The 120,007-nt window shown below is 34.5% G+C and overlaps 3 protein-coding genes across 4 annotated transcripts; 2 read left to right on the top strand and 1 right to left on the bottom strand.

Annotated features, from left to right (window-relative positions):
- Positions 1-9,798: 9,798 nt before the first annotated feature.
- Positions 9,799-94,554, bottom strand: LOC105219499 (uncharacterized). 2 transcript variants are annotated; one of them, XM_054231513.1, is made up of 7 exons: positions 93,959-94,552; positions 31,223-31,420; positions 30,392-30,512; positions 28,948-29,095; positions 23,316-23,830; positions 22,767-23,081; positions 9,799-13,747 (listed from the first exon to the last, which is right to left on the bottom strand). In XM_054231513.1, the coding sequence occupies exons 1-7, from the start codon at positions 94,168-94,170 to the stop codon at positions 12,623-12,625; spliced, it is 2,634 nt and encodes an 877-aa protein (XP_054087488.1). In that variant the 5' UTR covers positions 94,171-94,552; the 3' UTR covers positions 9,799-12,622. The 2 variants fall into 2 exon arrangements, with proteins under 2 accessions (XP_054087488.1, XP_054087489.1); XM_054231514.1 differs by lacking the exon at positions 31,223-31,420 and having other exon boundaries at positions 93,959-94,554.
- LOC128922069 (serine protease Hayan-like) lies at positions 33,891-37,607 on the top strand. The gene is made up of 11 exons (XM_054231515.1): positions 33,891-33,951; positions 35,447-35,638; positions 35,707-35,739; positions 35,843-35,887; positions 35,982-36,026; positions 36,115-36,147; positions 36,224-36,289; positions 36,653-36,693; positions 36,799-36,998; positions 37,056-37,197; positions 37,259-37,607. Exons 2-11 carry the CDS (start codon positions 35,469-35,471, stop codon positions 37,540-37,542), a joined length of 1,059 nt encoding a protein of 352 aa, XP_054087490.1. The 5' UTR covers positions 33,891-33,951; positions 35,447-35,468; the 3' UTR covers positions 37,543-37,607.
- Positions 94,555-111,464: 16,910 nt separating the features above from the next.
- LOC128921947 (jerky protein homolog-like) lies at positions 111,465-112,577 on the top strand. Its single transcript, XM_054231010.1, has 2 exons — positions 111,465-111,609; positions 111,799-112,577. Exons 1-2 carry the CDS (start codon positions 111,465-111,467, stop codon positions 112,575-112,577), a joined length of 924 nt encoding a protein of 307 aa, XP_054086985.1.
- The last annotated feature ends 7,430 nt before the right edge of the window (positions 112,578-120,007 follow it).

The raw sequence follows: 120,007 nt of genomic DNA, 5'->3' as shown, positions 1-120,007 counted from the left end.
GCGTTTTAGTAGTGAAAACTAACCTAAAAAACTGAAATCAAAGCGTATAAGATATGGCGAGCGTGCGAAATCGGTTATACATACATACATTAAGTGTTGAATAAGAGGCATATGCAGCTAGGAATGACGTTGTAGTGTCTACATAGTAGTTGTAGTTTTTAATTGCAAAGAAAACTCTAAAAAATGAGATAATACAAACTATTTATATATATATATAATTATATAGAAATACATATATGCCTAACGATGGAAACTATATATGCATACATATGTATAAAGTAATATATAGATATATAACGATTTCAAGCATACAAGTTACTAATACACACCACTTGCATACATACATACATACATGCATATAAAAAAAGCAGTTGTCGAAAAGGAATGAAATAATAATTATCATGCATATTTATTAAAAATACAAAAAATAAAAAACATAATACATGAAATGACAAAAGAAAATAAATTTGTTACCAGCGCTGAGTCTGTTGTTGTTTATTAAAACTTGAATACACAAATAAATTAATAAAAAGAGAAATAAGAAAAATCAAAGGCTAATTATTTATTTATAATTTATTATAATAAACCAAAACAATTGTATGTACTGTGTGTGTGTTTATTCAAAGTAAATTACAAAAAAAAAAAAATTTAAAAACTTCAACAAATTTCTACTTTGAATAAATAAGCAGTTTTCGCAGCGAAAAGCAAAATTTAAATAAAATAATAAATAAAATAAAAAAAAAAACAAATGAAATTCTTTCACAAATACAACTACAAACATATACTATGCACATGTCCAGCAGTGTAAAGGCATAACAAACGAAATAAATATATTTATGCAAAAAACAAAAAGTATGCAAAGCAATAATTTAAGCCTACTAAAACAACAGCAAGTAACTTGGAAAAATATACCTACGAACAATTTTCATATTAAATGTTTATTGTTTAACAAAATTATGAAATAAACTCTGCAACATCACACACAACTTGTTGATTTTGTACTATTTTCAGTTTTTCAGCTGTTAATTAAAAATTAGTTTTTAACTTCATTTACTTTTTTTGCTGTGCTTTTTGCTACTTTTTGCAGTGCACATACATTTTAAAATTGTTTTAAATAAAAAATGTTGGCTTTTAAGTAATTGAATTAATAATACTTTATTTTATTTTAAAAATATTGCAGTGGAAACTCGATAAAGTTTAATAAATACATATAATAATAAATTAATTTCACATTTATTTTATTTATATTTTTTATATTTCCTAATTTATATAATATATATAAAACAATGGCTTTTTTGAGAACTTTGTAAATTTTCATGGATTTCGAAACTTTGCGGAAATTATAAACTAATCATTGATTTCGCAGCGAATTCGATACGATAAAGATTTTCGATCGAAAATTTTCATGCTATCATTGAATCCGTCGATAAACTGCACAAAGTGAAAACGTAAAACTATTTTATCGACCTTAATAAACAAATACGATAAGCTCTTTGAGAAAATGATTGCGATAATTCTACTGGGCAACTTTATATTAACGTTCTTAAACACCTCAAATTCATTTTTGTTAGTCTTTTTTTGTCATAAATACATATTTCAAACATAATTTAGTCCGTCATTAGTAATTGTTTATATAAAAACTTACAAATAGTTCATTTATTTTGAATTGCCGCAACTCACTCACTCACTCGCCAATGGATAGATTTCGAAGAAAATTTTCGATTTTGCTGATTTAATTATTACGAAATTAGCGACATCTATTAGCCGCGGAATGTATTTTATCAAGTCGGTAAGTGAGTTCACTTTGATATCAAATTTTATTTTCGATATTTCATGGATTTCAAGGTGAAATTTTTCGAACCATTTTTCGATCGAAATGGATTGAAACATTAGACCCATCATATGTAAAATAATTATATTTATTTGTAATTTTGTCAATTTCGCATACATTTAATTCAAACCTAAATGTTTGTATGTTTTATTTCATTTAAATAAATTTTTTATTTTAATATCTAATTTTAAATGGTTAAATTTTTAATTAAGATTTCTGTTATTAATTAACCTAACTTTTATATATTTTTTATTTTTATACTATTTATAAATTTCAATTCTTTATTATTTTTTATTTATTTAAATTCTTTATTTATATATTTTTTATTTTAAAATTGTCTTTATTATTTTATTTTAATTTTTCTAAATTATTTAAATTAATAATTATATTTGTTATTTTGAATATTTCATTGGTATTATTTTTATATTTTTGATAGTGAAATTAAGTTTGTTTTTTAATATTATTAATTATTTGCTTATTTTATTTAAATATTAAAAAACAAAATATGTATATATAATTTTAAAACTTTAAATATTTTATATCTAGTTTATGAGTTTGTTGAAATATTTTTATGTTTAATTTTTAATTTAAATTATTTAATTGTTTTTAAATTAATTTTTCACCTTAATTTTTTTCATTTTTATTTTATGAGCTTCGTCAATATTTTTTTTAAATCTCTTTTGTTTTTGTTATTTTTTTTAACAAAAATTATATTCAAATATTATGAAAATTTTATTTAAGAAACTGTTATATTTAAAATTTTGTTTTTAATTTTTTATTTATATAATTTATTAATTTTTTAATATATTTTAAATATGTTTCTAAAAGTTTTTTTTTTATTTTTAAAATTTTAATTTTTTTTTAATTTTTATATGTGAAATGAATATCACAATAATTTCATTGCTTTAGCTTTGTGGTTATATTATTTTAAAAAAATATTCATTATTTAGTTTTATTTATTTAAATTTTTTTTATATATTTTTTTAAATGTTACTAAGTTTTTTAATAATTAAATTCTTATTTATTTTATAAATTTCTTTATATTTATATCATTATGATATATTATTTTTTTCATTATATTTCATTTTATTTAATAAAGATAAATTATTTCGATGATTTTTGTAAATACATATCTAATTATTAAAATATCGAGTTTCGCTTGCGTTTAATAAAATTTAAAAATGTTTGTTTATGTAATAAGTTGAATTTCTTCACTTCAGACCACAGCAAAAATCAACTGGGACATCTACTTCCCCATAGAAACAACAAGAAAGAAAATTGGTTATAAAAATAAATATGAAAACGATTCTCGATTTGTTATTTAAAATTATTATATAAGCCTTTATTGAACAATCAGCTGAGTATTTCAAATATAACTTATAAAATATTTTTTTCGTTTGTGTTTTTATTTATTTTCCATGTGTTTTATATAATTGCATATTTTATTTACTTTTTTAATATTTTTCATGTCTTACTCTCGTAGTGAACTTTTGCGATATATGATTGTCTATATACATTTTCGATTAATAATTGAGCCTATTCCTTCATTGCATACAATTTCTGAAGAATTTGAGCCACAGCTGTATTTCAAAACAAATCTAAGCGTTCTAATGTTCTTAATTACGAACAACAGTCTAATAACCTTTTCACACAGAAGTTAATTGATCAATTGAACGTCTCGATTAAAGCGCTGAGTTAGTTCGATTTACTATACAAACTAAAAATTTCATTTTTCTACATTAATTTTTGATCGAATTTTAATCGTGTTGAAAATGCATTGCAACTCTACGACAAAGAAGATATTTTTAATTACATATACATATGTACTTTCTTTGTCTGCGAGTTGTTGTTCTCGGTAAACGACGGTAGATGTTGCTGCTGGAAATAAATACTAAAATAGCAATCAACTGATGAAACTCTGATGAAGACGCGTTATCGATTAACAACATCAATGATATATTTATATTACAAGGTTAGTTCATGGTGTGGCATACAAAAATCGACATTGTTCGGGATTAGAATTAGGCCTTAGTAATAATCTCGGTTAATTTAATAAGTATTTTGTAGAGATGATAACTCGTACTCGACTTTCATTCGAACAGAAATATTAATAATTATTAATGAGTTGGAGAGAGTAATATCTCCATGGTATGGTACTTAGAGAGTTCCCCGTGTGTGAGACTATCGGGAGGACTTTGTTAGTGTTTTCAACTACAATGTAATGTTGGGCATACTACGCTAAAGGGAAGAGAGTGTTTGATAGAGAGAGAGATAGGGAGAAACACATACAGAAAGCGAGTAATATTTAGAGAACCCGCTTCACGAGCTTTACCCTCTATTTGTTTTGGACAGAGGTGGAAATTGTGCTATTGGAAGGCTTAAATTTCCATGTGGCTTATCTCAAAGTGTTCCGTATAACTCAAAAACAGTTAATTTTATTATTTGTTTATTTTACTTTTTCATTGTAAGATATGTAACTCTTGAAACACTGCAACGAAGCTTGAACAATTTTTTTTGTTCTCAAATTTATTTAAATTAAATTATTGTTTTTAACGCTCTACCTATAAATTCGGTGAAATCCGTAATTTGTCTTACAATATTACTTAGACATAAACCTCGATGTAAAATTAAAAAAAAAAATGAATTACCAATGATTACTTAAAACACCAATTTTGCATGATTAATTATAAATTAAAAGACAAATATTATAAAATTAGTATTTTTCATAAAATATAATAAAATAAAAAAATATAGTGCGTGTGAACTCAGTGTAATGAAATACTAGATACATGTAGTATAATTGAATCTTAAAAATATATGAAAATATATATATATTATGCACTTGAAAAGGTTAAGTAGTTAAAAAAATGACTAAAAATACTTAAAATTAACACTGAAATTATTCCAAAGAATTTCTTTTCGATTGTAGTGCCTTTTTTGTCCACTTAACTAACCTTAAAGATTAAATCACTTGTTATGTATACCTGTTTAGTATATCGTAAGCATATATAATTAGTTTTACTTTTAGTTGAAAACTAAAATAAAGTTTGAATGACAAAAAATGCGTTAAACTTAAAAATATGTAATGTTTCAATTAAAAATGTATATATGTGACCTGGTCTACGGAAAGGGGGCTTAGGTGTCAAAAAATCAATTTTCACTTTTTAGTTGATTCGGATGGAATATGAGATGCTTTTACACGTGATAGAATCCAAAAAAAACTAGTTTTCGCACGTTAGCTCCCTTTTCGAAGACCAGGTCACATATACTTATATTGACAAGATAATAATAATAAAATATTCTGAAATCATTAAATATAATAAATATAATAAATATAAATTGAAAAAAATAATAACATTATTTAATAATTTTCATAAAATATTTTACAAAATAAAAATCAGAAAAAAAATAAAATAATTAAAAAAAATTTAAATTTTGAATTATGATTTAATTCATTAGTAATTTTTTTAAATTACAATTGTGTATTATGACTTTTAAATAATTTATATTATATTTTCCAAATTTAAATTTTTTAATTAAAAAAATTTTAAAATTTTCTTTATTTCTTTATTGTATTTTATTACTTTTCTATTTATAAAAGTCAGAAAAATATTTCTCTTATCAAATTTTATTGTAGCTTTGAATTTACGACAATTAAAAAAACAATATTTAACTAATTTCTGTTGTTTCTGATTTTCTATTAAATTATATATTTTTTAACTAAAATAATAAAATATGAAGAAATATTAAACCTAAAAATAAAAAATAATTTATTATAAGGCAAATAAAATTGTTTGTAACCATTTTTTTAACAAAACCCTAGAACTCCCTATTTGGAGTTCTTTTCATATTTTTTTTATTAACAAGTATGTTTTTTTCTTTCTTAGACTAAAAAAATTATTATTATTATTTTTTTTTTAATTTGAATTTTTATATTATTATTCAGTAATTTTATAATATTATTCAGTAAATTGATTTTTATTATTAAAAGAAAAAATTCTATATTATTTTAATACAAAAATTCTGTAATTTTTTTGTACTATATATTTCAATCTTAATTACAGAGTTTTTTTAATTTTAATTTTCTACAAAAAAATATTTAAAATTTTAATTTTTCAAAAAATATTTTAAATTTTCATTTTTCAAAAAAATTGAAATTTAAATTTTTTATATGTTTAAATAATCTATTTGTTTTTTTTTTATATAATTGAAACAAATTCCGATAATAGTTAATTATTTTGTATTATCCTTTTATATGTTAATTTTATAAATATCTTATTATTTCAATAATAATAATAGGATAGAATAAAATTACAAACAGCAACGATGATAATTTATTATATTACAAATAACAATAATATCATTAGTTAAATTTTTATTTAATAATAAAATAAAATAATTAATAATTAAAAAAAAAAACAAAATAATAGTGAACAATTTTTTTCGAAAAAATCTTAATGGCGGCATACACACATATATAAATAGCAAAAAGTAATTATAAATATTTTAAAAATATTTGATAATAAAAATTGAAAAGTGTATTTACGGTTTTGAGTAACAAAAATATATATTTTTTTGTGAAAACAGCAATTGTAGGAAAATTAAGTTTTTGTTAATAAATCCTAAAGAATGCGATTAAAGCAACGATACCTACAGCAAGCAAAAAAATTAAAAAATATTTCCAAAAATAATAATTTACAATTTAATTTTTTCATAAAAATTTTTTATTTTTGAAATATTTTATATTTAAAAGTAAATAAATAATTTAAAACTCACATGAAACAAACTATCATTCCAAACTAAAACGAAAACAACAAATTGTTAATACATACATAATAAATGAATATGAGCGTACATATTGAAATATAAAATTTTAAATTTAAGAAAAGATCATGTTAAGCAACAACAAAAAAATACTACAATAAAGTATAACAAAACATTATAAAATGCGATAAAATCACAGAAAAATCGAAAAAACATATTTATGAAAGAAAACAGAAAACAGTACATATTTACAAATAGTAATTATAAATTATCTATGAATGAATAATAAAAGAATTATAACAATTAAATTTCAATCAAAATACTATAATAATGCTAAACTGTTTTAATTTTGCAAAACTATGGTAACTCTGTGTATGAGTTTTTGGATGTATTGGTGGTTTTAAAGCCAGTAGCTGATCGATGCACATCTTTTTTGAACATTTTTCCCAACATGAAATTGTAGTTAATGCAGTGTTTCAAAGACCCTCTCGAGAGATAAAGCTTATAAAAAAATTGTCTTTAGGTGGCTCGTCTATTGGGAAGTACTATGATAGAGCTCGTTTCGGTTAAGCGACCATGTAATTGAAGTGAATGATAAGTTGCAGAGATCCGGTCTAGAGAATAAACTTGTAAATTTTATTATTTTAGGTTAGTCAACTACTGGGAAGTACTATGATAGAATTAGTTTCGGTTAGACGACTATATGCCATTTATGTTAGCATTTAGATTTGCGAGATCGAAATCCATTTTGCGAAAGTTTAGGTTAAATTAGATATTTTGTAATCAATTTATATATGTATAAATTCTCTATTAGTATCCTACCAGAAAAGCGAACTTAAGGGGTTATATACAGTTAGAATTTTCAAAAAATCGATTTTTTTTATTTCATTTTCTTAATTTACATATATTTAACCCTGGAAAGTCATGCCTCGTCGTTTCGACGACGCGAGTGTTTATTTTGTACAAAAGCCGAATGAATTAGGGCTGTGAAAATTTTATTCATTTAATAAAAGATTTAAAAAAAACTGTTTGATATTGTTTTATTTAGAAGATATATAAACCAGGTAATGTGAATATATTGATTTTAGTAGGTTTTGATAGGTAGGATAATATATTAAGGACTTTGAGTAATGCCGTCGTCGAATCGACGATGACCTCTACTTTTTAAAAATAACGATGACCTTCCAGGGTTAAGAATACACACAGAAAATTTCATATCGTTCCGGTGAATATTTTCAAAGTTACAAGCGAATTTGAAAAGGCGTTTCAGAGTGCTTGGAAGTACAAGATCCGAGCGTCAGCGCCTTTTTCTCAAAATGGTGTTTTCAAAGTCGGTGACCAACATTACTCGAAAACGGCTAGACCGATTAGTCTCAAATTTTAACACGACCTTCTTAAATATATTTTTTAGTAATTAATCCAAGATTTTTTCTCTCCGATAAATATTTTTTTTTTATAAACAATTTGAGGCCGAAATTTCGGTGAAGAATCGATTTTTTTTTTTTGAGAAACCGCCATTTTGTCAAAAAATTTTATTTTGCTTATTCCTTCGATTAATCACTAGATTTAACATCATTTTAACGAAATCTGTTTGGTTTTTTAATTTCATATGATCCAGTTCCGAGATATAAGGGTCACCGCAAAACGTCTTTTTTGAGAGGAGCTCCTGGAGATCAGCTGTAGCTCTTTTTCAAATAAATATTTTTACTAAAACTAAGTCTTAAAATACAGTTAAAAGGCACACATATTAATGTGTATAAATTTATGGATCAATAAATTAAAAAGTTTTCTCAGAAAAAATTCTGGAAAATTCACTTTTTTTCGGCCGTCTAACTGTATATAACCCCTTAATCGAGTAATTTTTTGTGATTCAGAAATATTCTCCAATTAAGAATGTGGTCATTATTTAGTGTTAGTACTACAATAATAGAGACGTAGCGAAGCTTAATTGGCCTGATACTCACTTAAAAAGATACCGGTTTAATATAAAAAGAAAAACAAATATACAAGAGATCTAAACTTTGAAAATTTCAGAGAAGACACTTTAAGGGGGGGGTATGGGATAAAATTTTTTAAAAAATCATTTTTTTTTTATTTGTTAAATCGAATGTACAACTATTGAAGAATGTTGTCTCAAAATTTCAGCTCATTCGGAGAACGATGGAAATCACCACCGGCCCAAGTGCTCACGAATATGTGAAATGATTTGACGAATCCCAAAACTTTGAACGCATTTTTCTCGAAACGCCTTTTCTGAAGTCGGTGTCCACGATAACTCAAAAAGTTATGCACCGATCGTATTGAAATTTTTCACGCTTGTGCAACATAGAATTGACTCCCAGCCAACGGTCCCATTTTATTTATTTTTTGCTTCTATTCGATTTTACAGCCACAAAATGGCGCATTTTTAGGGCTAAAAACGTACCTTTTACCTTCACCGACCGTTGAAAAAATGACAAAAAAAAAATTTCCTTTAAAAGGGCACCGTTGGCTGGGAGATATACTTCTAAAGAACTAATTTTTTTTATCCCATGTGTTTCAGATGATTCTACGATCTTATATCCGGGACTCCGCAATGTGCGGAATTCCGTTGAGTGCCTACTTCAAGTGGCTGCAACTTCGTTGATTTTCGACATTTTGTAAAACTGATTTTTTGTGAAACATATTTGAAATGTCACTGAATAATATGATAATAAAACTATTCAAAAATATTCAGTAGTTTTCTCAAAAAAAAAAATCTTCAAAAACGCTTTTTTTTGGCCCGTTATCCCCCTTAAAGAAAGTAAAGCTTTGTTTAAATGATTCTAGAGGCAAGAGTGAGTTAATAATTGAATTATGGCTGAAGTGCAGAATATGCACCAGTTAAACTGTTATGGGCTTGTAATACTCTATAACAAGGATAAAGCTTTAAAGCACTGGTGCAAATAAGCTTGCAGTCTTACTACAATTCATGAGTGAATTTTTTTGATTTAACAAATGTATATTAGTTCTAAACCATTTGTATTTAGTGAAAGTTCAGAATTTTTTAAGTACAGTCAAAGCACAAAAAGCTTTCTATAGAGCTTTATACTGTTATTTTATGCACATATATGTACTAGTTAAAATATGTGTTGCTTTCTAATAGTTTCAGTTCAAATGCTTTACAGCTTATATGTAAGCTCTGTAGCCTATACTTTAAGCTCTTTGAAACTTTAACTTTTTTTGTAGAATTATATGTAGCGAAGCACATTGGCAACATTGTTTACTCATATATGCTCTCACCAGCTCTTTAAGGTAATCTTTGAGCGCTTTTGTGTTAACTAAGCTTTTGCTGCCATTTAAGTGACGAGCTTTTAAATTTATTACAATGCTATTTTTAGCATATCTAATTGCATGCAGTGCAGAAATTAGTTTTCATTGTCCACTATAGTATTGCATGCGCTTTTATGTACATACCGTTAGAGAATTAAACAATTTGTGTGCTTTTATTATTATTTATTATTTTATTTCACAAACTTTTGCTGTTTCATTTTTTAATAGTTACTATATGTCCAACATAATGCTCACATCAAGCTATAATTTACAGGAATTTCCCTTACAATTAACACATTTTCCATTTATCAGTTAACTCAAGTTACCAGTTACAATACATTTTCAAACACCAATTAATAATTGTCCAAAAGCTTTAACCCTTGGAATTGTTGAATGTCTCTTTTTTCTTTAATAAGTGCATAAGTACCTTTGGTAATGCTGGCAGCAGCATATTGCATCTGAATTATCTACCGCCTAAAGGTATGCTACCTACAAATTCGTGTCGTAATGCATATTATTCGTAGCATACTTTTTGGCTTACACAATTTGTACGCAATTTTAAGTAAATATGTAAGTTTGTGCCACACATTTTTTTGTTTTATTTAGGTTATTTGTTAGTTCATTTCTTCCGCATGAATCTTTCCACAATTATTTTGACTATATTTTTAGATTTACGCATACATAATAACTATGCCTACAACAATGTCAGCAGAAGTCCAGCTTCTTGTAGTTAACAGTTATATAATCTATTTATTAATTTTCGAAGCCTCCATTTATTTAGTAAGATTTGTAGTATACATTTAGGCGCACATTGAATTTAACACATATACACTTAGCCATTAATTAATATTAATTATTCATCATTTATTTAATTTTTTTGCAATTTCATGTTTTGTTCTTTATTTCATTAAGTGTGCAATATATTTTTGGTTTAAATATAATAAATTCAGGAATTTTGTTGCTCTAAAAACCTGTTATCAATTTACTAATTTTAGCAAGAACTGTATAGAATTCTCAATAGATTATGTATGAAAACCCACAAAAGTATTCTTAATGCGGTTAGAGCGTGCGGCAAACCTTTATTCTCTAGATAATCAGTATTTTTTCAACTATAGCTGTGCTATTCTACATAAAGAGTGTCGATCTATATACATAGTTCACAGATCCAGATGGGGAGCAAGGTTTCTCAATCTAACTACTTAATGAACCTATTTAATGCTTCAGTGCCAATGTCATTAGATCATAAGCTCTATATTTATAGATTTAGCAAAATTTCCAATAAGAAACCATACCGCTAGAATACCTTGAGATTTCTGGTGTTCATAATACATAACCATTCTATAGTATTAAACGATATGTATCTATGCTTTTTAGGCAAGTGTAACACTGAAACCTTATTTTATAATAGTATCTACAACTGGTTTATTCTTTATTAGCATTTATGCTATATGTGGGTGCAGTTGCTCATAATTTTTTTTAGTTATTCATAATTTGACTTAAAGTTTGGGACCACTGCTTGGGAAAAGTGTTTTTCCAATTTTTTTTTTACGATACTTTTGCTGATTACATTTTACGTTCTATACTTCCTGTGTAGAACATGTAGTGTAGCTATTACAAATATAAGATAGTTTTCAAACTATCTTGTAAAATCATATTCTAGTTCTTAAATTCTTGCTATGAACTTTACAAAGTTGTCAGTTCTTCCAACTCGTTTTGACTTATTTTATTTTAATCTACATACTTAATACTATATAATCTTCATTTTAATTTTACATTTAAAAACCTCTTCCCAATTTTGTAGGTGCCTCTATTTAAGCTTAGTTCATATAAATGTGAGACACATTTACCTGAATGTTTATCTAAGCTTACCTTTCGAAGTTAAATATGTCCTGTTTGTAGCGGTGAAACATGTTTCAACTCCTGTGAAACTACATTGGACCACTTTGAAATGGAAGCTTTCTATTTCCGGTACATGTATATGCTCGACTTAAATATTCACTGTTTTCAGCGAAGAATTATATCTGTGAAACCGCATTAACGCATTTTTACACGGTCGTTTCAGACTAATTATAGCAATCATTTAAAGAACAAATGTCTGTTGGTTATATCCTTTTCTAAGTGATATAAGGGAAGATTTTCAATATCTGTTCAAATAGTGTTTCTTTTATACCCTATTAAAATCACTACCTCCTGTATTCACCTCCATAAAAAGCACAAATTGTATATACGAGAATATATTCGAATACTTATACCTTGTAATGATATCTGCAGTAGTTATTTCCAGAACGTGTCTTCCAAATATCTTTAAGGAACTTCATGTTTACTTCTTTTTGATTTTGTTACCCGGAACTAGTTTCACGAGATCTCATAACAGATATCTGTTTTTCTTACGCTTGCGCTGAACATATTTTATGTTCTGCAAAGACTTTAGTTTTACTCTATACTTAATTTCATACTTTATATATAATTCTTAGAACACTGAGTTTTCAAAGTTTCTCATTTTATCTTACAGTAATGGTTCCATATCTATATTTTACATATAGTTAGAGATCATTCCTATCCAAAAAACATGTAACTTCTAGTGGCTCACTTTTTACTTTATACGTTTTTCTTCTACTGAAACCAATACTATGTTCCTTCTTCTAAAGAAATACATCCCCTCGCTTTCTATTTCAAAGTGAGACTATTTCATTTTGTGTGTCGTTTCTTATGAAACATACCGCGCAGAAACGAGAATCACACATGGGAGGGATGAGGGTGATGCTCAACGACATTAGGCGTCTCCTCCACCGCGCTCAAGTTTGGGTCCACTTTTTCGTCTTCCACAGCGACAGCTACATCATCATTTGTTGGTGCATCTTGTGGCTTTATACCAGCCTCTGGATCCTCAGACTTCACATTTTCCTTCACTTCTTTGTCTGTCTCCTCTTCCTGACATTTGACCGCTTCTTTTTCAGTGCTCTCCGCTACATGTGAGTGTATTTGCACAATGTGCACTTGCTCCAGCTCCTCACCTTCATTTGGTAAACTTTCCTCGGTGCTAAGCGTGACTTTTCGCGCTGCCGCCTCTGCTTGCTCTTCGATTTCCTCATCCAAATCTTTAGCTAAAGTTTCGCTGCGCACCAGCTTACGCTTTGCACTGCCAGTTGGTGCAGTAGTGGGTATGGCTGTCTCCGGTATCGGCAGGCGTATCTCATCGTCCACCGATTCGATGCGATCGAGGTGCTGTGGATGCGGACGCCCATTTCCATCTTTGCGTGGTGTAGTTCCTGTTATGCCGGACGCCGAAGTGGTAGCGGCGCCTTTTGTTTTATTGCCATTACGTTTGCCAGCCGGCACATCATCTAAAGCCAGCCGTTCCACCTTGTGCTCCACTTTTGGTTCTTCGACATGCACTAACACGAAGGGTAGCTTCAGTGACAGTTCACCACCCATGCCACTCAAAGTTAACTTAACCTTCACATAGTAGGACACATAAATGGCGAAGACGTTGCGGTCGTCGCCCACTATGCCCGATACACCGTGTCCATGATAACCGCTTGGTTGTGGTATGCCCACAGCAGGGCTGGGGCAGGGATTCATTGCCTGTCCAGGTGCTAGTATAAGATTTGGTGAGCGTATCGCTGAGGCAGCTATAACGCCAGTGATCTCTTCGGGCTCGGTACTGCGTTGTAAAGTATCTTCGAGCGCAATCCAGTTCTTAGTTTGACCGCGCTGTGGCTTGAGTATGATTGTAGTGTTCAATGTGCTACCGGGCGATACTGTGCGATCTACGGGTGAGCTAGTGTCCGAGTCGGCGACGATATTTTTGAATTTACCATTGTTGAACATGCAGACGTCGACGTGTTGAATGGCGCACACCTGGAAATAGAAGAGATTAGAGATTAAATGTCTTTTAAGCCAATATTTTCGCAATATTTGCTTAGGAAAAGCTATGACCTCGAAGCTTTTTGCGATTATGCGTATATTTTTTGTGAAATGCTGAGCACATAGTGGAGTGAAGCGCAATTAAAAAAAAAATGAAGTAAATTATATGCCATTTTTAACACTAAATCTTAATCTTTGAATATAGGTATTATCTATCGATGAAATTCAATGTGTTTCACTTTACATTACATATGTGCTCAGCCTTAGTCTACATATGTGTGTATTGCATCTAAGTCGAAAGTGTAAGTCGAAGGAAAGGTTGTTGACATTTTCATCGCCGTTTGAATTTTCTCCACAGGGAGTAGACGGAGAACTATACTTATCAATGTTTTTATTTATTGCTTTCGCCGTGTTGTTACATTTATTAGTTATTAGTTACACGTTTTCACTTTCTAAATTGCTTTTATGCCCTTGTCAACTCATACATAGCTTATGAGTAAAAGCATAAAAAATATAAAAATAAAAATAGGAAAATAACAATAAAATATGGCAACGATATTGATTTGATTTGTGTTTCGACTTGATTGCCACATGCAGGCTGTGCTAGTGTTGTACAGCAAAAACATATCGAATTTTACTCAGGAGTGTTCGGCAATCAAAAAATTTGAATGTTTTATATATAAACATTTATTTATAAACGTATGAATTCGTAGAACATAGAGTATGATAGTAGGTGATACCTCATATTCTAAGTATATCAGTAAACTGCAGCTTTTAGCTTACATTACGAGCTTTTATGGTACCTTAGAGTACCTGGTGCTCGATATACTCGTAAGCCTATTTCTTTTAAAGTTTTTACCGGATATCATTTTAGCTTTCACAACAAACTTTTGAGTTTTGAGCTTGAGGAGCGAGTGGATGTGATACTTTACCAATCTATTAGAATGCGCAAACTAAACCATTCTTAACTTAGACTTATAGTTATCACTAGACGTCACTTTGGTTACACTACAAAACTTTGAAGCTTTAAGCTCGAAACAAAATACCACACTATACTCAGAGCGCTATCTGTTTTAAAAAATCTTGTTAGTAGCTTTATAAATGTTCAAAATCTTTAAGCGAAATGCAAAAGATTTCCAGTCTAAAGAGATGTTGTCCACTCAGAGATAAGCTTAGATATTTCTTTTACCTGAACGTGATCGACACGGAGTGGCTACATTAACAGAAAAAGCTTTAATCTTAATGTAAAAGCTTTCTAAATCCAAAAGCTGTTATTTTTACAGAGAAATTAGAAATACGAAATTAGACAACATTTTTATAAGCTGGTTTCAATAAACTCAGCCGACCTAGCGAGGTCTGATAAAACATGAAAACCGAGGACGCTCCGCAATGAGCTTTAAAACCACGCTAGACATATCTTCTTCTTCTTCTTGACTGGCGTAGACACTGCTTACGCGGTTATAGCCGAGTCCAAAACAGCGCGCCACGTATCCCTCCTTCTGGCAGTTTGGCGCCAATTGGTTATACCAAGCGAAGCCAGGTCCCTCTCCGCCTGGTCCCTCTCCGATTGGTCCTTCCATCGGAGTGGAAGTCTCCCTCTTCCTCGGCTTCCACCAGCGGCTACTGCATCGAATACTTTCAGAGCTGGAGCACTTTCATCCATTCGAACAACATGACCTAGCCAGCGTAGCCGCTGTTTTTTTATTCGCTGGACTATGTCTATGTCGTCGAATAACACATACAGCTCATCGTTCCATCGTTTGCGGTATTCGCCGTTGCCAATGTTTAAGGGACCATAAATCTTCCGCAAAACCTTTCTCTGGAAAACACCTAGTGCCGTCTCATCGGATGTTGACATCGTCCACGCTTCTGCACCGTAAAGTAGGACGGGAATGATGAGAGACTTGTAGAGTTTGGTTTTTGTTCGTCGAGAGAGGACTTTACTTTTCAATTGCCTACTTAGTCCATAGTAGCACCTGTTGGCAAGAGTGATTCTGCGTTGGATTTCCAGGCTGACATTGTTATTGCTGTTAATGCTGGTTCCCAGGTAGACGAAATTATCTACAACTTCAAAGTTATGACTATCAACAGTGAGGTGGGAGCCAAGACGCGAATGCGCTGACTGTTTGTTTGATGACAGGAGATATTTCGTCTTGTCCTCGTTCACCACCAGACCTAACGGCGCGGGTGTTGTTTCCAATGATATCGATATCATCGGCGTACGCCAGTAGCTGTACACTCTTGTAGAAGATTGTACCTTCTCTATTTAGCTCTGCAGCTCTTATTATTTTCTCCAGCATCAGGTTAAAGAAATCGCACGAGAGTGAGTCACCTTGTCTGAAACCTCGTCTGGTATCGAACGGCTCGGAGAGGTCCTTCCCGATCCTGACGGAGCTTTTGGTGTTGCTCAACGTCAGCTTACACAGCCGTATTAGTTTTGCGGGGATACCAAATTCAGACATCGCCGCATAAAGGCAGCTCCTTTTCGTGCTGTCGCAAGCAGCTTTAAAGTCGACAAAGAGATGGTGTGTGTCGATCCTATTTTCACGGGTCTTCTCCAAAATTTGGCGCATGGTGAATATCTGGTCTGTTGTTGATTTTCCAGGTCTAAAGCCACACTGATAAGGTCCAATCAGTTTGTTGACGGTGGGCTTTAGTCTTTCACACAATACGCTCGACAGAACCTCATACGCGATGTTGAGGAGGCTTATCCCCCGGTAATTGGCGCAAAATGTGGGGTCTCCCTTTTTGTGTATTGGGTAGAGTACACTGAGATTCCAATCGTCAGGCTTGCTTTCTTCCGACCATATTCTGCAAAGAAGCTGATGCATGCACCTTATCAGCTCTTCGCCGCCGTATTTGAATAGCTCGGCCGGTAATCCATCGGCCCCCGCTGCTTTGTTGTTCTTCAAGCGGGTAATTGCTATTCGAATTTCTTCACGGTCCGGCAATGGAACATCTGCTCCATCGTCGTCGATTGGGGAATCGGGCTTGCCATCTCCTGGTGTTGTACTTTCACTGGCATTCAGCAGGCTGGAGAAGTGTTCTCTCCACAAACTCAGTATACTCTGGTCATCAATAACTAGATCACCTCTGGGGGTCCTACAGGAGTGTGCTCCGGTCTTGAAACCTTCAGTTAGTCGCCGGATCTTTTCGTAAAATTTTCGAGCATTACCCCTGTCGACCAGCTTGTCAAGCTCTTCATTCTCACGCATTTCGGCCTCTTTCTTAGTCGGTAGACATATACATACTATATATGTTATAATTTAGCACTCGAGTTGCGAGTTAAGACGAGCGTGTGTTAAAGAGAGGAAGTGAGATTTCAGCAACAAAAATACAGTGAAAGCGCAATATAAGTGAGTGAGTAAGTGCACTAGTGTGAGTGCGACATAAAAATTGTAATAAAAACATTCGCATTGTAGTGCTAAGTTAAAACTTGCAGTCAAAATTGTATCTCTCTTTCCTTAGCGCAGTTGGTAATTTTAATAAATGTCTAGATTTTTAATAGCGACGATGGTGATAGTAAAACTTTTAGCAGCTATAATATAGTAAACATGATAAGACAATTTATAAATATCAAAAATTACCTATGAATCTGCCGACAATGCAAATTTTCATTAATTCTTAATTAGAATCCAAAAAGCATTTTTGACATGTGTTATTTCAACCTTTTATTAATGTTGTACCAGAGTCAAGGGTTAATTTCTGTATTATGATCTGTATCGCTTTTCGTAAAAAAAATACGATTTTCTATGAAAATAGTTCGAATGGATGGAGAAATAAACTCAGAAATCATTCTGAAGAATCATGAAATTAAAAAAAAATTGCTTAACACATAAAAATGTGCACATATCATCGATCAATACCATAAAGAATTTTAAATATATACCCTAGAATTCACTTTTTGATTCTTTTCCCACAGCATTTACGAGCACTTCACCTGTCTTCAGCAACAATTACAACAAAAATAGCCAGCACCACAATGTCAACTACAACAATTGACTGTCACAATCGTATAACATCTCAAGTTTTACGCACCATTAAATTTTACTGAAGTCACACTGTCACAGCGAGTGCTCTGCTGCGAGTGTGTCATGCCAGCTGTGGCGTATACGTAACATTTGTTCAATACAAGCAAATCGATGTGGAATGGTGGAAAGTAGCGTGACACCTTCGAGAGAATACGTGATTGTGTGTGAGTGTGTATGTGTTTGTGATGTTTTAAGCACCCACACATGCATATACATTCATATGTGGGTTAAATGAATTGAAATTAAAGTCATATAAATTAAATGTAGCCAAGTAACAATAAAAGTGTGAGAAAACTTGCAATTTCGTAAGGTCTGTCGGTTGCCTCTGTCGTACGTAAGTAAATTGTTATAGCTTTTAATCAAGAAAAGTGGTAAACCTTAATAAAGATAAATCAAATGAAATTGATAAGTGTTCGGGAAATTAAAGCATTTCATTCATGCTTACGCTCTTTTTCTTCCAAGAAGGAGTTGTATATGAAGGTGAGTGCAGTAAAGTTAACCTTTATTTAAGAGAACTTAAGTAATAAAGCAGATTGTAGTGAATATACAATCTTAATGAACTAGTCCAAATACGTGCCATGTTAATTAAATACAGCGGTAAAATACTAAACGAGAACTCAACTTCAGTAAAATTTTTGATTAGTTTGAGTTGAGAGTGAATTTATGCTATTATTATGCTCTCGCAACAAAAATTGCTAAGATAGTATTATAGTTTTGTTCACATAACGGTTGTTTGTAAGTCATAAAACTAGAGATAAAGATACTTAAATATAGGGTAGATATTAGGCTGTTCTTACTTTGTATGGGAAAATTATTTAATTCGAAATTTTTGTCGCGAAAGCTGAAAATAGTTGAGACTTGATAAGAAAATGAATCTACGAAAATTTCACGCTTCTCGGACCACGCCTTATAGTACCGATAGAAAATTGTATTATTAATTGCACGTCACTCATACCCCAATGGTACATTCGCTGAATTATGTATGATACATTACAAAAAATTATTTACATTTCACAAATTATTATTTTTCATTGCTTCATTCGAGTTTATTTCGTCTCTTACTATATCAAATTATCAATGCATTGAATTAAGAAAACATTTTTTTTGTTAAAATCAATTTCCAAAAACTATATTTCTCAATTCATAACAACTTACCGCTTCGTCTAGAGGCCTTTTGCTAACACTTACGTTATTGTTTTGGTATTGTTTTTGAACAGTGAACAGTGAAAAAGAAAAAGCTTTTGTTAAAAATTTGGACAATTTATTTGATGTTGCGCACGCAACGGACATGTTATGAAACTTGTAAAGGTTGAAGAAGATAGGCTTTTCCTTCTCGGACAAAGACAGCAGGGTCGTGTTGGTTACCTTGGATCAGTCGATTTTAATTTATGTCAAGCAGAGGAAAAAAGGCAAAAAAGAAGGCATGATGAAGAAGAACGTCGGGAGCGAAATATTGCTGAACAAAAAATTCAACCGGGAGAAATATTATTTAGCAGTATTTCTGATGATTCAAACGAAGTGGATAGTGATCAAGCCGAAGCTATACCGTCACTGAAGAAATCGAGAGTAGTCAAGAGAGGCCAAAAACATTTTATAACGGCAAAATTAGTTTCTGTCCTAGATCGTTGCCAAGTAAGTGTACGGAATGCAGTTTAAATATTATAAGCGGCTGCAGAAGCTCTTGGGCACAATGTTGACGACTTGGTTATAACTCAAACGTCAATTTATCATCAAAGAAAACACCTGCGCTCTGTGCAAGCTGAGCTGATTAAAGAGAAGTTTAAATCATCACTTCCGCCATTCCTTGTTGTGCATTGGGATGGTAAGATGCTGTCATCATTAAGTAAGTACAAATTTGATTTTATTTACAAAGATTAGAGGCAGGTATCTAAAAATATATAATATAATCAAGATGTCCATGATAAGAGTGCTGAGCGGTTGCCAATAGTTGTTTCAGGAATGGACCATGACCAACTTCTTGCCGTTTCAAAACTGCCAAATTCAACGGGCAAAGAACAAGCAATAGCAGTATATAATGCGTTGGAGGAGTGGAATGTATCGGAGAAAGTGCAGGCATTATGCTGTGACACTACAGCTTCAAACACTGGCCGATTGAGTGGTGCCTGTGTGCTCTTAGACCAAATGCTTGATAGAGAGCTGCTTTATCTCCCTTGTCGACACCATATATTTGAGATAGTACTGAGAGGAGTGTTTGAAGCTAAACTTCCACACTTCACATCAAGCCCAATATTCCATTATTTAAAGAATTTAAGAAATCTTGGTCAAAGTTTGACAGAGAAAAATATCAAAGTGGTATGGAGGATGAACATTGCCGTGAAAACATTAACGATGTAAGCGATGACATTGCAGATTTTGCTGCACAACAATTAAAAAAAAGTCTAGTTAGAGAAGACTATCGAGAGCTTTTAGAATTGACATCAATCTTCTTGGATATAAAAAGCGATACACGAATCCGACTTCGTCCTCCAGGAGCAATGCATCAAGCCAGATGGATGTCACGCGCTATTTACTGTTTAAAAATATTCCTGTTCCGAGCTCAGCTGCAGGAAGAACAAAAAGCAGCACTAGCTGATGTCTGCATTTTCATAGTGCGATTTTATATTAGGATTTGGTTCAAATGCTCCGACGCTACTGCTGCTCCCGTTGACGATTTAAATATAATAAAAAGTTTAAAATATTATGAAAGCATTGATTTTACAACCAGCGATGCTGCACTGCGAAAATTGTCTAACCATTTATGGTATTTGACAGAGGAAGCAGCCGCTTTAGCCTTTTTTGATGACAGACTATCAGTAGAGACAAAAGTCAAAATGGTCAGTGCTCTTAAAAAACCCGGCAGATGAGATGGATGCAAAAAACTTATTATAAGTTTTAAAGACATGGGACAATTGTTAGGTATAATATGAGAATAATACTCTTAAATTTTTATTTTATTCTTAAATTATTGTCTTACAGACGAGACCATGGAGCATTTCATATCTTCCAACAGTCTCAAATTGTTTTCAAGGCTCCAGAAACATGGCAGACGAAGGCTTCATATATGGATGGAAAAATAATAATAAACTCTAAAAGTAGTTAACGACACTGCAGAAAGAGCCGTAAAACTAATGTAAGATTACCATGGATTGCTAACCAAAAATGAAAGTGATTGGGGTTATATTTTGCAATGCATTCAAGAACATAGGAAAATGTATCCGAATTATTCAAAACAAACTTTTAAAAGTTGTAAATAATTATAATTTTGTGTATTGTATCATACATAATTCAGCGAATGTACCTTTGGGGTATGAGTGACGTGCAATTAACAATACAATTTTCTATCGGCACTATAAGGCGTGGTCCGAGAGGCCTGAAATTTTCGTAGATTCATTTTCTTATCAAGTCTCAACTATTTTCAGCTTTCGTGATAAAAATTTCGAATAAAAATTTTTAACGAACAGGCTAGTAGATATATATCAAAATGAACAAGATGACGAGACGAGTTGAAATCCGGATATCTGTCTGTCCGTCTGTTGGATAACTTGACGAAACTTGGAATCTTACATATATTCCTTGGCACCCTGAGGAAGTTGGTAGTTGGCCCACAAATGGCGAAAACCGAAAACCTATAAAGTGTCATAACTAAGCCATAATTAAAGTTATAAAGGTAAAATTTAGCACAATGGATCGCACTAAGAAGGGGCATATCTGGATGTAAATTGTTTGGAAAAGTGGGCGTGTCCAAGCCCCCAAATAAGATTTTTGTGGTTATCTCGCAAACCAATAGAGCTATATAAACCAAACTTTCTGCAGTCTTCTCCTTTACGTACCCAATATATATACACCATACAAATTGATATAATTGGATAACTACGCCCACCTCCCATATAGAGGTTAGGTTGAAAATTACTAAAAGTGGGTTAACTCACTAACGAAAAACGTCAGAAACACTATATTTTAGAGGAAAAATGTCAGAAGAGCGCTGTACTCAAATCTAGAAAAATAGAAAATGGACGTGGCGTCGCTTACTTATGGGTCACAAACCATATCTCAGAAACTACTTGACCGATTTCAATGAAATTTAGTACGTAATACTTTCTTGATACACAGATAGAAAGAAGAAGAGAAAATGTGCGAAATAGGTTCACAACCACTACTACTTTCCTATAGTTCAATTTTTAATTCGATCTGATTATTTCACTTTATAATGTATACATAAGGGACCAATGAAAATAGCGAAATAAAACTTTACACAAATACTGTATATCATCTGTGGCTTCACTTGTGAAAAAATTGTCGAAATCGAACTATGACTTTTCAAGGCCCCGGATATCGAGTACGAAGAACTCAGTGCCTAAGTGTAATTTTTCTCGAAATCTCGGCAAATCTCTCAGATATATTAATGTAATTCAGGGGGAATATTTTTCTTCTAATAGTGTGTCTGTGTACCAAAAATTATTAAAATCGAATCTGAGATATCTTAGCAAAATTAAGTGAGCGTATAGTCTTGGATATAGTGTACCTTGGTGGTGGAAATGAGTGTAATCGGTTTAGAAATTACCTCAGCCCTAATATATGTACAATATATGATGATTTTCGTTATTTTAGTGGACTTTATGCCGAATATATGGGTCAAAATAAGAAAAAATCATCACTGAAGCAATAAGTTTGCATCAAAAACCAGCCTGAAAACCTAAACAGATAACTAAAAATATTGATTTGACTACTTTTACTAAATTTAACTAGTTAGAAAGTGGTGTAAAGCTAGTTGCACTAATACAAGTGCGATTGCACTTAATGCATCAAAAGAGTTGTCATAAAGCCAAAAACCAGATACAAATCTTGAATTATTAAAAAAGCCGCACAAACTATTGGTATATGTGCGCCGACTAAAGCTTCAGGTACTGCCGATTTGACGACAAAAATTGGCTGAAAATTTCCATTCAAATTCATAACACATTGCAATTAGCTTTAGTACTTACCCGCACTTTGCGCACCGTCTTGCGGCTGTCATTCTTGATGTTCACCGTCACGCAGACATCCTCGCCGTGCGTATACCAGGCCTTATCAAGGCTCGCCCGCAAGCCGACTCGTCCGTCCTGCAAGAGGAATGGCTTGTCCACCGCACCCTGTGGTCCACCGCCGCTGCCGCTGAGCGCACACGCTGCATTACCGCCAATTACACCGCCGACCATACAACCGCCGCCGCCTCCACCAGGCGAGGCATTGTGTGGTGCGCCACTAATGCCGCCAACGCCGACAGCGCCAATGCCGCCGGCAATAGCAGTGCAGTCGTACTGTGAGTGATTGTTGTCGGATGGATTTGTGAGATTTCATTTTATTATTTTGTTTTTGCAGCCATGAAGTGTTGTGGCGGAAGAAAAAGGAAAATCGATTAGTTGCTAAGTATAAGTATGCCTCTCTGGTTGTTTATCTGTTTATTAGCTCTCATTTTTCAACTAGTATATTCTCTATTCTGTTAGTTTAATTTTGTGATATTAGTTTACTGTTATTTTTAGATAACTACTCACCTCCTGAAACGATTTACTATAATTGTAGAACGGATCACTGGGACATTTCTCAATCTCGCTTTTACTGCGCCCAAAACGACCGCTAAAGCGAAAAGACTTCGGTGAGAGGCGCAGTTTGGGAAACGAATCACCACGTTCCGATTTACGCGGCTTGGTATGGCTCTGTGTGGTGGACGGTATGCGTTCACCACCACTAACAGCAGCAGCACCGCCAGCACCGGCCGTTGCGGCACCGTCAAAACTTGTATTACTGTCTGCGCTGCCGCTGCCGCCCAGCATCGTTGACAAGGCTGGTGTTGTATTGCCATTTTGGGCGTTAAGTGCGCCAGTAGCACTAAGCACTGCTGGCGGCGAAGTGAGCGCAGCGGTCAATGGCGGTGAGGCGCCCTGATTGTTGATGAGCGCGGCGAAATTCTCCGGCCCGTTGGAATGCTGATACACATCGGTGCGATAGATAACGCGTACGCCCATTTTAACTGAGGCGCGTCGATGAAATTTCTCATCCGTTTTATCCGCTGAAAGAAAACAAAAAAAAAAATTTTGTAAAATGTGTGTGCTATAAATAGGTTAAGAGTAGAGTGCTGGGTGTAAGTCGAAAGTAATCGATAAGCGTAAATCAATTGCTGCGCTGCAAAGTTACTGCAGCGCGTTGGTTGGCGCAAGGGAGTTGATGGGTTTGCGTTTAAAAAAATGGCTTGTTGAAAAATTACCGTTGCGTGCAGTTAACGAGCCATTCAACTGGCTTTTGGCATTTAATGGGGTTTTAAGCGGCTTACAGCACACACCGTAACCGTTCTCTCTTTACTTTTCTGTCCACCATCCTCGCCAACCAGTAATGCGTTACACGAACCATAAAGAGCTGTACCACTCGTACATTTGCGGTCTTCGGTCACCTGAGCTCTGGCATTTCGTTACATTGGCGGACGCATACTGCATGCCACCACAGCGCCAACGCAATTTCGTGTTTCTTTGTAGTCGTTGTCAACACTTTTTGCACTACATTGCTAGGGAGTCATTTCAACCGTACTCGTTCCATCGAAAAGTTGTATACTGCGTGTGTGTGTTGTATAATTGCGAGTAACTCGACAACATGTTCTCATGTGTACTAAATTTAAAGTTTGTTTTCCACTGTAAGCATTTTGTTTTTGGTACGGCTAAATTAGATTAAGGATACCGTTTTACATGTCGATTGATGACATTAATGACCCCGCCCACAAATCGGTTATTTGTATATATCTCGCAAACCAATAAAGCTATATAAACCATACCATAACCATGCCCACCTCCCATACAAAAGTTAGGTTGAAAATTACTAAAAGTGGGTTAACTCACTAACGAAAAACGTCAGAAACACCAAATTTTACATAAGAAATGGCAGAAGAAAGCTGCACTCATATTAAAAAAAAAATGGAAAATGGGCGTGGCATCGCCCACTAATGTGTCAAAAACCATATCTCAGGAACTACTCGACAGATTTCAATGAAATTCGGTATATAATATTTTTTTGACACCCTGATAACACGGATAAAAAATGGGCGAAATCGGTTCACAACCACGACTACTTTGCATATAACTCAATTTTGAAATCCATCTTATTCCTTCACTTTATAATGTAAACATAAGGTACCAATGAAAATAGCGGAATAAAACTTTACACAATTGGTGCATATCATCTCTGGCTTCACTTGTGAAAAAATTGTCGAAAACGGACTATAATTTTTCTAGGCCCCAGATATCGAACATGTTGAACTCGGCGCCTAAGGGTAAATTTTAACCGAAAATATCGGTAAATCTCTCAGATAATTTAATGTAATTCAGAGGAAATTGTTTTCTTCTAATAGTGTGTCTCTTTTCCAAAAATTATTAAAATCTTAGCTCCCATATACCTAATTATAAGTTTTTCAAAAATATTATCTCCTAGCTCCCACATACCTAATTTCATATAAGTTTTTCAAAAATATATGTATACGTTAATATCTGAAATATATTAGCAAAATTAAGTGAGCGTATATTGGATATAGTGTTCCTTGCTGGTGAAAATTAATGAAATCGGTTCAGGAATAACTCAGCCCTCATATACTATATATGCTGATTTTCGTTATTCTATTAAACTCTATACCGAATTTATGGGTAAATTTGTGTGTTATGTAAATAAAATTTCTTCAATAAATTGTATGTATGTGATTAGCTTGCAACCGTTATAGCCGAATCGGCGATAGTGCGCCACTTCTCTCTCTCCTTCGCAGTTCGGGGCCAGTTGGAGATCCCAAGTGTAACCAGGTCGCTCTCCACCTGGTCCCTCCAACGGAGTGGAAGCCTTCCCCTTCCTCAGCTTCCCCTGGCGGGTACTGCATCGAACACTTTCAGAGCTGGAGTGTTTTCGTACATTCGGACAACATGACCTAGTCTTTTTATTCGCTGAACTATGTCAATGTCGTCGTATAACTCGTACAGCTCATCGCTCCATCGTCTGCGGTATTCGCCGTTGCCAATGTTCTGAGGACTATAAATCTTACGCAAAATTTTCCTCTCGAAAACTCCTAGTGTCGTCTCATCTGATGTTGACATCGTCCAAGCTTCTGCACCATAAAGAAGAACGGGAATGATAAGCGACTTGTAGAGTTTGATGTTGGTTCGTCGAGACTTTTATAGGAAATTGTACCTTCTCTATTTAGCTCTGCAGCTCGTATATTTTTTTCCAGCACCAAGTTAAAGAAGTCATACGATAGTGAGTCACCTTGTCTGAAAGCTCGTTTGGTATCGAACGGCTCGGAGAGGTCCTTCCCATTCATGACGGAGCTCTTGGTGTTGCTCAACGTCAACTTACATAGCCGAATTAGTTTTGCGGGGATACCAAATCGATGGAACCTTGTATGCGATATTTAGGAGGCTTATCCCACGGTAATTAGCACAGTTTGTGGGATCTCCCTTTTTATGGATTGGGCAGAGCACACTAAGATTCCAATCGTCAGGCATGCTTTCTTCCGACCATATTCATCAAAGAAGCTGATGCATGCACCTTATCAGTTCTTTGCCGCCGTATTTGAATACCTCGAATTTCCTCCTGGTCGGGTAATGGAACATCTGTTCCATCGTCATCGATTGGGGAATTGGGTTCTCCATCCATCTCCCGGTGTTGTACTTTCACTGCCAATCAGCAGGTCGGAGAAGTGTTCCCTCCATAATCCCAGTATGCCCTGGACATCAGTTACCAGATTACCACCTTGGTCTCTACATGAGGATGCTCCGGTCTTTAAAACTTCGTTAAGTTGCTTCATTATTTCATAAAATCAAATGCATCTCGCTTCCCTCTTCAGCTCTCGGTATCTATCCCATCCCGCACGTGTTGTGGTCGTTTGCAGCGATGCGAGTTAGGCAGTCCGTTTTCTCTCCGCTGCGAGACTGCAATCCTCATCATACCAGCTTGTTTTTTGTCGTTGCCGAAATCCTATTGTTTCGGCTGCAGCGGTACGCAGTGAGTTTGAGATGCCGTTCCACAGTTCCCTTATACCGAGATGCTGATGAGTGCTCTCAGAGAGCAGGAGTGCAAGTCGAGTAGAGTATTTCGTGGCTGTCTGTTGCGATTGCAGCTTTTCGACGTCGAACCTCCTTGTGTTTGTTGACGGGCATTATTTGCTGCAACCAGATAATGGTCCGAGTCTATATTTGGTCCTCGGAGCGTTCGCACGTCTGAAACACTGGAGACATGTCTTCTGTCTATCACAACATGATCGATTTGGTTACGCGTGTTTCGATCAGGAGACAGCCATGTTGCTTGGTGAATTTTCTTGTGCTGGAATCTGGTACTACAGACGACCATATTTCGGGCCCCAGCGAAGTCGATCAGCCTCAGGCTGTTTGGCGATGTTTCGTCATGGATGCTGAATTTTCCGACCGTTGTGCTAAAGACACTTTCTTTACCAACCTTAGTGTTGAAATCGCCAAGCACGATTTTGACATCTTGGCGGGGGCAGCGCTCGTAGGTGTGTTCTAGGCGCTCATAGAAGGTATCTTTGGTCACATTGAACTTCTCTTCCGTTGGGGCGGGGGCGCATATAAGCGATATGTTGAAGAACCTCGGTTTTTGCGGATTGTGGCTAGACGTTCATCCACCGGGGTGAATGCCAGGACTCGGCGACGGAGTCTCTCTCCCACAACAAATCCAACACCAAATTTGCGCTCTTTTATATGGCCGCTGTAGTAGATGTCACAAAGACCCACCTTCTTCCGTCCTTGTCCTTTGTCAGCCTTTAGTCGTATGAGTACATCAACCAGCTGGGCAGATGCACTCAATTAAGGGTCCGGACATTCCAAGTGCATGCCCTTAAATCATTATCCTTAAAACGTTTGTAGGGGTCGTCATCAAAAGGGCGGTGTCTCATCCGAGGCTATCGTCGATTTTTCATTGGTTATTAGTTTTTATGTGGTGGGTCCCAAGTCCTACTCACAACCGTAGATGCGGGTTCGCCTTCTCACTTTAGCTCGCCTCCAAACGGCTGTTTGTTGGCTACCCATAGGATACTTGGTCTAAAACCGGAAGTCGTGAGCTGCTTGAACCATGTGGAGAAGAATCGTTTCTGGCCACTCCCAATTGAATGACAATAATAATTAATAAATTGCGAGAGTATAAAATGTTCGGTTGCACCCGAACTTTGCCTTTCCTTACTTGTTTTTATTTTATTTTTTTAGCGACACTAATGCGCTAAAGCAATCAACAGTTGCACTCAAAAACATTGCGCATATGTGACTTAACTTGCATTTGCGGCACTTCAGTGTTTCACTTACACATACAACAACAAAAACAACACTTTACAATAACATAGCAGTGTCGTGAACAAATTCTATTATGTTTACTGACTGCAAAATGTCAGTGCTGACGCAAATATCACGCCATACGCGTGAGCACACAACAACTCACACACATATTTGAAACACTTTGTGAGGTGTGAAACGTATAGGAATGTGTGTTAACGGTGCATTTAAACGGATTTCATAGCATGTTGCATACAACTAGGCATATGTGAAATTGTGGTGGCGCCAAGAAATGGGCTCACCTTGTTGCACCGTTATGAGATACCAGCGCATAGGATATTCAATTTCCGGTTTAATGGAATTGCGTTAAGGGAAAACTAATAGAAAATGTTTATGTGTTAGTAAGTGTGGGTGAGTGAAAAAGAAATTGAATATCTGTGGTAACGCACATATGTTTACTTGTGGCAAAGAGTGCACTTTCTAATTTCAATTTTCTATGGCACATACTACAAAACGTAGCAAGCCTATGATTCACTTAGCGTTGCGCGTATTTTTAATATGATTATATGAAATGGTCTATCCGTGTCCTTGCAATAAGTGGGCAATAATAACTTTTGCAATTATATTCTCGAGAATATTTTTTCTTTATAACCAAAAAATAAATTTCTTCGTATTTCTGACAACTCAAACGTTGCGAAATTCTCTAAAGCATTTCTGCGCACAGTGGGAAATAAACCCATTTTCTTTCTTTATTTTTCCATTTAATGCCGCTCTTAATAACGCTTGCTCTCTTTGCCTTCCACACTTTTTGTATCCTTTTTTTAATTGATGTTTCTGGTCTCATCATTAGTGTTTGTTATTTTTAATATTTTCCACTCACCTATAAAGCAGCGCACATCATAGCTGGTGCCGATCGGTGCGCCGTAGTAACGTTTTGCCGGCACTAATTGCACGCTCGGCGGCGCTTGTGGCGTTAAGGTGAGTGTGAATGGGTGTGCACCATCGCCAAGGCGTTTCACTAAGGCTTCCTGCAATGAGAAATGGTAGACAGATTTTTAGTAGTTTTTATGTACGAAAATTTTCCGTACAGTTCATATATCAAATGTTTAGCGAACTTCTGGGCTTTCAATGAAATCTAACGGTACAAATCAGCAGTTATACCAGTTGAATGTGAATAGTTGATAATAGCAATACTTGCGAAATTATTCTTAGATATTCTGTACAATTAATATATTTTTTAGGAGGTGGCAACTTCTTTTTTGGCTTTCTGGATTTATTTAGTTTAATATCTATAATATACAAGTACTGATTATATCTTTTCATTAAATAAGTGGCATTGTAGTAAATTCATTTACACATTTCGTTAATTTCATTTAACGTGGTTTCAACACTGCTTACAAATTCTTTCGGGTTCTTATTAGCTTGATATCTGTCACTCAATAGTGATTAAACGTTATTATTACCTGAACAGGGTATATTAAGTTTGTCACGAAGATTGTAACACCCAGAAGGAAGCGTCGGAGGCTCTATAAACTATATATATAAATGATCAGTATGCTGAACAGAGTCGATGTAGCCATGTCTGTCTGTCTGTATATATAGTATACAAATTAATCCTTCAGTTTTTAAGATATCGTTTTGAAATTTTGCAGATGTTATCTTCTCTTCAAGAAGCTGCTCGTTTGTTGGAACTGCCGATATCAGAACACTATATCATATAGCTGCCATACTAATTTAAGCTCCGAAAAAATTGTTCAGATAGGTTCACTATAGCATATAGCTGCAACGCCAATTGAAATTGAAATTTCAACCGCTCAGCGTCGCCGTCGCATTATTTAGGTATGCGCCATACAAATTGTATGGGCTTGACAATTTTTTGACATTAATTTGCCACTACCGCTTTTATTTAGGAAAGGCAGTAATGTTGTCGAAATCTCTTTAGTCAAATATAATTTATTTAATTTACGATTATTTATTATTTTCAAAGCAAACTTTTTTTAGTTTATTACTTATGTATTTAATTTAAATACACTTTTTTTTGTAATTGGCAACCCCACTCATAGTAAATATTTACTCTAACCATATTTTTAGACTTCGCTCATTCTCTTTTAGTTATATTTAACTGTATTGCAATAGTTTTTATAAATTTCATTTAATTAATAATTTCTAAATAAGTGGCAACACTCTTCAAAAACACCGCTTTTATTTCTAACTATTTAATTTGATATTGAAGACAACCACAAATTCTTCTTCAAACTCAATTTTAAGAGCAAATTTAAATAAAATTAAGGTTTTATTTATTTATTTTATTGTGTTCGACTCACCTGCAATGGACTAAGTGACTCACGCGCCGGCTCCTCATTCCGTGGCCAAACTTGATGTAACGACATTATAGCCTCATTACAGAAACGCAAACCCATCACTTCTTCATCCTCGCGACCGTAACTATAAAATGAAGAGGATAAACAATAGAATATTAATAAATTTTTATAGGATTTTTAAATGTAGGACGATTATAATAATTTATAAGGATGAACGTCCGAGCTTGAGGGAATTTTAGGAAGAAGAAATCAAATGCGGACGGATGTCTGTATAATTAACGTCTGGGTATTGTACGAATACATCGAGAGCTTATCTTGAAAGTCTTCAAATAGGTCACAGAGCATCGGTAGTTCCAAAATGGCACATTCTGTACCTGAAATAAACGTCATCAACGCTGAAGCAATGATGAAATGCTTTCTCAATGGAAAGACATTCTTCTGAAAAACTTTTACACAAGATCCCTACAATCTACTCGAGCCTCTCTGCTCTGTCGTCAATAAATTGCCTTTGCAGTTGTTGTCCATCAATAAATTAATGACGAAAAAGAGCTATATTAGAATCTGAGGACAGATTTATTCAATGAGGTTTTATCTCTTGAGCACTTGTGAAATAAAGAAGCTTCGTACGATATAATAAATCGGCTTTGTGAAAAATGAAACATCTACACTATAAAATAATGCAGGGTAATTAAGTACCTTTAGCTCTCAAAATAGTAGTAGTTTACCTGACTTTCTGAATCCAAATCTATCTACTCCTCTCGTGATACGAGCATATTGTATGTGAAATTCTTTTTGCGTTACACATGCATCTGTATAGAATAGTATAGTACTCACCGAAATGTCAATGTTAATTGAGCATACACCCTGTAACCTTGTATCGCCTTTGGATCCACATAGATTATACCACGCAATATGGCCGGATTATTGCCGGAGAGTGTGATCTCACGCGACGGTAGATAGAGTGTGAGCACACAGTTGGGTGAAGTCTTCTTGTACACACGTTGCGTGCCGAACTCATCCTTGTGAGCGCATCTAATTGGGAAGAGAAGCGAAATTAAATACATGAAACTCAAGTGTAATTGGAAATTGGTTTTTTTAAGGTTGGCTTGTGAATTCTCAAGCACTTAGCATATTCTAACTAATTCTTACAAATCAACAGTGATATCAGTTGTTGGCTAGACAGTAAATATAAGTTGTTAGCTGGCGAAAAAAGTTAGATTCATGGAAATTTTATTGAGTATTTTATTTTTATTTATTTATTTTTATTTTTTGGTTTTTGTGTTTTTATTTATTTAATTGAATAAAACTAAACTAATATTTTTTAATTTTATTAATTATAATTTTTTAATTTCTAAATCAATGTGAAAGCTGAGAGATGAAATAAATGATATATGAATAAAATGTCATTTTTTTACTTAAACGAACCCACTGTACCTCCACGAAGCCACATCTACTTGTCTCTATTATAGCTTAATATCAGTCGCTATATATAAACTACTTTGGATCCATACGAAGCGCACAAAAGAAGGCGGTACTGAGCCTCCTCCCTTTTTGTTTCTTACAAGTATTTGTTATGTAGTGAGCTAACTAATTCTTAGTAAGCGAATGCTTTCTATATCTATATCAATGTTCGTATGTATGTACAAGAACAAATCATCCAATGAGAAGTGTCAGCGCTAAATTATGCTCATTCATTATGTATGTATAGAAGTATACATGTCCATTTGCCCACTAGATTGTTGCTTACAAAATTTGAGTGAACACACATTTGCGAGTGGGTATGCACGAAGCCTTATTATATGCTTGGAGAACGTAAGTGATCGCACCTATAGACACAGTCTCTCTCACGAGTGAACAGAGTGCAAGAAAATAGCATTAAACATGGGAGAAAGCGATATTAAGCTCTTCGGAGAGCATGCGTACGCAATCTCCGCAGCATCGAAAATGTCAACAAAGAACATAAAAACATGTCTGATGTCAATAGGATATCTATATATTCAATTCAACCGAAATTTCAAAATATATTTTAATTAAAGTACTATATACAGTGGTGTTCGTATTAATAGCAGTGTGCGATGAAATATTTTTTAATGCACAATGGCATTTCATTTGCAATAGCGTTTGTATTTCCTCTAAAATAACTATTTACGATATTACCAATATTACGAAACTAAGCACAGTTTCTCTTTAGTATTTGAAGTATTCTGAATACATTTTCCATCTAAATTCAAGGTCCCATCGTTACCCATTTCTTTGATAAAATTTACACATTATTTAAGACAACGTAATATATTTACAAGAGATCGACTTTACTATCAACTGCACGGTGGGTTCAATAAACTTCCAGTATAAATTATTTTTCATTCACAGCAATTATACACACAAGTTGATAATTTAAAACAACATAAATTCTTCTGAATTTTACAGTATTATTCTCCGTCATAACTATAGTCGGGATTGGCTTGTTTCTGAATTTCTTGTCTGAGTGAGAGATAATACAAAACGTGCTGATAATAAATTTAATTGAAATAATATCATGGAATATATGTGCACCAATGTACTGACTGATCCTACTTTCATTACTTTTGGCCGACTCCATTGCTATATTAGAATTACCATAAATTCTTGTGCAATTTTCCTCAGACTCTCTTACGATGGGAGACATTTAGCAGTGTGTTCTTTGTAATCCGTATTAATATTCGTAGTTAACAGTTATATGCAGTTAAACACACGGTTTTGCCTTAAAGCATACTCCAGCTCGCAGTGGTATTTATTTGAACGCAACTGTATATAATGCATTAATTAGAATGAATTGGCAATTTCAGTTGAATTGAATATAAAGATAAGGCAGAAGCATTCATCCGCCACATGTCAAGCGTATTGACGTCAACGATGCTATGAACCATGGCACTGATGCTCTCTGAAGAGTTTGTTGTCACTTTGTCCCATTGTAACGGCGCATTTTCGCTCTCCGTTTGCTGGAGAAAGAGACAATACGTGTGATCGCTTACGCTCTTGAAACACATATTGCTCCGCCCAACCTCGCTCGATGATTGTTGATTACTTAAATTTTATTTTAAGCAACAATTTCATTGGCAAATATTCAACATATATAATTGAGAGAACATACTTCGCGCCACTCACTCTGCTCAGTTGCCGTGACAGAGAGACCTCAAAGAAATTGTGGTGATCTACATTCTTATCATTCGTGGACTTTTATGTCTTCAGTTTTGCTGAGAATATATTTTAATGAACATATGCATGTGAGAGTGCATGACTGCCCTGACGCAACCAAATTTCTATTTCAGTATTTCTTCTACAATTTCTCTCAGTTTGCCTAGCATTTTCTTGTTGTTTGGGAGAGTTAAATTGTATCTTTCATTGTGTGAGAATGGAAATATTAGCTTTCCAAATACTATCGCTAGAGTGGCTGTGATTCTCTTGCTCTTCTCTCAATATACATATAAGCAATTCGCGATCAGTGACTGAATATAAAGCGAAGCAGAAATTAATTTGGTATCGTTTCTGTGCTGCGTCTCTTTGGAGAAGGACTAAGGAAGAAGGTGAGTGCATAATTTAATATATTATAATTTAATTATAATAATTACTGTTGGTCAAATAAGGAATAAGAATGTGAAAAAATAAATAGTGAAGCTATTTATTTTGACTATGCGGTTATCTCATAAAAATTTATATTTTATTGTATTATTATTTTATTAATTCAACAGGCTCGTACAGCCAATAAAAAAATATAATCAAAGCTGCGATTCACCACCTTCGGGGGGACCCTCTAGCTTATAAATAATAAAATTCTCTGCGATTCACCACCCATGGGACCCTCCAGTGAATTCTAAATCCTGAATATAAATAAATATAGGCTTGTACAGCCAATAACTTACTAAAAACAAGAACCGCGATTCACCACCTTCGGGGGGACCCTCCGGTTCTTTATAATTAAAGTTCAACTCTGCGATTCACCACCCAAGGGACCCTCCAGAGTAAAAGGACAAATAAATATATAAATATAATAAATATAAAAAACCAAAGCAATGCCTACGCGATTTCTCAGATAATCCACGTGAGAGAAACGCCGAAACACTACGGCAACCTTAAAGATCATGAATTTTAGGCATTTTTTATACTAAGATAAAAAGAAATTAAAAACATTTTTACTATCCATTTTTGTATATGTTTCTTATTGAGATTTTAATAATATTTTTTTCAGAAAAAGGTGCGTCCTGCTTGACCAGAACACCCCCTTAAAATTAAAATTAAATATATATATATGAATATCTGTGTATATTTCAGTACATTTTTGTCAATCTCTTATAAATGCAGTAATGCATAAAAGAACTTTGTTTGAGAATTTCGCGCGCAGTCAATATATTAAGCACAAATTCAAACGAAATTTCAATTAATTTACAATACTTTTAATCTAAAATACTTCTAGGTGTACCTTGGGAAAGTACTTATGTACTTGGGATTACCAATTCTTGGCATAGAGGAACATTATTGTCAGTGAAAAACGCCATCTGAATTCCTTTAGGATATTTTGTGAGAGATTTGCCGATATTTTCGATAAAAGAAATAGTTGCATACACTGTGGTCCTCATGTTCGACATCTAGGGTTTTGTAAACTATGACTATGTCTAGAGTGATGCCACACTTTGAATACATTATTTTTGTTAAACTTAATTTCAATATTTTTATTGCTACTTAATTTACATATACAAATGCAAAGTTGGCGTCGTAACATCAATATATCATCGAAATCAAATTGGTCAAGTAGTTCCTCAGATATGGGTTTACATCTAAAATGTTGTGCTTCTAGGATTTTGAATTAGGGAGTAACAAATAGATAGGTTTTAGGTGAAGGAACAACAAGTTGCGAGAATATTAAAATAAAATTATGCTTAGCGGCACGATTTTCGTTAAAGTGCGTCCATAATTGGACTAATGTAGGCGACATACTTATGAGAACCAGATATTCGAGTGTACTCCGGTGATAATAATATTAAATAGATTAAGAACACTTGTTTCTACTTTTTCTATTCACAGCTATTTGAAGTTATTTTGTAAAATGAAAAATAATCTGATATTGTTTGGACTTTACTTCGCGCTGCTTCAAGCGACAGTGTATGGAAAACGGAATGAGCCTGATCCCTCCATAATCGGTGAGCCATTGAAAATTAACGTAGATGCCGGGAAAGAGAGAGAAAAGCAAAGTCTAACAGATGATGCACTGGAAAGGTAAATAGAACCAATCCGAAATCAAATATTATATCACTAACACTTGATTTATTTTTCGAAAATTTCAGAATGACAGCGAAAATCGAAGCATTGGAAGAAAGGTAGAATTAAACGAGAACCATATTATATTTAGAGCTTCAATATCGCCAACAATAACAAGATCTACTTACATCCATTTGTTTTATAAAAAAATCCAAATTTCAGAATAACCGCGGAAGCCAAAGCAACCGAGGATAGGTGTACTCAACGGTAATTAATACTTTATTTTTAACTTAAATATTTTAAACTATTTTCATAAGCTCTACTACTAACCTTTGTTTTATAAAAATGTCGGAATTTTCAGAATGACCGCGGAAGCCAACGCAACTGAGGAGAGATGGAATCAACGGTAAATAATAATTTGTTTTGAACTTGAGTATCACCAACTATTCATGAGCTCTACTACTATCTCTTGTTTTATTTTTGGAAACTTTCAGATTGACAGAGGTGATAAAAACAGCGGAAGGAAGGTAGCATTAAGAATGAATACGATTTGGTTTCTAAAATTATTATAACATAACTTGTTAATTTCTCCTTATTTTTTAGAATGTCTGCGGAAATTACACGGTTGAATCAGAAAGTAGTTGAGTTAAGCAACCAGCTTGCCAAAAGGTAGTAAAGTGTTTTAATGTAATTATAAAGTAAACTAACTCTTTTAATGAAGATCAATTTATTGTGAAGTCTGTAGTTTTCTAAGCTTAAAGCTCTCTAAGTAAGCACTAAGTAAAAACACTTGCAATTAATTTATGAAAATAACGCGGTGAACTTAAGAATTTCAATGTTCTAGTGCCACACCTATTTTCGGCAGTAAATAGAACCCATTCCCCGTTAGATGAATTCTGTCTTGTTCGTTAGTGAACGCACAGTTTAGTGTTGACCTCTTCTAAATTAAGAGTACTTACAAGAAACTACTACTCACGCACTCTTATCGCCATTTATATCGTTACTACTTGTTAAATTTCTCTTTACTTACAGAACAGATGTTGCCACACCTCAGAAACGTCCAGCAGAACTTGGTAAGTTTCGCATTGTTTTGAATTGCATGTTTTATTTTGTAAACACAGATCTTATGAAACATACTTTTATTGCTAAATGTTAATGGGATTTTAATTTGGTTTAAGCTTGTGAAAAAATAACTAATGAATTGCGATCGATTGATCCCGTGACCTCGTTCAGCGCCTTTCTTTTTAAATCTGACAGTGCAGTTGGCTTATGTAGAGGCAATTGGATTGACAAACGGTTTTATATAACTGCAGCAGGTTGCGTATCAACTGTCAAATTTACGAAGATAGAAGTGGGTTCAGAGCATAAGGAAATAAAGGTAATTAATAAGTTAGAACTTTAACAAATTCTTTTTAAACTGATTTCAACATTTCAGGCAGTTCACATACATCCCGATTTCTCTTCAGAAACACCTTCCCTTAACAATATTGCTTTGATTGAAATGGTGAGTGATTTGGATTACTCTTCCGATTGGCATCCAGTGTGCTTATACACTTCACAAGTGAATCCAGAGAGTTGTGAGTTTTCAATTTGATTTTTATCTACTTTTATTTTATTGTACTATATATATTTTTATAGATTTGATGGGATATTTCGGAAAAATTCAGATTGTAGCAGACGGTGAATGTTTTGATAAGACCGGTGCTGACCTGAAGCCATCTCAACTATGTGCAAAGAATTTGAAATTTAAGCGCACTTTCCTTGGCATGCCAATATACAAAGTTCAAGAAAATTTCCCCATACATAAATTGTTTGCAATTGTAGCAAAGGAATCTGACGATTTTGAACCTTATGTGATAACGAAAGTGTTTGATCACTTGGACTTTATTGAAAGCATTGTATGGCCGAAGAATGGCAACTGAGGTTCGAAAGTAGTATTTTTCAATATTAAAATTTGCAAATAAAGTTAAACCGTTTATTCAACATATTTACGAATATGTAAAGTTGTGCGTTTTGCTTCGTTTAGAAAATGAACCACGATGGCGTATACGCAACTTCGCTTATATTGATTATCGTTTATTGTTGTTGTATTTTCGATAAGAAGTATCAATGTGATAGATTTTCCTCAAATTACTGGAGATGTTAACCCAATGTTCCTTCTTAATTGTGTCTCTCATATAAATAGAGAACAATTATTTTTCTAGCCTCCAGATGTGACTATGCTGAAAAATTCTTTCAGCATTGGAAAGCTACATTCACCCCCGTAACATAGGCTATATTTATTGTTAGAATCTCAACTTTGGTCCTTCCATCGGAGTGGAGGCCTCCCTCTTCCTCGGCTTCCACAAGCGGGTACTGCATCGAATACTTTCAGAGTTGGGGCACTTCCGTCCATTCGAACAACATGACCTAGCCAGCGTGGCCGCTGTCGTTTTATTCGCTGGACTATGTCTATGTCGTCGAATAACACATACAGCTCATCGTTCCATCTTCTGCGGTATTCGCCGTTGCCAATGTTTAAGGGACCATAAATCTTCCTCAAAACCTTTCTCTCGAAAACTCCTAGTGCCGTCTCATCGAATGTTGACATCGTCCACGCTTCTGCACCGTAAAGTAGGTCGGGGATGATGAGGGACTTGTAGAGTTTGGTTTTTATTCGTCGAGAGATGACTTTACTTTTCAATTGCCTACTTAGTCCATAGTAGCACCTGTTGGCAAGAGTGATTCTGCGTTGGATTTCAAGGCTGACATTATTTCGTCTTGCCCTCGTTCACCACTAGACCCATACGCTTCGCTTCCTTATCCAGTCTGGAGAAAGCGGAACTAACGGCGCGGGTGTTGTTTCCAATGATATCGATATCATCGGCGTACGCCAGTAGCTGTACACTCTTGTAGAAGATTGTACCTTCTCTATTTAGCTCTGCAGCTCTTATAATTTTCTCCAGCATCAAGTTAAAGAAGTCGCACGATAGTGAGTCACCTTGTCTGAAACCTCGTCTGGTATCGAACGGCTCGGAGGGGTCCTTCCCGTTCCTGACGAAGCTTTTGGTGTTGCTCAACGTCAGCTTACACAGCTGTATTAGATTTGCGGGGATACCAAATTCAGACATCGCGGCATAGAGGAAATCCTTTCGTGCTGTCGAAAGCAGCTTTAAAGTCGACAAAGAGATGGTGCGTGTCGATTATCTTTTCAGGGGTCTTCTTCAAGATTTGGCGCATGGTGAATACATGGTCAGTTGTTGATATTCCAGGTATAAAGCCACACTGATAAGGTCCAATCAGTTTGTTGACGGTGGGCTTTATAAAGCCCTATAGTCTTTCACACAGTACGCTCGATAGAACCTTATAAGCGATGTTAAGGAGGCTTATCCCACGGTAGTTGGCGCAGGTTGTGGGATCTCCATTTTTGTGGATTGGGCAGAGTACACTGAGATTCCAATCGTCAGGCATGCTTTCTTCCGACCATATTCCGCAAAGAAGCTGATGCATGCACCTTATCAGCTCTTCGTCGCCTTGTTGTTCTTCAAGCGGGTAATTGCTATTCTAATTTCTTCACGGTCGGGCAATGGAACATCTGTTCCATCGTCGTCGTTTGGGGAATCGGGTTCGCCATCTCCTGGTGTTGTACTTTCACTGCCATTCAGCAGGCTGGAGAAGTGTTTCCTCCACAAACTCAGTATACTCTGGTCATCAACAACTAGATCACCTCTGAGGGTCCTACAGGAGTGTGCTCCGGTTTTGAAACCTTCAGTTAGTTGCCGGAGTCACTGTATGACTCATGACTTCGCCTAACTTCCATATACTTATAATTAGTACTTTCAAACGTCCGGTGGGCTCTGTACGTATATATCGCTTAGTAGGTGAAATAACTTTGCAACATTAGGTGTGTGTATAGTCTTGGATGTAATGTAGTGGTGAAAGTGAATTGAAAAGAAATTGTCTCAGCCCTCATACTGAATGTAAATTATTAACGGGATATACAAATACGTGTATTTATATAGAGATATCACATACACACACGCATTAAATTTCATGTGAGAGTTGAGAGAGACTTGAGCTGTGATGAGCTAAAGCACAATATTTTGATATGTGACATTTGGTTTAAGCGCCTAAAAGCATGCCAATGACAATTACGTTTGTCCATGTGCTGACATTTGTGACATTGCGTTCATTGCAAATATTTTTGGTAAGTGCACGAGAGAGGCGGTGTTGGTGGTAAGTTGATAATTGATTTAAATGCTTAGTATTATCAGCTAACGTCAAACTGAGTTTGAGGTGATTTTAGGCGTGATTGTAATAAGTAATGAAACTATGGTTAGTATAGCTAAACATATGACAGATGTTGACGATTCAGAAGACAACTGAGTACTATCTTGGTATAAATAACTAACAGATAACAGGTCTCTAACGTTAGCTAGAAGGGCACTGATATTATTTTCGTGTAATTCACACATCCATAAAAAGTGAGAGATTCAGTATCGGGAGGAGTAAAGTGTTGTATTTTGGGCATTGATATATGATTAATGACAACAGATCGATGCAGGGATGTATGGTGATATGAATAAATCTGAAATAATTTTCATTTGTAGTAAAGATCCCACGGAAATTGGTCTATGTAATCGGAACCAATCTAGATTTATTTCTGGAAAAGTATTGTCAACTCGGCAGTATTTTTAAAAATTATTGACGGTATGTATTTTGGCTCTACAACAAAAAGTTATAATCATAAGTGCTGAAATGAGTCTCAGATACTTAACATTAAAAAAGATAAAAGTTAGTTTTTAACCGACACAAAGCAACTGCACTTATTCTCTAGATTGTCATTGAAATTCTCTAGAAATATTTATATAGTTTTCAGCGATAAAACGATCACTTAAGATCAAAAGCTAAGGCTGGCCACAAGACAATACAAAAAGAAAAATCTTCAGAAGAGATGAAGGCTGTATGAACATTGAAGAACAATAGAAGACTACATGAAAAACTGTGAAGACAGTGAGTTCGTCTCATGGAGTCAAAATCATTGGATTTCTGGAAGCCGTGGAAGATAATGCTATCATCTTATGTTTTTTTTTATTTTATTGAATTATGATTTATTTTAGATTCATCGTAGCTAATAAAGCATAGCGAATTATATAGATACTTAAAAAAGAAGCTGAGTCAAATGAAATCAACAGTTAATTGAGAAGTTTTATTACTCAACGTAATAAAAACGTAACGTGGCATCGCCCACTTATGAGTCAAAAACCATATCTCAGGAACTCGACCGATTCGAATGAAATTCGGTATATAATATTTTCATGACACCCTGATAACACGGACAAAAAATGGGCGAAATCGGTTCACAACCACTACTACTTTCCTTATAACTCAATTTTGAAATCCATCTTATTCCTTCACTTTATAATGTAAACATAAGGAACCAATGAAGATAACGGAATAAAACTTTACACAATTAGTGCATATCATCTCTGGCTTCACTTGTGAAAAAATTGTCGAAAACGGACCATAACTTTTCAAGGCCCCAGATATCGAACATGTTGAACTCAGCGCCTAAGGATCAATTTTAACCGAGAATATGGGTAAATCTCTCAGATATCTCAATTTAATTCTGAGAAAATTGTTTTCTTCTAATAGTGAGTCTTTGTTCCAAAAATTATTAAAATCGGATCATAACATTTCCATATACCTCATTGGATGATGGAGTCATATGTAGAAGTTCACGCAAGTGAGGAAAGTTTCTGACTGTCATTCACTTGGGAGTGGCCAGGAACGATTCTTTTACACGTGGCTCAAGCAGCTCACGACTTCCGGTCTTAGACCAAGTATCCTCTGGGTAGCTAACAAACATCCGTTTGAAGGCGAGCTAAAGTGAGAAGGCGAAACCCGCCTATGCGGTTGTGCGTAGGGTTTGGGACCCACCACATAAAAACACTCCCCAATGAAAAGAACAAAACAGCCTCCGATGAGAGACCCCAATTTTGATGACGACCACTGCAAACGTTTAAAGGACTACGAAATAAGGGCATGCACCTGGAATGTCCGGACCCTTAATTGGGAAGGTGCCTCTGCCCAGCTGGTTGATGTCCTCGTAAGAGTAAAGGCTGACATCACCGCAATCCAAGAAATGCGATGGACGGGACAAGGACGGAAGAAGGTGGGTCCTTGTGACATCTACTACAGCGGCCATATAAAGGAGCGCAAATTCGGTGTGGGATTCGTGGTGGGAGAGAGACTCCGTCGTCGAGACCTGGAATTCACTCCGGTGGATGAACGTCTAGCCACAATACGCATCAAAGCGAGGTTCTTCAACATATCGCTGATTTGCGCCCACGCCCCGACGGAAGAGAAGGACGAAGTGATCAAAGATACCTTCTATGAGCGCCTAGAACGTACCTATGAGCGCTGCCCCCGCCACGATGTCAAAATCGTGCTTGGCGATTTCAACGCTAGGGTGGGTAAAGAAGGCGTCTTTGGCACAACAGTCGGAAAATTCAGCCTCCATGACGAAACATCACCAAACGGTCTGAGGCTGATCGACTTCGCCGGGGCCCGAAATATGGTCGTCTGTAGTACTAGATTCCAGCATAAGAAAATCCTTCAAGCTACTTGGCTGTCCCCGGATCGAATCACTCGCAACCAGATCGATCATGTTGTGATAGATGGACGACATGTCTCCAGTTTTTTTGATGTGCGTACGCTTCGTGGTCCCAACATCGACTCGGACCACTATCTTGTAGCAGCTAAGATACGCACCCGCCTCTGTGTAGAAAAGCGCACACGTCAACAAACACAAGGAAGGTTCGACATCGAGAAGCTGCAATCACAACCGACAGCCGAACAATTTTCTACTCGACTTGGACTCCTGCTCTCTGAGAGCACTCATCAGCATCTCGGTATAAGGGAACTGTGGGACGGCATATCAAACTCCTTACGTACAGCTGCAACCGAAACCATTGGTTTTCGGAAAAGTAAAAAAAAAACAGCTGGTATGATGAGGATTGTCGTCTCGCAGTGGAGAGAAAACAGACTGCCTACCTCGCAATGTTGCGATCGACCGCAACACGAGCGGGATGGGAAAGATACCGAGAGCTGAAGAGGGAAGCGAGACGCATTTGCAGACAAAAAAAGAAAGAGGCCGAAATGCGTGAGTATGAAGAGCTTGACAAGCTGGCCAACAGGGGTAATGCTCGAAATTTTACGAAAAGATCCGGCGACTAACTGAATGGCAGTGAAAGTACAACACCAGGAGATGGCGAACACGATTCCCCAATCGACGACTATGGAGCAGATGTTCCATTGCCCGACCGTGAAGAAATTCGAATAGCAATTACCCGTTTGAAGAACAATAAGGCGGCGGGGGCCAATGGATTACCGGTCGAGCTATTCAAATACGGCGGCGAAGAGCTGATAAGATGCTTGCATCAACTTCTTTGCAGAATATGGTCGGAAGAAAGCATGCCTGACGATTGGAATCTCAGTGTACTCTGCCCAATACACAAAAAGGGAGACCCCATAATTTGCGCCAATTACTGTGGGATAAGCCTCCTCAACATCGCGTATAAGGTTCTGTCGAGCGTATTGTGTGAAAGACTAAAGCCCACCGTCAACAAACTGATTGGGCCTTATCAGTGTGGCTTTAGACCTGGAAAATCAACAACAGACCAGATATTCGCCATGCGCCAAATTTTGGAGAAGACCCGTGAAAATAGGATCGACACACACCATCTCTTTGTCGACTTTAAAGCTGCTTTCCACAGCACGAAAAGGAGCTGCCTTTATGCCGCGATGTCTGAATTTGGTATCCCCGCAAAACTAATACGGCTGTGTAAGCTGACGTTGAGCAACACCAAAAGCTCCGTCAGGAACGGGAATGACCTCTCCGAGCCGTTCGATACCAGACGAGGTTTCAGACAAGGTGACTCACTATCGTGCGACTTCTTTAACTTGATGCTGGAGAAAATTATAAGAGCTGCAGAGCTAAATAGAGAAGGTACAATCTTCTACAAGAGTGTACAGCTACTGGCGTACGCCGATTATATCGATATCATTGGAAACAACACCCGCGCCGTTAGTTCCGCTTTCTCCAGACTGGATAAGGAAGCGAAGCGTATGGGTCTGGTGGTGAACGAGGACAAGACGAAATATCTCCTGTCGTCAAACAAACAGTTAGCGCATTCGCGTCTTGGCTCCCACGTCACTGTTGACAGTCATAACTTTGAAGTTGTAGATAATTTCGTCTACCTAGGAACCAGTATTAACACCAATAACAATGTCAGCCTGGAAATCCAACGCAGAATCACTCTTGCCAACAGGTGCTACTATGGACTAAGTAGGCAATTGAAAAATAAAGTCCTCTCTCGACGAACAAAAACCAAACTCTACAAGTCCCTCATCATCCCCGACCTACTTTACGGTGCAGACGCGTGGACGATGTCAACATCCGATGAGACGGCACTAGGAGTTTTCGAGAGAAAGGTTTTGCGGAAGATTTATGGTCCCTTAAGAATTGGCAACGGCGAATACCGCAGACGATGGAACGATGCGCTGTATGTGTTATTCGACGACATAGACATAGTCCAGCGAATAAAAAAACAGCGGCTACGCTGGCTAGGTCATGTTGTTCGAATGGATGAAAGTGCTCCAGCTCTGAATGTATTCGATGTATTCGAAGTCGAAGTATTCGTACCCGCTGGTGGAAGCCGAGGAAGAGGGAGACTTCCACTCCGATGGAAGGACCAGGTGGAGGGGGACCTGGCTTCGCTTGGAATAACCAATTGGCGCCAAACTGCCAGAAGGAGGGATACGTGGCGCTATAACCGCGAAAGCGGTGTCTACGCCAGTCAAGAAGAAGAAGAGGTTTTTCAAAATTATATTCTCCTAGCTCCCATATACCGAATTATAGGTTTGTCAAAAATACGGTGAGCTTTATTCCGCATATATGTATTGGTTAAATTTCTTCAATAAATTGCGAGAGTATTAAATGGTAGATTGCACCCGAATTTAGCCTTTCCTTTCTTGTTATCTAATTATTATGTTTGCATATCCACTGGCCTTGTCGTATTAAAGAAAATGAAAACTCTCGACAACAAACAGTTGGGCCTATGGAGCTCAACTATGGGATTGCTCAAGTCAAAACTGTATTGCCTGCATTCAGCGCTTCCAAAATAAGGTACTAAGTATAGTTAATGCTCCTTGGTATGTTAGATCTGCTGACCTTCACCGTGATCTTGGTGTGAATTCAGTAGTAAACGAAATAACCAAACTTGCAAAGATTCACGAAATAAGGCTTATACAGCATGTAAATGAAGAGGCATCCAGACTCATTGGTATTGCTGAACGAGAAAACCGACAGAAACGTAAGAGGCCTTCAGACTTAGCAAGACAACTGTGGGAGCAAATGAATTTCTCTAACATTTAGCTTTTAATTATTATTGTTAAGTTATTAGAATTGAATTGTTGTTAGTATTTAATCATTGTATACTAGGTACAATTGTAATAAAAAAAAAATTATGTACTACATTTGTTCAATATTTTTTAATCAGGTGGCAACTCCAAAAAGTTATCATTTTGCAGTAAACCAAAAATATATTTTTAAAAAACATTTCTAGCCGTTTTATTAAAATTGTATATTAGTTAACATTTTTTAACTAAAAACATGTGACAACATTTAGAAAGTTTTCTTAAATTTATTAAGGAAATCGAGAAAAGTGTAGTTGAAGGTATTTAAAAATTTTATGTTTTTATCCTATATTGTGACAGCATTTAGTTGATTGTAAAGATCGCATAAGTGCTGATCAGGGGATTAAGCTCCTCAGAATGAGTGTCGTTAATAGAGGGGTAGTGAGATTTTAAAAATTGTTTGGTTATAATCCAGTTAGAGCATGACTAAAAATTAGAAGTTTAAACTTCATTTCGCGATTACTGTTAGAGTAACAGTGCTCCGGTTATAGTCCTCAGTTGAATATAAATTCGAGTTATCGCAAGTGTAGCGAATACTTGTCTCTCCTGGGAAACATTCACGATATATGAACCGAGATTAAGTTGTTTTATTCAATATTTGCATCACATATTCCTCCAAATATTTATATTATTTCAGATAATTGCTATGTCTTCTGAAGTGAGAAAGTGCTTAAAGGTTTTTTTTATTTTTGAATATTTTCGTATTGGTTTAAGTACTTTGCAGAGTATGAAATTCGGTGCTACGGTGCTATTTTCATATATTATAGAAACATGTTAGTACACGATTTGAAGCTTTGTCAAGTAGTTTAATAGTTTTAAGCGTTCTAGGCTTCTCGATCCCTATCTATCACTTGACTTCTTGTTTATGGTAGTTGCCACCCGACTTATATACGTTAAATAATTGGTAAAACATCGTGAATATTTCAATGTCAAGACCTCAGCATTTATTAGTCTCTACGACATCTAGTACAACTTTTCCTTATAACTAATTAGCGCACTGTCCACAACCTCATTATTTCCATAGCACAGATTGATTCATAATTTGTAAAGAGCCATTGACATTCACCATTAGTTCTCGCGCACCTTCCACCTTCCTACTCGAATACAATTAAGTCACATTTTAATTGCATCGCTACTCTCAATTAATATCAATTAAACGCTGCAAAACGTAAATAGCATCCACAAACCATGTAAACAAAGTGCTTGAGGGACTCACATAAGAATATGCCATAATAAAGTAGACGACAAATTGAGGACGAGGGGAAAAAAGAGCGCCACTGAAGCAATGTACATAATTGGTTGCGAGTGGAGGCTGGCGCTGGTAAGAAACCGTGACTGGAAGTCAAAAGATGGACAGAAGGCGTTTATGAGCGTAGTATGAGAGGAGAGTAAATAAATATTTGTATGTATACACGTATGATAGATGAAATGACAATAGATTTACAAAAAAAAAAAGAGAACAAAGAAGGAAACCAAAACAAATAAGCCCACAATTGAGTTACTTGTTTTCCTCAGTTTCGATCTGCCTCATAGTTCATTTCATTCCAGCTTTATTGGCAGTAAGTTCAGCCGAAGAAGTTTTGTTGGATGTCCTCACTCTCAGCTCTAATCTAGTCTCTCCTGGTTCTTTGTTGTTTTCTATAGAGTCGATTCAACAAACTGTGAACCTTTCGTGATCTCTAATGAATTGTTCAAATTTAGTCCTATGTTCTCAAATGTAATCAAGTCTTTCGAAATTGGTAAAGATTGACACTCACCGACAGAGAAGTTCAATTTAGATTGCTGTGGCTGAACTCTGTATGCTTTATGACCTCGGTCCCATTATATGGGAAAATACAGCTCATGAAACTTGAATTGCATTTGTGACTTTTTACCGAGAGGATTCATCCGTGCTTGTACACCGCTTTAATTGCATTCATTTGAATGTTTTTGAGTACCATTCCGTTAATGGTTTCACGTGTTCAATATCAGTATCTCGTAATATATGCTGAATCTGCCTTTTTTCGAGCTTTTAACAATGTACCACTAGTTAAATATATTGATTTTGGTCGACAGATGTCATTCGCCAAATGTTTCACACCCCCACAGTGCTTGCTGATTTCCGGCTTGGGTTTCACTGTGTCTTATCGAACACCCCTCGTATTGCCTACTAAAGTTTAACAATGAGAGTTGATAATGCGATTAACTTACCCAGTGATTCAATCAAATAAACAAACACAATACTCCGTGCAATAGCAGCAATTGTGGCTTGCAACAGCCAGATCACATCATGACTTGAGGAGGGCTTGAACACATATAAATGTACATATAATATATACATATTTATATGGGTGAAAATGATTTGTGTATTTTGTGTTATTTGCAGTTGATTTGCCACTAACGTGGACCGTGCTTCTATTGACCCATAACTTGATAATCAAAATTATACTATAACTCTGTTGTAGTGGAGCCAAGAGTGGTGTGCTGAGTTCGCCATTAATGTCGCTCACTATTGACGTTGTTCAAATAGTCGGAAAATTAACACTTTTGCAAATAGTGTTGGTAAACAGTGGCATGTGGCACTTTGTGGTAGTCGATTAAGTGGGGTTATGTAGTATCGATAGTTTATGCGCTGCACATACAACTTCTGATCGTCAACAGAGTCAGTTGAAATAGGGAATTTTAAATTGATTCTTTTGCACTATTCTTTATAAGTTTATGTATTTTAAGTCTCTTTTTTCGGACACGAACGCGATAAATTGAGTAGGTTTCGATGATTAGCAGTAACCCCAAGGTGGTATGGCCGGTGTTGGTACATTTTACCAAAAATTGCTCTACTATTTTAGACAAAATTTAATCGTCTGGTGGATGTTGTTTTGTTATGAATTTGGTAACCATTGAAGAAAGTGGAGCAAAATTTCGTTTGAAATAATTTTTGGTAAACTAGAAAAGGGGTGTGGCAACCCCATTAAATCAAATTGAAAGGTTGACAACTTTCTGTAGAGTATTAAGAGCGAAATCAGAGGAATTATATCGTGTAGCCACTGTACTATATTGTAATTGATATTTGTTTTGAATGCAATTTTGTAAATATTGAATTTGCATTAGAGCAATTGGAAAAAAAATATATTTTTATTTGAAAGAAAGTAATACATTTTCGAGCAGATAATATGTTGGCAAGTCTGTATTATTTTGACGCTTGAAATAGTGGAGAAACATATTTAAAGGTATTTGTATAGCGACGGTAGCGTCTAAAATTAAATATTTTTTTTAAATCGATTAAATCGTTTTATATCGATCTCGGACATTTGTGTCAACATTAACCCAACAAAATATTTGTAGAGATCTGTTTGCATCCCAAACTTATTCTCAACTGAAAATGTCACTTTTTGAGCCGAATTTGCGACATTTGCACAGAATACGCATGCTGCCAGAAAGATGGTCAAAAGTAGTAGCTAGCGGCGGCCAATATTTTGAATAACATTTTTGTAACCAAACCCCTTAAATTTACAAGAAAAAACGGCGGAAGCAAAGTTGTAGGCCAATAAATATGAATGAATTATTTTATATATGAAAAAAAATGTTTTTTTTTAATTAAAAAAAATTAAAAGAAAAGAAAAAAAATTTCATTTTAAATAAAATATTGGTTTTTCTAATAAAAAATAAAAAAATTAAATTTTTAAATGTGAATTTAAATTTTACAAATAATACAAATTTAATAATAGCCTAAGCACTTATTGAAGGCAATCCGCAACAAAAATAATTTAAAACTTTTAATATTAGTGACAGTTTTCCAAAAATATTTTCAATCATATTCTGAGAATTTTCCAAATTTTGTTCAATTAAATACGCAATTTATTTGCACAATTATTTATATATGTACATACATATGTAATAGCGACATTCACCTGGAAATGAATTTCTAATGAATATACGGTGGAGTAAAATAAAAAATTCAATAAATAATTGTATTCCACTATTTATAGAATTTCAGTATGTGTGCAAGAATTCACACATTCATTAATGCGATGGAAATTCCACGCAAAACTCGCTGTTCATAATTGGTTGATTGGTTTGGCTGGACATAAGCGGAGCTGCAGACGACGGGGGTATACAGAACATATAATATGTAGGTACATATATGTTACGCATTCAATTACAAAAACAATAAATTATTTACTACATTTTTTTTTTCATTACTAAAATGTAATAAAAAAATGGAAAATTAATAATCTTTTATATGTGTATTTGATACAGAAGCTAACAATCTGGCAACCATCAAACAAACAAAATTATCGAAACATTCAGAAATAGAGTTTTAGCTAGCGGAAATGCTTTCTTTGCTCATTTTTTATTTACTTTGACGAAAAATTATGAATGGGTGGCAACTTTGTCTACAAATAATGTAAGAAAAACTAAAATTTTAATTAGTGTTAAAAAATTGTACCCCCGGTTGATCCAAAATAATTGCTTTTGATGCTGTTTACCGTTTATAACATTTAATTGGCACACTTAGGTGGCAACACAATTCGAGAATTAATTTTAAAAATATTATTTGTCCTACGAAATTTTCAAATATTATAATAATTGACGGCAGTTTCATTATTTAATTTAAAATATTATTATATTGTATTCCTACCCCGGTAGCAACCATGTAATTTGGCAGGCACTAATAATGTGTTACCTATCATATTACAAAATTTGAAATACTTTAAATTTTTAATCGACTCAGACTCAAGGCCGCCTTTTATATCATTGTAGTATTAGACGTCGAGACGTTTGGTCTAGGCCAGCCAACAGAGCGTTATTGCAAATAAATTCAGATGAAGAAGTAAAGTCCAGCATAATCTGTTTTAGGGTATGTCGTGGTAAAAAAAAATTTTGTGCAGAGTACTCATACTCCAAGGTCTTTGGATCACCTCCATGCCACCGAGCTCAGCCCGGGCAACAATTTCACTGCTCTTATTCCCTCAAGGGACGTTTGGGCGGGAAGGAGTCGCTGGAGGCGAGGCGCGGTGAGCTTCTTCACGGATGGGTCGAAGTTGGCGGGGCAGTTTACTGTCGTGAGCTCCGAATCAACCTTAGTTTCAGGCTTCCCGATTACTACACCGTTTTTCAAGCGGAAGTGGCTGCTATTAAGGCAGCGACGGATATATTGCTTCGAAGTGCAACAACCTTTAGGGAAGTGGTGATCCACTCTGATAGTAGAGCGGCGATACTAGCTCTGAGTTCATTGAACATGCGCTCAGTGTTGGTTAAGGAATGCCTATCCTCACTATCGGTGGCATCGTTATACTTTTCAATTAGATTAGTCTGGGTTCCTGGCCACTGCGGAATTGCGGGGAATTGTAAGGCTGATGAGCTTGCAAGGTCAGGGACGACGGACTCACTATTGGAAGCATGGGAGCATGTAGGAGCACCATTGTCCTACTGCGGTCTGCTATTGGACAGATGGGCTTCGGCTGAGCTGGGTAGGCGCTGGTCAGTTACCAACACATGCTTAGTCGCAAGATCCTTCTGGCCTAAGGTTAACCGCGGTAGGTCTACTGAATTTTTCGCCCTAAGTAAACCTCACCTCTCTTTGGGATACACGCTGTAAGGTTAAAAATCTTACCGGATGCTAGCTGTAGAAGCTGCATGGAGAAGGATGAGATGGAAACGTCTCATCACTTTCTTCTGGAATGTCCCGCCTTTGCGAGATCAAGAAAGAGATTTCTTGGATCTCACTTTTTAGAACAGGCTCGCGAAATAGAGGTTAAGAATCTGTGCAGATTTGTAGTAGGTTCAGGGCGCTTTGTCGACTCCTAATTTGTTAATTCTAAGGGGGATCCAGGCTTCACAAAGGATTATATTTTAAAGTCTACGTGTGTTTTCCCTATGGGAAACAGCCTTACAACCTAACCTAACCTAACCTAACTCATACGCTGGGACTTCCATTAATTCCTTTCGAAACCTCTAGATGTAGATAGAAGCAGTTTAAATGTTTGTAGATGGCTTAAATAACTACGAATTTCTAAAAAACAGGGAAGTCTACAACAATATCAATCAGCTAATGAAGCCCAGATTTAATAATAATTTGGAACGGACGAAATTACTTATTAGGAGACTGAATAAAACATGAAACTTTTGATGGACCAGGTTTCAATATGTTCGTTTCTGTTTTACAAGCGTTGTGGCAAAATACTCATATGGTAGATGTCGGATCATGCAATGGATTTCAAAAGCTCGGAGTTCGCCCACCTGAGTTCGAGTTTTTCGAAGACATTAAAGCGCCTATTCTCACAAAAAAGCCAACGGAATCGTTAACTTAAAGGATCTTGAATGGATTTTAAAGGCACATTGTTCCTCTACCGGAGTTCGAGTCTTTAAAAGACATTGAATCGCCTATTCTCAGAAATAAGCTAACGGAGTGGTTAACTTAAAAGATCTTGAATCGGATATGAATCTTTCAAATAAGTGACTTTGAATCACCAGTTCAGATGAATATTGATACTGTCTGTTTTGTAGATATATGTATGTTTTTGGTCTACAATTTTGCATCCGCCTTTTTACAATAGCTGTCTATAGGGTCAAGCACTGGTCGATTAAATCGATTAAATCGTTTTATATCGATCTTGGACATTTGTGTCAACATAAACCCCAACAAAATGTTTCTAGAGATATGTTTGCATCCCAAACTTATTCTCAACTGAAAATGTCACCTTTTGAGCCGAATTCTCGACATTTGCGGGAATGTCTCTAGGGTCAAGCTTTGGTCGATTAAATCGATTAAATAGGTATTATACTTATATATTATACTTTGAAAGCTTAGCGTTTTTTTAAGCAATCCACCTCGCTGTTCGTTTTCTATTCAGCTGATAAAATGCTCAGTTAAACTCGGAAAAACTGTCCAATATCTATAAGCACTTTGCCTACTAGACTTACTAATAATTTCCAAAAATGCATCGTCAAATTGATTTCTGTCTCACAATGCCTCCAGAGCACACAAGTTAGTATGTTTATCTGTTAATCATACACACATTCTAACCTCAAATTCGATGTATTTTAAGACACTCTTACGAAATTTAACGCGTGTTCCACAGTTGTGCCTTTGTTTGTCTATATTTGTACCCACATACCCCCTTAATTACCTCCCAACTCTCCTAAACAGTTCTATTTGTTTGCCGAACGCTCGCTTTAGTCTTTTAATAAAGAAGTTTTGTAGCATGAACCTCAACCACTTTGTGACATACACACTGGTGGTAGCTGAAAAGTTTTGACATTAAAAATAGCTAACCAAGGAAAGTGTCTCAAAATACACCGAAAAAGAGTGTTAAACATAAATGCATTCGGGGGAAGGGTGAACACACACTCGGGGAAAACAAAGAACAGCTGACGCACTTGGAAATCTTGTTTGCTGTTAACGCAGGATTCAGCGACGAACCGAGCAACCCAGACTGACTGTCTGGGTTGCTGCATGGCTTTTGTTGTTGGTACTAGATTCTACACATTTTTCTATTGAGTTTCAAAGTTCGTCTGTCTTCCACAGTTTTTGGTGATTCTATGGTGCGTGCGAGGTGGCAGTCAGCCATGCAGTCAGGTGTATCGATTTTATATTTATGTACGTTGTCGGAAATTACGTCAGAAGCAATGGCATTTGGTGGAAGTTTTGAAACAAAAAAATTTAAAAAATACATGGAAACCTCTAAGCTCGAGAAAGTTTCAGCTAAAGTGGAGAAATAGCTTTAAAAACTTCGAGAATACTGTGCGCTAATTAAATGGTAATGAATGAGACTTTGCATTCATTGAGCAAGAGCTTCCGAAGTTTTTGTGATTTTTGGAAATCAAAGAGTTGATGCGAATTCACAATGGATTGCTTTTAGAGCTTTGTTTGGGACTAAGAACAGATTTTTAATCCGTTTTCGTTTGGTACGTAATTCTAAGTGTAGGAAACGGATCTCTAAAAATCTTTCCAGTTTCACATAATTGAGGTTGTGCCTTGAAAGTAGTCTTTAATGAGTATTCTAAAATCATTTGTGGAGAAACTTTCAATCAATACTAGCAAAAAATTCGAATCCCACGGCAACCACGGAGCAGATGTGAGTTCTATTTCCAGCATAAGTTTGAGTGTGCTTCAGAAGATACGATTTAATAGATATAAAAAAAATGATTTGGCTTGATTATTTTCTAACCAAGATTGTAACAATTGAAATAACTAATATATTTTACAATTACTTGAGTGGCTTTAACAAGAGTTGGAACAATGAATATATATTCCAAATGGGGAAGAACCAATATGAATATGAATATGAATGCCTCTGACAGTCTGTCTTACAGGTTTGATTTAACGAGTTTGTGAAGGGAAAGTTCAAAATCAAAGCCAGTATACTCAGCTAATCGATAACGATATTAGCAACATTGTTGTTAGTTGTTAATCTGAGAGAGGGCGTACATCGCTGATATATGTAAGTATTTGACTGTCAGTCTACCGTCTTCTTTTATCGATACAAAATTCAATCCACATTTCCACTCTACAAATATTCACTTTTACTCTCTTTATTAACACAGGAGATACGAATTGAATGGGGAATACGTGCAAAAGCGCATCGGACAAACAACGTGACAAAACACAAAAACTCGAAATGCTTGAATGGATACTTGAGCACTAAGGGAACTGAATGAGAGTCGAAAAAAACGTAGGAAAATAATATAAATAAAATGGAAAGTTATTGTAAAAATTTTGAAAAAAACCAAGTGGGAATTGTAGAAGAAAAAGGACAAATGGCAAGTAAAAAAAAAAGCCGCTGTCAACAATAAGCGGCAGTCAAGTGCGTTTAATTGTGACAAAATGAGAGACGAAACAAAAAAAAAATAAAAAAAATAAATAAATAAAATTATAAATGAATGAAGAATGGTAAAGGAGTTGTAGCTTTGAGACAAAAGCGAAGGAATGTCTAAATTCTTAGTCTAAATAAAAAAATTTGGAAGGAAAATTTTTGGGGGAAAAGCAAAAGAAATAAGAAAACACCATGGAATATTTAATTTGTATAAATATGCCAGACTACAGCGCATTAGCAAACTTTTCAAGATGAGAAATAATATTGAAAGTACGGCAACATTGTCTGCTGCGAGTAGCAGAAAGTGAGCTTAAGTGATTTTCGGGGAAGCTGAAGCACACGAATGCTGTAAGAATAATCTAAAATTCTCATAAAATTTTCAAAAAATGTAATTTGAAGACACCAAAAGGAAGTAAATAAAATAGAAAGAGTGATAATAAGAGAACTAAAACATAAGTTTATGAAGCATTTGCAAGCGAACACTTGACATACAGAATGTCGGTGACAGCGTCCTCTCATAAATTAACACATGCGGTAGTTAGACTTTTTTGGTTAAACCATTTTTCTTAAGAGTAAAAATAATAAATTATTACAAAAAGAATTTCATTAATTTCATTAATAATTATTATAAGTAATAAAGGTATCAGATTCTTAACTCCTAATTCGAGAGTTTTCGATTCAAAACTCTTAAGTGTATAAGCGGTTGAATGAAGTTTATATTTTGTATTAGTCTGAAGACTATAAATCCGAGAAGTAATTAATAGGTAAGATTAAAATGTATAGTCTTCTTCAATAATTCAATCGATAGATGGCGTTGTTATCGGCTAATCTCAAAGTACCATATCTAAGACCCCCCTTGGGCACAGAAAGGAAAATATCAGCCAAATTTGTTCGATAGAGTTTGTTGTAGTTGAGATATTCAATAATTATGTTTATGGAAAGAAGCTGAATCAAATTTGGTAGTCGGGATTTAAATATCTAAAGTTTTTAACATTTTTTTTGTGGAACTCATTGTGACATTAGGATTAAAAGGACATAAAGAGAATGAACTAAATAACACGTGTAGGTCAAAGGTATAAGATAGAGCTGAAAATATTTAAGACCCGAGGTTAAGAAAGATTTCATTTAGAAAAAAGGAATCATCTTTTAGCGGACTAGTTGGTGGACCTAGGCAACCACTTTATCCATCAGCCTTTTATCTAGCAGCCTTTGATAAAGTGGTTGCATGTGAATGTATAGGCAATATAGTCAATATTTTCACTTGTTAGGCAAGCTTTTACAAGAACCAACCCGGTTTCAGAATAAACTGGACAAGTCAGCCTCCTCACATCTGACCACTGACCACCAGTCAGGCACTACTACCTGTACTTCCACTATAATGCGCTTAATTTGCTGGTCTGGAAGTGTTAGTAATACTCACGCGTAACACTGCTTGGTTTCACACAATTTTCGCTTATTACACATTTGCATTATACTTTTAATTCTTCTTTTAGTATAAAATTGCTTCTTCTCTTTTGTGTTTTTCGCACTACAATATTCTTCCGCTGTCAAGGTAATGTGACTGCTCTAGGGACTGCCAGCGAAGGCTCCTCTCAAGCGACCTATCGCCGCATTTAGCATTTCATTTGTTGCACTTAATTTACAGTAAATTCCGTTTTTGACCAGATGAGTTGAGAAATTTGGGAAATGAAGATAGCAAGTTATTTAAGTGGTGGGCGGAAGAGGCAAATGGGCAAGCAATATCTAGAAAATTGTAGCGAAGTGCAAAATTATCTAGCAAAGTGAAAAGTTTAACTAACTACGAATAACTGTACTTAGACTTCTACGTATTCATAATTCAAAATTAAGAAGATACCAAACATCTTTTAATTAAGTTTTACATACATATCTACTTCGTTTGTCCGATGTAGTTATTGCTACGAGCTACGAGCTTCCGAATTAGTTTTACACATAACGAAGACAGTCAGGCACCAACCGACCGGGATATGTCGGTAGTTGACGTTAGCAAATAGACACATCAGCAGTTTTGTATGGATTCAGGTTACATGTATTATTTCAGTTTGTAAGAGACGTCCATTAGTCTGAAGCTCTGGATCTCAAACCAGTATTTAAAACGACTTACTTTCAGACATAACTTTAGTTTGAGGTTGGGGGACACGGACAGAACTATCGAAAGGCTGGGAATCCATTTAGGATATTAAACTGCGCGACTAAACTCTTCCCACCAAGTCAGTTTCGGAAATCCCACTAAGCCAAAACCTAAGACTTATGATCAAAACCGGTTCAGCAGCGGACTCTAGATCACATTACAATTAACAAACTACAGACCTCACTATTGATATGATTTATATTTCGATGCAGATAAGTTGAATGCATCTTATTCCGACTTATGTCGGTTTTGCGTCAAATTTACTTGCATCATTCTGAGATGAATTCTGGTCTTGTCTCCAGTATCACATTGGAATAGAGGATACAGAAGGAGAGGGGGAAGAATATTGATCATCATACTCTAATAATTAATAAGAGCTCAACTGAATATTGCGACTGACACTCCTACTTGAGCTTATGTTCTTCGGGCGCAATATTTCTTTTAGCAAATTTTGGATTATTTTTTTGGAGGTGTTTTATTGATGTTCCCCTCTCTCCTGATCCATTGGTAGATATGTACTTGGCCTTGCTACGAGACTCTAAACCAATAGCAATATCAATCTGCTTGAGTTAAAAGTTGCATGCGAGAGTTGTCAATAACAGTAGGTTGTTAAATCGAAAAAGAGATTGGGTTTATGAAGGATTGGATAGTGATTTTACAAACATTTATGTATTCTCAGACTTTAGTACTTTATTTTAGGAGGGTTTAAGTATTGGATTCAATATTTTAAGCCCTCGATAGGGACCGAAGTGGCATTACCTTTCTTCTTCTTGAACTTTTAGAGCTTTAGCATCGGTGAGGCGAGCCTGATGTGCTAGAAATTCCTTAATGTCGTGGTATATTAAGTATTAGGAAATTTTAAGGTGTTCAACAAATGCGACAAGTGACAGTGGAAATTGGTTGGTAAAAACAAATGACTGGCTCTACAATAGCTTCGAATCAAGTATAGTCTCTCGTTACGTAGCTATTGTGAAGAAGAGGTGGAACGTGATGAAGAGCAACATCTACGAAAATGGCACCAGGATTCCTTGTTTTCCGAGAGGAGTAGGACGGTTTTTGAACTCTTTGAGAGTGTTCCACGTGAGCCCAGCTATATGAGTGGATTCCTCACTGCTATGCCGGTTGTTGATAACAGAGAAGTAGGGATGTTAGTCTACGTTTGGAACTAAGAAATGTCTGAATTATTCTCTGAAGACTGTCGGCATTTCTAGTGGTTTCAGCGGCAACAAGTCAGACATATTATGGAGAGAACACAATCGTTGCAGGATAGTACAGGTTCGGGTGCTTGTAATTCAGAATGTGTGAATAGTATTCAAATTTGTTGGATTTTCTTAAGTTAAGGATCGCTTTTATAATTTGATGTGAACTATTTTTAATATTTGTTGTTACACCTTAGCTCTTTAAAGCCTCTCTTTCGATTGTGTAGCCCTGCAAACCGACTCACATTTAAATACACACACAACATGCAAGGGCATGCATTACACCAGCTGATCTGACCTTTCATTGTAGTCGCTTATTTCCCCAGTGTCCATGTCCAGCAGCAGTATGGCGCTCTGAAAGCTCGCGCACACCGTCCGATAAAATGTGTTGCGACGCAACTCCTCGCTGGCCAACAGCTGTTGTTGTTGCTGCTGCAATTGTTGTTGCAGGTGCGTAGCTGACGACAGTGTTGTTGCCGTGGCTGACGCTGAGGATGAAGAGGCCGATGAGGCGATCGAGGGCGTCGGTGTTGTAGCCGACGTGGTGGGACTGAAGAGGCCAGTCGCACTGGCGGCCAGCGGCATAATGGGCGTGGTCGCTAGTGGCGTGGCGGTGGGTGGTGTCACCGATGGCGAGTGCGCAGTTGAGTGCGTGGATGTTGGATGCAGCCAGTGACGCGCATTAATTTTGGCCATCATGCCACCGCTGCCAGCTGGTGAGGCAGTGCCACCAACATTCATCACGGCCGCGTCTGCGGTGCTACCAACTGCTGTCGCTGTGTGTTGCGTGTGATGCGTGGCCCATTTATCCGTTAGCAAACGTGTCAGTCGCCGGATTCTGTGACTGGAATTTAATATTCAATGAAAGCAAATGTAATGAAATATTTCAGCACCCAAACTCATTTGGAAATTCACTTTTTGACTGTATTTGTGGCTCATGCACACACATCCACACATATGTTGTAATGTACGTGTGGCAGCGTGCAAATCTCTATGGCTTTGTAGATTTCAAATGCGTGTGTGATTTGTTTTCAATTTCAAATTCACCATTTGCATTCCATGCAAGTCCACGTAACGAGCTCAATCACAGTTTCTGTATATATATGGGTATATATATATATTATTTTATTTAAGCTAATGTACATAAGTTTGTATGTTGATGTTTCTTACGCATGCCAGGCAATAATTCAAGTAATATACATATTTATTTGAAATTTATGATTTTTTACAAAATGAAATAAGACTTTTGCCAAAATTTCAAAGATTTGTTGGTCTATTTTCACTCTTAGCTTGCAGAAAAACGGTTTGAAAATATTTTCATAAAATACCAGAAAAAAGTTAAATTTCTAAAAATATGTATACCGAAGAAAAAAAAAAATTTCCTGATAAATTAATTGAATGACAAAATGCTTAAAGAAGAGTACGTTCATATGATGGTATTAATGCTAAACGGAAAAAAATCGCCAAGAGACCGATTGAATTTATGTATATTTTAGGGTGATCCTAAAAAAATTAAAAATAATCGAACTAACCACTTAATCTGTATCCAATGGTAAAACGCACTAAATTCGGCGAATTCAGTGGACACAACTTCTTAAAAGATTCAGTGTCCAAATACAATACACACTAAGAATACTTAGAATTGTCAGTTGAAAAAGTTTTTAAAACGCCCAAATAAACAAAAAGTTTAAAATATGGTACCTTAAAAATACTAGTGTTGACTCGAGGTTTGAAATTACAAAGAAAATTGCGACAAAAATATTCTGCTTGGAGTTACGAACAACCTTTATTTTATACACAAACACTTTTATCGCTTATCCTACTTTTCTTTTATGGCTGTTATCATACATTATATTTACATTTCCTTTAATATTTATCACATTTAAGTACAATAAGTTAATATACAAATGCGTACAGATATCATTTCCCATTACAAACAGACATAAACAGGCACAATGGAGTAAAATGATTGTTATTCTTCACTTGTATGCCTTTCTTCTCTCAAAAACAAATGCACTCAGCTCTGAATTATAAAGTGTAAAGCTCCGAGCGTCTACGCCTATACAGATTAAGTTTTTACATATGTGAAGGTAATAAAATTGTCCTGGGAGAAATGCCTAAAAATATGCTACATTAAATTAATAGCTACAAACGCTTCAATGCAGACAGCAATTTAGATACAAAACAATACAATTTGTTATGGCAGACGAAAGACTCTGCGGAAGGCTATTAGTCTCAAAGCATTTATAAGGGTATATAAGCCAAAAATATATATTATATTCACAAAATACACAAGAATTTGCTGTAAATTTTGATGAACCATTTTTTGAGGTTAGGTTCGAAAAACTGGCACTAGTAGCACGACAGCTGCTGCACACGCTTAAGGCAGAATCGCAAAGAAAAATATATTAACTGAAATTTAATGAAACTGAAATAGCGCTTTTCGCAGCCAACGAAAGGTAAATAAAAGTCTTTTTATTGCCTACCTTCAGGCGCTATGCTAATATTTTTCTGAGCACAGCATGAGATGAGTATTCAAAGGTAACATTTCGTGCGAATTGAAGGAAACTGAATTTGAAAGTTTTAAAAATTGTGTTTATATCTTGGAGCAGTCAAATTTGAATGACAAAACATATTTAATTTTGCTACACAAACTGGCTTCAAGGATTTTTACGTTTCGTTTGCTTTGCACACAAAACACCCACACATATGCACATAGAAAATCCGCAAAATTTACGCTTCAACTTTTATGATTTCTTATAAAGACGCAAGCATGCGAATGAGTGGATATATGTAGATCAGGACATAGTATATACAAACATAGACACATTTGTTCATATAGCCGCTTTCTTTAAGTGTGCATGTGTGTGTGTGAGCAATGTATCATTTGCTGCTTGCTCAGTCAACATTGCTTTGTGTGTTGTCGTTGTTTTAGCTGGGTTATGGGCAGCAACATTAAATGTAAATCCATGCCATTAAACGCCTATGGGTATGCTTTGTTTAAATTATTTCTAACAATACCTGTACATTTACTTGTAGCACAAATACATATATACGAAGAAATAAAGAGAAGTGTGGTGAAAAATAAACGCAAATATGTATTTTCAAAATATTTTTATAAAAGTAAATTAATGAAATCAATAATATGTTCATATAATTTAATTTAAATGCATAGAATTTATTCTTAGGAACTGTCATATGTCACTTGTCAGCTGTCAACACTCAGCAGCTTTAGTTTTTAGACGATTTCTAAACTATATAACAACTTACTTAGAAGTTTTTGTGTGTTTTTTGTTTGTTTACCAACCCCATACATTTTATTTTGTTTTGTCATCTGTCATTACTCAGCTGTCGTGAAAACCAATTTCTTTAAACCACTATGATTTCTGCCCAGCTGGTTGATGTCCTCATACAACTAAAGGCTGGCATCACCGCCGTCCAAGAAGTGCGATGGACGGGACAAGGACGGAAGAAGGTGGGTCCTTGTGACATCTACTACAGCGGCCATATAAAGGAGCGCAAATTTGGTGTTGGATTTGTGGTGGGAGAGGGACTACGTCGCCGAGTCCTGGCATTCACCCCGGTGGATGAACGTCTTGCCACAATCCGCATCAAAGCGAGGTTCTTCAATATATCGCTGATTTGCGCCCACGCCCCAACGGAAGAGAAGGACGATGTGACCAAAGATGCTTTCTATGAGCGCCTAGAACGCACCTATGAGCGCTGCCCCCGCCACGATGTAAAAGTCGTGCTTGGCGATTTTAACGCCAGGGTGGGTAAAGAAGGTGTCTTTGGCACAACAGTCGGAAAATTCAGCCTCCATGACGAAACATCGCCAAACATCAACGGCCTGAGGCTGATCGACTTCGCTGGGGCCCGAAATATGGTCGTCTGTAGTACCAGATTCCAGCATAAGAAAATACATCAAGCTACTTGGCTGTCTCCTGATCGAAACACGCACAATCAAATCGATCACGTTGTGATAGACGGAATACATGTCTCCAGTGTTTTAGACGTGCGTACGCTCCGAGGACCAAACATTGACTCGGACCATTATCTAGTAGCAGCAAAGATACGCACTCGCCTCTGTGCAGCAAAGAACGCTCGTCAACAAACACAAGGAAGGTTCGACGTCGAAAAGCTGCAATCACAACCGACAGCCGAACGATTTTCTACTCGACTTGCACTCCTGCTCTCTGAGAGCACTCATCAGCATCTCGATATAAGGGAGCTGTGGAACGGCATCTCAAACTCTTTGCATACCGCTGCAGCCGAAACAATTGGTCTCCGGCAACGCCAAAAAACCAGTTGGTACGATGAGAATTGTCGTTCCGCAGTGGAGAGAAAACAGACTGCCTACCTCGCAACGTTGCGATCGACCACAACACGTTCGATCGTGGGATAGATATCGAGAACTGAAGAGGGAAGCGAGACGCATTTGCAGACGTAAAAAGAAAGAGGCCGAAATGCGTGAGTATGAAAAGCTTGAAAAGCTGGCCGACATAGGTAATGCTCGAAAATTTTATGAAAAGATGAGGCGATTAACAGAAGGTTTCAAGACCGGAGCATTATCATGTAGGGACCGAAAGGGTAATATGGTAACGGATGTCCAGAGCACACTGGGATTATGGAGGGAACACTTCTCCGACCTGCTCAATGGCAGTGAAAGTACAACACCAGGAGATGGCGAACCCGATTCCCCAATCGATGACGATGGAATAGATGTTCCATTACCCGACCATGAAGAAATTCGAATAGCAATTACCCGCTTGAAGAACAACAAAGCGGCGGGGGCCGATGGATTACCGGCCGAGCTATTCAAATACGGCGGCGAAGAACTGACAAGGTGTATGCATCAGCTTCTTTGTAGAATATGGTCGGAAGAAAGCATGCCTGACGATTGGAATCTTAGTGTGCTCTGCCCAATCCATAAGAAGGGAGACCCCACAATCTGCGCCAACTACCGTGGTATAAGTCTTCTCAATATCGCATATAAGGTTTTGTCGAGCGTATTGTGTGAAAGACTAAAGCCCACCGTCAACGAACTGATTGGACATGCGCCAAATCTTGGAAAAGACCCGAGAGAGAAGAATCGATACTCACCATCTTTTTATCGATTTTAAAGCTGCCTTCGATAGCACGAAAAGGAGCTGCCTTTATGCCGCGATGTCTGAATTTGGTATCCCTGCAAAACTAATACGGCTATGTAAGCTGACGTTGAGCAACACCAAAAGCTCCGTCAGGATCGGGAAGGACCTCTCCGAGCCGTTCGATACCAAACGAGGCTTCAGACAGGGTGACTCACTATCGTGCGACTTCTTTAACTTGATGCTGGAGAAAATTATAAGAGCTGCAGAGCTAAATAGAGAAGGTACAATCTTCTACAAGAGTGTACAGCTATTGGCGTACGCCGATGATATCGATATCATTGGAAACAACACCCGCGCCGTTAGTTCCGCTTTCTCCAGACTGGATAAGGAAGCGAAGCGTATGGGTCTGGTGGTGAACGAGGACAAGACGAAATATCTCCTGTCGTCAAACAAACAGTTAGCGCATTCGCGTCTTGGCTCCCACGTCACTGTTGACAGTCATAACTTTGAAGTTGTAGATAATTTCGTTTATCTGGGAACCAGCATTAACAACACCAACAATGTCAGCCTTGAAATCCAACGCAGAATCACTCTTGCCAACAGGTGCTACTTTGGACTGAGTAGGCAATTGAAAAGTAAAGTCCTCTCTCGACGAACCAAAATCAAACTCTATAAGTCGCTCATTATTCCCGTCCTGATGTATGGCGCTGAAGCGTGGACGATGACAATATCCGATGAGACGACTCTTGGGGGTTTCGAGAGAAAGGTTTTGCGCAAGATTTATGGTCCTCTAAACATTGGCAACGGCGAATACCGCAGACGATGGAACGATGAGCTGTACGATTTATACGACGACATTGACATAGTTCAGCGAATAAAAAGACAGCGGCTACGCTGGCTAGATCATGTTGTACGGATGGAAGAAAACACTCCAGCTCTGAAAGTATTCGATGCAGTACCCGCTGGAGGAAGCCGCGGAAGAGGACGACCTCCACTCCGGTGGAAAGACCAAGTGCAAAGTGACCTGGCTTCACTTGGTGTTTCCAGTTGGCGCCAAAAAGCAAAAAGGAGGAATGAGTGGCGCGCTCTGGTGGATTCGGCTATAATCGCTTAAAGCGGTTCCTACGCCAAATATATATATATATACTATGATTTCTCACTACTATATCTAATTATATAATATATATTTTACTCTCTATTATTAATTCATTATTACTTGCGTCTGCTAATTTGTAGCTGTTATCAATCAAGTATCAGCTGTCAGCTGCATTTTTTCACTGTTGCTACTTCCCTTCAATGCCTTTTATTGATTTTATCAAGAAATTTTCATTTACATTATTTTGTGTTCATTTCAGCTCCTAACACTTCGTTTATATGTATCTTCTAAGACTGTTGTCATTAGTCATGTGTCAGCTGTCATGACCATTAAATTTAACTATACATCTTTTGATCAATTTTCAAGTCACATGAGTTATAAAATATCAATATATACTACCCGAAATGGCTGAAAAAAACCAATGTATACTTTAGTTTGGTATAACAATTCTAGAATAATATAAGTATCAACTTAACACTAATGTTTGTAAATAAATATCTTGTCAGCATTGTTGTGATTAGGAAGCATATAATTATGAATTTTTATGCGACATTTGTGACTTGTCTGCCTTCAGTCTTAAATTACTATGTCTTTCATATAAATTATGAATACACTGCCTTGCCATTTGTCTACTTAGTTATTAGTTATTCTATATCATCCCAAGATTGACCCTGTCGCATTAAATTATAAACAGTTTAATGTCAAGTAATAACATGTATAAGTTTTTTTTTTACATCAAGTAGTATGCACTGTAAATTGTATACAAAATAACTCTACTGCGCCTAAAGGTATACTATACTTTTTGTACGCTCTTCGTTCTCAAGAATTACCCAAACAAAATATGTATCTTCTTGTCAACTATTTGCCACTTTAAGGCACTTGAAGTGTAACTAAAACTTATGCTAACAATTGTTGAGCGCATAAAAGTATGCCAATCGTTGTTGTGCGGCGGACGTTTAATTTAAGGCAAACAAAAGCTAGACAAACAAAGTGCAGAAAAGATAACAAATTTATCAAAAGCCATGCTACTTGTAGCTAGTTAGTCAAAGTACATTGATTGTGAACATAAGTTGACACTTGCAAGAAGTTGAAATTGTGCCCGTAACTAGGCTGTGCTTGGTGAAAATCTAAGTAATGAAATGTATGACATTTTACTGGCATTAGTAATATTTAAGTAGCCTTTGATAATGTTTAATCAAGCTGTCAGCTAATAGCTGTTGATTTATTAAGGGCGGCACCTTAATGTAGGCAGTGTTTAGTTACGAAAACATGGTTTCCTTCCGATTGAAGTGCTATTTTGTGATGTTAGCTATTAACGATAATTGGCTATTAATGTCAGCCTTGAAATCCAACGCAGAATCACTCTTGCCAACAGGTGCTACTATGGACTGAGTAGGCAATTGAAAAGTAAAGTCCTCTCTCGACGAACAAAAACTAAACTCTACAAGTCCCTCATCATTCCCGTCCTACTTTATGGTGCAGAAGCGTGGACGGTGTCAACATCCGATGAGACGGCACTAGGAGTTTTCGAGAGAAAAGTTTTGCGGAAGATTTACGGTCCTTTAAACATTGGCAACGGCGAATACCGCAGAAGATGGAATGATGAGCTGTATGTGTTGTTCGACGACATAGACATAGTCCAGCGAATAAAACGACAGCGGCTACGCTGGCTGGGTCATGTTGTGCGAATGGATGAAAGTGCCCCAGCTCTGAAAGTTTTCGATGCAGTACCCGCTGGTGGAAGCGGAGGAAGAGGGAGACCTCCACTCCGGTGGAAGGACCAGGTGGAGAAGGACCTGTCTTCATTTGGTATTACCAATTGGCGCCAAACCGCCAAAAGGAGAGATGCGTGGCGCACTGTTGTGGACTCGGCTATAACCGCGTAAGCGGTTTCTACGCCAGTTAAGAAGAAGAAGAAGCTATTAACGACAACATAATTTTATATTTAAAATTCAAATATTTATTAACTTTGCATGTTTATTTGAATTTAAAGTTATTGCACCTAAAATGGTGCAAATAAAATTTAAATCAACTCTAATTTGAGGAACTTAAGGAACCGTTATATTTTGTAGCTCTCACACGCACTAAACTTACATTTATATGCATGTCCTAATGACACTTGAAAGACATCGACCCGCCAATAATGTATACAAATCAATGAAATTTCCATTACTGCTGCCAATGACAACACCGCGGTATAACAGGACTATTTCGCTAGACTACAAATCTCGTAAAAATTAATATTTATCGGAAATTTATAAATTACTCAGTCTCAATCGTAAAGAGGTTGTTAGCGCGCCTTAAGTTATGCAACGAGAAAGTGTGAATATTGAGAAGGTGTGGCTAAGAGTAAAAGTATGAATTACTTAGCTGCAGGTTACGGACGCAGATTTTATGAAGTGTTTTATAAAAGGTTATTGAATATTCCATAGGGAATACAATTCTGCGTTTGGCGGTCCCTAAGCTATTGGTAGTTGAGTTGAAATAAGAGCACATTCTGTCTTCATTAAAATTAATTTATTTGCTTTTTCTGCGAAAAATGTATTGAAAGAGAAATAACTTAAGGCAGTAGTCTGCTTTAGAAGCCGAAAAAAAGCGTTTTTTAGCAATTTTTTTGAAAGGGAAGGAAATGATTGCGGTAAACGGAATTTTAAGACGATAGTGTTCTATATTTAAGGCTTAAAAAACAATATGTATTATTAAAAAAATATTGCAATTTTTTCAAAGTCGCACTTGTAAATCGGTGTCGGTGAGGGAGGTCGTGCGATGCATCTGAAACAGTCGAATCAAATTTTTTTTTTAATTTTTATAAGTTTCTTTTCTTTATGAACTAAAAAAATACCGAAGAAGTTAAAAAATTCCAAATTTTTTCGAAGTTTGAAATAAAAATTATTTTTTTAAGAAAAAAATTGACTTTAAGTTGCAAAGTAAGTAGTTCAAATAATACTTTTGTCCAACTTTTTTACTTCAAATAGAAGATAATTTAATACTGAAGCTAGATCACTTAGGTTTCGATCAGACATATATTCTTTTTGCTATCGCCGGCACCGTTTTCTAACACTTGTGAAAATGAAAACTCGAGAAAACGCGCTTTAAAGGTCTGCCTGAGCATCGGCCACTAAAACTGCTCTAGCTTCGAAAATATGGCGAATTAGCCTCTGGAAGTTTAGAGGCATATTCTTGGATAGTTTTTGAAGAGATTTAAAACAAAACAAATCGATTTTTTGAAGCCAGTAAAGCAGACTACTGCCTTAAATTTTGGAGCTTCATTAAAGGTCAATGCTTGTTACATTGTGTTGTTGCTACGTCACTAAAGCAGAATAGTACAAGAACAAAACCTAACTTTATGTATTGTGCTAGCGTAGAAAGGTTTGAAAAAGTCAAATATGCTATGTATAATATCATGATGACTACTGACAGCTAACAGTTGACAGATGGTATAATTTAAATCTAGCGATATGTCAAGTTACAGTAAGCTTATGACAGTAAGTATTATACAGACAACATTACATTTTATTAAAAAGTAAATTTGTCAGATGACAGGTGATAGTTGGCAATATACAAAGTCTAAAAGACAGCAACAATTACGTAAAATACTTTTTCCAAGGGTTGATGTGTTGATAGCTTTTTTAGACATAGAAAATATTTGCGGTACAAATGTATATGACAGCTGACAATTGACAATTAACAGAAGATTGACAAAAACAAACTAAACATTTGATGGCACTAGCGGATAGAAAGTTTTTACTAAACTTTATCTTTCATTTATTTTTATGGTCATATATGTATGTAAACGGTTCTATCAACTAGCATTTAAGTAATTTGTCATTGAAAAGAAATAAAATGAACTGGAGATATATTCATTAAAATAAATGCCTTATAATATATAAAGAGTAAAAATTAATCTTTGTCACATGTAATTTTGTGTTCCTAAAATGATTTAAAATTAAATATGCTGTCATTTATCATCTGTCATACATATACATACTCATTGAGGGATCTCAAGATATTTAAATATTATACAAGTTGTCATTTGTCACATTTAAAGTTCAGCTGTTGAGCTGTCAAATATCACATTACGGTTATATAAAGTGTAATAATATTTTAATGTTTTTCACAACTAATTCAGCTAAGATAGTTCAATTAAGCATCAATTAATTCTATAAGAAATATATCATATGTGGTAGTATTCAAAGTCTATGAACGAGAGCTGTCATCTCGCAACTAACGTTCGAAAAATGGTCAGATGATATATCCGCTGTCACAGAAGTATAAAGATTAAAGATGTCACTAAGTTATGTGAATTAAAGTTGCAATTTGTCCCTTACAAGTTGCGAAATGCTTCAAAATTATGTCACTTTCAATTTCAAAGAAGTATCACCGTTATCACCATTGTTGTTTAGTACTGAGGGTTTTCTCTCAAATATTCGTTGTTTATTTAATTATGTCGAAATTATAATATTTTTTGGTATTATAAAATTATTGTCACAATTAATTTTAAGTAATTATGCCAGCTGTCATATATCACTTGTCATTTTCAACTGTCTCTTACCACAATTGACATGTAGTAGTTATTGTTTTTGTCTAAAATGTTTTTTTATTTAAGTTAAGAAGATATGACAATATTTTTGGTGCTGGAAAATTATTGTGACAATTAAGTCATTAAATACGAACAAAATTAAAAGAGATATATATTCTTTCATTTTAGGATTAAGCTACACACCAAAAACAAAATGGGCATATATTGTCAGCTACTTAAGCAAATCAGTATGATTTAAGCTGGCTGATTATGTGACAACTTGTCAATTACTTTTTGCGTACATGATTTCTAAACACAGACTACTATACCCTTAGTCGAATTTTTGGATATGTTTAGTGTGTGTATATCAGCTTTATAGCCTTATGTGTTATATGCCGCCATATGCCATATGGTCGAAAACTATCAAATTATCAGACACACTGATGGATGTATTTGTGTGTATGACAAGGCTATGACAAGTGACATGCAATGAGGAAATATATATATATAATCATATATTTAGATGTATGGCTACATTATATAAACATATATACTCTTGCGCATGTATAATTTTCGTAATAAAATTGCCAGGCTTGAAGACGTCAATACTGACAAAACCAATTTGACAAAACAGCGTTTTGTGGTGCCGCAGGAAATACGGCAGTGTGGGTCAATATAGTTATATGTATATTTGTAAATGAATATCTATATATATATATGTAGCTATATATGTATATACTTATGATATGCCATTGCAAGGAAAGTGGTATGTGGACACGTGATTTTGACTGGATGTAAGAAAATTACAAAGGCGACAGTTATCATATTGTCAGTGGCAGTCTCGTGAATAACGCACAAGCACATCCTTAAACGTATATATGACCACATTCACTTATATGGTACATCCTTTAATAACATGTACTTATGTGTATTTACATGCATATACTTCACATATCACATGAAAGTAATGAGATATGTATATTATAAGTTGTCACATTTACAATCTTACAAGCGCCTTATTAGCTGCCGAAATTGTCAAATACATGTGTGCCGCAGCCGACATTGCATAACATACGAAATACGTGCGTTATAGCGGTTTGTAAGTCATGGCTGATTTTATGCCAACAGCCAAGCATTTGATTATTTAAAAAGATTACAAGTTTATGATGCAGATAAGTGACGGCTTCGAATGAATTATAAGCGCGCGGAATATAATCAGTAATTGCTGTAGGACTTTTATGATAGTTAGAGAGGTGAATGAATGGAGTTTTTTCTGAGTATTTGTAATAAAATTTAAGAGAAGAAAGAAAAAAACTCTTTGCAAAATGCCATAATTGAACAAAAGCTTGTAATAAAATGTAACATAAAAATAAGTAAGGTAGGGAAGCGAAATGGAAGCTTGGCTACGATCCAATTTTGTAATAAATTAAAGATCTCTGTAAGGTGCATGAACACGCCACTCATTATTACATAAATAAATTTTGAACTATTTCCAATAATTCGTTTTGTAGCATTAATTAATATTATTGTTCATATGCTCACTAAATTTCGCATTTCATTAAAATATCTGAGTAAACAGTGAATACGTCACTTTAAATTCGAACAAACTCATGGATATCAGTAAACTCACCATATGATGGGTAAGTGAAAATATGGAATCATTAAAATTTCTTGACAAAATGCGAAAAATTCACTTTATAGTCAACCAAACTGACTGAAATCAATATACTCACTATATGGTGGGTAAGTGAAAATATGTAATCATTAAAATATCTTATAAAATATACGAAAAATTCACTTTGAAGTCAACAAAACTAAATAAATCAGTAAATTCACCATATGGTGAATAAGTGAAAATATGGAATCATTAAAAAATCTTAGGAAATAACCGATATATCACTTTAAAGTCGTCCAAATTGAATGAAATCAATATACTCACCATATGGTGGCTAAGTGAAAATTTGGATTAATTTCAACAATTTTTATTTTCTTAACCCTTTCGACCCCGACGTTGCCTGTGAGAAATTTCACCAGTTTGATGACTTAAAGCAAAAGCTGTGTTCAATGTTTTAACTTGATTTAAGTGGCTACTTATAGATTAATATATTAAAAATGAAAATCAAAACAGTTCAACAACAACAACATTCTTTACCGAAACAACATTGTAAACGAAAATTTGCAAACGTTTGTTAGAATCGATAATATAATATAATAATTTAATTCAATGAAAAAATGAGTATGCATTTTTGTTCGAAATGTATTATAGCATTTTTCATGAATTCAAAATCTTCGCTTTATGATTTTTGTATACCATCATGCCCCAATGTTACTCACAAGCAACCTTCTGCATAATAAAAGGCGTGGCTAGGTAAAATTTTGTTTGTAATCTCTTTTTGGCATTCTTTTATGGTCCCAATGGAGAAAAAATTTAAAAACCACAGGAAAACAGTCGGGGTCGAAAGGGTTAAAATATTAAGATAATCAACACATTCTCAGCAAATTTTCTTACTTCGTAGGTGGTAATATGATGTACATATAAAATCAAGCGGGTAGATGGGTACGAACAAAATGTCTTCACCAATTTTAGCAATTTTTAACAAAAAAACAAAAATCTTTCTGTCTACCTCTTAATTTATTTATTCATTTTTGTGCATTCTTTTAATTTTGCTCTCTACTGAACTCTTTAAGTCAACGAACTGCTACAAAGCCAATGACAGTAACCACTATTCATTAATCGTAAGCAACGATTAAAGAAATAACTAAAGAGTCTAACTCGGTCAAAGCCAAAACGGCTTGCGACGGCACTGAGTCACACAGAAAAAGGCCATAAAGCTGAATAAACCTGAGTAGAGGCTAGTGCGTACTAAAACGAATAACAACAATAACAGCAACACGTTTTGAGCCATAAATTATGCAACGCGCTGTGTTGAAGCCAACAGCCAACAGACGTTTAACAGCGCACATCAAAGGCAACACACTGACTGGAAAAGCAATGAGTGTTTGTTGTTTTTGTTGTTGTTGTTTGTGCGTCAGCAAATGGCAAAATAAGCAACATACAAAACAAACTTGACCGCCTCAACGTCACTTTCAACCAAGCTGAGTAGTGTGCTGAAGTGGAGCATGTGTGCCAGTGAGTGCCTTTGGGTCACGTATACGCCATGTTGACCCAGCAAAGCGATCACATGAGCACGTATTAAAACGCCGTCGAAGCCACAAAACGGCAAATGGTGTATGAGTATAAGCATAGAAAAGCGGATTTCAACCAAACTGAGACATATGTGTGGCAAATGTTTGAACAAAATCAATAAACATGTGTGTGTGCTAAGGGCGTATGAGAGACGAAGTGGTGTGTAAAATCATTAGCTGAATAACATTATTTACATATTGGTTGGCGATTAGAGGCATAGCAGACCTTTGTTGCTTCGCAAATGACGGCAGTAAAGTAGAAAAAGGCAAGGCAAATCAAAATCAGGCGAGCAATTCCATTTGAGTTATGCAATCTATGAAAAGGAAATGAGAGATTTCGGTCCCCAAATAGTCGAAGTTTTGTGTGGAGAACAGCAGCAGTTGCGCATAAGTATTTCACAAATGGAAATGGTAATCAAAGCGCATACAGATAATTACTTATGTATTGGACAATATTTATGCGGGAATAAGTAAGGAATTTGCGATTTATTAATGATGACAAATATTACTTGTTTGATGAGCATTTGTTGAATTTGAGTTGAAGCAAGTGAGAGAACAGATATTACATATTATTACGTAACGACGGTATAATGATGTTCTTTTAGTTACGGAATTCAGTAATAATGTTCTTCCTGAATTCGCTAATCGCTAAAAGTAACCAAAGTTTAACTTACTCACACCTCATCTATGCATAGATGTATAAAAGGAACTTGAAGGTAGAGTCGAAAGTAGGTCGACCGTCCCTGTTCTTCCCTATGACTGTTCCCCAATATCCATAGAAATTCCACTATACCCTTCCAACGACTTTATCTGGACCATTTCGGTTTGATTCCCCATCAATGATAGTCAAGCCCGGCGGTTGCAAAACAAAAATATTCGACTAATAGCAAATACGAGACCTTCAGGCCACTCCACTGAGCGATCCGCAATCATTGGAAACCTACAGCTGCTGCTGTTGAAGAGTTCCATACTCCCACATATTCCATATGCCGATCATTGTGTAAGCTGGTTCAGTTCAGTTCTAGCTGTTTCGTTGTGAAGGTACATTATAATTATATGTAGCTAAAGAACATAGCAGTAAGCTTTTATCTTTTCATTTAGCTCAGATGATGTTACAAAAATATGTTCCAATCCTTATCTTCTATAAGGTTTTACTCCAAAGTTTTCAGAAACAAGTTAACATAGAAGAAAGTTCCTTTTGATAGGCCTCTTTATTGGCGTAACGGCATAAAAAGTATGAAATATTCTTGTCATAGATTTTTGCGAATCATCCGACATTTATTCGACGTTGTTATTGTTACAGTTACTGTAGGATTTCAGTGAATTTCTGGCAATACACAACTAAGTTAGTCTACCCAACATACAAGGTACCAATAGAGACCTTTATATAAATACAGTTTTAGAACTTCAAAAAGCATTGGCACTCCGGGAGATTCAACAATCTATACGTCCTTCGCGCATTTTAACATTCTTGCTAAAATTTAATTTGCGACCCATCAAACCGATTCGTTTTGTTAACATTGCGATACGACACTTTAGGTAACTGAACGAGGCATACCAAAGCATTAAGGTCGAATACTTATACTTTGCGAAGATAATGTTGGTTCAGCCTTAAAGTTATATACTGAGTAACCTTATGTTAAAGCCATAGTGATCCAGTTTTCTGAATATATTTCCTTTATTCTACACTAATTAACTCCAAATGTGAATGTTACCGCCTTTGACTGAATTCTAATCTACGAACGGATTGAGGTATTGTGTTCGTCCGGTGCAAGCATGACTTCCCTTTGTTAATGTGATTCATTTTTAATGATTAAGACCACTCGAGGAGCTTATTCTTGTTTGTCTTGACTGTGAGTCAAGTCAATCTTCTTTTTCATCTCTGTGATATTCGGTGAGAATCTTAAAGCAAATGCTCAAATAATGGTAGATCGGGATGGAGGTTTATTTAGAAGCTGTTAGAAGCTCTACCTACTGTTTGGGAGCTGAGTACATCTTTGACTCATCTGCACAAGCAGAACGCATCAGTAATGGACTTTTGTGTTACGGAAATGGAATAGAAGTCATCAGCAACAGTCTTTTGTGTAAAGAATTCTACACCGTTCAATATTTATACATTTGGGATTTGTGATCTCATGTCCATCACAGGAATATCACAAGATCCTTATGTTTTTCTAGACAAACAAAATATCACATATTCTATCGCTCTGATCTCACTTGCTTATTTTGCAAAACCCAAACACAAATTATTTTGTTGTTATTTTTCCTCTCAAGAATCAAACAAAACATACACTGATACATATTAAATTGCCTTCAGACTCTCCAGTGTCGGAGAAATGCCACAAATCACATGGCACAGCTGCGAAATGCCAGACGCAACAAAAGTCAAAGGTGCTAACGGTGCATGCACACAATTTCGCAACACATTACGGAAATGTGCATGTGTTGCAACAATATGTGAGCAACATGTGGCATGCGAATTTTACGTAGCAGTTACCTAACAGTATTTAATACCATAAGCATGCTTGCCATTTGCTCATATTCGTGTGTGAATGTGTAGGTGCTTTCGAATTCCTACTGCGCTTAAGTGTTATCTTATATGTTTGAGTGAGCTGTGAGTATTTTATTAATGTTGAATTTTCCACGAGCAACTTGACAAAAACAAATATTTCCACTGCTAAGTTGCAGTTACGGTTGCAGGCAACAACTGTGTTGTGCCCTACATTCACGCCCATATCTAGATGCTGCTGTATTATACTTCGCTTTGGTTGCTGCTTCGGTTGGTAGCTTAGAAAATACTCGTTTTCTGCTATCATGAGCTTAAGCACATTAAACAATGCCACGCAAGCAAGCTTTGTGAGCAGCGAGTGCAAGTGAGTCTGCAGTCGAACGTGTTGAGTACCCAACTGCCAGTTGACTTCCTGTGGGTTCGCTTACCAGTTGGGAAAAGTAAACTCTTTCGGTTTTTATGTGGTTTATTATCACATATTTTTTATTCCAAAAACCTTTTTTCATAAAATCCAACAATGCGTGGAAAGCTGAAGACCCTCCTCGAATAATTTCAAGGTCGATACCACAACTTGCTTCTACTGTATCTCTCAGTAGCGAGATCGAGCCGTCTTTATAATGTAAAAAAATGTTATATTTAAAATGTAAAAAACCTTCTTCCCTTACTTCAACTGGCTGTAGATGACTGCACAGAGAACCAAAAATTCATATAATACTTAGAAAATGCCCATTTTCGTTGGTTTTTATAAGTGAGAACACGCTATCAACAAGTCTCCATTAGGGAGCTCCACATAAATAATTTGAGAATAACAGCGCAGTTTTTACTTTTTTCCACAACCTTTGCGACTTAAAAACAGTCAACGGCAGCAGTTTTGTTAATTTTTTATTTCAAAATCAAGCCAAAATTCCATCACAGAATTCATTAGAGAACCTTTATTTCGTTTTACCTCGATACATTTCGAAGAAGCACTTCATTGCTACGACTGTTCGGGTTGAGGACTACCGTCGCACATTTAGAAAAACTTGGAACAAGTAATCTTTGCTGTTAGTTTATTTTGTTATGTTAATACGATTTTTCTCAGTCTTCGTCTGGAATTTGCATTTCGAGAAGAGCGGAAGGAGTTGAGAGATGGAGATAGATAATTTGGGGGTTGTGCAGAGCTGATGCATTTGGAGCTCTGTTTAAATTACGATAATGATTCAAGATGACTCAACGTCCATAGACGTTCGAAGAAATTCGAAGAAGGGTATATTCAGAACTTTAGTCAGAAAAAGAAAGCAATAAAGCTTCAAGAGTCCTATGAGGCAATTTAAGTACTGTACTTCCTGTATGAAAACAACAATTTATTTTTCAAAGATCTTAGGACCGATACTTCAGGATTGAATCTCTCGAAGAAACCAGTCTTCTCCTACTTACTTTACCGGCTCGAACAATGAAGTTTTGTATTTTAACGAAACTAACTAGTTCTTGAGTGCCAGATAGTGTACGATAGCAAACAACAAATTCGACAACAACAATTATTGATATGACTGAGTCTAAAGTTAGTATTCTTATAAAGCACGAAATGCCGTAAGTTGACAAAGGCTATTACATAACTTACTAAGTGTCCAAAAAACATGAGTGCGGTGGTTTTTGAGAACTTTTGCTACAACAACAACAACAATAAATTATTTTGCCATAACCACATTCTGAAAACTATATCAAGCATTTGTAAATGTTGACAATATTTACCACACTCATCTTTATACTATCACTCTTCTCTTCTTTATTACCATACTTCTCACATATTTTTGCCGTAATGATTCTGTTCTCTCACTCGCTACAAGTTTATCTGGATATGGGATACATTAATACTTGCTCCCCAGCAACAATTTGCATTTTAATGCATATACACCTGCCTTGATAAGCGTCATTACGCCCTGGTGCGTCATAACCGGCGTACATACATACATACAAACACAATGTGAAACAAATAAAGATGTGTAAACAATGTATGAAGGAAAGGTGAATGTCAAATGGCTGTAAGGACGATGAGTATAGGTTACGAATAGTAGAATGTGTTGTTGTTGTGGTGCAAGGTTCTATTTATTATTACTGTGTTGTGTGTATATTAGTGACCGGTATGTCTATTTGCACACCTATAACCATAAGGATATTACTACTAATAACACAAAGGCGCTTGAAGCTATAAAAGCACTTTGGACAGCACTTCAGTTGACTCTTAGTATCAAAGTATCAAAGTTGTATTTTTAGTTTAGAAAATGTGCGAGAGTCTTATTCTAATGCACTCAAACTCTCACACCCTTACTCTTTCACTTATATTACAGGTATGCTTGTCGGAATGATTTGTACAATCCTTGAGGGTGCTATGGATAGTCTTGCAGTTACGAGTTGAACACAAGTTGATGATTTTTGGGTTATCTATTTCTAGTCTTCAGTCTGTATATAGTTAAGGGGTTAGGGGTAGTCAAGATTTTCAAAAAATCAATTTTTTTTTTTGCATTTTCGTATTTTGTATTTATTCAAATGCATAATAAACTCAGGCCTGAAACAAAGATTTTTTTTAATTCGATTTTTTAAGACCATTTAACTGTTGATTTTTTCCCGAAAAGCTAAAAAAAATTTCCTGAGGCCGCCGTTATTTAAAAAAACCCAGGATTATCTATTTATAAAACTAATATTTTTTATCCGATTGATTTTAGATGAATCTCCAAGGACTTATGATTGTCACCGCAAAGACCTTTTTTTAAAACTGAGTCAACACAGACAGTCATAACTTTGGAAATTGTACATTTTTTTTTACAAATTTTCGTGACTTTAAGTAAGGACATCTTATAATAATGCCATATTAATACTTTTGTAAAATAACATGATTTAATAGCAAAAAAAAATGACTGAAAATTCTTATTTTTTCGTGTCTCTGTTTACCCCTAACTCCTTAAGTAAAGGTTGGAGTCTTTTAAAGACGTATATTACTACTATAGCTTTGAGGATGTAAAATATACTCAAATAGTATAGTATTTGCAAGAATAAAAATACCTAAATTCTAGTTTTCAATAAAAATTGAGTGCGAACTCTGAATTAATTTCTTTCACTCTACCGCTTTTTATTGGACTGCGGTACTTAAAAATAATATACAACAAAAAGCGAGCTTTTGTCTTCGCCTCTCACAGACTCGCTCACAGTAATTCATGAATTTTAAAATTCATCTGAAAATTTTCATTTCCATATGTGGTACTTTTAGTTTTCTTTTACACGGAATTCAGCGAGGACATTCAAGGGCGATCAGAGCTGGGAATTGTTTTAATACACGTTGCGGACGGAGCATCACGTAGAATTGTTGGCAATGTCAATAAGCGCTGCAATGCATGAACAGCAACTTTATTTACAGCTGTGCGTATTAGGGTGGTACTTAAGTGCAGAAAAGAACTTCCATGAGACAATTTAATCATTTTAGGGCAATATAAGAGTTTATATGGGTCTTGGACTATAGTAGTGTATTTTAAACAAACAAAATTATTTTTTTCTCATATATAGGGTGCTGTTAAAATACGAAATAGAAATCGTGCGAGGCAGATTAAGCATATTGGGGCAATATAAGACATATAGCAGTGTCGATTCTTTCATATTTGAAATTAAGAAATTATTTTTATTTAGAAAATAAGCTGTGCGAAGCAGGTTAAACATCTTAAGGCAGGAGAGCAGCAGTGTCTTCCGCTATATTGGTGTCGATTTTTTATATTTTAAACAAATTAAATATTTTTTATATTTTTTAGGGGTATCTTACGCCTTAACTATCCCCAAGTGGTAAAAAATGTTTTTCTTTTTATCTTGAACATGAATGACATGAATAATACAAAGAGTGATGATAGTAGTACCAAAGATATTTAATTTCAAGTCTTGACTAATACCCTAATGCATGTAAATATGCGTATTGTAAGTATACGTTTGCACATCTGTTTACTTTACGTGTTTCTGTAGTATGGTTTAATATTTTTTACGTTTATGGCAATCTCCATACTACCTCTGGCGCATAAAAACCGCAATGCTCATAAAAAATTGCATATGTATTGTATATATTGCATAGAAATTGCATTGTATGTATTGGATATGCCCGATTTCACATGAATTCTTGTATGTATGCAGCGTTTTTTCTCAAACACATGTCCTTAAGCTTGCTGTCTTACTAATATCAATGAATGAAAATGCGAATAAGACCATGGATTTTTAGCTTTCCTCTTTGATTTATGTTTTAATTCATTATTTTTTTATTGTTTTGTGTCCAACATATTCGGTGTTCTTTCGCAGGCAAACATTTACATATGTACCGCTATATTTTTGTACATAACCTCAAAAAGCTATTTACTCAGCAAACCCAATTTGAACTTTTTAAAATGGTGATTTCGTGGAAATGCCTCAATTTTGTTTGAATAATTTTTTATTTTCTCCAAAGAAATCGGCACATAGGCATTAAAAATATATATGTTACGGACATCTTCGACTGGTGCACATTACTTTTGCGGGAGTAAGTTTTCTCTTACTTGATACATAAAAGACCACCCTAATGGTTAGATAGTTATATGAAATTTCCAAAATTAAAAAGAAACTCCACTCATATATTATGCAATAAGATCTCAAAACACACGTCGATATCCCCGAATTAAATTTCATACAACCCTAATATTTTTTCTATATTTCGAAACGGAGCTCAAAAACTGAACATTTTCTAAGCCATATTGTTGTTGTAGTGGCTGATTTCATAGTTCGTATATTTCATATATAAATACTCTTCAGTTAACAGTCTTTGGCTGAATATAAATCAGGTCCTGTATGAATATATATATCCGACTGTCATCTGTCATTATAGATTACTCGTAATTTAACCATTAAATCTATATATGGAACCTATATAAATTTTCTTTTACATAAATTAACCCTTCGAATTTCACTTACTTGTAATATGATGTTTTCAAAAGGGTCCAGGCTCTATAAGGATTTCAAAGGCACCTATATTGGTTCTGTTTGTATATTGAATGAACCGAATATTGGTAAAGTTTGTTTAATTTGGCGGCAGATGTTCGATAGTAATGACAAAAACTCTAGTTCTGTTGTTCAATACAAGCTCGGTGATGACTTACTCAATCCTAACTCCAATATAGGCATGTACTGTTCCATAACAAAAGTCTATCGACGAAATAAGAATGCATGAATTGTATGGGATCGGTAGTCAGCTTTGTGGCTCTTCTTTTCTCATGCACGACCAGCAGCCGAAGCCACAAGTAGTAAATTATACTGGGAAAGAATCAGATCATAACTATGAAATTTAGCGTTCCGATATTTAAACTGAGAGTGGACAATCAACAGACATCCATTGAATATTTTTCGCAAAACATAGAATGAAACCCAAACAGCAATTTCAACAGACTTCAAACCCTTATGAATATTTTTTCCAGTAGGTAATCGCACAACTTGGCTGAGACAAAGGGCGCTATATTCCAATATCGCCAGTAAGTTGGCGGGTAATCTCAGCTGTCAGTTACAAACTTGCGCGCTTCTCACACACCCACATACTGCGGTCACTCAGCAGCAATACACTGCATACTTTTCCAATAAAAAAACACCCTGGCGCCGCTTGAATGCAACTCACGCACATGCAACCAGCGACTTGAAGAGTTGGCCTGGTTAAACTGTTAATTCATCCGGCTCGAAGAACCAAATGTATAAAACAATGCAGTTTCTAACAAACCTTACCGCTGGTGGGGGGCAATGATAGACTTGCATTGAGTGAGAATTTAATTCATTCTAGTTTTATTTTCATTTTGTCACTGCTTAAATACAATTTTTGAATACATCTTAAGAACTAATTATATGTGTATGTGTGTATGTCTATATGTATATTTTATATATTGCACGATAAGGGGTTATTTCAATTGCACACACGCAATTGCCCAAATGTATTTTTATAACCAATAGGTTATCTTGTGCATACATATAAATATGTTTGTTTATTAATAGTTGAGTGCATGCGTGTTGCATATAGATGCATGCATGCCTCATATAAATGTATGTGTGTTGCATATATGCGTGCCACATATAATTGTATGTTTGTTGCATATTAATGTATATATATTTATGTGTTTATTTATATATACATATTTATGTTTCATAGCACCTCGGATTTGCCAAGGTTTAAAGGGAATGCATGTTCAATGATATTTGAACATATTGCCGAGGGAAAGAAATTATTATTTAAGATTAGTGGACTGTATCTGTTCTTACATATTTCTATTCTTATTCTTTATATGTGGTATAATAAAAAACTAAATATATATATAATATATTATTATACCTGAAAAAATAATAAAAGAGTATAAAAAAGCTATATCATGAAAACTAGAGCTGATAGAACGGATTTTTTAATTTTGTCGGGCTGTGTTATAATCGAGTTGAAAATGCAAGCAACCCTGCACAAAGAACGTATTCTTAATTACATTTTTGTTTCTTAATACTCGACGGTTGATATCGCTGCTGGAAATAAATAATAAAATAGCAATCATCTGAAGAAACTTACCACCTTCTTATGAAAAACAAAACAAAAATGTATATTAGCTGATCGATTATCGATCAATTAAATTGGCTGTGCGAAAAGGCTATTAGTGATATTTAATGAAGTTAAGTTTAGACCAGTCAATTTAAATTGTATGCATGTGATTGGCGTTGCAACCGTTTAGCCGGTTATAGCCGAATCGATGATAGTGCGCCACTTCTCTCTCTCCTTCGCAGTTCGCTCTCCACCTGGTCCCTCCAAATTAAGTTTAGTTTTGTAAAATTGAACGGCCGTTCTAAATTAAGTCTCAATTAACTTACTATGCCATTAATTTAATTTTGGATTTGTGGAAAAACTGTTCTCGGCAGTTTACTCATAATAATTATATAAATTAGTTGGAATTTAATTATTATGTGGTTTTAATAAGTTTGTTCGGACTACTTGAAGACGTCTTGACACAGAGCGTTCCATGGCAGTATTAACTATCGCACTTAAAGAATTTCTTATGGTACCTAAAAATCTTCTAGCGTCGGTTATACTTCCAGATGTTTGTAATTAGGAAGAATAAATCAGAATTTCATTCAGTTTTAATAAATTTGGTCTAGATTTCTTCCGATTTTAAGTGCACAGCAGGTTCTAAGAGAGTACTAATTTGTTTTTAAATAGATCATGTGCAATCTAAAACACCTTTATGGACGTTTGTAATAGTTAATTGTGGTTTCAATATTGATTTGAACTTTTATCGAATTTTTTGCTTACATTAACCTGAGTTTACTTCCATTTTTTCATACAGAAGTCTATCCTTTCCTTTCTATATCCTCTAACTCATTTTCATTCACCACAATATATTTAACTTTAATAGCGCAACTTCTTCATGGTTTACGGCTTGAAGAAATAAAATTTCCTCAAATAATTTAAAATTTAAATTCTTTAAACTGTCTCCAATTGCATGCACAACACTGTGTGTAACACCCTCGTAAAAGCTTATCCTTTAAAGAATAACTTATGAACCCGGTGTTTGGCCAACACATCACGCCGCAGGACAAGGGCACACACACACACGCTGACGCATGGACAGCGGAAACAAATACAAATTTTATTATGCCCCCATGCACCACAAATGCTACGAATACCCAATGGTGTCGTAGCTTAGCCAGCAAAATGTTATTTTTAATCAAGTTTTCTAATTTACGGCAACGTACGAGAATTTGTGTTTGTTTTTCAGCATTTTGATGAGCTGAGCTCGCTGCGTTAAACGATGGCAGACTGATTATTCAATTTTATTTTCTTTTACAAACACACGTTTCCTACACTCAACAATGTAAATTTCATTTATCAGCTGCGTGTATGTGTGTGGAAGATTAGAAGTGCATAATAAACGGGATCGGTTGCTTAGTGGGCTAATAATTCCATAGCTTTGAGGCACGTCTTTATCTTTACTTAGCTGTGGGAGTTTGCGGTTGACGGGCTGCCTTTGTTTTGATAAACAGTAAGTTACAGAAGAGAGAGTTGCCAACTTGTTTTATGAAACCAATCTTGTCTTCAATATTTTAATCACGGAATTCGCATATTATCATGCCTACAAAGTATATTTTACTAAATAGGGTTGCCAAATATTTTAACAAAGAAATTGAATTGAATAAATCTGTAGAAATATTTCAATAAAAATTTTATGAATTCTTTTTCATTCCTTTCCTTCCAATAAAGTTGGCGAAGCCTCTGGCTAACAGTGGTTTACTGTGTGTTTCATGTATACATTTTTTGTGTCTGCCTTCTTTACAATACAGTGGTAGGACAACTATGAGTACAATTATCCCAGCTGAACATTCGGCGCCTGACAGGGATTACATTTTTTTTCTCATACTTTATTTTCTTTCTTCTCTTTACAAAGGTGTATTTTTGTACTCTTGTGTATATGTATACACCGTCGTATAAACACAGTCAGCTGTATGCCACCTGAGAGGTTACTATTGTTGTATTTTGTATATATATCCAAATATGTGTGTATTCACCAGTGGCATGCAGATAATAGATGCGCTAAGGCGCATACGCTAGCGACATTTTTTTTTTTGGCAATATTCCAGCTTGTATGACAAACACGGATTAGTTTTTTATGCAATCTGGATGTCCAATTTCAACCTTTGAAACAACATTATTGCTTTTACTTTACTTCCACTACTTTTGTAGTGCTAAAGAAATTGCTGATGAATGCAACTTCAAGTGCAATGAATTTGAGAAAGGACAAACTTGACAAATTAAAATCAAAAAGTGGAAATCAAATTATATTTGTGGATGCTGATTCTAAATCTGTTATGAAAAGGCAAATTCAGTTGCAGAAAAATGATGGAATAATAAGGAGAATTATTGGATATAGCATTTGTAGTTAGTTAGTTTGTGTATATGTCTTTTAAAGGTTTTCATATTTTACATTATTCTCACATATCATGCTGTTCATCTGCTTAAAGAAAAGAGGTTACTCATACGCCCGGTACACCTTTATATATTACAGGTATGAAAAATAACATTGCTCATACGCCTAGTACGCCTTCACAATAAGCATGTTTTTTAAATAAAATAAAATAAAATAAAATAAAATAAAATAAAATAAAATAAAATAAAATAAAGTATAAATAAAATAAAATAAAATTAAATTAAATTAAATTAAATTAAATTAAATTAAATTAAATTAAATTAAATTAAATTAAATTAAATTAAATTAAATTAAATTAAATGCAATAAATAAGAATTAATGCAATAATAGAATGCAATAATTTATTAATTACCTTTGTGTATGAGATTCTATTAGATTTCTATTAATTTATTACAAATACATATATTTCATGACATAATTAAAAAAATATAAGTTTAATTAAACCTTCTGAAAAAGTTACGATAACCTAATATTTGTGCTTTTTTTGAATTGAGTAAATAAAAAGCTTTTCTAAAGACTTTATCGTCGACAAAATAAATAATTTTTTTGTAATGTACACCGAACCACTTTATTTTATTTTTAGAAAAAATTATAAATTTCAAAATTAGCTTCACAATATTTGATTTTTTGACATCTGTCAGAAACAAATAGATTCGTAAAAACCAATTGCGATATTGAAAACAGGAAAATATTAAATAGAATAAAATAATTTATAAAATTTTATCCATTACTGCAAACCAGCGTGAAACTGCTATTTATGATCCCAACTAAACTATTTTCAGTAAAAACTACAGAACAAAGATTTATTTCCGTTCAGTAGAGCATAGTAAAATAAAATTTTGATTTTTTACACTTCCCAATTTGTGGCTTGATGCTTTATGAACAGACATTAAATGCTTCCCTCATATCTGCTGAAGACAGCTAAATAAAAACGATAAACGAGCTGCAAATTTTATAATCCTCCTCCTTCCACATAACTACCCACTGTCGTACTAAATCCCATTACACCCCTGCGACAAAGCGCCACTATTTATTAACAAGCTACTAAAGGCACCGCTGCTGGCGTTTATTCCTCTTCTTTCATGCATAATGACCGGCGCAGCGGAAAACACGCTTAATATCCCTGTAGACTTTGGTTGTCGAAGCAAAAAATGCAGATATATTAAAAATAAAAATACCAACAACAACAATGTGCTCTCTTATTTGTCTGTGTATTTGTTTGTGTTTATAACTAAAGTAACAATAAAGACAGCGACAGTATAAACGCGCACTAACTAACGCAGTTAAATCACTGCACGCACAGCGGAAATCAAGCAAAACATTAAATGTCACAGCAGCAGTTCACTCGTGAAGCAACTATTCATACATACACACATACATACATACACATAGATATAAATAAATACACGCTCATTGCCACACGTTGACTTCCTCGCTCAATCACTATTTATGGTCATTGCTATGCAATGCTTGACACTCATATTAGAAGCGCACAGTAATCATACGCCCTGTTGAGCCAAGTAAGCATTTGGTGATCGGTCGGTGGTCTGCGCGCCACTACAACACAGATGCACATAGTTGTTTTTGTTAAGTGATTCATAGTGTTAGCGTTAGTGGTGGATAGCGAACAATTTATATGGCAAGTTGGAATGTGCATACGCCTTATATAACGATACTTTATAATGAAAATTAATAATATAAAAATAAATGCAATTTTCAAATAAAGTGAAACATTTAAAAATAACTTTTAAAAATTATAAAAGAAGGTAAAGATATTGAAAATAATAATTAGAATATAAATATATTAATATATAAAAGCAGAAAATAATAAACTTCACCAAACACAAAATATGCTTAAATTAGAAAATTAAAAACTGGGAAAATTCTGTGAATCATAAAAATATGTAATGATAAGGAAACAAGTATTATATAAAATTAGATATTTTACATGATAAAAAGTAAAAGCGATTATTTCAAATAAATAAACAAAATGTATGGAATCATATAAACTGTTTTACTAATAGGCCATTATCGAAAGGAGCTCTGACAAATTATAAAAAAAAATATTTATCAAAAATATAAATATAAAATATAAAAGAAATTATTATTATTATTAATAATTAAAGAATAAAAATTATTTAAATAAATATTTTTTTTAATCTAAAATAATTGTTTGTTTCAAAAAATAACCAATGTTATAATTATGTTTCCGAAAAAAAAGCGAATATAGTATATCAGAATTTATAATTTAAATAAAATAGAAATAAATAGTTCAATTACTAATACTATTAAAATGATAAAAAACATAAACTAAATAAGTAAAACTTCAAAAAAAATGAATTATAGGCAATAAAAAATAAAAGTAATAATTTCTACATTAAAAGCATTTCCATCCGCAAACCATATGTTGACATCGACGCACACATACTATTCAATAAGGCGACAATACATATTACCCGCTAATCATTTCAATGCTACTCCTCCAATTGATCAACGCAATTTATCAGTTTTTCTTCTTCAAGTGTAGTCAATTTATCAATGCAACGCCATAAACCATGCAATAACCGAAACACATTTATTGTCCACAAAATGAAGCACAACAAAAACCGCAGTAGCTTATTATTGGAGAAGTGAATGAAGTGGAAGAGAATCAGCGCAGCTGCACTAGTTATAAGAAGAAATGTTGTGCTAAAAATTGCAAAATGTAAGCTGTTGTTGTTGTTGTTGTACAGTATCAAGTATGGCTGGCGGCAAATGCACTTAAATAAGATGATACTCAAAGTGGCGCAAGCACTTGTCATAGTGACAGCTATGATATTAGAAATTAAGTGTTCAAGGCGAAACCACAAAGATGAAAAAGTGGCAAATAATGAGAAAAATTTTGTTATTATTGTATAACACTTCAATAAAGAGAAAGAGAGAGGAAATAGTAAGAAGACCTTATCACCGGTGGAGCTTTCTGTGGTTGAACTCACATGCGTAGACTTTGAAAAGTATTTTGGACGTAATGGTTTGGTCGGATATATCAGTCACCTTCAAAACAATTAATAAGTTTAAAAATTAGATAAAATAAAATTTGAAAAAAAACACGTATATAGTCCGAAAAAGTCGCACAACTCATGTATAAATCGAAGCTGAAAGTTAATGAGGCGTACGAAAAGGTTTTCAGTCTGAATGAAACATGAAACATAAAGATATCGTTAAAATACTTACAAGAAATCGTTCTAAAAATATGGGAAATAACACTGTGACAAGTTTATTAAGTTGTGGAAAAGTAAATGTTTCCTAACCCGTTGTAGTCTCGAAATAAAACTCAAATAACCAAAGGTTGATGAAAAGCATTAAATGACTGTCAAAAAAATTACCAAAAATATTGGTTACATTTCAAAATCGTAAAACAATCCTGAATCTAGGAAAAATCCACTATTTTTGCACGCCTCTACCTTCGTCTTTAGTTTTATATTAATCAAGAAGTCCACTCATTTCGTCCTTAACAGTTTTATCTTCTAATTGACTGTGAAAAAAGTGTTCATATCTAAACACCCAAAGGATAATTAATGCATAATTTGCACGCCATTAGACCATAACTTTCTGAGTGTCAAGGGAAGAAGAAGGAAAATCACAAATTAACTAAGAAATTTGTGTCGAAGTGATAATTTAATTAACATTTGTAGCAATATATACGTATTTACTTAAATGGATATACATAGGTAGGGAAAAGGCGAAATATATTAAATAAAAGTGAGAGTCAAAGCTTAAGTAAACAGTTAGAAAGAAAGCTAATGGAAAAACTATACTTGTCTTTCGAAATTGCGTTTTCTTAAGATTTTCTTTATCACTCCTCCTCTTTCCTCAATCTGCTTTTTGTACTTTTGTAACCTTCGTTCACACAAAACCAAAAGCAATAAAGACGTCATTTTTGCTTCCTCCGTTTATCACCACGTACAACAACCGCCATCATCAATTCACCGCAATCCTTTGCGCTCTTTCTTTCTGCCTTCCATCCTGCCAATGACGTTAACAAGCTAATTAAATAAAATAAAATATTTTTCTCCCACAATTCACAAATTAACAAGCCTGTGTACTTGCCAGCCAGTAGAGGGGCTCGACTCAGCTCAGCGTCGCTCAATTCAATTCAATTCAATTCCATGCAACCGTTGTCTCTTCTTGTGTCTGACACGACCTCCTTGTATATTTTTATGCGCCGCATGTCGTTTAACCCGTTTTCATCCATTCCTTTAGCCACACGGCGCGAGTCCATCATATCACTTAATTGTCTGTACCATTTATCTTCGGCATGCTTTTGACTTTCCTTTTGTTCTAACACAATCCTTTGGAGAGCATTCATTGACACTAAAAAATTACCCCACCCGTGACTAATAAGTACATCATAGATATAAATATACATTTGTGCCCGCCTTGCTCACGAAAATAAAAAACTTTTCAAGTGTTTTGATTTGCTTCGGCTTTGTTTTGGGTTCAAAATGCGCGTCTATTAAGAATTTTCTGCATCATCCCACACATTTTTCATATATTTTCGCTTTGTCTCCCATAATTTACAAGTCACTGGACTTTGCACTCAGCGCTTTGTGTGTAAATTTTCACTTCACTGCCTGCTTATAAGCCTTTTTGTTTGTACTCATACCTTGAACTTTCACTGGATTTGGTCCTTCATTTGCAGCCTCTGCGGTAAAGCCTACGCACCGCTTCCGTCGTCAATTCTTCTACTCCTAGATTCATTTCCCTTCGATTTTAGCTGCTTACCTTCCCTTTACGCGTTCCCACTACATATATCTGCTCACGTTGCTGCTTTGGCTCTGGATTAACGATTTCTACTTCGTTAAGCCACTCGTGTATATAGTACATCTGCTAAAACAATTTTTCTCTCCACTCGCTTTGACTCATTCTTATCTCTCTCTTCCTTAACTGTTTTGTCCCTTCATTGGCAGACTCTGGTTCGGTAGACTTCGCTTTTATATGGCCTGGTAACCGCTCTAATCCACTCACCCTCACTTCCTTTAACCCATCTCTTATTTATGTTATTATAATAACTGTAACGGCTCGTCTCGATTTCCGTGAATTTCACAGCCCTGTACGCTACTGGCATTTATAATCGCATTTCCTTGCATTTATTATACCCTCGGCCAGTTACCGTGAATTCTGCAAATTTGTCAATAATTTTGCATCGTCTTTCGGTATTTGGCCGGCCAACATGCTCCTAATCAAGGCAAGAATTTGACATCCCTTACTGTGTTTACTCTCAGGGACCACCTAATACTTAAATAGAGACAGTAGTAATCACGGTGTGCAAACTCACAAACAATTCGGTAGCCTAACAGACTCTTTACAGACTGTTTCCACAATAGTCGGTTCTACGTAAGCGGAACAGATCTTGATACTTATGCGGCAATTATGTCAATCCGGCACTACTTTCTCATAAGGCAGGATGGAAACCTTATATAGCAACACATTCATGCCATCAAAACCTTAGCGTAACCTTCAGTGGAAACGACATATAGACATTAACTTTGTCACTAAGAAAAACGATCGTTATTGTAATCTTCCTCTTTCTCCTTTGTCAATCAACTTCAACCAATATTCTTTTAAATTAACTCAAATCGACTCTTCGCTTAGCTTCCAATCCTTAATTTAGTACTTTAAAACTAACTGCATTAGGGTTAATTACTTTAAAAGATTAATTGGTATACTTGTATCAAAGAACCTTACCATCTGGTGTACTATTCAAATTTATTTTTTCTGATTTTTGTATATCGATTTTTGTATCGCTACTACAACCCTGTGCAGACTTCACTCAGCACGTTATTTACATTCGTTCCATTATATTCACGCTTTCTGTTGTTACAGCATTTGTAGTCATTAAAAAGTTGTTAGTTTTAATTTCTTTTCGATTTCGTATTTCATCGCTCAACTGTACGTACATTGATTATGCCAGTATACCGAGAGCTCTAAAATGCTCGGACAGGAAAGGAAATGATTCCGTATGAGAAACTCAACAAATTCGAAGGGTTGAGAAGGAAAATGAACGGACTTCTGAAAATATAAGCTCAACTAGACTTTCAGTGTTAATTAAAAGCTCGTCGAATCCTATAAATTTCTTAGAAGCCTTCATTCAAGAATAATCTCAGTAGAATACTGAAATTTATCAGAAAGAAGGAGAATTAATGGAAGATAGGGATTTTATCTACTTCACGTCATAAGTTCACAGAAAATATTTGCATTCATTTTTGTCGATGTATAGCATATTGGGGTCTTTCCTGCACAAAAAAAGGAAGCCTACACCATTATGGAATCTCCGGCGTGTACTAGTACCAATTGCTTGAGTTCGATTAACCTCTCTATATGACTAACAAACTTATTACTTGACTACACCTGAGTTAGTAAATTAGCTCGAAGATAGCCCACGAAATCGAAAATGCTAGAAAGGTGATATAATATTGATCTGGAAGGAAAATGGTACTTCGAAGCAACTCCAGTGGATTTACAAAAGATTCGTTGAAGTTATTGTTTAATCGTCCAAGCATATTTTTTACAATATTTAGGCTGAGAATTGAGAGATTGCTTCCACTAAAAGTACTGTGAAGTGTTGAATAAATTGGGAAATATTATTTCGAGTTTGTTGCTTCAAAAGGATGTACAAAGAAAAGGTCTTATTAGAAGGATATCAAAAAAATTGTTAACCTCTCAGTTTGTTATGAGCTGAGTTCGATCTAAAACTACAATTCTTCAACAAATCGAAAGCTTCATTAGGTGCACTTAAAAGTTTTGTTTCTATTGTTGGTGTAACTCTAATATGATCTTGTGATAGGACTTCTGACTATGACGTCTCAATTGGATTCATTATTTCGAGAAATTATATCGTTTTCCACTTCTGTCTCATTCTTGGGGTTATAATTACTGGATATATTTAGTACATGGCTTTTCGCATTTCGAAAGCTTCGGTACACGGAAGCCAGCAAAATTTGGCTGATTATGATTAATCACGCAGCTGTTTTGCGGAGGAGATGTTCTTCACGCATATACACGAGGAGCAAAGTTATAGTTTAAAGCGAAATAAAACGAAAGCTTTAGTGCGCTGCCAATTACGACCGCACGTACTGCCCTCACAGCATGCACAGAGCGAGTATGTACAGCATGCGGATTATAATCTTTGTATTTTCATGTAAATGTGTGTGTCTGTTGTAGTTGAGATCCATTTTAAGTGGGTGAAGAAATTAATAAAATTCGATAATGCTGCCTCATAAGTCTGTTTTTAGACGAGCAAATCCATTTTGCTTTCATAAATATTATTGAATTTTAAATGAAGCTTTTGTATCGCAAATGATTTTTTATCAAAAATAACTTTCTGTCGCTGACTCGCCTATAAGTTTGAGCATTAAAGAGCATATTTAATGGCGTTCAGGGAAAAAGTGAACTTAATGTATGCAATTGGGTATTGAAAAGCGTTAGTAAAAGGAGTATGGGTTTAGGGCAATTAAAATAACTGTGATACATTTATTATTTATAATTTTTTATAAAAAAATAATAAAGTGATGTAAACTTGAGTGGGAAATTAAAGCATAAGATCGAATTTTAAAATTATTACTAAGGCTGGGTACATATTGGAGCATAATCTCAAATGAAAGCTCAGACAAAATTGTATATGTCAAAAATAACTCTAGACCAATCTCTTTGGTAACCTAATGAAAAATATGAAATCACTAGAAGTTTGAAGCCCAGATTTCCAAAGAAGAATTTGTTAATTATATTTCTCGATGTACTGATTTCTATAAAATACAATATATAAGACTCAGTGCGGTTAGCGCCAAGCTCTGTTATGCTTTCCATATCTCCATATTTAACTAAAATTAACCCTTTAATATACGAATATCTCACTAGTACAGAGCTAAAATGGCGACAACAAAACTTAATCTCGGCTTTTCAGGTTTATCTTCGCAATAAGAAGGGCTTCATATATGATATTATGTGTTAGTTAGTGATTTAGACCTGCCTTTAGTAAGTTTGGAGTTAATACTTTTTTATTGCAAAGATATATATAATTGCAAGGTCCAAGAGTAATTTCTAGGACACTCAAATGGTATAGAAAATTGAGTCTTAATTAACTAACTAGAAAGCCTTCTATCAAGTATTATATGGAAATAGTATTAAATACTCTGAAAATCTTAAATTTAGAAACATTTTGGAACATGGTTGCCACAGATCGTTAAAATACTGCAAATGTGGCTTCATAAAGTTTTTGATCAAAGAATTTAGGACAATTAATTCATAAATAAATAGAAACAGATTTGTCATTCATTGAAAATTAGTCAAATGTGTAAAATGATTAGAAACGTATAGCTTCAAGGTCATCGGTATATTATTGGTGACTAACAATAGATTGTAACAAATTTTGCCAGATGCCAAAGACGTAAGACAACTTTTTCTTACTATCCTCATGTATATTCCAATGTATTGTATATACGAGTATATGTATGTAATTCCTCAGAAATTGATTACTGACTCTCCATTAACTAAATTTAGCCAACCATTTGTTGAGTTTATGTTAATTTTCCAGCATTTTTGGCTTTATGACCTTAGCAGCTATTAATTTCCACTCATGAAAATATTGCTAATGCTGAGGGGATTAGGCGACTTAAGCCCAAAGCACAAATAATGACTACAAATGTATGCGACTACCCACACTAGTTTGTATAAATTTAGAATTGAATTCATAAATGATATATGTATGTAGATATACAAATGTATAATCATTTGAACATGAATAAACATGTATGTAAATATTGTTTATGCAAAAGTATATCATAAATAAACGCATAAACGGGACTGAAATTACTATTTATTGGCTATTGACGCTAATTTAGGATGACTAATTATGTGTGTGAGCGTATATTTCAGAGTGTATATCAATTTATATGAAGGGTATAATATTGCTGGTACCGTTACCTACTAGAAATTTTATAATTTAAACCCAAATTGGTATAAAAAATTACTCATCAATAAATAAATAAATTTTCATTAAAACCAATTTGAATTTCATAAAACGTAAACTGCGAAATTTTTCAAATATTTGTTGAAATATGCCAAAAATATGCTTTTCTGTGTTTGCTGTTTAAATCACGTCATATTTACCATAATACATACATATATTCTATAATTTATAATTTCTTTTTATATTTTTTTGTCGCACTCTACTCTCTACTTCACCACAATAATGGCGTAATTGCCTTTTTATTGCTCAACTATATTATTTTATTTCACCGAATTGCCAAGCAGTAGATGATTGCGTACTAATTAAATAATTTCATTAATTAAATGACAACAGCACTCAGCAATGAAGCAATTATATAAAAACTGAAAGTTAATATGACTGCTATGCATTTCTGGCTATTAATTATAATTATATTTAGTATTTATATACTAAATAGTATTTAATTTTTTTTTCAAGATTTTAGTGAATAGTCGAGGTATTAAATTTTAATTAAGCAATTAAATCTTAGTTAATGCTAAATTTAATAAGAAGTAAAAACATTTCGGAATTTCGTATGCAAACTAAAACACATTATTTGCTAATATCGCTTTAGGTATGTGACATTGGTAAATGCGCCTGAATGTAGGCAACGTTTCACTGTCATTGTTTAATTGCAGTTGAGATTGAAAACCAAATATATGTAGACTCCTATGTACACAGTGGGATTTACGACATTTCAGCAAAAGTAGTACTGAATGGGCTTGTTAATTTGAGAGAATTTAAATTGTATTTTAGAAAAATATTAATTTACTGACAATTAAATACTATTTGTGAGCAATAGTTTCTCTTTGATCAGATTTTACATACTTTCAGGTTTGCTATAACTGTGTCGATTAAACAATAGAGTAACGATTTTAATATCGATTTAGGTATGTGACTTCGCTAAAATTTAGCCTAAATGTAGGCAATGTTTTACTATTATATAAGTGAGTATAGTATAATAAAGCTTAATAAAAACCCAATTAAAATGTTAGCTTCCGAAAAGGCCATAAGCCACATAATTTCTTAAAGTTCAAACAAGGCGAAGTTTTATACTCCTATAAATACCTACATGTTTCTGAGCAATAGAAGCCTAATCTTGTACAATGTTTGTGTTTTTTTTTACATAATTAGTAGAACCGAAAGCTGGTCATACAAAATGTTGGCCATATGTTAAACAATATATCTAACATGTAATATAGACTTTCTTTCCACATTTGGTTTATTTTAGGTATGAGACTTTGCTAAATGAACCCTAAATGTAGGCAACGTTTTAATGTTTAAAAGTTCTTGTACTGTCATTTGAAATTATTTGGAACTAAAAAATTATAAAATATAATATTTTGATTTAAAAAATAGGAAAAAGATAATTTATGAAATCCATTAGTGAAATTTTAAATTTTGTATTATGTTCTGGTATGAAATTTAACTTCTATTGCCAATTCAATAGTTCGAGTTATGGAGAACTTCAAGTTAAGGAAGTTTGGGTTATGGAAGTTCCACTGTATATTTGAAATTAACGCTTTTAATGTTCTGCTATTGTACCAAAAATGTATGTTACTATATTACACAGTAAGTTTGGCGCAGGCACCATGCTACACAACCAAACTGAAATTTTAATATCAAATATAATTACTATGCGCCCCACAACAACCATTTCCATTTAGAATATAATTTTTATCAATTTTATTTATTTCCTTTATCAATTTACGCTCGACTGTGTGTCCTTGCCCTTGTATTTATTTTCAGTGCCGCTACTTAATGTCAACCAAGGTTAATCCACTCAGACGACGAACTATAGTCGCATTCCTGTAAACAATTTTCTTTTAAATTTTGCGAGTCAACGCGGATAAAAAAGGCACAACGCGAAATTGAGGTGAAGTTAAATGAAAAAAGGTTCTTTCCGCTATAAATCTTCTACATACAATATATGTACATAGACTTAGATAATATATACACAAAATAAAGTCACTCACGCAGATAAGTTTATTAAAACGTATCACTTGGCTTAGACAAGGCTTTCATTTGTCTTTTCTTGACGCTTACTTCTATGTGCTCGTAATATATATAAATATGTACTTATGTACATAACGATTTCCCCCAACTTGTATGAACAACAACGTGCAGTCAGGCGGCAGGCCAACAGACACACTTTCAATTTTGTATGTATATACAGAGCTTGAGCACTTTGTAAATATATATTTTTCATATTTATATACACACAACATGGTTTAAATATTTATCAAATACAGTTATGTTTATATGTGTGTCTCGTGCTATACATAGTCATTTTTTATTGCATTCTCTCTCATTTGCCACACTTTCACACTCACCTGTCATGCGGCGCTTTATCCTTTTCTCCTTCATGTTGCGTATCCGCCAGCGCGACTGTTGTTTCGCTGTCATTTTTCTTATCCTTCGGTTTGATGTTGTTGCCATCGCCGCCGACAGTTGTGCTCTGGCCTTGTGCGTTGTTATTGTGACTGCTGGCAATTTCTGTGCTGTCGCTACTGCTGGCGGCGTGTTTATCCTGGTTCTCGGTCATGCTGTCGATTGCTAGACGTTTAAACTGTTTGTTGTTATTGTTGTTTCGTATAAAATTTGTTTTTTTGTATTTTTTATGCACCTATTTTTATTTAATTACGTTTAAGCCACACTTTCCGCACTTGCACAAATTAGCTTCTTTTAATTAGTTGGCGCTGTTGCGCTTATATAATCACTTGAATAATTTGCAATCACTCTTTGAACTGGTATTACAGGTGTATGCTGTGGCCTATAGCCAACATAGATAACTCTCAATCACTTTTTGTAGTTTTTATGGCTTCGCTGCTGTTGGTAATTTATCATATGTATACCGCTGGTTGGGTGGGGCGTATGAGCAACGCTTTCAATGCATTTGAAAGGTTTTCAGAAATTTCAGCTCATATCATTTTATATTCTTTATTAATTATATAGTGATTAATTATTTTTCTCAAAGACGATGTATACCTTGTTGGTCGAATTTCAAAAGTCTGTCTTTGAATGCCTGTAAAAAAAATAAAATAATAAAATGCTAAATTTTTTTGTAGAATTTTTCGACATTTATTTATTTCTTTTTATCTTTTCTATAACTCCAATCTATGCTTCTAATTAATTAGTTCGAAAAAATTAAGTTCAATATCTTTTCATCGAATTATTAAATAATTATTTATTAAAATATTTTAATTTATCAAATAAAAATATCAAATATATTAATTGTTTAAAGTACACTTTTCTGCTTTTACTCCTTCCCACAATCAGAGTGATTGCTACCCACTCACTACCCACTCTCAATTACTAATTTATTTCGCGCTGTGTAAAAGGTCACGCCTTTTGTAATTAATTGTTCTCTTTCTTTTAACCGGTTCACTTCAGGCATTTACACTGTCTGTGCGCCACCCAAAGTTCACGGTTACAAAAGTCTATAAAAGTATTAGCTTTTTATTCATTTGCTCCGACTTCAACGGAATACATTTCATTACATGCTATGCTTTAGACAACAATTTTTAAATGAAGGACAAGATGGTGTTGTGTGTTTAAAGGTAAAATATTTCAAGGGAAGTCAAAGCCGTCCGAATCCGAAATTCTTAACCATAGTTTTTGTGTGGTTTGTTATCAATATTGATTTACCACCACATTCGACCTGGATAACGGAGAGTGAAATACCATGTAACTAATAATTACAGATAAAGGACAATACTTTAAGCAAGATCCTTTTTAATCCAACCCAGTACTAAACATAATATATAAAAAGTCTTGAGGTCGATTGACAAATTATATTTGATTTCTGCTAGTAAATCCCTAGTCCTAGAGATGTTCACAAATTCTCAATCTTCGTCTGGGAAGAATTATATAGCAAGATACCAATAGCTTCCTAAAATTAACGCTACGGTAATCGATTCTTGAGAATTTTTTATACCTAAATAACGATCCATAAACTATGATTGTAAAGTTTATCTATCGCACGGTTTCCGACCATATTTTTCATAATTGACTTTTCTCCTGCAACGTAGAATTGAATTCAGTTTGTGCCTTCAAATAGAGACTTTGAAGGTTTAAAAGGTACCCATAAAGCTAATATATATTTTCAACGTTGTAATATTGAATAATATTGTCCACATAAGTTGTAATAATACGTTTTCATTTAATATCCACTCATGCTTGGAATTCTAAAGAAGTTTATATGAAAAAGGTTTTCCAAATTTACAAATTTGTGTATTATATGAACTTTTTCGATAACAGTAATTAAATTAAATTAATTTGTTAGTTCCATTCTCATGCATGCTTGGAATTCTCAACAGGTTTATAGCTAAAAAATATTATATACCGCTATAGTTTATCTTTATATGGAATACAAAATATAGTTTCTCACTAAAAATGAAATGGCATACCAAATAGAAAATTTGATGCCAAAGGGTTTATAGAGTGACATACTATTTTTATATTCATGAAGTCAGCATAAAATGTAAAAATATTTACTTTTATCATACCTTTTATTATTTAAATTATCTTAAAAACTGAACTGAATTCTTAAAAATGTAATATACTCTATGCGCTTTGGAAAACAAAATATATAAATGAATATATTTAATTATTTTACTATTTGTCGTGTCTGAAGCTAATAATATCAAATAAAAATATAAAATTGACCCACCCTAATGTATCCTATTTTGTACTCTATTAAAATGATATATATAATTGAGCGTCTTCCGTTCATCAGGTGTATGTGGGTTAAGTCACTTTCGACACTTTGATGAACTTAAATCTCTACGACCCATCTCTTTCTATTTAAAGAGTAGACAAGTTTTGAAATTTGTTTTTATATATTTTTCTACTTTGTTCTTCTTGTTTTTATATGCTTTTAATACTTTTTTCCCCGTAGCTTTGCAAATTAGTTTGCAACTTTTCCATGCATTTTCATTTCACTAATTGCATTTATTTTTTAATATATCTGGCTAAATGAGTCTCAATCGGCTAACAGGACAACACATTACACGTAAACACCATACCAACACCAACACCTGAGAAGCTCTAATCACCCTGGACACACACCATTTCCACATGCAAATACACATCACTAACACGCTACATTCAGCACACTCACCACATCACCACTTACCATCCACAACACTCAACACTACACATCAATACTACACATCGATACACCAATACACACACATACATCAAACCGATAACAGCACACACGAGGACACCACACCGGCCACACAATCTCATACAAAAGGGATCGCAACAGGAGATCTCGCCCCTTCTTTTCGATACGCCGTCGAGTACAAGTTGTCACGCGACGCTGTTCTAAATCGCAATTTTATTCCATCCCTCCTCATAATTGTACTAATTGCCTATTAATTTAAAATCTGTTGAATAAAGATCCTAAGTTTGAAAAAACCAGAAATTACGAAGTGAATACTCGTTTGAATAATTGGTTAGTGTGAGTGCAAAGCTAAAAGGTGAGTGCGGAACAAATAAAGTGTCTAATATCTAAACTCGATTTTTTATTAAAATTTTCATTGTTTTTCTTATTGTTGTTATTATATTTATGGTTATTAGCAATAAAACTATTTTATAAAATGAACCGTACTCATGCCATTTCCTGCTCTGTGGTAAGTAAACTTTGCAGAAGGCGGAGTGTAGATGGGATGATATGTGTGTATAAGTGTTTCGATATGTGTCTATGATTTAAATTCTGTTTTACACGCGTACAGACAAGTTTCTGTGAATAGTCACACATCTATTTATTGAGATGTTTATACACAAATACATGGATATATAACCGTAATTCGTTTTTAAATGACTTACGGGACTCTTAGTAACTCTTCTTCAGCTTCTATACGTTCCTCCCTGTGTATGTATATATGTATATACCCTTGTGTACTTTTGGTGGTCATAATTGCTTTTAATGTCATTTAAAGGAGGTAAAAATGTAGTAAATAACTCGTCACTTCATAAATATTCACACATATGTGTGTGTACATGTTTTAATTGGTTTTTATTGATGTTGTTATATATTGTATGTGCGGAATATATATATGTACGCACGCAACTGCAACTTGCCCATTCACGTAATTCGTTTAATGCTGCAAACACTTGAACACGCGAAAACAAGTTCATAACAGAGTGAGTGAAAAAAATCGTACAGAAGAAGAGAATTTAACATAAATGATTTAAAAAAAATTGGGAAAGCTTAGATTACAATATTAGGTCTACAACTTTCCTTCCGCCGTTACATCCGAGAGCATTCGATGAGCCTCAGCCGCACTTTTCTTGGAATTAAAAATAAGGCAAAATTTGCCGCGAATGTCATGTATCCGGCTGAAAAAGTGACATTTTCAGTTGAGAATAAGTTTGGGATGCAAACAGATCTCTACAAAATTTTGTAGGGTAAATGTTGACACAAATGTCCAAGATCGATTAAAAACGATTTAATCGACCAGTGCTTGAACCTAGAGACATCTATTGGAAAACGGCGGAAGCAAGGTTTCATATATGCTTACTTCGAGCTTTATTCTAAGGTTTTAAGTGAAACTTTAAACCAACTTTCTAGACGAAACCAACATAATAACTCCCGTTTTAACTCATAGACCTTACAGTATTTTCAGTAAGCTCTAGGTGCATGCTTCTATCTGACTAAGTTTATCTGTCTACAGTTCTATCATTTATGGAGGAAGCAGCTTCTTAAAGTTTATCAAAATGTAAAGGTATGTTTCTAAATAAAGTGGTTTCTGTCATAGCTATTTGTTATCCAAATCTTATGAGCACACTCAGTCTAAATCATGTAGGATCTCGGAAGAGGTTGGATGTACTTTAGTTTAAACAATTTGAAAGCTACTTGTTGAGTGAAGTATTTAGAACACCGAACTTAATTGCTATAAATCAATACACCTTTACGAGTGTATTCATTCCTTTATCACACACTGTTCATAAATGCATTTGCGTGCATTCGCCAATGTGTTATATTGTACACACAGAAGAGTACTTAATTTCGAGATAATCACTTGATATTAATGAGTTTTCAAAATGAACGTGTGCAATTTAAAATTACTTACATACAACAGTACATACATCGAGCATTTTAATTGACTTGCAGAACTAAGATAGATATATCACCACTTTCCTTATATTAAACGTCCACTAAGAAGATATTAAATCAATAAACTTTCAGGAAGTCGTAACAAAGATTGAATCAAACCAGATCACGTTCCAACAGAAGAGAGTTAGTGTTCTTGAAGCTAAGAAACTATATGTCTAAACCTAAGTGAGGTAAGTCAGTTGAAGCACCATTGTACAGTACGATACAGTACGAATATAAACTAAGACTAAATTCCTAAAAAGTCATAAGCCTGAAATTGAACACGAACTCATATTTCTACCGGTCTGAAAAACTCGTTTTCAAATCAGTAACTGATGGCTTCTTAACACCAGATATAAATCGATCGGTTTAAAGCTCTAAATTAAAAGAACCAAAATGATCACTTACAATCCTCTACCTGAGTGGTTTCGGAGTAACGATTGCGAAGCCGTAGTTACTTAAACAACGTTTCCTACTGTTGACTCTTCAGCGAACAGATGGTACAGATCCACAGTGAAAGTAATTTTTACTTGGTGTCGGAAGTCCACTAAATGGTTTATTCTGTCTTTTAAGTAACGTCGGTCATAAGTAGATATTATTTCAAGCATTTCGGATTTTTTCATGGCTGTTAATGTACAACGGATGGCTAACTTCGAGTTCTTCGAGTAAATTTCGAATTCTATTCTAACAACAGTTGAACTTCCATAACTCTAATCACCATAATCCACAAAAAAACTTCGAATTGGGGAGACTTCGAGTTATGGCAGGTAATTTGTATGAAATTTGACTTCTATTGCCGATTCAAGGGTTCGAGTTATGGAGAATTTCGATTTATAGTAGTTCGAGTTATGGAAGTTCAACTGTATTTACTAAGCACACTATGGTTTCGAGCACTGGGGTCGCAGTTGCTGCAGATAGCGAACAACAATTGAAATATTAGCTGCTGTTCTCTTATTCTTCAACTCTCTCTTCAATATTTTAGCTTTACAATTAGTTACAAAGAGACTTAGAATATTACTTAGGATCAACAGACAAAACACATGGAGGCTACGCTTTATTCAATAATAAGAATAAGTGGCGATTCTTTCTAAACAACATTGTCTAGGTTATCATTTTACTCGATATGATATTCGCTGGGGTCGAATTAATCATTAAACAGCATAAGAAAGACAACACTAAAATAAAATGTGTGCTCAAAAGCGAGCTAAAAAATGATTTGTGCTTCCCAGAAACACGAGAGAAGGTAAACAACTAAAAGACCCAAATATTTCAACAACAATAAATGCTTTCGGGTTCTTTTCTATGTAAAACCACAAAAAAGAATTACACATAAAAATCATTAAAAAAAATGTCGTTACTAACAGAGATAAAAACAATAACAACATAAAGTGGAAAAAATTAGCATGTAATAATAAAAACAAAAGCTCGGGTGCTCGTAAAAGGCACAAAACTCGTAACAAAACAAGTAAGAACAAAACAAACGCAACGCTCAGCACACAACGCATAAACTACATAACTTTCTACTTTCACTTATCTAGCAACATACTACCACCTGCTGCCACCGCTTACACCACACACCGCTAGGTGGGGGTGTTTTGCGGCGCAGAACTTTATTTATTGCCATACTGTGGCAACGTTGCACTTATTTATTGTCTATTTTGGCTTTTATTGCTGCTACGGTTTACGATAATTTTTGCATATTATAATTTCCTTCCTTCTTTCCTTCAACGCGCCATACATGTATTTATATTATGGGTACTCATATGCATAATGAACGTGTGCGGTATGCTTGTAAAGTTATGTAGAATTTTAATTATTATATTTAGCTCTGAATTTCATTTGGAAATATTAAACTGAGAATACTAAATAAAATTAAGAAAGCTTATGAAACGTAGCGTTACTTAAGTTAACTCGACGTAATTCACGAAACTTAACCTAATGAAAGTGAAATTACTTTAGGAAGTTAAATTAATTTATTACGATTTATTTAATTCAACTTAATTTAAATGACTGAAGTAATTGAGCAATAATTTTGAAGTATTTTGCTGTAATTCTTTTTGTTTGACTTAACTTAACTTGGCATAACCTAATTTAACTGATAAGTACATAAGTAAGGTAAATTTAAAGTACTCTCTTAATTTTTATAAACTTTAAGTTATTTAAGTTAACTTAACTTGACTTGTCTTGACTTGACTTGACTTAACTTGACTTGACATGAATTACCTTAACTTAACATGCAAAAAACATACAAAAAAAGCTTAAATAATTTATTATCTTTAATTTTATGTAATTTCGCTTATCTTCTTAACATAAAATAATATAACGTAACATAACTGCAACGAATGAAACTGCAATGTTTTAAACTTTACTTAGCTTAATTGGTATTAAACTAAATTAACAGAACTTAGACTATGATACCATGAGTTCAACAGTATTCAGGGTTTGCTCAGTCGATATTGAAAAATATTATTTGTGTCGATGTACTCTAAATTAACCTTTTACTTAGTGACCCGCATCACTAAGGCCGCCTTATCTAATAAATCTTTACAAATTGACGCAGCAAATACTTTTAAATTTCAACAACCGCCCATTCTTTGCCCACTCAACTTGCCTTGCGCATTGTTATCTTTACTTATCTTCTTCATGCATATCCATTATATTTTCCGAACTGAGCACTTATAATGCTCCGAAAAAATATCTCGAATTTTTTGTGCATATATGTAACAATCGAAAGGTGTGGTTTGGAGGTCTTCACATATACAAGTACGAGTGTATATTGTTGGTCTGGTAGCATGGCTTTGTGTGGGTGTAGTACAAATTAAGCTGTTGCTGTTTACTATACTCTATACTGTTGTTGTTGCTCTCATTCACACAATAAAATGATATTCACTTGTCTACCACGCCTTTACGCCCACAATATGCAGATTGGTTCATGGACATTCCAAGTCAACGCCTGGCATATTGTTGCTGTGTCTTTCAATGTTGATTGAGTCTAAATATTTCTAGTATCTCCGTTATGCTTTTGTTGCTATTCTTGTTTTATTTACATTCTGTAGATGTGCTTTTAGTCAGTATTGTGGAAGTATATATATTTTGTTGTGATTTTCGCATTGGGTGCTGATGGTTATTGTAGATTTGTGAATTTGAAAATTTTCTGAAAATATTTATTTATTTTTTTCTCCATTTAATTTTATTGCATAAATAGTTGCTTGTCATTGATATACTCTTCAGACTATTTATTATGGTTTTCTGTGTAAACGGAAGCTGTTTAGAGCTGTCAGAATGTATTAATAATAAATAAAATAATCAAAAAATTCAATCAAGTAGATTTAACTACGCATTGAATCCATGGCGACTAAAAATTAATTCAAATTTCCACATAACATTTATATCATTTCGGCATAAGTGTTGAAATTTAATATTGAATTGCAATTAAAGGCGGTATTTATTATTGAAATACGAGATTTTTTATTGAAAGAATGCAATATCAATAAGACGTTTTCAATGAATGGCAAATATTCACTAAAAAATTAAAAAAAAAAAAAATAATAACGTATTTTTATACTCTATTTACTTGATTTTTTTTCAGTTTTTAGATTTAAAGTCTAATATATTCTAACGTTATAGAAGCTTTATGATTTGAAATAATTTCTCTATCTCTAATGAAGTCAAGCGAAAAGATTTTCGTTTGTAATATAGCACCCAACTTCCTTTCAATACTTTAATTTTTCAGAAGATTCAATGAGTCAAACCAGTCAGCACAATATACATATATATTATATTATATATATTATTTTTATATATATATATTTTATTTTATTTTATTTTATTGTATTAAAACAATTTTTTTTTTATAAAACATATACAATTTATTTGGTGCATGCTTGTAAAAAAAATTAACACGCATTCAGTCACACTCGACGCCAACAAAGTTTACGTTCTAACTTAACACATGGCCTTTCGATGTGGAACTGATTATACATTATTTATTTACCTTTTGCCATGTATCATGCCAGCTTCCATACACACGCGTACACAGTTAAATTGGTTTTTTGCTACCGAAAATTATTTCATGCCGAAAATATATTGATAAGTACAGTCATATACATATGTACATACATATATAGTATACCGTTATCAGTGGCAATGAATTCTGTGCACTATCTAAGCGCTGATTAAACGGCTAATTGCCACACTAATTGATATGATGTTCATTTATGTATGTATGTATGCATTCGCACTTCAAAATAAACAAAAACACGAAAAATGCTGAGAGTTAGGCTCGCTTGAGAGCAGCTGGTGGATTAATGTTTTCCTGCTCGTCGCTTGGAAAAAATTGCACTGAAATAATTTTACACTAACAACTACTGGTGGTCAAGCATTTGAAATACTCCCGCTTGTTACTTCATATTTTGAAAGCTTTCTTCAAATGTGCTCTCTTCCACACTTTCACTTGTTTATATTACACATTCGCTGCCGCCGCAGTCTTTCCATAAACCACTTTTATTTTTATTTAGACCTTTTTATTTCTTTTTTCTCAAATATTCAAAAAACCACAAGCGTTCGTTCTCCGTTGTGGAACCATTACCGGCGCGAGTTTAACAGCAACTGAGTTCGGCCAAACGGCGATATTGTTATTTATGGCATGACCGACTGTTGAGTTAACATTTCGCTGTTACGAAGTAAGATGCGCAACAGCGCTGGGTGGGTAACTGTATGTTCGTCGGTGGCGGCGATGTTTTCTTACGACACTGTGGAGGTCAAATAACGGTTGGAAAACTCAGCTATGCTTGAAGGATAGGTATTTGCATATATATATTCCACGTTTCCACGTATATCAGCAGAAGAGCAGTCCAATCCATGCAACAGTTTGTTAAGAGCGAATTAAAGAGTTAGGCTGGTTAGTAGTTACGCATTTAGTAGCGGTTGATTTAACCGAGGACGATATGGAAAGAGCACATTCTATGGAAGATGATGTTCAGTCTTTGACTACATTTTTATTTCAACCGCCAATAAATTAGTAAAGCTGGCATCTCTGAAAAACTACAGATGCTAAGTAAGAAACTTTTTCATTTAAGAAATACACTCAAGACTAATAATAACTTTTAAAGCGATTATATCCGATTTTTGGTTCTTCTGTTGATTTCTTAATATGTATTCACTATGTGATATGTATACACTGGAGCGACATCTCACCTTATAATATGAAGTGGTACTCCATCATCCGTCCGAGCTTGTGTTATTTTGAACACAATGAAATCCAGTTTTTAGATTCACATCTCACTCTCTAATCAGATCCAAATCCGTGCCGATACGAGCGCAATACAATTCCAAGTTTACCATTCCGACTCTTTTGAAATTCTAGGTTCATAGCATAGGACATTGAGCTCGCTTAAGGCTTTATGCGCTGTACATGATTCCTTCAGCTGTCAAACTAAAGATATTTTTTGTAAATTTAAGGCTTTTTTTTTTTGTATAAAAACGGTTATAAATGTCAATGTTACAAATATCGATGAGCCTCAGCCGAACCTTTTCTTGAAATTAAAGAAGAAAAGCAAACATTTCCACAAATGTCGAGAATAAGTTTGGGATGCAAACAGATATCTACAAATATTTTGTTGGGTTAATGTTGACACAAATGTCCAAGATCGATATAAAAAAATCGATTTAAACGACTAGTACTTCACCCTAGAGGTATCTATTGGAAAACAGCGGAAGCAAAGTTGTAGACCAATAATTTAATTGGAGAATGAGTGAGACAACATCTCAATATATCGAGTGACCCACTGAGATCCCTGAAATAACATAACATTTATGTCAAAATCTAGTTTTGGAGTTGATGTTTCTTCTTAAAGAGTCCAATCAAGTGGTATCCAGCGATTTATAAAAGCTAATATCTAATATTAAAACAATTGACAGATATTATTTCTGAGGATAATATGGTTGAGAATTCGCTCACATAGTGAAAAAGAGATGTGTATCGTCTTAACAAATGTGTAAATTTTACAACCTCTCTAACGGTAAAATCCAAGTCCATTTTGATTATGTAGACCCGACATTCGCTGGAAAAGTTAGTTCATGCTCATAGTCAAAGAGTCAAAGCAAATATTCATGATCTCCAACGTACATCCTTTAATTTCTGAATCATAACTTGAGCAGCTATTCTCTGCTGGTCCACGAAAAACAGCTGTTAAACAAACTCACATGTCACTGTTAACGAAAAATGTTATCAACAGCAGTAAACAACGGTTGTTAACATCGCCGAATATAAACACTGTTAACAGTTTGCAGACACTCTGTTAATGCGCAAAGGCCACCTGTTCAACTTGAAATGTTACAAAGGATATGTTGAAGATTTACAAGGGCACAAACACAAACAAACAAGATTGTGTTACATACCAATGTACATGTGTATATCACTCATCACTGGCTAATCTCGTATCGATTGTCTCTAACAAATGAGCTAGATAATGAAGTGATTCACTTAATTAACAAATTAATTAGTTTGATTAGAGGCATAGAAGCATGTGCCGGTAAATGGCATAATTATGTACTGTTATATTTCATGTGTATAGAAACTCGCATATGCGTATGTTTGTTAAATTAACCAAATTGTACCAGATGGGGCTGAAAACATATAAAAATATATGCATACATTTGTAAGTGTACCCATTCAGTTTAAGAAGAGTCAATTTTGTACGTGATTACACTTTTATTTCAGTCAAAATATTCTCAAATCACTATGTAGTTGTTGCGTCACCTTGTCTCGCAGTAATTCGACGAAAATAGAACAGATTATTTAAGGTGAACCAGCAGATAGATACGATTTGAAGGAATATGAGAAGATGTCAAGTGCCTAACTAATAAGATGCTTTGAGCAATTTCAGCTGATAAAATCGTACAGCATTGTGCAGTAAAATAGAATAGCCTATATCAATTTCTTTAAAACTAATTTGTAAAGATATCAATTTCGTAAAGTGCTCTTAATTTATAGAACTTCTGAAATGCTTTTATTGACTTCAGTACATACATACATACAAAGAGTAATAGTTTTTTTCTTTACTCTTTTCTCGAGGAGTCGAGCCCATAACCTAATTCAATACATGAAACCCAAATTTCTGGTCTGAACCGTATGATTTTCGATTTTGCTAGTTGTTTTCGAAGGCAATGGTGTGAAACCAAGCCTATTCCTATAATGATTTATAATTTAATTAGAAATATGAGAATCATCCTTCACTTGGGTTTCATTGTTATTTTTTTCAAATACTACAGAACGGTTCCATTCTTGTATAGTCACTTTCCAAATACTTGACCTTTCAAACTCGAAATCCTTTAATAATTCATCTCCGTCAGTAATTTTTAAGCTTAAATTAAAGTCCGTTGGTATAAAATTATTTATGTCACAGAACTTGGTTAGGTGTTTAAGGTTCTCTCAAATCTTTTTTAACATAAAGTAAAGTTCTATTATAAGAAAAAAATCAAATGACGGAAGGGTTTGTTAGACTTTGACAATTTCCAGAAAATGAATGGTTCTCGGAGGAATACAACTGTTTTGAATACACGCTATTTTTCTCAAAAAATTATGACTAATAAGACAGCTAGGTTGAATTTTATAGTGCCTGTAGTGTATGCTGTGAGAAGCCACGTTGGCACTGATCAATTTAAAGTTTCCAAAGTTGTCTATTATTATGCGAAGGTAACGCAGCTCCATTTTTTGTGAGCTGTGTGGTTTAGCGGAGACATAACTGCGAACGATTTGTTAAGCTAAAAGTTCTACTGACCTTTCACAGGTTTTGAATTTACTACCTTTCGTAGAAGATGGATGAGAAAATGGAGCTACAGCAATAGATTGTGTGGGTGAGAAGAGCAAACTTTGGTTAAAAACGTGATGAAGTAATTAGAGATTATGTGTTGAACTGCATGACTCGATTAGCTGTGTCCTGTGACATACGATACGATACATATTTATGTACATAGAAGTGTATGAAGAATGTCGCGTCCTTTGCGTAGGTGTCATTGAGTATTGACTATTGCAAAAGTTGATAACAAAGTGTTTAACTTAGCTAACACTCTTTAGTAAATACTGATAAAGATGGCCAGAAGACTAGTAGACAAACTAAGATGTTGCATTTATACATAATAAGATGTTAAGCTCATCTGAGTATTAATTAAAAACGAAAATGGGCACAAATTAACAGTGAAAGAAGTTTGTTGCAATCAAATTTTGTTAAACAGTTATTTTTCAAATGAATGCGTTAGTTGGACTTTAGAGGCTAAAATTAATTTGCACAAGTTAATGGTAGAAAAATATTGGCTAGCTGATTAAAGAACTAAATACTTAGAAGATTATTATGAATATGCGTATGAGCTTGTGTATGAGTATAAAGATGACTGTAAATACATGTCTGAATATTTATTGTTTGAAGGCTAAAGTCATGAAGCATAAAACAAAATACCATGAATATATGAGTTCAAAGAAGAATATGAGTATGAGTATGTGTATAAGTATAAATATGAGTATAAATACAAGTCTGAGTATTTGGTGGTTGAAGACTAAAAATATGGAAAATAAAGAAGAATATCTCGAACATAAATCTTTGTTCAAATATGAATATGAGTAGTAAAATTAATTATAATTGCGAGTATGAGTATTTGTATTACTTACAGAATACTAACTAATTACTCATGAAGGTTAAAATTACAAGAAGTTATATTTCAATAGCTAAGAAATTATACTCAAGAAAGAGCTTAGTTGCAATACTCTCTCATTAGCCCTAATGAATCCTTCAATTAGTGGTTTCGTGTATTTTTAAAAGCGCAAAGAGGAGTGTATTGTAAATAACTCATAAACAAAGAGAATTCTTAAAGCGCCTTCGTTTTACAAGCATACGAGAAATCGCTGAAAGAACCAAAGGCTCTCCCAAAACTCGAATTTGAGAAGTATTTCGATGATTGGAAGAAGTGCTGGCATAAGCGCCTATTTTAAAGGCGACTACATTAATGTAGCCGAATGAATTTTTTTTTTAATAAAATTATTAAGCTCCACCTCGCTCCTCTAATCATGCTTAGTAGAACCTGCTCACTTGCTTGGCGTCGCAGCTTCTGGCGTTAAGCTCTATATAACATTTGCGCTTAATGGATATTAAATTTTCAAACTCAAAAACTAAAGTGAAAATATTTTAATTTATTTGATATTATTATTATTTTTAAATAATAACAGACAAAATTTAAAACTCATAACAGCTGACCTCATTAATGTATGTTATTACACGCTTTTGCTTTAGCAACGTTAATTGTAACTAACACCGTTTGCTTATTATAATCTCTCTTCTTTGTAGAATTACCTTTTGTTTCTAGCTTAGTTTAGATTATTAAAAATTTATTTAGCTTTGATTCAACATACCGCGTTGCCTCAAGTCTTTTATAAAACATATGCATACTTTCTCCCGACACAACGAAAATTGTATAACAACAGTTGAGTTGGTGGGATTAACTTCAATAAGCGCTGTCAAAAAAGGAATGTGGAACAAAGAGCATTAAGCGTAAAATTTTAATTGCGATAACATGATTAAAAATGTAAAATATAGCACTAGTTAAAAATTGTTTAGCTTTTTTTGTCACGTGAAAACTGATTTTTGTATTATATATACTAGGGCCTACTCAACAAAAGTTCATGAAACAAAATGGCACGTCAGATTTTCTTCTGATATCAAAGTACATATTTTCTTTAAAACTATAAACATCAGCTACATTTAGAGTAATTATTGTTTAATATAGAATATTCTTTAATGCTTTTTTTGAATATTTGACTGCCGAAGGGTTTTTTTAAGTCTCCAGCAATTGTCTGCTAGCATGCATGCGCTCCACTTCCCTTGATAGCGCTTTTCCATTGAGAAAACGAGAGGTTCCGTCTTGTTCGTCATTCACAGAGCACACCAATTTGCCGGAAAGAAATCGAGATGAGAGTTCAGTATATCATATACTATTTTTAAGAATATATTAAATCCCAAAGCTTTATTTATTAAGTCTTTGTAATTTTCGCGATGTATGATTTATGGTATGGTTCCCTAGAAAAATTACGGAAAACGATCATAAAACCTTTCCAAGCGAATTTTCTTTTGATCATTGAGTTTTTCTTCAAAGCTCGTATCCTTTAACAGTTGTCGTATTGGTGGATCTACAAATATTTCCACTTTCATTTTTGGCTCACTGAGACGTGAATCTTGTTTTTCTCATTGATTTGGTAGGTTAGGCACAAAGAGTTTGACATTATGTAGGATGGTTCTGTTATCCAAAGACACAGTTTGGGTACTGGGCAGTGTGTTTGTATATTGTTGTAAAACATTTTGTTTGAGTCGAATCACTTACCTGATCCTCTAATTCGGTTCAAATCAATGGTTTAGCAAATTTAGTCTAATTAATATTTATACTCTCGCAACCTGTTGCACAGAGTATCATAGTTTTGTTCACATAACGGTTGTTTGTGTCACCAAGAAATATAAGAGTTAGATATGGGGTTATATATACATAAATGATCAGGATGACGAGTAGATTTGAAATCCGGATGTCTGTCCGTCCGTCTGTCCGTCTGTCCGTCTGTCCGTGCAAGCGATAACTTGAGTAAAAATTAAGATATCTTAATGAAACTTGGAACACATGTTCCTTGGCACCCTGAGGAGGTTGCTTTCGAAAATGGGCAAAATCGGTCCACTGCCACGCCCACAAAATGGAGGAAACCGAAAACCTATACAGTGTCATAACTAAGCCATAAATAAAGTTATGAAAATGAAATTTGGAACATAGGATCCCATTAGGGAGGGGCACATTTGGATGTAATTTTTTTGGAAAAGTGGGCGTGACCCCGCCCCCAAATAGGTTTTTTGTATATAACTCGCAAACCAAGAAAGCTATATAAGCCAAACTTTCTGCAGTCGTTTCTTTTAGCCATTTCCTTATACAGTCCAAAATGAAAGAAATCGGATAATAACCACGCCCACCTCCCATACAAAGGTTAGGTTGAAAATTACTAAAAGTGGGCTAACTCCCTAACGAAAAACGTCAGAAACACCAAATTTTACATAAGAAAAGGCAGAAGAAAGCTGCACTGAGATTTTTTTACAAAATGGAAAACGGGCGTGGCGTCGCCCACTTATGGGTCAAAAACCATATCTCAAGAACTATTCGACCGATTTCAATGAAATTCGGTACATAACACTTTCTTGACACCCTGATGACACGGGTGGAATATGGGCGAAATCGGTTCACAACTACGTCTACTTCCCATATAACCCAATTTTGAATTCCATCTGATTCGTTCACTTTATAATGTATTCATAAGGAACCAATGAAGCTAGCGGAATAAAACTTTACACAAATACTGTATTTGAGCTGTGACATCACTTGTGGAAAAATTGTCAAAATCGAACCATGACTTTTCAAGGCCCCTGATATCAAACATGAAGAACTCAGTGCCTAAGGTTAATTTTTCACCGAAAATATAGGTAAATCCCTCAGATATTTTAATGTAATTCATTCCCTCTGAATTTTTTTCTTATAACAGTTTCTCTCTGTACCTGAAATGGTAAAAATTGGGTCATAACTTCCCCCAGATCCCATATACCTAATTATAAGTAATATTAAATTAAGTGAGCGTATAGTCTTCGATACGTTGTATCTTGGTGGTGAAAACGAGTGAAATCGGTTTAGGAATTACCTCAGTCCCCATATACTATTTATGATGATTTTCGTTATTCTATTGAACTTTATGCCGAATATATGGGTCGAATTGTGTTGTCTTTATAAAATTACATCAATAAATTGCGAGAGTATAAAATGTTCGGTTACACCCGAACTTAGCCCTTCCTTACTTGTTATATATATGTACGTGCTCAATGTAATTTTCCATAACAGAAAAATTTATTTCTCTGGCCCGTTTTGAGTTTTTCATATACCAAACTAATACACACATATTTTTCTAACAAGTATTTACTTCCGCAGACTAGCGTACAGCAGTCTTTACTATCGTAAACAAACAAAACATAATAATAACCTTTATACCCATCACACAAAAGTGTATTTTTATTGAGGACATCCGTTCGAGTGATTAAGGATATTAAGTAAATCGAAATATCAGCACCAAGTATTATACGCTGCATAGTAAAGCCTTTACCGCCTTTTAATGCCAGATGGCGTTTATATTTCCTTTTCTCTAACATATATACACAAAAATCTTTCACTAATATCGACGATACAGTAGAATCGCGCAAAAGTTAACTCGCGAGAAAGTTAAACCTTCGGCTAAGTTTACCAATTTTGAGCGTCCACGTACTGCTCTAAAAAGTTAACTTTGGGTTAACTTTTTTTGAGCTTTTCTATTTTTTCAAACCCAACCGTTTGTTTGGCAAGAAAAACAAGCTCGGGTATTCGCCTCATTGCTATGTATTCCCCGAATTTCTATGTAAAAAATTATAGTCGGTGTCGCGAGGTACATACATACGTAGTGTGTCATGAGCGTTTAAACTTGCGAGTTGTTTATGGTTAGTGTGTTAAAAAATGCCAACAAATCAGAGAAAATCATTGCAAATCAGATTAAATTTGCATCAAAAAGCTCTCAAAAATTTCAAGAAAAGATTCGGTATTCGCCACTTCAAAATTTGTGGGGAAATCCTCTCAAGCTGCAAGTCAGGAATAACACCGTTAATTCATAGTTTGCGGGCAAAAATGAATGAAATGGAATGCAGCTTTATAACACAGATGAATCTGGATTATTTCATCGTTTCCTGCCCGATAAAACATTTGTCGCGGCAAACGAAAAGACGGCACCTGGCCGAGAAATAGCAAAGGATGGAATCACATTTATGTTGTGTGTGAACGCAGATGGTAAGTTGAAACCATTGATAATTGGTAAATCCGCAAACCCCCGTTGCTTCAAGGGGTTTGAAAACCCATTGGAATATGCTAACTCGCAAAAGTCTTGGTTGAATTCATAGCTATTCTTCCGCTGGTTCCATCATTCCTTTATTAAGCAGGTAAATTTATTTTTTCTATCCTTATAAAATATTTGTCAAGTTCGCAAATTTTCTGCTGAAAATAATTTACCACCAAGGGCATTATTGCTGATTGACAACTGTACTGCACATAAACCAATTGACAAGTCAGATGATGGAAACATTGCGGCAATGCTTTTACCACCTAACGTGACAGCTGTTTTGCAGCCCATGGATCAAAATCCCATAAGACTGGTCAAGTTAGAATACCGGACTAAACTGTTATGGAACATTGTAGCACAAGAAAACATTTCGATTGAGAATATTTTGAAAGGACATTCAATTCGTGATGCCATCTTGCTGCTTAAATTAGCTTGGGATGAATTGCCAAGAGCTGTGCTTATAAAAGCTTGGAAAAATATAAAACAGTGGGGCGATGATCAATACGACAGCGAAGACGAAATTCCATTGCTTACATTGATTAGATCAAATAGTTCTCACGATGATACACTTCGAGAGGTACAATCGTTATGGGCCAAGGTGGGTGGTAGTGACGTCAGCAGTGAAGACATCGAAAATTGGAACGACGATCAAAATACGGAAGATGATGAAGATTTCGAAGAGTCTGACAATGAAGATGAAGAACCAGTTGTCGAGGAAGATATGCAACAACAGAAAGACAGTTTTTCCGAAGCAGTTGAATGCATCAATACCTTGATAAAGTGGTATGAAAACAATAATGATGCAAATCAGATATCACATCTTATTAGTATGCGTACGAAAATTGTCAGGAGCTTTTACACAAAAGAAAAGAAACAAACAAGTCTCGACCGCTTCTTTAAACCAGCCCTTACAAATTAATATGTACATACATATGTATGTATAATGTGAAAAAGTACAAACTAAATCTAAGTTTATGTTTTGTTAAAAGTAAAAGTCAGTCATGCAAATAAATTGAACGTATTATATCACCAAAATTATGTTTATTTCCGTTTTTTTTTTTCAAAATCGAAACCCCTTTGGAAAAGTTAATATTTCGGAAAAGTAAAACACCCTTGGGACATTTTGGTTAACTTTTTCGCGATTCTACTGTATTAAAAATACTTTACTTTTCTCGACCAGAATTAAAACTGCCATCCACAGAGTGTGGGTATTCAGCGCTCTACTATAAGGGAAAACATAAATATTTTTCTTGTTTTCTTTCTTATCATGGTTATCATGTTGACTTCTAAAGCAGTGGGCTTATACGCATAAATCTCCGTATAAATCTGCAATTTATTAAAACAATTAAAAAGAAAGCTTAAACAATGTCCTGTCATTTTCTGAGCCCCATGAATCTTACTGCAGTGTTTGCTCATATCATGTTCGTTCGAAATAGTCAAATGTTCGTTTTATTGTCAGAGTTTCTCGAATCGCTGTGATCTCAGCTTTTCAGCTACAGAAACTACTGATTGTTGTTGCTTAATGTTCCCAATTTGTCTACCAAACTCAGTGGTGTAGTATAAATATTTGTGAAGTAGCCAGGTTAAAGTTCGTGCAAGATATATCGGGCCAATATGTACCAAACTATACTCTTTATCGGCTTAATTTGCGCCATTAAACACGTTCTATGAATTCAAAACAATTTTGACGATTTATTTATGTTTTTTTTTTTAATTTTCACTTTTATTTAATCAATTATTTTAATTTTTTATTTGTTTAAAAACAACAATTTACAATCTCTAATTCGTAACAACAATAATAAATTATCACATTTTTTCACAAATAGGCAATACAATTTCTTCATTACTTTAACATTACATTAAATAAATTAAAAATACTACCATTACTCTAAACCATTACTCCTCTTCAAGCATTACGTTCCTGATTCATTTGTAGCATTTTTCGAACTGCATGAAAACACGTCCCAAATGTGTTATTGATAAAGGCGAGTCTCATCTGGCTTTTCCGGCTGTACAGTTTCCTTCACTTATTTTTCTGTCTCCTCTTGCTGGCATACCAACGCTTCTTCCTCAGTACTCACCGCTCCATATGAGAATATTTGCACCATATACATTGGTCCACACCTTCATTAGTCAAACTCTCCTCGGTACAATGAGTATCTTTATTCACTTCTGCCTCTACTTGGTCTTCGATTTCGTCATCTAAATCTTTCGCTAAAGTCTCGCTTCGCACTAACTTACGCTTTTCAGTGGCAGCTGGAACAATAGTTGGCATGGCTGTCTCCGGTATCGGCAGATGTATCTCATCGGCCCCCGATTCGGTGTGATCAAGGGGCTGCGGATGGGGACGCCGAGGCAGCAATGATGTCTGTGATCTCAACGGCCTCAGTGTTGTGCTGCAGCGTGTCTTCCAGCGCAATCCAATTTTTCGTTTGACCACATTGTGGCTTGAGTGTGATTGTGTTGTTTAATGTGCTACCGGACGTTACTGTGTGATCCACGGGCGAGCTGGTGTCCGAGTCGGTGACGATATTTTTGAATTTGCCATTGTTGAACATGCAGACGTCGATATGTTGAATGGCGAACACCTGGAAAAGGAAGAAAATGGAAGTTGGTGGTTAAGTAAAATGTTTAAATTTAAAATGCTTAAATTTCAAAATAGGAGAACGGATTTCTTTATAAGAATGACACCGATTTAAATTTATTTGTAAGTTCTTAGAGAAAAGCTTTTCTCTGATGACCAAGCATTTCAGATATTCACCGATATTTATGGAGACCTTGAATAGATAAGTTACTGTTCCACAGTCTAAATTTCTGGCTAAGTCTACTTTGTAAACCCAGAAGCTTGAGTTTAATTACTGGCTTATGAAATCGGTGGATAAGGAATATATTGTGGAAAATATCTAAGAGTTAGAAGGTTCTTATAGAGACGGATTTGGGTTTGCTTGATGCTTCGTTGAAATTAACCAAAAGACCCTTTATGCTTATGTGAACTCGATCTTATTGGCCAGATGATTATTCTTGTGAAACATAATTATATGTATTATACACATGCAAGTAGTGGTTGACGCTTCCGACTGTGTGTCTAATACATGTGATTTTATTTCTGGAATGCTTGTTTTATAAAGGAAATCATTTGTTTGATCTCAAATCATGTGCTGAAAAAACTACATTTAGTGAAAACAAATGTTCTGAGGGTTCTGACAACAAACCTAATCTCAAAATTCAAACATAACCTCTATATTCATTTGGAACAAATATCATATTGTGATGAAACTACATGAATTAATCCTCCAAAATGACCATAACTTCAAAATTGATCAACAATAATAACAACAAAGCCGCAAATGCAAGAGTAAGTCAAACCAATATTGATGAAAATAATATATTTTTAAATACAAAAACCAACAACAATACTCAACAACAAACTCCAGTCAACAAAAGGATTCAATCACAAAATGACATAACATGCGGTTAAATATCACTAAATCAACAGTCACATAAAAGTCGTGGTCACAAAAACAATATAAATGTATAGGAAACTACGTTGGTCTACAATATAACCACATATGCGAGCGCTCAATGCAAGCCTGTGTGTGCTTAGCATGTTAGGGAAATAAATGCGAGATAGAAGAAAAGAAAAGAATTTGCAAATCAACAAACATCAACGACAAGCTCAATTTCGGTTTGCCCACTTAGTTTTGCGGAATTCCGAATGATTCAATAAATAAGGCAAATGACCCGACAGGAAATTTACTGCATCTAACTTTTATATGGCGATAGAGTTAATTATGTGGATAACTGATACTTGAGCTGGCATAGGTTCAAAATCTTGCTGAAATATAGTATTTTAGAAAAATATTTATTCTAGGAGCGATCGAAGTCAATGATTTCAAAGAAATTTTAACAAGGATGAACTATAGAAATTTTCGACGTCGAATACAAAAATATACTCTATTGGCTATGGCTGAGGAATCTTCAAGTGACCATATTTTTTCATCTCAGCACCAAATTTCTAGTACTTAAAGGTAAATTTAATATCATTCCAGTAAAACCTTATGCTGAGCTCAGAGTGGAGTGAAGCAACAATTAAAAATAAAATTAGAACTCATACAATAAAATTAGTTAAACTCATTATTTCATGTTCAACTATGTGCTTAGCCCAATGTGGCCATGAGAATTTGGTTTGAACTAACATATTTTTTGAGAGTTTCGATATAATTTGATCAAATATAAGCAGTCAATTTGTTCAGATCAAGAAACTTTGACTTTGCTTAAAACTTGGTAAACTTTGCAAATCTTAGTATAATATTAGTTAAAATTTTAGGCTAACCACATAGTGAAGTGAAACTTTATTATACAATGAAATCAAAGGTTCAGTTCTTTTTTTCCAATCTTTTAATATATGTATATGTATCTGTCGAAGTAATTCAATTGTGATTCTACGTGTTGTTTCATTTTACACTCTATACTTAATCTTAGACTATGAGTGTATTGCAGTGAAATAACCTATTGTTAGTAGCAGTAGATGTTGTAGACATTTTTCTCACCGTTTGAATTTTCTGCACAGGGAATAGACTGCGAGTCATATTTATCGTTGTACTTATTTATTTATTTTTATTGCTTTCGCCGTGTTGCAAAATTACAAAAATAATAAAAATAGGAAAATGAAATATCGCATGATATTGATTTGATTTGTGTTTTGACTTGAATGCCATATGCAGGCTGTACTATTGTTGTTTTTGTTGCGCTTAATGAAAATACGTCGAAATTGACTCAGGTGCTTTGTGCAATCAGAAAATTTTAATGCCGCTGGTTTCTATATATTCTCTACAGTCCTAGGTGGGTATTATATTCAGAAATCCATCTGTCTTGAGGAATCCTGTAAACAACTGTATAAATTCAAAAAATTTCAAAGCGTAATGTAAAAGCTTCTAGTCGAAAAAGCCAATCCTCAGAAATCAGTTTAGATATTTCCTTTACCTTTATCTTTGAATTTTCCTTAGACAATCTCTCCACTGAATCCTAAAAATTATTGGGTGACTATTTTAAGTTATAACAGCAATAATAACAAAAGCTAATATGCACATATCTTTGCTTGCTCTACTTATAATTTGTTTGTTTCTCATGTTCGTGCCAACACACGGCATACACATACCCAAGCACTTACAGCCGGACATGTATTGTTTTTTCTATTTTTCGTTTCCATTTTTTCATTGGTGTCAATCAATGAATTGGAAATCATTGTTTTGTTACATCCATGTTTTGCTATGTGCTTTCGGCAAACAACAAACTACAAATGAGAAATGAAAACGAGAAGCAATAATTTTCACTACGAATAATAAAGAAATGTCTGTGGCGTCGAAAGTTATGCTACACATGGTTTCAATATTCGTATGGGTTTAATGGAATTATGGGGGGGATAATTATGAAAGCATGTTGCCAACTTAAAATTATATTTCAATATAGGGATTTGAATAAAAAAATATATATGAAAATAATCTTAATTTATAAAATATTATTAATTTTGATTATGATTTTATGATTAAAAATATTTTTGGAATATTGGGTTGCCACCTGTATACAAATAATTAAGTAAAATTTTGCGAAATGGATTGCAAAAGTATACTCTAGTATATTTTATACAATTGTTGATTTTAGATTAGAATTAACAATTAATAAAAATTAAGTTAAGTTTACAAATGTTAAGAAATTCACTATATATAAGAACTTGTGAAAATCTTATAACAATTAGTTTAAACATATTTATTCAGACATATTTTTTGTCCATTTTTAATTTTATTTTCAAGAGATCTGGAACCATATTTGGCAAACTGAATTATTTTCCTTATTTACATTTATTATATTTCCTTAAATTTCCATTCGTTTTTCCTTCTTTTTTATTTATTTTCCCAATTTCCTATCTTCGCTCGTTGTCAAACATCACAATGCCCGAAAGCAGTAAAATTTTAAAGAAACAAAAACAACATCAAACTTAGCGAAGAAAGTTGTAACAATAAGAGCACTTGCCCTCACCAAGTTTTCGCATACTTTGGGCACACAGAAACTACATTGGAGCACTTTCAAGTGGCGGAAAGAGTGTGGAAAACTATGCAATAATGGCAACAAGAATATTTTCGAAGTACAACAAGTTTGGAAGGTGGAAAAAAGTATGTTTTTTTGTGAAAAAACTAAGGGCGAACAAAAAAAATTGCGAAGATAAAAAAAGCAAAATGTGAAAAGTAAAATTTCGTAATACTCATATATTATATGGCGTAATTAGTGGAACAAAATACTGCTATAATAAAAAAAATATTTTTTAATATAACAAAGAAATTAAAAGTTTGTGATAGAGTCTGTTATAATCTCATTAATACGCTTAATGATGGTAGAGCAATATAAAGTATTTTCTAAAAAGTTTATATAAAAAAAAAAATTGTAAACATATTTAACCGAAAGACATTCTAAGAAATTATGCTTTTTAATTGTTTTTTCTGTGAACCATTGCATTGCTTAAAAACTAACTTAGCAGGTGCACTTCAATAAGCTGAAATATGAAATGTAAAGTGTTTGAAAGCCAAAAAGTGAAGAAAATTACCCGCCAACGAATGTTACATATTAAAAAAAACTGTGTAAAAACTGTGTTGTATAATGGTTAATTTGTAAAAGTTATTTGAAGGAAATTTAAAATATTCATCATACGCCCTGGCGCCGTAATTATACTAGTAAATGTAAATTGTAACAAACAATTATTTAAATATTCATTTTTTTTTTTCTGAAAACTGATATAAGTATATATAATAATAATGATATAAATGAATTAATTTCAATAAAACTATGATTAATAACTTTATTATTGCTCTATAAGAGAGAACTATGATTTATATAAAAGCCTTAAAAAAATAACAGAAAGTATGATTTACTTAGAATTGCTATTTAATTTGCATTCAACAAATATTTTCTACGTTTTTGCTAAGGGTGAATAACCCAAAAATTTTATTTCGAATCCCGAAATTTCTGAATTTTGTAATAGTAGTCAATTGATTTTTGAGTTTTGAACAATCACACCATATGCGTAAATAAATGCTTCCTATGCGTGTTTCAGCGGCATGCGGCTATTTAATGAGCGCCATTTCTGAGCGGTTCATTCTTAAAGGGGTTTATTTCTGAGCGGCGCCGCTCTGTCTCTCAAAAATGTCGCTCACATAGCGTTTCATATGTTTTAATCGCAGCGGCTCACCATTCAGCTACTCGCTGCTTTGCCGCTCATTGCGTGGCCGAGGCCAACGTTTTATGATATTATGATTTAATACTATTTTTTCTTGATCTAATGTAATATTTTTTACAAAGGGTACAGTTTATTAATGCCGAGACTTTTTTCGCGAACCCAACATTTCGCGACTTTAAAATACATAGTCTACAGCTAGTTATAATATTCCACATCCCGAAAGTTCAAAAGCGAATTCTAAGGTTAAAAAGAGAAAATTAATTACTTTCCTCCATATCAGTGAAGTAATGCTCTGAAAACATTTTTCTTCTACTGTATGGTTATATATTTTATATACAAATATAGAATTTGTTTTCGATAAAAATACTTAATTTATTTCTTAATCAATTAAGCTATATAAAGTAACATACTTTTAGGGTGGAATTAATATAATTAAATATATTTGAAGTCTAGTAGTACCACACTAATCATACTTCAGCTTTTATTCCATGCGAAAAATAAATTGAGCATTTTACTTGCCAGTGAAATGTAAATTCTAATCAGTTTCGAAGTATTTATAAGACGTTTGAGATTACAATACAAAGAAGCCAGAGGAAGCAATTAATTTAAGTGAAATCAATACTTAGAATGCTCCAAAGCTACTCGTTAATTCCAAAAAATGGTTTTTCTATTTATGGAAATCCAAAGAAGATAGAAAGCGCCCAGTGGATTAATACCATTTAATTTCTTTGCTACCTGTCAATGCAATGCCACCCTGCGCCTTTAAATAAATAAGTGTTTCTCACGCCACTCAGCGCGTTTAAGGCGTTCCAAAATGGCGTATGCGTAAATTAGGAGTGAGACAGTGTTTTATGTTTCAGCAAACTTTCTGCTGACACGCATTGGCTAACTAATAAACTCAACTCACACCGTAATGTTGAATGAAATGCGTTTCACTTAAAGTTCTCGCCAACGTTGTGAAAGTTCTTTTAAATTTCATTGCGTGAAACTCAAGGAAACCAACGTCACGCAGTTTATAGCATATGATGAGGCGCTACAGCTCGAACATTTGCTTGAGTAATAGGTTAACGGACCAAACAGGAAGTGCGTGAATTTAATTAAAACTTCAAAGGCGAAATATT

This window comes from Zeugodacus cucurbitae, chromosome 5 (genome assembly GCF_028554725.1).
Source record: "Zeugodacus cucurbitae isolate PBARC_wt_2022May chromosome 5, idZeuCucr1.2, whole genome shotgun sequence".
NCBI classification, from domain to species: Eukaryota; Metazoa; Arthropoda; class Insecta; order Diptera; family Tephritidae; genus Zeugodacus; species Zeugodacus cucurbitae.
Note: the sequence above shows the minus strand (reverse complement) of the source record. Positions and strands in the feature narration are given on the sequence as shown.

Bases quoted from the DNA above. Each gene is read 5' to 3' on its own strand.
- LOC128922069 (XM_054231515.1), top strand. From the start codon at position 35,469: ATGAAAAATAATCTGATATTGTTTGGACTTTACTTCGCGCTGCTTCAA. The intron at 36,027-36,114 runs GTAAATAATAAT...GGAAACTTTCAG, and splicing joins GAGGAGAGATGGAATCAACG to ATTGACAGAGGTGATAAAAA. The intron at 36,694-36,798 runs GTAAGTTTCGCA...ATTTGGTTTAAG, and splicing joins GAAACGTCCAGCAGAACTTG to CTTGTGAAAAAATAACTAAT.
- LOC105219499 (XM_054231513.1), bottom strand. From the start codon at position 94,170: ATGACCGAGAACCAGGATAAACACGCCGCCAGCAGTAGCGACAGCACA. The intron at 30,513-31,222 runs GTGAGTACTATA...TTCATTTTATAG, and splicing joins CAATTAACATTGACATTTCG to TTACGGTCGCGAGGATGAAG. The intron at 23,082-23,315 runs GTGAGTAGTTAT...AATCACTCACAG, and splicing joins ATAGTAAATCGTTTCAGGAG to TACGACTGCACTGCTATTGC.
- LOC128921947 (XM_054231010.1), top strand. From the start codon at position 111,465: ATGCAGCTTTATAACACAGATGAATCTGGATTATTTCATCGTTTCCTG. The intron at 111,610-111,798 runs GTAAGTTGAAAC...ATATTTGTCAAG, and splicing joins GTTGTGTGTGAACGCAGATG to TTCGCAAATTTTCTGCTGAA.